The sequence below is a fragment of the Mesoplodon mirus genome (genome assembly GCF_964341445.2).
Source record: "Mesoplodon mirus genome assembly, chromosome: 5".
NCBI classification, from domain to species: domain Eukaryota; kingdom Metazoa; phylum Chordata; class Mammalia; order Artiodactyla; family Ziphiidae; genus Mesoplodon; species Mesoplodon mirus.
The window spans coordinates 151,852,525-151,996,703 of record NC_138980.1 but is presented as its reverse complement, the minus strand read 5'-3'; the positions used below and the strand labels follow the sequence as shown (position 1 = coordinate 151,996,703).

Here is a 144,179-nt window from a genome sequence, read left to right as displayed (position 1 = left end):
GCAGGTAGGTCTGATTCATTCTCCTGTGGAGTCACTGCTCCTTCTCCCTGAATCCTGATGTGCACACTACTTTGTGGGTACCCTCCAAGAGTGGAGTCTCTGTTTCCCCAAGTCTTGTCAAAATCCTGCAATCAAATCCCGCTAGCCTTCAAAGTCTGATTCTCTGGGAATTCCTCCTCCCGTTGCCAAGACCTGCAGGTTGAGTAGCCTGATGTGGGGCTTAGAACCTTCACTCCAGGTGACTTCTATGGCATAATTGTTCTCCAGTTTGTGAGTCACCTACCCAGCGGTTATGGGATTTTATTTTATTGTGATTGTTCCCCTCTTACCATCTCATTGCAGCTTCTCCTTTGTCTTTGGATGTGGGGTATCTTTTTTGGTGAGTTCCAGTGTCTTCCTGTTGATGATTGTTCAGCAGTTAGTTGTGACTCTGGGCTCTCACAAGAGGAAGTGAGAGCATGTCCTTCTACTCAGCCATCTTGAACCAATCTCCCAAAACACCTCCTCTTAAAAATAAAAGGCATTGAACCCACTAATTATTTAGAGGAGAGTACTAAGCCACTCTGCCATATACAGTTATCCTCCATTTTCAGGTTTAATCGTCTTGGCTGTCTAATGTCACAAACTTTAGAGTGAAACTTGAAAAGATTTATATCAGTAGCCTTATATGATACCATTGCAACAGCTACGATTTATTCCTATTAGGAGTCAAGATTATTATATGCTTTATCTCAATGAATCAACCGAACAATTCTATGAAGGATATATTACTAACCCCGGGCATATCTTGGGGTTTAGGAGTTTAATAATTTGTCTAGTGTTAAAAAGCCACACCATTCCATTCTCTTGAACTATTTCACTGCTCTTAGTATAGTAGGGAGTAATGAACATGAGGTGGTGGTGGAGGGGCTGGGAGAGGGTTGGTGGGCAGAAAGATAGATGGTTGTCCTACAAATTATTTATGTGTGTGTGTGTGTGTGTCTGTGTGTGTGAGTGTGTAGAAGAGAGGGATATAGAGAGAGAAGTTTTATTTTCTTTGAAAATAAATGTAAGCTGAGCCTAGTCTTTATTCACCATTTTGGGTTGTTTTTCATAAATATTGGGACACTAACTCAGGAGCTGCTCTTGTGGGGTTTTTGGATGAAGTGTTCTGCTGTGTTTACAATCAAATACACACTCAAAAGGTCTTGGGGAGACCATGGTGTAAAGCTGGTATGTGTTGGCAGTGAGCAGGCATATGTCTACCAATGTCATCAGTAGAATAAATAAGCAAACTGAATTTTACGTTTAAAAAGGGAAAAGTGTAAAAATTTAACAATTCTCTGAAGGTTTTTTTTCTTATTAAGGCCAAGGAAACATGAATGCCCATCCAACTTTCCCAGGTCCTTTGATAATGGCTGGAGCTCAGTATAATGATCTGAATGTACGGCCTGAGCATTAGAGGACTGTTTCCCTCACACATCCCTTGCTCTTTGAATTTGTGGTGTGCCCTCTCAGAGAGCATGTGTGGGTAATACTGCACTCAGTCTGGCCAGACCAAGCTAGGACTTCCCTTCTCAGGAAACCTCAATCCAGGATGAGCCATGTAAGCCTTAGCCTCCAGGAGGTCCTCATCTCCCCCAATTTCTGATGATTCTTCCTCTGTGCTGATTCCTGCGGGGCAGTTTCTGGTGTCTCAGTGTTGCACCCTGCTGGAAATGCTCTACCAGATATGCCACCCTTGGAGGAAGTTGGAGAGTCTCACTGTCAACAGTGAACATATAATCTTTCCCCCATTTCCAGGAAAGGGACTCTGATAAATCATTAAGCTGACCCTCAGGAGTCTGGTTGAGGCTCAGCTCTTTTCTTGTTTGACAATTTGTAATTCACAAGGATGCAAGGAATTCTCAGTAGTTACTATGGTAACTCTACCTTAATCTAGATGCTCTACATCAGAAACTCTCTCAACAGTGGATTGTCTAAGAACACACTAGAGTTCAGTATTTGTATGTATTTAACATCCTAATTCTTTCTGATTCACTCAGGTTTCTGGGGGGCAGGAAATAGGTATTTTCTTGAGCACCAGTGCTATTTTACACCCTAAAGGGCCTGGCGCTTTTATTTTTAGAGAACTATCTCTGTGTCCTAACTTACATTAAAATACATCTCATATCCAACAACAGTTTTCTTTGCCGGGAAAAAAAACCTTGAAAATTAGTTTTTAAATTTTGAAATTATTTGTATTGTGATTTCTCAGCAATCATGTACATTCTTGAGAATTTCTGTGAAGTGAGGAAAACTAACTTAAATTTATTTATAAAGGTGTGAAAATTTTATTACTAAAAAATGAGTGAATTGACATGATAATCTTGTTGACATTTAATTAAATATTTATTAATTTTGATTTTGCTTTTTTCCCCTTGTACTTTGAGCCCTTCTTTTCTCCTTCCTTCTCCTTCTTCTTCTTTTAGGGTTCTCAGACCTTTTCAAAGCTCTCAGGTCTTAAGTACCATGCTATCTAATGAATAAAATTGTATAGCCAGCTCCTTTAATTAGCTCCTTATGTGGGTAGACTTAACCTTACACAACTCATAAGGCTAGGTATTAAGTTGGATCATATGAAATCACTGGATTTGGGGTTTTGTTTTGTTTTTGGTAAAATATGACTAAATAGAGACAATTTCACATGATTTAACCTAATGGTTTTTGGTTGCAAAGACAATACACTTTTCTCCTTGGATACATAGAGTTAAATCAGAGAGGTAAGATTTAAAAAAGCAGAGTTCTGTGCTTGTGGTAGGTGTTCGGCAAGTATTTGCAGAATGAATGCATGCATGTATCCAAGAATGACAGAACAAGATGTAAGAACATAAACAAGAGCACAACTGCATGATACAGACTTGTGGTAATGGAACTGGCAGAACGTATTCATCATACAAATAACTTTCACAATTACTTTAAGTCTTTTTAACCATCACTCTCTTTTTAATTCAATTTTGTTTTGCTAGCAAGGGATTGGCATTGGCTGTAGGAGAAAGCAGTCCTGGCATATTTCACAGCTGACTCTCCTCATTAGGGAATAAAAAATGGAAACATCATAGGAGTTTAAGGAGGAAAAGAAGCATTGTGGATCTAAGAGAGAGGAGAATTCAGAGGCTGGCAGGATTTTCATGAAGCACATTGCTTTTCATTTGGCAGCAAGAACTATCTCTGGAAGGTTCTGAAGCTTTACTTTCCATATGATCCCTGGGAAACAAACGGCAGCTCTTTTTTTCTTTTTTTGGCTGGCAATCCTAGGAAAAAAACAAAAGATTATCAAATCTTAATGATTAATAGAACTTCAACTTCGGGTCAATCCACCCACCCATTTATTCATCCTTTTATCTTGTTGTACCATAATGTGCAAGATACTGTCTAGGTGCTGGGAGAAGAGTGAGATTTAAGATATAAGACACATTTCCAAACTAGAGGTGATGTTCATCTTGTGTCGGTTGAGTAAGTGTGATTAGTGCTGGAAGAACAAGGGGGAAAGCACTCAGGGAGCGTAGACAGAGAACTGATGCCTGAAGATGCTGGAGGAGATTTCATTGGATGTATTAATTGGCCTGGGTCCAGAATAGAGGTTTTTAACCCTGACTATAGATTAGAATAACCAGAGGATTTAAAAGAAGAAAGGAAGAAGGAAAGAAAGAAAGAAAGAAAGAAAGAAAGAAAGAAAGGGAAAGAAAGAGAGAAAGGAAGAAAAAGAGAACCATGGTCAGGCAATATCCACCACAAAGGTTCTGGTTTAATTAACTTGGGATGGATATCTGTTTTGTTATGTTTCTCTTTTTGCCTTTTTAAAAAAGTTAACCAGGTAAATACAATGAGCAACTTGATTGAGAACAACTAGTCTGGAAGAAGTAGAGACACATAAGGAGAGGGAGGTTGGATTGGTTGACGGAGGAGAAAGTTGCAGAGCCTTTCACCCTAGGTAAATAGTATGCAAAAAGAAAAATGACGTCTTAAGGTTTTCAACCTCATGAAGGGGGTCAGCCCAGTTTGTGTGGAAAGCTGGAACTGAACACTCTGCAGAAAACTGGATACCTGGAAGAGCTCCCTCAATGGAAAGACTCAGCAAGAAAGGTTTCACTGTGGTCTAGTGTCTCAGCAAGGAACTCGTGGACCATCATTGGTCAGGCATGAAAAGTCAACCAGAAGATACAAGTGTTTTCAAAAATGTGATATACATATAGAAGGAGGGACCTTGATTTTCATTATCCATAAATCCAAAATATAGAACTCAAACCAAGACATTTACATGAAAAACTGGTGCAAAGGGATGAAAACAATGGGGTTTCCCCAGAAGCAAACAACCCTAAGAATACCTTCACTACCCAGAGTAGACAAGGTTCCCACAGGAAACAAATTCCACTGAAGACTAGGCCTGTGATGAAAAATTCTTCAGTACTCAAGGAAGAAAAAATGCCATGAGAATGAGTACATGCAGAAACTATATATTCTGGATCAATCTGAGAGAGACTTCTATATAAACATATTTAACATGTTCAAAGAAATAAAAATAGGAAAAATCCATAGGCCAGGAAAGAAAAAAATAGACTTAAAACAAAACAAAACATACAGAAATTAAATTTATTTATAATTTAATTAAAATTATTTTATAATTAAAATAACCTTTAAAAATCCTCTATAGATTGGTTAAAGGGTATAGCCCTTTAACCAATATAAAGGGTATACATAGCTGAAAAAAAGAACTGAAAAATTAGAAGACAGAGCTGAAGAAATCACAGAAAGCTGCAGAATAGTCCAGAGAAATAGGTAAAATACAGTGGTCTTGAGTATGGATTTTTGGAGACTACTAATGCTTTTTGGAATACAGAACATTGGGTTGACATTTTAGATACATGAGAGACAGAGATAGTATATAGAAAAAATCAATTTCCTAAAATTTCAGAGAAATCTAAACATGTATATTGTCACCATGTTGTTGAGTTTCTGTGTTTGCTAAGAAGGGCAAAAGACATTCTTGTAATATTAAAAACTTTGTAAAAATATTTTTGTAGCAGTAGTTGAAAGTATGTTTGAATGATAAACTTGAGACTGTGAATCTTTGTCTGAGGAAACTACATAATTGTTTCAGACATTTTATTGTAAGAAACTGCTTATTCAATCAAAAATGTAAGCTTTGATTTTCATAGGAAGTTAATCTAAAATAATTAACAGTTGAGCTAAATCTTACTTATCTATTAGGATTCTAATTAATTCTACCAGAATGAAAGACCAAGCAGATCCTCTTAGTATTAGAAACAGAGCTAAAGTCATTCTTCCTTGAAAAGAGTAAAATAATATGATTTCAGATGATTAGCTGTAAAAAGTGCAGAAACTCAGTTTTCTTAAACACTAGTAAAGTTAAAATTGCAAAATTAAAATTCAGTAAATACCTTTTATGTAAATTTTAAAAATCCAAAACAACATTGAGTATTTTTTTATTGGTACAGATGTATTTAGTACCAGTAAAAAATATGGACCAGAAGGATACACTCTAACTTAATGAAAGTGACTATAAGAGAAGGAGGGTGAAGGAAAGAAAGAAATAGGTGAGGGGGATTAAGAGGTACAAAATATGAGTCAGGAGTATGGAATGTGCAGTGTAAAGAATGTAGTCAATAACTACATAATATCTTATACGGTGACAGATGGTAACTATACTAACCATAGTGATCATTTTGAAATGTATAGAAATATCGAATTGCTATGCTGTGTAACAGGAACTAACATAGTGTTTTAGGTAGATTATACTTCAAAACCAACGAAATAAACAAACTCATAGAAAAAGAGATCAGATTTGTGGTGACCAGAGGCGGGGTTGGCAGGAGGGGGAAGTGGATGAAGGCAGTCAAAAAGGTAAAACTTCCAATTATAAGATAAATAAATACTAGGGATGTAATGTACAACATGGTAAATATAATTAACACTGCTCTATGTTATATATGAAAGTTGTTAAGAGAATAAATCCTGAGTTCTCATCACAAGGAAAACATATATACTTTTTTCTATTTCTTTAATTTTGTTATTTATAGATGAGATGATGGATGTTCACTAAACATTGCAGTCATCATTTCATGATCCATGTAAGTCAAATCATTATGCTGTACACCTTAAAGTTATACAATGCTCTATGTCAATTATATCTCAATAAAACTGGAAGAAGAAAAAAAAAAAAAAGAAAGTGACTGTATCTGAGTAGTGTGGGAGAGAAGAATGGACCTGGGTTTTTTTTTGTGGGGGAGGTGATGTGGTACAAAGTACTCTATTGTATCTGTGATTGTTCTTCTTATAAAAGGGTTCTGAAGTATTTACCTATATGTATACACACACATATATGCACATGATGAGTACATGTCCACCTGGATGTTTGTTATATTTCTGTAAGCATTTCTTTTTATATGAATATTTTTAATAATTAAAAAGTAATACAATCATTACAATTTATTATTTGTTTAATAGTTCTGTTTAGATGTAGAGGTAGATTTTTAAACTGTGTGCTAAATGACACATAAAGGCTGATTTGTCCATTTCCACTATTCATTCAATCTTTATCCTCTGTTTATATGGAAAATCTAGAAGTTTAGTGCAAATTAATTCAAGAGCTAGTTTTCAAATTAAATAACCCCCAAATGTATATTTTTGTCCTTAATAATATCAAAGGAGTTGTTCTCACCTTCATAGATTTTCTATTTTCTGATTTCACAGGCAACTCCCTCGAACTTGTTTGGGCAGGAACACAAACATTGTCCATCCAGCAGAATCACATTCCCTCCATTTTGGCACGGTTGGCATTTTCTTACACTGAATTCATTGATGTAGTCTTCAATGGCTCTTTCCAAATTTTGTTTCTTTAGGTGTGCATCTTTTATTTTCACTGGAATCAGATCATATATCGGAGACAGCTGCAAGAGAGCAAAACATTTAATTTTAGGTCTTTTTCTATAGACAGAGCGTGTGCAATATTTTTCACTAAATTATTTATTCATTGCTTCATTAATTCAACAAAGGCTTATTGAATGATTATTATTGCCAGATATGATGTTAGCTTTTAAGACTGCCAGTGATCAAATCTAGTCATGATCTCTGTAATCATGGAGATCCCATTATGGAGGTAAGGAGATTGATATTAAAATAATCATACAGACAAATTTAAAATGGAAACTGTGACTAGGTGCTATAAAGGACAGGTATATGTATTTTAACAATGAACAGTCAGGGATTTAAAGTTTTAGCAGGCTAATTTACTGACATATTGTGAATCCTTTTTGCTGCCTTTTTTCTGCCTCCCCTTTTCCAGAAGGTAGGCAAGTGCTTGCGATCTCTTGTCTAAGAGGAGGTTTGTGTGTGATGCCAAGTCCAGAATGCCCCTAAAGGCAAACTCTTTATTGATTTTTTTTTCTTTAAAAGCCTGGACTCATTGATACATTTTTGTTGGGAGAAGGAGTGTGGGAAGAATGCCACCAAGGTGGGGGCATTCCTCCAGTCCAGGAAGAGGGTAGAGTTAGCATGTACCTCAAGTAGCAGGAAACCATAGCTAGATCTCTAGCAGCTATTTTGGGAAGTAGCAAAATCTTTGGAGTGCCCCTAGGGAAGGTGGCTATCAAGGAACAGGCTACAGCTTTGCCAATGACTCCCATGCCCATTCTTGGCATGGAAAGTTTGCAAACACCTGACTTCAAGTGAACTTGTAAACTTGAACAATGAGGTTATCAGGATGACCACCATAGACTAAATACTTACATATATCGTATCTTCATTTCCCAAACAGAAGCATCAGGACAAGCAAGAGCTACCCTGAACCCCATCCAACAAATGAATGAAGGATGAATTTTCCAGCAGCATGGAAGGATGGGATCTCAATGTCAAATTTAATTATACTAAGATAAATGAAGTAAAGTGATTTATTTTGTACACTTAAATTCCTGGAGTAAGATACATAGTTGCTACCATTGAATCAGGGAAGTTTGGAAAGGCTTTCCTGAGAAAATGACTGTGAAGTTGAGATTTGAGGGTGTTAAGACGGCAAGAAGATTACTCTAGTACTATAAGGCAGAATTCAAAAAATGCTTAGTTATGTTACATAAATAACACATATAGAATATACAGGGCTATGTTTTATGTACATATGTAAAACATGTATAGAAAACTTGTATTTAATGTAAGCAAATTCAAGCCTATTTAATGTAAGCAAATTCAAGCCTATTTAATGTAAGCAAATTCAATTGTGTGACTATAAAGGTGTTTGAGTAGATAAACTGTAAGAAATTGAGACCCTTTGGTGGCACAGTACTTTGAAATAAGAGACCACAAAATTTAGAAGCAATTGGAATTGAAAGACAAGATTAAAAAATATACCACAGGACTTCCCTGGTGGCGCAGTGGTTAAGAATCCACCTGCCAATGCAGGGGACATGGGTTCGAGCCCTGGTCCAGGAAGATCCCACATGCTGCTGAGCAAATAAACCCGTGCGCCACAACTATTGAGCCTGCACTCTGGAGCCTGTGAGGCACAGTTACTGAGCCCGCATGCCACAACTACTGAAGCCTGCGTGCCTAGAGCCCGTGCTCCACAGCAAGAGAAGCCACCACAATAAGTCCACGCACTGCAACGAAGACCCAATGTAGCCATAAATAAATTTATTTAAAAAAATAGTTATATATATATATATATACACACACACACACACAAACACCACAAATTCCTGCCAAAGAGTAATGATGGGTTAAATAAAGTCAACTAATCCTTTTTCTGAGGACAATGAGAAAAGCTGAACAAGATAAAAGTAAAATTAAAAAATTTACTTGAAAGCCCTGGAGAACTAACAAGGTAACAAAACATTATTAGGCTAAGATCTGGGAGGAGGTGGAAGTTCCATGAGGTGAGCCCAGTACTTCTGGGTCACCAGTCCCCATGACACATTGCCTAAATCAGGAAGAGGCAGTCGAGGAGCTAAGAGGTAGAGCAGCACGTTACTGGGCTGGGGAAAAAAGGTTGGAATTCAGGACAGCAAAGGTAAAAAAGCTGTGCTTTGGGTTGGGCCCCAAAGGACTGCAGCCCTAGAAGTAAAAGGGAATTGGAATTGAGGTAGCCCTGGCAAAGACTGCAGCTGGTTTTAAAATAATCCTGAGTCATTCGTACTCCAGAGGCTTTTCAGATACAAATATATATTTCTTTTGAAGACAATAAAAGCATCTCAGGCCTCAAGCTACTCTGATAGCAATTTTTAAAGTATAATATACAGCCCACAATAAAAGTAACTAGGTACACAAGGAAATGAGCCAACGTGAATGAGAATCAGTAGAAATAATAGAAATGAGAAACAGAGCTTGGGAATGCCAAGATTTGAGTTATCAGATGTAGACTTTAAAACAACTATGCTTACATAAGCATAAGAGACAAGATTAAAAATTTTAGCAGAGAAATGAAAATTATTTTTAAAAATAGAAGATTTGAAAAAAAAAATAAAGAGAATTGGAACTTGCTATTATAATATACAAATTAATGGACTGGTTAAATAGCAGATGTGACACAACTGAAGTAAAGTTAATGAATTGAAATATAGGTTAGAAGATATTGACAATGAAGCACGAAGAGATACAAAGTCAGGAAATACAGAAAGACAATAGGAAACATAAAAGATAGAGTGAGAGGCTTCCCTGGTGGTGCAGTGGTTGACAGTCTGCCTGCCGATGCAGGGGACACAGGTTCGTGCCCCGGTCCAGGAAGATCCCACATGCCGTGGAGCGGCTGGGCCCATGAGACATGGCCGCTGAGCCTGCGCGTCCGGAGCCTGTGCTCCGCAACGGGAGAAGCCACAACAGTGAGAGGCCCGCGTACCGCAAAAAAAAAAAAAAAAAAAAAAAAAAAAAAAAAATCAGAAAAGTTAACATTGACTAAATCACAGAGCTTATTCAAATTTCACTAGATTTTCCCCTGATGTCCTTTTTTCTGTTCCAGGATCCAAGCAGGATCCCATGCTGCATTTAATTGTCATGTCTCCTTAGTCCCCAGTCTGTGACAGTTTTTCTGATTTTGATAACTGTACTATGGTTCTGTAAGCTGTTAACATGTTGGGGCTGCTGGGTGTAGGGTATGTGTGAAGTCTGTGCTGTTTTTGAAATTTTACTGTCTGTACTATTTGCACAATTACAAGTCTAAAATTATTTCAAACTAAAAAGTAAAAAAGAGGATATCTGTTATCAAGAATACTATTGAAGGGTGAAAGTTCTCCAATGAAAGAAGACATTTGTAACACTTTTATGTGAGAATAGGCTCATATCCAGAATATATCAAGAATTTCTACGAAGTCACCACAACTATCCCCTAGCATAGTCTTTTATGAATTAGCACGTAGGATTCAGATTTCAACTATAAGGTGTTTATTTGGAAGAAAGAAACCTCTTACCAATGTTGCCTCACTGGCACAAACAACATAAGCATATGGTAGAGTTATCTTGATTATCAAGAAAAGAAGTTCATCTTGTCTGACCTTTCAAAGGAAAGTCAAGGCCAGATAACTGAAGATACAAGAATAGTGGGTCTTGGAGAAAAAGTTTGGATGAAATGCATAAACAATGTTCAAAGAGATAAAGAAGAAGGATGTGCAATGGCAAATAGTTTCAGAGGAGCCTCAAACCCTGGAGTCGAGAATCCCACAAGAAGACAAAGAACGATTAAAATATACTTCTTATATACTTCTTGAAGAATAACATGTTTTTCTAATGAACTTTGGCTTGTGGTTAACTAAGAAAACAGTTTTCATTTTTCTCCTATACTAGCTAACTCCCTTCTCTTTCTACCATTTTCCGTGGATGTAATCTATCACTCAACATGCTAAAATACAAATAAATTGACAATACTGTTTGATATTAAGTACATTTAGGTTTCTTTCAGGCTTCCAAACTGATGAAACTATATGTACCAAATGTAGTTTGTTGAAAGAATGAGTGTTTTTTTTAAATTACTATACAAGAGAGTTAGGAATGATTTTTACTATATCATTATAACTGTAATGACTATAACGTAGAACACTGGTACCATAACTGTTCAAAATTCTGATGTTCTTTAACGTCTGGCGCATCACTCTAAGAATTGTATAATATAACAAAAATGGTAGATAAATTAATTCATTATTATTCAAAGTTGCTCCAGAAAGAGCTTAATCTAACTTGACATGTGTGTGGATAAGAGTGGCTGAGGGAAATGAGGAAAGGAGAACTGAGAAAGAACGGAAAAGGCAAGATAAAGGAAAAGATACACAAAATTCATGCAGGAGGACCCATCCATTTGCACAAGGTGAGTCATAAATTTGGTTATATTTCCAGCACGTTGAAAAAGACAACTAAATTTTAATGATTATTTGCATGTAAGAAAAGCTCACCTGATTCCCAAGAGAAACAAAATGATCCTTGAAACTGAGAATGAAGAGTTGTATCTCCCATGAGTTCTCATAAAGGGGACATTGTATTTTGTAACATCCTTTCAGTACATAAAGCAAGAATAACTTTGTTCTTTAGCATGCAAAAACAAAACTTTTCAGGAAGTCAATATGCTGTATGCTAGCTCTGTGGATTTTTACTGCTACTGCTCTGGAGGAAATCCTAAACTTTATATTTCTCAGGCAATCGTTACTAAATGTAATTTCTCTCACCTGACATTTTTATAACTAGTTTGTAGCAGTAAGCTTAAGAAACCAAAGTTCAGCTATTCTATTGAGGTAAAATGTAGAGCCATTTGTGTTAACATTCAAGTAAGCTGGAATGGAATTAATACACTTTCATGAAAGTTAAAGACTATGACAAAGTCAATATTGAAAGAGAGACCCAGCCTATCTCCTCTGCAGGGAGAAGGGCTGAAGGAAAATTCTTGGATTGAGCCAAGACATTCCTCAAGAAGTGATCTGGGGTCTGTTGATGCACAAACAAAAGGATAATCAAAGCCACAAGATTCTACTTAATATAGCATGGTCATAGTTACTTTAGTGTGGAAAATAAATATAAATAAAACCAAGTGCTTTACTTAGAAAATCTCAGTAATATATTTAAACAGCCTTTAATTTAGAGTGATGTAACTTCTTCCTGTTTCCTCCAAGAGAAACTCTTTGCAACATAAATACCTAGGTAATTGACTTAAATTGCTACAGAGAATTAAATATAAACCAGTTTAGTATGAGTGGGGAGAGGTTTTATCAATTCTTTACATAATTAAATAGGAGAGCCAATTATTTTAATATTAAGGTCATCCCTAGTGCTTGGACATGTCATATGCAGACAATAAAATGCTTCAAATTACCAAAGAATGAATTAGTGATTATAGATTGTTTAATTACCTCTTGGAAATGCCAGTTAACCAAAGGACTGCTTGCACTTATGAGGGCAAAATAACTTGGAGTCTATTTCAAGGTCAAATTAAGCTACATCTCAGGTCTCTTTAGAGATTTAAAAGCCATACAAAGTCAATAAAAACCATAATATTTTACTATTTTTTGAACTTCTCCTCCAAGAAGATAAATTTAAAAAGTCTTTCATGGTGGACTAACTACAGTTGCCTTCCTCTTAGGCAGAATATTGATACGAAAAGTCCAGGCTTTCAATTCATGACGAAAGAAACATACAGATATTTTAGATGGAATGCCCACCAATCTAAAAGTCTGGGGGTCAATAGTTGCCCTTAAAAATAGGATAAAACTATATTTTGCATCCAGCCAGTAAGACTGTGCCAACAGAGTTGATGAACGTTTTAGAATAGTTCTAGTAAATCCAGTAGTAAATCTTCAGCAGACACTTTATTGACTTGAGATTTTAAAAATCAGCTCTAGAATATGATGGACTATTATTAAGACCTCCTCAGAGAACAGTCTTAGATCCATACAAGGACAGTTGAACTTCCTTTGTAGAAATGAGAAGACAAGACACTTTAGGTGTCCATCTGAATGTAAACATCCACCTAAATCAATTTTTTTCTTGTTTCTTTGTTTTGGCCATCCAGCTTGTGGGATCTTAGTTCCCTGACCAGAGATTGAACCCAGGCCCTTGGCAGTGAAAGTGTGGAGTCCTAACCAACTGGACAGCCAGGGAGTTCTGAATCAATTCTTTTTTTATTTAAGATCTTCTGAAACAGATTTATTTCACTGAGTTCAAGATAATGAATTTAAATATTATTTAAATACGACAAAATAAAAGGGGTCTCTTCTGATTTTAATTTTATATATGGGCATGCTAATTTGAACAAATTTTTTCCTCTCTTTGTCCTAGTTTTGGGACAAAATATGTGAAGATTCTCACAGATGTGCTTGCATTATTTACAGCTGCGTAGATTTCCACAACCTAAAGGGAGAGTACATTACAATTTTCCAGTTTCTGAGTTTCTCTCTCACATAAGTGGAGTAGTTTTGGTGGTTTCACTCACTCTTTAAAGACAATAATGAAGAATGAAGGAACACAATTCTCTAATGACTAGTCCTATCAAAAATGTCAACATGTTGGACTTCCCTGGCAGTCCAGTGGTTAAGACTCTGCACTCCCATTGCCAGGGGCATGGGTTTGATCCCTGGTCGGGGAACTAAGATCCCGCATGCTGTGTAGTGTGGAAAAAAAAAAAAGTCAACATGTTTATAACTCAAGTTAATCAAAAGGAAGTAGGGGGCAATCAAAGATAAATTTGACCCGAGGGAAGAAAATTGTGAAACATAACAGGGAATATTGAAAGCTATAGAAGAAAGTAGGAAAAATACTTTCTAATAATATCAGGAACAAAATAGCAATAAAGGAAAACACATAGCCTTTATAGTTAGTTTGGGGAGAGAATGATTAGGCTAAGTAACATTGGCATTTATATTTTTATAATTATAATGTAGCTTTTTCCCCTTAGGAATAAGCACCAAGACTGTAAAGTCCCCAAAGGTTTATAAACGGAAGACTATTATAATCAAGACACAAAAAGGAAAGGATTTCCTGACCATGAGAATTGTTCACTCTTGGTCTTATTTTCTGAGAACTTATGAACTTCCCTTTCACAAAGGCCCTTGATAATTACAATTCTCCTGTGTTGGAAGTGGTGGTATGATGTCACCTGAAGGCAAGGGACAACTCGGGCAGAAGGAAGGGAACTAACAATTTCTGTGCAACTATTTTGCACCAATCTGTGCTATAGTCTCTATACAAGGCATCACATTAAATCCTCCAAATAAACATGGAGCCCTGGAGGATTCAGTGTTGCAGAAGTCAGAAAATATTACACATCTAATGAGGAGCAGAGACTCAGACTCAGCCCGGTTGGTCTGATGCCCCCTCTGTGCCTTTCTTCTACGCCATGCTTCTTTCAGGGATGGGATGGGAGTGCATTTGAATGCTCACATCTCTTTCAGATGAAGTTAACTGTTCATCTGAACCAGCAATTACATTTAGTAAGAAAATGACAACATCTTCTATTTGAAAATAAATATCTCTTACTTTTTGATTTATGAGCACTGGAGCATCATGTAAGGAAGAGGCCCAATTTACAAAGTCAGTCACATTAATCACCCTGGCTCCTTTGAGAAGCTTCTCTTTCAGTTCAGTTGCATATTTTCTTGTTCCTCCTCTTATGAATGAAATAACATCATCAATGAGGTTGTCATTCATGATGTTTTCTGAGAAGAGAAAGAAGATATAAGTGAAGCATGTATAGTTCTGTGACATCTGATAGGCATTTATTAACCCCCTTTCATAAGGTATAGTCTGGTACATTTATTGAATTTTACTTATAAATAGTACTTACGTAATTTTTTTCACCCCAAATCTCCAAGGGTAATTTTATTAGTAGTCAATTATAGATGTCAATCATCTTTTTAAAGGAAATATAAATGGTATGTTGCTTGAGATACATTAATAATTTAAAGTTAATCACCTAAGCACATGCACACATGGGAACACGATTCTTGATTGGATACATTTCTTGTTGCAGACTTAGCTTCATAATTATATTTTGTATAAGTTTGCTTTAAACTATTTTAATGTTATAAAAAACTTCAGAGTATAAAAAAGAATAAAGTAAAAAGCACAATTTCTTTCCACCCCAATTTTTACGTTATTTCTCCCTCAGCCTCTCCCACACTAAACTGCTTTTTAAAAGTTTTGGTGAATCATTTAGAGTTGTGAATTTTTTGAACTAAAAAGTAATTTCAAGGTGATTTTTGTCCATCCTTCCTTATTTTTATAGATGAGAAGACTGAGCCTCAGAGAGATGGAGTGACTAGCCCAAGATCACACAGTAAGCTTAATGGCCAAATTTTGAAATTATGACATTTGATGGCAAGGTCAGTTTTCTTTTCACTTCATCAGTAGTTTCCAAGCATGGCCACATGTTAGTGGCTGGTATGCTTTTAAAAATATTAGGTTTACCTCTCTTCTACTTCTCCACTATCAGCTGACTCTTTTTTTTTTTTTACATCTTTATTGGAGTATAATTGCTTTACAATGGTGTGTTAGTTTCTGCTTTATAACAAATTGAATCAGCTATACATATACATATATCCCCATATCTCTTCCCTCTTGCGTCTCCCTCCCACACTCCCTATCCCACCCCTCTAGGTGGACACAAAGCGCTGTGCTGATCTCCCTGTGCTCTGCATCAGCCGACTCTTTAAATCACTCTTTAAGTGAGTCTCAAGCATTTGTATTTCTGAGAATGCTCTCAAGTATTTCTGATTAGAGTAAAAATTGAGAACTCCAGCACTACCTCATGCTTATAAATCTGCTAATGATTAGCAACAGAAGTAATATTTATACCAAAAAATTATATTTTAAAAAACGTTATGCACTGATTTAATGTTAAGGATGGATTAGGTATTTTCTTTTTTTCACCCAGTTTTATTGAGATATAATCACGTACAATACGGTATAAGTTTAAGGTGTACAGCATGATGACTTGACATACATATATATTGCAAAATGATTATCACAATAAATTTAGTTAACATACATTACCTCATATAGTTACAAAAATTATTTTTTTCCTTGTGATGAGAACATTTAGGATCTATTCTCTTAGCAGCTTTCAAATACATCACACAGCAGTGTTAACTATAGTCATCAGGTTGTACATTACATCTCCAGTACTTATTTATCTTATAACTGGAAGCTTGTACTTTTGACCAATTGGGTGAAGGTGAATTAGGGATTTTGAGTCACGTGGAAGATTGAGTTAAGGAGATGGCTTTGGCCTTCTCCTTTCTTGATGGACACAGACAGCACTGCCACTAGGCCATTTGAAGCTTTGTTAAAATTAGGGGAAAAAAAGAAAACTTTCCTCAAGATATTTTTCTACCATTGCCATGATAAAAATACAAATCTGCAATGACCACAGTGTGAATGGCTGTATTCCCCAGAGCTGTGCAGTTCATGATCTGCACAATACTGATACCATTGAATACATATCCCCAGGTTACTTGTGTTTATAATGGTTTGGGAACCACTGTAAAGATAAAATTGCTTTTGAGAATTCCCTGGCAGTCCAGTGTTTAGTACTCTGTGCTTTTACTACTGAGGGCCTGGGATCAGTTCCTGGCCAGTGAACTAAGATCCCACAACCTGGTGGCTTGGCAAAAAAAGAAAAAAAAAAAAGATAAAATAGTTTTTAAGCACTTTCAGTTTGTTGTTGTTGTTGTTATTGTTTATAAAGAGGGGAGACAATAAAGAAGGCTCATAGTGACAGGGTAGTGCTCATTGACCTTTCCTCCTTCTTTTTACCCTAGTAAGTTAGGCCATACTTACCAATTTTACCATCACCCCTCTTTGAGCATTTGTCTGAATTAATTTTTCCTGTAAATTCAAGTGCAGCATTCAGAGATAAATCCAGATTAAACCCGAGGCATCTCTGTATATCCCTTAGTTCAACACCTGTTTAATATATTTAGTTAGAAATTATTAGATTATGTCTATCAACATCATAAACAAATTCCAATTTTGCTATTTTGTAAGAAACATACTTACTTGGATTCCTAGACATTATTACTGAACTCAAATGCAAGGTTATATCTCCCTTGCTTTGCCTTCATATTAGAATCTAGTGGTCTCCTTTGACTTTGCTTGTCAACTTAATGGTAAAGGACCTATAAATTTACCCCTTTTTAAAAGGGACATGAGTCAGACAACGGTGGTTATATTCCATCCTTTATCTCTAATACCATAAAAGGGAGACAATGTCTAACATATATTGAATGATTATATGCCCAGCATCATTCTAAGCATCTTGTGTAAATCAACTAATTTAATCCTCTCATTGACTTTCTGAGATAAGTTTTATTATTATCCTCATTTTACAGATGAGCATAAGGAATAACAAAGCAGTTAAGGAACCTGCTGATGGTACTCAATTAGTAATTAGCCAAGTAGGTATTAGAAACAAGAGCTGTCTGGCTATTAAGCACTTCTCTGTATCAACTTCATAATTTGGTCACGGGATGCATCAACATCTCCTGATCCTCTTTGGAAGACTCAGTTCATCATTGAGGTAGGTAGTTTGTCACTTTGGGCATATGGTTTAAATATATGACACTTTATTCTGGTCCTACTAATGCTATTTAGTAAACATTGGTCTTGGGAGATGACTCATTGTGTTGTGTGGTTGCTCCAGTTATAACGAAGAAAAATCCCAATATTTACTCAAGTATATAATTTATTGTCTAATCTCCTGATTTAAAAGAGGAAATTACTTCTTCATTTTAAGAGTAACTTCCCAGGCCTGAGCTCATTGATCATATCAGTTTTTGCTCTTATTTATCATTTCAGATCACACACACACATACACACACACACGTATACAAACACGTGGTTGTTTGTCCTGGAAGCCAAAATGCTTTACGAAAATGGAAAGGGAGAAGTTAAGTTAATCCCAGGATCCCATGGTGAGATTTAGAAGTAGAGATCTGAGGCATTTAGTCATTCATTCATTCAATGAGTATCTTTTGTGTACCCACAATTACTGAGAACTTAAGAAATACACAGTGGAATTTCCCATGGTAAAGCAGGAGGGAGGATAAAAATGGAAGATAATGCTAGAAATTCAGAATACTAGATTTCCAACCTTAACCTTAGAGGCATGAGAATTCTGATTCGAAGATGAGGATGAAAATACCTAAGTGACTCCCTAAAGCTTAGATTCTCTACCTCAGCTGTGGACCTCTCCACAACCAGACAGAGTCTGGATGCCACAAACTGAGGTGGAGGACGTGGCTTGAACCTTGGCTGTGGCAAAGCAGAGAAGTGAGAAGAATGACTTCCTCTTCAAAGACCCAGAGTCCACCTAATGACCTTTGTCTACTAAGGCCAGAAGGTAAGTAGATATAAGTAGGTAGCTCTGAGTTGTCCAAGATGAAAGATTTCAGCCCATGGAGTTTTTTCACCAAAGCAACTCTTAGCCTGAAGAGTTCTTTGTGTTTTGATCACCTTGCTGAGCCTTTCTCTTCTGATTTTCAAGTTACTTAAGACACATTTCTCTTGTGCCCCTCCCCCACGTGATATCTATCAATATAGCCTACTGGGCAGGGCTCCTAGAGACCCCATTATGCCATCTCACTGGAATAACCTTGTGAGGCAGTATAAACCAAGAAACCTCATACTCCACTCCCCCTGGAAATGCATCTACCGGCCCAAGACTAGACTGAGGCATCAAGAGCAACTGGTTCTGGCCATTCATATTTGTTTCATCCATAAAGGGTTTATCCACTGTGGGGACAGTGTCAGGCTTTAAGATCAGAGCTGAATCCCATTTTTGCTTGACACAGCCAGAGGCTAAGGAGAAAGAGCCATGGAAGTGCTTTTGGCAACACTTCCTTCCCTAAGAGACACAACCCAAATCTTTGAGGGCAGAGAGAGGAGATATGCTGGCATCTTTCACCTCTTTAAAGAGTGCTGTAACTAAGCCTTAATTACTCACAAAATAAATATTAAAACTTATTAACATAGAAACTTGGCATCTAGTTTATTCTTAAAAGGCTTTGAGGAAGTCTTTAGGTCAGGATGTTAATTATGTAGCACATAGCCCTATTCTGTGCATATGGCAGACACTGGTGATCAATCATAGACTCTTTTCCATGATTCAAGTGTGGTCAGAAACCTATTTATGGACCCAATTCAACTACCACCCCATAGTTAGAATTGTCATCATATGAGGTAAAATGAATTTTCCACTCTTGCTTTAGACTTACATGCTGTTAACATTGTTTCTTCCTTCCTCTCTTAGAGAAAATTTAAAACATTTCCTTTCCAATTCTGAAGAATACTTTGGAAGATAATTGGCATACATATAATTGAACCAGTCTATGGATTAAGCAAGAGGTTATGTAAATGACGTCTTTTGTACTTTTCACCTTTTAAATAGTATTTCACTAAAAGCAACACCACCAAATAATATTATATTGCAATATGATTTTGTGCATTTCTCAGTAGTGTTGCTGAGTAGTACAGGGCCAAGTCATCTTGTCTGAGGTGGAAGTCAATTTGCTGTTTGATAGGATTTTAGAGGCCAAAGGGCAGGGAGAGAGTTCTCTCAAAGAAGCAGGTTACAAAACTCTACTCTAAGGCCTTTAACCATTGGAATAGGATAACACTAGAAATAGTGGATAGTTACAACAATGTTGGAAGTTAGAACTCTATTTCTAGGTATACCTGTCTGGTTCATGGAAGCTTTATCCAAAACATATATTAGTTCATAGAGTCCTCCTAGAGACCCAGAGCTACTGTAGTGGGTTCCATATGTTTCCAAAAATGCAAAATATTCCCCCTTTTCATAGGTAGCTGGTAGAGCTTTTATAGAATCCAAGAAAGTTGTTGTCAGCATGACGTCCCGAGTTCTCATCACAAATCTTCCCAGGTGAATGACTCCTTTTACATGCAGCAATATTTTTTCCTTTGTTGTAGAGCAGAAGAAAAGAAATATGAGTTTTATTGCCATTATTTTGAATTCAAAAATCACAAAATTTAGAATTTCCATAGTCAATACGTTTTTAGCAGTGACCGCAAGATATCACTTTAACCCACTTGGAATGACAAACTTAAAATCCTATCAAAACTGTTGATGAAGATGTGCAGAAACTGGAACTCTCTCACATTGCTGGTGGAGGGGTAAAATGGTACAACCACTCTGGAGAACTGTTTGGCAGTTTCTTGTAAAAGTCAACACACATCTACCCCAATGGCCAGCAACTTCACTTCTACATAAGATCAGTAAAAAAAGTAGTTCACAAAAAGACCTGTATGAGACTTTTATAGTGGCTTTGGTCAGAATAGCTTAAAATTGAAAATGACAAATGTCCACTGACAGGGGAATTAATAGACAAATTGTAGTCTATTCACACAAAGGAATACTAGTTAGCAATAAAAGGGAACAAACTACTGATACAGGCAACAATATAAATAAATCTCAAAAATATTATACTGAGCAAAAAAGTCAGGCACCAAAGAGTATATACTGTATGATTCTATTTATATGAAGTTGTAGAACAGGTGAAACTAAGCTGTGGTCAGAGAAATCTGGTCAGTAGTTGCCTCTCAGGCAGTAGGGAATTGATGCAAAGGGCATGAAGGAATTTTCTTGAGGCGATGGAAATATTCTACATCTTGTTTAAGGAGGTGGTTACAAAGGTGGATACAATAGTCAAAACTTATCATGGAACTAAATGTGCAAAATATTTTCATTTTATTGTATGTAAATTACACCTCCCTAAATTGACTTAAAAATGTTAACAATGGAAGGAAATGTAGACGTTATATGTGAAGCCTAATTTTATTTTACACATGAGGAAATTCTGATACAAAGGTATCAAATTATTTTCCCCAAATCACACTGAGTCTGTGGCAGAGATTTGTCCCAAAAATCTAGGTCTCAGGTCTCTCTGTGCCTTCTACTAAGTCCTCTCAGTTTTTGATAACAGGAGGGACAGATAATATTCTAAGCTGTGGCTTTCAAGCCAATCTAAACACCTCAGCAGTTAATGTTCCCAGGGATGATGGCTTAAATTTCCAAAGGAAAACTGAGGCAGTCACAAAGAACTATGTGATTTAATGCTATAGACTGTGCTGGCCAAAACTAAACTACAACTGACATCCATGATTTTGTGGAAGGTTCTTTTGAAGTTCTCCTGCTGTAGTTGTGGTTAGCACGTGTTGATTGCATAGGAGTTTAATACTTTATTATTTTTTTAAAGGTACATCTTGGTGTATACAAACATCACACCAAACTTTTTATGTTTCAGAAGCACAATTGTTCACACTGCATGACTTAACTTCAGGTGATATTGGGTGATTCAGTATCTAACAAAAATCTTAAAGAAACTTACTCCATATATATATGTTCTCCACCTGATGACTTGCATAATAATTTTTAATGCAACCTCAAAGATGCACAAAACATATTTGGATTCCCTCTCGTTTTTGCTAAAATTAGGTGTATCTTGTCAGAAAGACATTATGTTCTTTGACTCAACTTATTTATTCCCATCCAGATATACTCTTGTTTCTTCCATCTTAAAGGAATAAAGATAATCTCTTGGCCTTACTTGTTCAGCCATTTGCCTCTCATTTCTTTGCCCTCATTAGAAACAAAATTCCTTTAAAGAGTTTTCTGTACTGGCTGTTTCCAATTCCTCTCTTCCCAGTTTCTCTTAAATTTAACCCAGTCATGCTGCTGCCCTCACTACTCCAACAAAACTTCTCTTTTGTTCAAAACCTCTTCTGAAGGTCACCAATGACCTTCACAATGCTAGAGCCAGTGCTTCTTAGTCCTCATCTTTCACATATTAGCACATTTGACACAGTTCATCACTCTTTTCTCTTTGATAGAATTTATTTATTTTTTGTTATCTAGGGTAGTTCTTCTCAAATGTACAGTGTGAACAAATCACCTAGAGAATCTTGTTAAAACACAATTCTAATTCAGTAAGTCTGGGGTAGGGTCTGAGATCCTAACTTCCCAGTGATGTTGTTGCTGCTGGCCCATGGACCGCACTTTGAGTAGCAAGGTTCTACAGCATTACACTGGCCACATCTCGCTTTCCTTCACTCCTCTTTCTTCAGACCTCTTTCTATTGAAGTTCCCTGAGTTTAGTCTTTGAGCTTCTCTTTTCTATCCACACTAACTTCATTAGTGGTCTCATCAAAGCCTATGACTTTAAGCACCATCTATATATTAACAACTCTGAAACTTAGAGCTTAATCCCAGACCTCCTTCCTAAATTCCAGACTCATAATATCAACTTCCTATTTGACATATCCAGTGGAATGTAGACATCTCAAACTTAATCTAACTAAAACTTAACTACTTGTCTTCTTCTCCAAACCTGCTCTACCTGAAATTTTCTCCATCTCAGTTGATAGCAACTCCATCCTTCCGGTTGCTCAGGCCAAAAACTTTGTCATTTGTAGAGTCATGTTTGACTCTACAACTGTCCTTTCTGAACTGTCATCATCTCTCACCTGGATTCTTGCAATAGTTTTAACAAACCTTCTTCCTTTTGCTCTTAACTTTCATGATCTTTTCTCAACAGTACCCAGAGTAATCATTGAAGATATGTTAGAATATGTCAACCTTCTATTCAAAACATTCCAATGGTCCCTCATGTCACTCACTGAAAAAACCAAACTGTTAGAACAGGCTGTGAGGCCCTTTATGATCTGATTCAAGGTAACCTCTCTAACTTTTTCTCCTTCTTTTCAGTTTGGCCCAATGGGCAGGTATGTTCCCATCTTAGGGACTTGTCTTTAATAGATCCTTCTGCCAGATATAGCACCCCAAATATAACTATTTGACTATTTCCTCTCCTTCAAATCTTTATTCAGAGCTCATCTCCTCAGTGAAGCCTACCTTAAGCTTCTCTTTTAATACTGCCATCTGCCCAGGAGTCCTGATTGCCATTATGCTACTCTACATTTCATTTTATTCTATAGCACCTATCATTTTCTAAATACTATATAGCTTCCTTTTTTACTGTTATGTTTGTTTCTGTCTATCTCTCCCTGCTAAACTTTCAGCTCCATGAGAAGAATCTTTATGACTTTGGTTCACAAATGTATTCTAAGCACATGGAACAGTGCCTGGCCACATAGTAAGTCCACAATTAAATATTTGTTGAATGACTTAAAAGATTTTCAAACTGCACCCTTTGGGTGAGTGTGCAGGTGGATATGGAAGCAAAGTATTGATCGACCCATTATACAATTAGGCATAGTATAAGTACTAAGAGTGAATGAGTATTATTTTTTTAAGTGGAAGAAGGGTATCTAAATAGGTGACTGTGATATCAGAAAAGAAAGAGTAAGCATTTTATCAGCATCATACTGACTACAGAAAGTATATTCTATATTTATTCCAAAGGCGATGAAACAAACTTCTAAATCTGGCTTAAATATTAAAAAACAAACACGTTTTCAAAGTCTCAAATTAAAGGTATGATTACAAAGTAAGCAGACCAATTTCATATGCAATGTGTACAATTTCATGGCATCGTTACTTGAGAAATACACTTTACAGTTAAGTAAATAGCCACCATTCTAAGACATTACAGTGAATTACCAAAATTCCTTAGTATGATTTTTCATTGTACTTCTGAAGAGAATATAAATTAAACAGTCTATCACCGCAATCTCAGTCAAAAAGCATGCTCTGAATTCCCTTTTTTCTTTGGCTGTGCCACACGGCATGTGGGATCTTAGTTCCCTGGTGAGGGATCAAACCCGTGCCCTCTGCAATGGAAGCACGAAGTCTTAACCACTGGACCACCAGGGAAGTCCTAAAGAGTATGCTCTGAACTCTTAATATGCTTGTTCTGTTGACAGCCACAAACATCTCACCCACTTATTTCTGCTATCCTGAAGAGATTTTTCTCCAGTTAGCATTCTTCTTCTGGGCCTTCAAAGTACCTACACATTTGAGGATTTGTTGAGTATTATTTTTCTTTCTCTTATGCACTCTATCTGCTCTAAATGATTAAACTTAAAAGAGGAGTTTTGGTTAGTTTGAAAAATATTCCATTATATTCTCTATATTAAATGTTTGGTCTTACCTTCTTTGAAGAATATGACAACAACAGTTTGTAAGTTTCATTTTTGGAATATGTAAATCGAAAGGTACCGTGGGCATTTAAATGACTTGAAATGCTTTTTCTGTCAGAAGGTTTTGAAACTTTTTTTTCCAACCGTCCAATTGCTTCAGAAGGTGTGTATTTTATAGTTAAATCTGCATTAAAATTTGATTTCTTCTCTTGGATGATACTTCTGAATACTTGCATCTGTCCATCATAATATTCAGTTCTGAAATTTTTGTCAGCTTTGGTCTAAAAGAGAATAGCAAAGTGTTTTTGAAAACAACATACAAAAAAACCACCCAAAATAAAAATAAAAAATCAGGCAACTTATTTGAAAGGGAGTAGAACAAAGAAGTTGAGCCAAGGCAAGAAAGTGAGACTGCTAGGGTTCAAATACAGATCTGATGACTTTGAGAACATTAAACGATAACCTCTCTGTGCCCAGTCTGATTCCTAGTGTGTAAAATAGGGATACTCACCATACCTGGCCCAAAGGTTGTTATAAGGAGTCAATGAAATAAAGCATATGAAGGACTTAGAACATAGCAAGCTTTCAAGAGCTTATTAATAATTAAAAAAGCAAGTTGCATAACAGATCAGATGCACAATATACTCCCATCTGTGTAGAAAAGGAAGGAAAGAAATGATAAAGCTAAGCTTTCCTGAAGACTTATGGACCAGGCACTGTTTTGAGCTTTTTTTTTTTTTTTTTTTTTTTTTTGCAGTACGCGGGCCCCTCACTGTTGTGGCCTCTCCCGTCGCAGAGCGCAGGCTCCGGATGTGCAGGCTCAGTGGCCATGGCTCACAGGCCTAGCCGCTCCGCGGCATGTGGGATCTTCCTGGACCGGGACACAGGTTTGTGTCCCCTGCATCGGCAGGTGGACTCTCAACCACTGCGCCACCAGGGAAGCCCTGTTTTAAGCATTTTATACATGTTAATTAATATAAGTAGAAAGGCCAGGACTTGAGCCCTGAACTGCCTCTTAACGTTTACACTCTACTGCCTATTAAAAAAAAAAAAAAGCCTTTACGTGCATAGAAAATTGCTGGAAAAATAGACAAATCATGGAGTGATTGCCCTGGGTAAGGGGAACTGTGAGTAAATGGATATCTGGAGTGGCAACAGGCTTGCTTTTTCTTGCATCATCTTTTATGTGGCTTGGATTTTATTTATTTATTTACCACATTCATTTTTTTGCGTAAAAAAAACTAAGTAACCTAGTTAAAAATTAAAACTTTCCATTAAAACAAATGAACTTATTTACAAAACAGAAACAGACTCACAGACATAGAAAACAAACTTATAGTTACCAAAAGGGAAAGGTGGGGGGAGGGATAAATTAGGAGCTTGGGATTAACAGATACACACTACTATACGTAAAATAGATCATCAACGAGGTATTACTGTATAGCATGGGGAACTATATTTAATATCTTGTAATAACCTATAATGGAAAAGAATTGAAAAAGAATAAAACTGAATCACCTTCCTGTATACCAGAAACTGACACAACATTGTAAATCAGCTATACTTCAATAAAACAAAGAAACAAATGAAAACTTTCTTTGCCAACTTGGTTATTGTCAGGCCTCAACGGGAGGGCTGTTAATCTCAACAAACTCTCTTTCCAGAGGTCCTCTGTAACAGGCTGCAACTCTTGTCTGGAAGGAGACACTCATCTCTTCAGTCAGTGGCACAGACTGGACTCAGTAGCATGCCTTGGGTGACTGTTCTGCACGAGGAATGCTGTGGTTTGAATGTTTATGTCTCCCCTTAAATCCATATGTTAAAATCCTAATGCCCAATGGGATGGCATTAGGAGATGGGGCCTTTGGGAGGAGCCTTCTTGAAGAGATTCGTGCTTTTATAAAAGTGACCCCACAGAGCTCCCTAATCCCTGCCAACCATGTGAGGATACAACGAGAAGTCTGTAACCCAGAAGAGGGCCCTCACCCAACCCTGCTAGTGCTCTGATCTGAGATGTCCAGCCTCCAGACTGTGAGCAATAAATTTCGGTTGTCTTTAAGCTACCTGGTCTCTGGTATTTCGTTATAGCAACCCAAACAGACTAAGACAAGAAACCTAAAGTCACCATCTAACGGGAAAGACTAAAACATATATAATTTTCGTTAAAGAAAGGTGTACTGGGAAAAATGCTCAATGCAAAGGGAAGAGTAGCCTAACCGTGTCACTTCCCTGTTTAAAATCTTTCCACCTTCCCACTGTCTTTAAGATAAAGTCTAAACTAGACTTATTCCAAGTTAATCTCTCCTTGACTGTACTCCAGCCCTCTGGCCTCCTTTCTATTTCCACAGCCTATGCTTCTTCCCACTACAGGGCTCTCTTATGCTGCGTTTACTTTCTGGAATGTTCCTTAATCCCCCAGCCTCCCCCAGCCTCCCATAACACAGACATTATACACACTCACACACACATACTATATATCCCTGGCCTGGTGGATCCCTACTTCTATTTCAAGTTTCAGCTTAACCATCACTTCTTTAGGGAGACCTTTACTGATCCCACAGACTAACAAATCTGTTTCCTATAAGCTCTCATGGCTCTTCTTTTAAAATAAAACAAAATGAAAAATGCTTCCCTTTTATAATGGCTTATTTAATAGACCTTCAGATGGTAAACTCCAAGAAGTCACGGACCACATCCATCTTACCCACATGCCTTCATAGCCTCACCACTTAGTAAAGTGCCTGGCAAAAAGTAGATTATAATAAAGATGTATTAAATTTAATATGCAGATCCAATATAGCTAACAATATAGCTAACAATAGCTAACACTCATATGTATTGAGTGCTTACTCTGTGCCAGCAGCTGTTCAAAGTGTTTTATGTAGAATAAATATTTAACTTCCTACCTTTAAGGTAATTTCTATAATTATCCCCATTGTACAGATAAGAAAATATAGGTTAAAAAATTTGTCCAAGATCATACAATCATACAGCTAGTAAGTGGCCCAGCCAGCAATGAAACCCAGGAATTCTGATTCCAGGGTGGAGCTGTTCATTCTTATGCTATACTGCCAAAGAGGGCTTGACAAGTTCTGAGTGGTAAAATGAAGAAAGAATTCATGGAAAATGTTGCCCTGAACATGGCCTTGGGGAAAAAAAAAAAAAAAAAAAAAAAATATATATATATATATATATATATATATAAAGGTGATTCAGTTTGCTGTACACCAGAAACTAACACAACATTGTAAATCAACTATACTTTAATTTAAAAAAAAGAAAGAAAAACGAATAAGATTTCTATTGCTTTGAAAGCTAAGACTAGTAGAAGCAAATGAAGACAATTCCACTCAGTCTTCCATGATGAGAAGTACCAAAGCTGAGCAAAATGGCACCAGGAAACCACCTCTCTCTCACTCTTCTAGAAGGCTAAGGTCTTCTTAGCTCACTGGCTTCTAATTGGTTGCAGGATAGGAGTGGAATAATTTGTAGGCTCTTGCACTTATACCTGAACTGGTTAGAAAAGAACTGGTACTGGGCAGGGATCAACTTAGCAGTGTGAAGGATTGCTTGCAGGTATAAGGGAATGTTGGTCAGGGTGTCAATTAGAACGTTGTTGAATGGTCCTCTTTCACTAATGCTAGGATGGTAGTTGTGAGTAGAGTCTGAAACCGTGAGGGTGGGGTCACTCCAGGAAACCTAAAGACAAGAGCTGGATTGAAAAGCCAAAAATCCATCCATCAAAAAGAAGTCTGAGCTCAACGATAGGCATTCAGAGGTGGATAAATATGTAGAATCGTTTTGAAGAGAAGAGCAAAAGTCTTTGAAGAGAGGTCAAGGAGCAAGATTATAGAAAGTAGGAAGACACATGGATGGAAACAAGTTTCTTCATGAGAACCAAATAAACAGATGTTGGAGAAGCAGAAATTAGAGAGAGGGGCAAGGGTGCTTACATCTTCCAGAAGGCCAGGCATATTGTAGGGGTTAGTGAAATCTATCCTGTTTAAAGATTTATCAGTTAATGCTTCTTGAAAAGAAATAAACATTAATCTGGCACTGGGAGTGGAGGAGATAGAACACCTCAACACACATTCCAAAGTTCAAATTGAGGACGCTTGGAGAGCAAGTGGGAATAAAAGGTAAAGAGAACTGTTAAAGATGCCACTAAGATTTTGTATGTACAAATAAAGGATAAAACCATATACTATTTACTATTATTATTAAAGCCATCTCTTACTAATTGAGAGAAGGAACCAGGAAAGAGCAGATTGCCTGCAACCTTATGAGTCATCCTCAGCTAAAGTACCTAGCCAAGCCACACCCACATTCCTAAACTTTTAGCCGTTAAATTTTGGGGTAATTTGAAATTTAGCGATAGATAATGAATACAATTATCTTCAAAAGATCATCTTCTCTGCCTAGATCTTCAATATTGGTGTGTTCTAGGACTCCATTCTCTATGTTCTTTTCTTTCTCATTGTACACCTCCTGGATGATCTCAAGCACTATCAAGACTTCAGTGATCCTCTCTCTGCTGATGGTATTTAAATCTCTGCCTCCAATTCAGGCTCCATCCTCACATTCATATAATCTACTCTTGGCAAGATAACTCCAACCAGATGTCAATCATCTTCTTCTTGGATTTAACTCTTCTTTTGGTAGATCCCCCCACTCCCCCTTCCAACACACACACACACACACACACACATCACACACACCCCCCCACACACACACACTTCTCAGGTCTTCTTTGATGGCCCATCATCCACTGGGGGTCTCCATATTTTTCATCTATTGTGAGTTTATTTTGTGTTAGACACTCTTCTAAGCACTTTGCACTTATTAACACATTTAACCTTTCCAAATTCCTACGAAGTATGTCCTGTTATTATACCACTTTATGATAAGAAACTGAGATTCAGGAAAGATAAATAAGTTGCCTGGAGTCACATGGATGGTAAGTGAAGGCACTTGTCAGAATTCAAATCCAGGGAATTTAATTCAGAACTGGGCACTTGACCATATGCTCCACTATCTCCAATTCTGTACTGAACTCTTAGTTCTCAAAACTGAGCTGGATTTCATCTCTTCCTCTCAGCCTCTACTATTATAGACACAGTTCAGTTTTTCATCATCTTCTTCTTGGACCATAAAATAGCCTCCTTCTGTTATTATCTCTGGTATTGTCTCCTTAAAATTCATCTCCACAGGGACATCCCTCGTGGTGCAGTGGTTAAGAATCTGCCTGCCGATGAAGGGGGCATAGGTTCGAGCCCTGGTCCGGGAAGATCCCACATGCCACGGAGCAACTAGGTCCATGCTCCACAACTAATGAGCCTGCGTTCTAGAGCTTGCAAGCCACAACTACTGAGCCCACGTGCCACAACTACTGAAGCCCGGGAGCCTAGAGCCTGTGCTCCACAACAAGAGAAGCCACCACAATGAGAAGCGCACACACAGCAATGAAGAGTAGCCCTCGCTCTAGAGAAACTAGAGAGAGCCCATGTGCAGCAACGAAGACCCAATGCAGCCAAAAATAAATAAATAAAACTAAATAAAAAATTAAAAAAAATTCATCTCCACAAAACACAAAGATTTAAAATGAAACTATGACCACATTGCTCTCCTCAATGGCTCCATTACCATGCTCAGGATTATGCCCAAGTTACTTAGTATGGCATATGATCACCTTCATAATTGACCCCTGCCTATGACTCCAAATTTGAACTCATATAAGTACATTGTAGGCTGTAGTTCCTTCCAGGATAGCAGTTTCTATAGGCACAGTATTATTTATTCCTTGGGAACAGCAATATGTAATAAATAAATCACTGTGTATATATAAATTTTATCTGTACACCGCCAGGTTTTCTAAATGGGCTCAAGCTGACAGTAGAAAGAGTAGTTGAAATGTTTATTAAGCCTCTGTTTTCAGTTGCTGTCAACTTTAATGGCGATTCCAATTATATGTTTTCTTGAATATGGGTTCTTCCCTTCATTAAAAAAAAAAGCATTTGCTTTTTGAAAGAAGAGTGTCAATATACTGCATGCATTTATTTATTAATTCATCAATCATTTGTTTAGCCTGCTTTACGATGTTAGTTTCTCAGGATTCCATGGTAAATAAAATGACTAGAAATTCAACTAAGGGTATATATGATACAGCAAAACAAAGACCAGAACAGAAAGGAAAGCAAAGGCTGTTGCATTAATTTGCAGGAAAGTCATGTAATGGAGGATTCAGAGGAGAAAGCTGAGGGTAACTTGGCAATCAAAAGCCAGATCAGGAATGACCTTTTTCCCCCTGCCAAGGGGATTGATTATTATCCTGCAGGCTGTAGGGAGACATCACCAAATTTAAGCAACAGATTTCAGAGGCAGCATAGTTCTGGTGAACACAAGGTTAAGGATGTGGCTGGAGATGTGAGTGACTCGAGTGGGACAGATATAGGAAGTTAAGAGACAGCAAGAAATTATTGGCAATTCACATGATATAAAAGTTATTCAGGACTCTGTTAGGATTTGGGGTGGAAAGGATGATTATAATCCAGGTGCATTTTACAAACCTTTGTTGACCTACAAAATCTTACATTCTCATGAAGATCCAGATTTAAAGAGAATTATAATGAAAACCTTAAACCTGATTTACAAGTTGTTACTTTCAACAACAAAAGCAGAGAAGACTAAAGAAAAACAAGTGAAAAGGAAGTAATTCCTAGATGTAATCATCACTTTTCCCCCCATAATTGCAAGCTTCAGTTGTTCTTGATCATTACTTACAAAATACTTACAAAGCAGCCAGTAAACCTTCACTTAGAATGTAACCACTAATTATGCATTTAACCATAGCTAAGTCTTTTACCATAGCTAAGTGTTCTTATATTCTAAAAAAGAATAGAAAATATTTTTTTTATTGGAGTACAGTTGTTTTACAATGTTGTGTTGGTTTCTGCTGCGCAGCAAAGCGAATCAGCTATATGTATACATATATCCTCTCTTTTTAGGATTTCTTTCCCACTTAGGTCACCACAGAGCATTAAGGAGAGTTCCCTGTGAAGAATAGCAAATATTTATTGAGTATTTGCTAGTGCCAATAACTTTCTGAATGTTTCACATACATAGACTCATTTATCTTTACAAGGTAGGCATTATTATTTCTGTTTTACAGATGAGGAAACTGAGGCTTGATGAGGATAAATAATTTGCCCAGATCTCACTGCTCTTTGGGGCAGAGTTGGGATTCTAACCTATGCAGTGTGTTCTAGAGCCACAGCTGCATTTGAAACAAGAGGCACTGAGGGAGTGTAAATGTATCAGAGTAAGGTGTCATTATCAAGGGATATTCCCCATGGAATGATAGGCTGTAGAATTCTTTCAAAAAATGAAAGACAGTAAATTATTGCCAATAAGCAACTAAAACAAGATTTAAAAAATTAATTCATCCAGTAAAATGTTGTTGAGCACCTACCTTATACATATATTTAGTTGAGTATTGGTAATAGCTATAAGGAAGAAAAATATGCATTCTTTGTCTTCAGGCACTATAATAATAACATACACAAAAAAGTAGGTAAAATATGTCATTGAATATTAGAAAGTGCAGAAAGTAGCCCTCTCTAAGAAGTCAAAATCGAGATTTCCACTCAATAAGCTCACACACATTCTTTTATGTTCAGCTATTCATTTTCCAAGACCATAACAGATTAGAATAAGGGGAGCATCAGAATTAATAGCACCAAGGGTGTGATCTGGGGACTTTAACAAGCCCCCAGCCAACTCCATCAGCACTCTTTCTCAGGTGGCACCAAATTAATACTCAGGTCCATAATCCTTGTCAGTTTTTTTTCTAAGCTTGATGCTAAAACTCATCTGAAGGCCTTAATCTGATCTGAACTGATAAAAAGGTATTGTCTTCATTTCTTCCACTTTGTGTGAACATTGGTTAATTTTTCCATAGATATATTAATGTGTTTGATTCTAAGATGCTGCTCCCAACTCCACCTGGGTTGTAAGTAATATACATGGTAAGCACCACATCACCTTTGTAAGATCCAAACCCTTCTGAATGTGGAAGTACATCTGTTTCCAGGGTTGTAGATGAGGGAAAACAGCATGCTTACTCTCCAAATGTAGCTTCAAGATAAGTCCCAGGCAAGCCCCCAGCCCTCACTTCTTGGTTCACACCAGTTACTAACTCTACAGAGAAGCTAAGAGGCTGGTGACAGTGACAAAGACAGGAAGACTATACAGCACAGACCTGAGAACTAAAAAAATAAAACAACAGGGCTTCCCTGGTGGCGTAGTGGTTGAGAGCCTGCCTGCCAATGCAGGGCACACGGGTTCGTGCCCCGGTCTGGGAGGATCCCACATGACGTGGAGCGGCTAGGCCCATGAGCCATGGCCGCTGAGCCTGCGCGTCCGGAGCCTGTGCTCCTCAACGGGAGAGGCCACAACAGTGAGAGGCCAGAGTACCACAAAAAATAAAAATTAAATTAAAAAAAATAATAAAACAACACAACAATAACCCTTCCTGCATCAGCAATGACAGAGGTTCCCTTATCTTTGGCATACTCTTTTGAAGAAAGTAGAACATGTATAATTCTTTTTAGAAAGATGATAATCTTCCCCTTGAAACATGTACTTAAAGAAGGTTAACCTAGCATGATGGGAAAGATCAATAATCCAAAATGTTCCCTGTGATTTGTGAGAAACTGATTTTATTCTGGACTTATAGGCACCAAAAATATGAAAACGTGGTCATATGTGAAAAAAGATGCCAGTCAAATAAGTAGGGACATTAAATCTTCAGCATTCATGGGAGAGCATGATCACTTCAGGCTGCAATGGGTAGGGGTTGATTTACAACATTGTTAGAGATAAAAGGAATATTAACTACAATTATTGAAAAGTATTTATGTTTTTCAAACTGGTGGGAGTGAAAATGATAATGAAGGACATTGTAATGACTGAATAAAGTGAATTTTATGGGTCACCAATGGGACCAATGAAAGAAACAGATTATTGTAGCTACTGGTTCAGAATAAACTAATTATTATTTTTTTATTATATCTTGTTTAGAGCCCCCAAAATATCTCTAAAGGTGATAAATATTAATCCTTTGAATGAGGGGGTATAGTTTGTGGATGGCTCTAGAGAATTTAGGTGACTTGTAGAAAGGTGGTAGGTTTGAGGTAGCATTTTGTAGAGTAAAAATCACTTTAAGAAATAGTTTCACTAGAACTGGAGGAGTTTGAGGTGAGTGACTACAGCCACTCACTTTAGTCAAGCAGGTTTGACAAGGGGGACTAGTGAAGGAAAACAAATGTAAAGATGGTTTTTCATCAGTAGGTTAGCGAAAACCGAGCCTCAACAGCATGGAAGCAGTGTACACAGTCCTTAAATCAGCACTAATTTAATTTTTAGTTTCATCAGAACCTCAGATGATTCTTTTTACAGAGTTTAAGTATTTCCCAAAACTCTATCACTGGGTGCATGTTACTGAAGATTGATTGTAGACTATTGCATATTTCCTAAAGAGACCCAAGCTACATCTCCTCTTCTTTAAGTCAATCTTACGTTCACATTAAATTTTCATTCTACTGAATTTTTCTTATTTTTTAGTAGGAAACTTATGGAAACAATTTTTCAGCTAAAGCTGAACAATGTGTTTTCTTCTGAGGATACTTACTTCATAGGCCAGGGAAGCCACGTTCCAGGGTCTGCGGTAGTACGTCAAGGTGTTGCCATCCCAAACTCGGTCACAGAGTCCATTGTAGTACTCGTTGTTGAAAGGGGTGCTGAGGGGATCCATCCCTAAGACGTTGATCCTGAGTGAACAGAGTAACATCAGGTGTGGAGACACCAGGAGCTAATGCGAGGCAGCCCTCAGTCACTGGGGGAAGAGAGTTTCAGCTCATGTCCCCATCACCCATGTGATGATGGGATATAATCAGGAACAGAAGCAAGAGCCTGGTCACCTCTGCTCTGTGTCCTGGGCGGGAAGTACCTATTAAGAAGGTCTTATAAACTCTTCTAGGCAACTAGGGCACCGTTGAGCATAATGAAAGAAATGCAGTAAGTAGGAAGCAAGGGTCCATCTGGCTTCAAGAGTGGAACTCCACTGATGTAACCCTTAGATAGCCTCCCTTGGTGAACTAAACGCCAATGCTGTAATACCACGGCTTTAAATTATTTGAGAACAGAGCATCTCAGGGGGGCAGTATAACTTATGCATATAATTTTAAATCTGTGAATCAACATTGGGGCTCTTTCTCTCTCCATTCTCTTTAAACTTAAACCTTTCCCTCCAGCTGTCTCATTGATTGTCAAGAACCTTGTTCCCTCCAGGCTTATTTTACTCCTATTATACTTACAAGAGGAACACTAAAATGTCATCGTCCAGCAAGGCATTCTCAAAAGTTCTACTTTTTTCTCCCAGCAAAATATTTTTATTTGGCAAGCTTTAATTCAGAAATAGGAATCTTGTTTAGCCTAAAAAGTATTTACTTTGATTCGTAGGCCAAAAACCAATGTATGCAAAAGAAGCAGTTCATTCTTTGTGAAGTACTAATTGGCGAAATAGTCATTGCTGTCTAGACTGTATCTGGAATAAATGGCCCCAGCGCAGGGAGGCCAAATGGAGGTTTGCTCCTCACATCTATAACTTAGCTTGGCACAAAAGCATAAAGTCTTCCATTGTTCTGGATCACATCCCTAACTCCAATGAGCTGGATTTCAAAGCTGGTTGTTGGTTTCAAGAGCAATTTGTCAAAGGATGTGGATATGACTTACTGCAAACCCATTGCTAATGCAAGGAAAATAAGTGGACGAGTATCCTATTGCCAGTTGGTTAGTTAGAAAACATCTTTATATAAACAGCACATTCTTAATAAACTTTGAATCTACACAGAAAATGAACATTATAGCTCAGCTTGAATGAAAGGCAAGTTAAGGAACTGATTCAGGAATACCTTTCTCAAGGCTGACTGTATAATTAGAATTAACTCCTTCTCACTTTTTTGCTCCCCCAAAAATACTTTTCATGAAAAACGCTATGGCCCTAATTTCTAATAAAGGGCCAAAAATTAGACCTAGTCACTCGAATAAAAAAGAGAGGAAAAAAGAAACACTATATGTCTAGTTTACTTTCTTAAATATCTTATCCTGGATGGGAGATTAAAATTTTGGCTTTAATTTTTCACCCATCCCTGCATCTACAGACATGTGAGCAATAAATAGTTTAAAAAATATTACTAAGGTTTCAATACAAAGACACAGAACACTGGAAACCAAGTACATTTTCTTTATTTTGTAGTGAACTTTTCTTCCATATATCTCATTAACAGAGACACTGCACCTCTTTGTGTTCAGTGAATAAGGACATTAATCTTTGCTCATAATGGTGATGAATTCTTAAGAGTACTATATCTATGGGTAGTGTAGTGTTTGTAATAAACAGTGGATAATATTAAGACAGTTAATACAGTCCTTGATCTCATTAAAATTATATTCAAGGTAAGGGGTTGGATATAATTACCAATTTCAAACAATAGTCCAAGGATGAATATACATGTGCCAAATGAGTAGTACAGGTAAGTGATGTACAATGTTCCCAAGAGGAAGCGGTCCCCATGGCAGGGTCATAAAAAGGGTTTTAGAAGGAGTAGGATTTGATTTGGGTTTTGAAGGATGGAGCCTGAAGGGCAGGAGGAACGAGGGTGCAAAATTCTGCAGGTGGAAATGTATATGGCATGTTTTTGAGTAGTAGTCTCCAGATTTTTCTGCTTGTCTAATCTATAAAAAATGTTGATAAACTATGCCTCCTTGAACAGTTTTAGTTGGACATCTAAAATGTTCCCTCTTAAGTTTAAGTAGTTGCAAAGGATATAACTTCTCAGCAAGCTGTAAATATTTATGCTTTAAAATATAATTATTTTGCCTCTTTTAAAAATAAATCCAATGGAATATAAATTCTATAGTGATGATGGGTATCAAGTGACTACAATGTTTATATTTCTTTACCAGTTGGATGTTTTATGGTATTCCTTTTGATTCTTTCTTCTTTTAAAAATAGACCTTATTTCTTAGAGCAGTTTTAAGATTCATGGCAAGATGAGTGGATTATAGGGAGATATCCCATAAGCCCTTATCCCACTTTTATGCTTGAATCCATATTTCTATTCCATTTCTGCTCCAGAATTTTAACCTAATGTAATGTAGTTTTATGCTTGGAAGTTTTAATTGATCACTTTTTCATACTTTTCTGTATGAAAAAGGTATTAATTGAAAATTTTAAAACATTAAATACCCTTTGACCATAAGGTCTAAGTATTTAAAAAATTCTTCTGGATTTGAATTACCATTATTAGTAGTGTATTTAAGTATATTAAAATTTTAAAATAGTTAATAAATCTAAGTAAAATTTTATTGGATAGTTATCTCTCAATGAAATGAATGGGGCTTCCTTTTTAATTAACTGATTAGCTACTGTACCCATGGATGAATATTACTTATTGCTAGAAAAAGATAGGGCTGAGTACCAATTTTATTTCTACTTTCCATTTTTATAGAGGTAAATGCTGAGAAATTTAACTCACATAAATAAGTAGATAAGCATAGAAAGAATTTTGTCGCAGCAATGTCACTCAATTCTTTGATCTTCTGAGTTTTATGCCCCCCCCAAAAAGAACACATACTAGTCTGCCATTAAAAGTTATTTTTATAGTCCATTACCTGACAGTTGATTAGGACATCATTCAATGCTGTTGGTAAAAAGAATTGGAGACCACTTGACTTACAAGGCTTGACTTACTTGAGGAAACTATTATCATAAAACTCACCTATCTCCCCCTTGGAAAGTCATTTTGTACCCCATGCTATACATACCCCAGCTTGAAGGTTTTTGTTTCACAGAACAGCAAATTGCCCAGTAGGCTAGATCCATCTGGAAAGTTACAGTGAAGCTAATCCACAGTCTAAAGTACAACTAAGGAAGAAATGTTTCAAAACTTCTGACTTGGTTCCACTACTACAGAGACAGACAGGCTAGTCTAGAATGAGCCAATATTTTTTTCTGCCAAGAAACATGAAAACTTCTCATGGATGGAATGTCATCGCCTGGGAAATAAAAAGCATGTGTTTTCTGGCAGCACTTAGAGATGCCTGTTTTCACACCTGCACCTAGAACCGTAGGCAGTTCCAATTTACCAGGTGAACTGAAGAGCAGGCTCCCTTCACAGAAGTGGTGTTATGCTTAGATCAAACACAAAAGTAATTCCTTGTGTATAGCACATCATTTACAGCTGGTTTGGATTTATATCTTTTTCAATGAATTCAAGACGGGTTGGGGATTTCCCAGAACACCTGTGGAGAATCTCAGATTCCTACAAGACAAGAGGCTGAAATATGTGATACAGGTGAATTCTCCTGACATGAGAATTTAAGTGAGAGTCCTTCAAATGAAAACAAATATAAATGTATTACTATGAGTACTTGTGACTTTCATGTGTAAAAGAATCTGACTGTATATCACTTCGGATAAAACTTGTTGAGGTTCTCCAGGGTGGACAGTTTAGAAGCGTGTTGCTGTGATTAGGCTGTTTACTGCTATCAGCTCTATTTTGGTGTAGCCCCATAGCCCCATATAAGCATAATGAAGATGTATAGTAAATAAATATGTAACATCAATGGTATTGAAGAATATCATAACTATAACAAAACATGTTATTTTGAAACCTCTTCCTAAATCTTAATTACTGATTTATACTACTCTTCTATGCCCTTAATTCAAATATTTGGGTAATAAATAGCTACTTAAGGAGTTTCATATTCTAAGGTTAGTTTTGCTTTGAAGTCAGGGACTTGACCTGTGGGCTTTGTAGTGATGTAGGGGGGAGTGACATCGGTGCTGATGGGCATGTGGGGAGAAAGAGAGGGTTAGGTGGCAGGGTAAAAAAAAAAAAAAACCGTAGTTTCTATCAGTCAGGGAAACTTGGATTTTAGTTCTGCTAGCAACTAGTGTGTCAAATAGCCTTATTTATTTCACTTACTTCTGATCTATAAGGTGACTGTAATACCACCCCTAACCAGCTCCACAGGATTTTTATGGAAAGCCAAGAGGGGGAATGTGCAAAAAGATTTTGAAAAATTCAAAGTATTATGCACATGAAAGCTGTCAGAGAACAATAGCTTATAAAGACTACGTTAGCTATAGGTGACTGCTTATGGTAATGGGGAACTTAATCAAAACCGTTGGTGGTGGGCTTCCCTGGTGGCACAGTGGTTGAGAATCTGCCTGCCTAATGCAGGGGACACGGGCTCGAGCCCTGATCTGGGAAGATCCCACATGCTGCGGAGCGACTGGCCCCGTGAGCCACAATTACTGAGCTTGGGCGTCTGGAGCCTGTGCTCCGCAACAAGAGAGGCCGCGATAGTGAGAGGCCCGCGCACCGCGATGAGGAGTGGCCCCCACTTGACGCAACTAGAGAAAGCCCTCGCACAGAAACGAAGACCCAACACAGCCATAAATTAAAAAAAAAAAAAAAAAAGTTGGTGGGCTGATTCTATCAGAGCCTACCTCATTTTCCACCTCTCAGCCAACCTTTCCACACAGCTGGGTCCCCACCTTCTCACTTAGTCCTGAAGGCTCAGCCCTGTGACGTCTGTCATCACCAGCCCTGACCGTGCTAAGGCAGGTATTTAAGGGGTCCTGGTCACTCTCGGATGTGCCTCATTATGAAACTCCCTGGCAAATGCAATAGAACAAATTTTCTTTTCCCCGAACGAAGGAAATCTATAGATTACAAATGATTGTTTTTCAGACAAGAGGGCTACGGTTTCTGTAGCCTTTTCCTATAAAATCAGATGTAAATTTGCATAGAAGGAGACATACGTAACACAGGTAATGCCCTGCTTCAAGCCTGTTTGTTTAGATTAGAGAGAACCCCATTTCTTGGATCCCAAATAAAGCAAGCAAAGTAGTAATGGGCTTTCACCATGGACTCACAGTCTCTCCCTGAGGAAAGCAGCAAGAAGAGTCAGGACTCATTGGAGCACGCTGTGGCTAGAAGGTTTCGGACAACCCCCATTCCATTTCTGCCAACTATGAAGAGGCCCTGCTGAGTGTAGAGCTCAAGACCATCCCATCTGATTCAAGATTCCTACTTTTAGGCTCTGGGCAAAGGCACTGTGGGTTATATTTGGACTCTGCTAGGATAAGATTTTATGAAGGGATAAAGGATATGTGAAATGTTTTATCTGGGGTCTGACTCTTGGTATCCTGAATTTTTTTTCCTACGGTGATTAAACAAGTAGATGTTTCATCTGCCTTAAAGAGAGGAGACATCTCTATTTTCAGCCAAACCTGATACACAGGTCCTGTCTTAGGAACTGCCCAGTTCCTCAGTGTAGGGTTCTTCTCAACCTCAGCTTTCCTGACATATTGCTGTCCTGTGCATTGTAGCATCATCCAGGGTCTCTACCCACTGGATGTCAGTAGTCTTCCCTCACCCCCCGGGAAAGCTCCCCACTTCCATATCCCACAGTCATGGCCACTGACAACTTCTAGACATGACCAAATGTCCCCCAAGAGGAAAATCCCCTCTGGTTGAGAACCACTGCCTTAGTCTCTCTATCAGGCCTTGATCTTACCATCACCCACATCTTCTTTCCTCTCCTCATTCCTATTCCCAGGACTCCAGTCCTGAGCCTGAATTTCTTTCCAGGGACCCAGTTTCAATCTTACCTGATGCAATTGACAGTATTTTAGAAGCATTTATTTTAATTAATTAATTAATTAATTAATTAATTATCTTCCCTATTTATCAACCCACCAGTATTAATTGAGTGTCTATTATGAACAAGGCACTGGGGTTATGAGGATGAAGAGACACATTGCATTACAGGCCATGAAACACAGCCATGTGCCATCACTGTCAATATACCACTGGGTGGGGGAACACCTGTGTCTCTGTTGGGGACAATTTGCCAACAAATCCACCCAAAGTACCTTTACTGAAAACAGATCAGAACAACTAATGGATACTTCGCTGTGGACATCCCTGGAATGTTCTCTAACTAAATGAAATAGAATAGTACAGAACCTCAGGCCTATGTTATTTTCCAACTCTGAGAGCACAGATCTCTGCAAATGGTCTCTATTCTGTGTAACTCTAAGTTCTAAACTGTCTAAGACGTCTCATCCGAGCTGACCCTGCTGGAATGCCTATAGTTTGTATGGGAAACAAGTGAAACTTCAGTTCTTTGATGAGAACCAGAGTCTCAACACCAGCCCCATCTGGCATCAGAATTGCTTCCTCTGTCCTTTTCCTCTTGGGTAAACTCCAGAACGCTGGCACCTCCTGAGAGAGAATTTCTACCCAGGTATATATCCAAGAGAAATTCCAACAGAAGACAGGCTTCCTGGTTATTCAAATATTTGAATCGAATTGCCAGACCTACTACTGGCAATTCAATTTCAAAAGTTAACATGTCATTTCAATATTGCTACGGTCTTCCAGAGGTTGATAAACAAGGTTTCTCATCTCTTACTGGACTCGGAAGTAATCACCTATCATCCTGATGGTCTAGTCTATTCTACAGATGCCTACTGAGGCCAGGGAGCTTGTCCAAATTATCTTGAGATACTGATTCAGCATTTACCTTCTTTCAAGCTCAAATGTAATTCGAGCAGAATACAGACTCAAAGGTTACTCTTTGTACCAGCTCAAACCCTCTACCACGTGGGGTACCGACCCGTAGCCTGCTGTCCGTGCCAGCTCCGACTCTCCCACCACTTTGTTGCGGCAGGGAGGATGAGGATCATTTTCACAGTCATCCTCATCTGAAAAGTCTCCGCAGTCATTGTCACCATTACACAGAAGTCGCCTCTTTATGCATATGCCTGCAATCAAAATCAGGAAAGACAGAAAGACACCGTGTCTCTCAGGCCAAATTCTCTCGCTTTTTTTTAAGTTATCAAACATACTTTAATGATAGAGGGGAGGGACCACACCTATATTTGAATTTTTTGTATAGACTATATAGATGGCCCTTTTTTCAGCCCCTTTCATGCTTGGAAGCATGAGCGTCTGGAAGCACGTTTCTTTTCGCTCATGAGGGCACATCGAAACCCACACTAGGCAACGGGAGGATTACCTGTGTGGCATCGAAAGTCATTTTCACAGTCATCCTCAGGGTCTTCGCAGGTCTCCGTGGGCACGCACTGACGTCTATCTCCTACAGCGTCCACGCACTTTTGCCCGTTAAATTGTCCAAAGACCTCAATGCTCCTTGAGCGAAACTGCCCAGGAACAGCTGGAAATGTTAGCGTTTCTAAGTCCAAGAAGGGATTCTGATCTAAAGCTGCATCCACACCACTGCAGCCCTCCAAACCCAGCTGAGTCAAAGGTTTTCAGATAGAAGCCCGATGTCACTTGAAGGAACAACTCACGTGGTGGGGTTGGCGGGCTCTTCTATAGAATATGGTTCCTCCCAATGCTCATTTAGTCACTGTGCAACACTCAGGTTTCCCAGCAAGGTTAGCCTCATCTATTTAGGTATTTCCCTTTCTTTCTGGGTTTGGAACTCAGCTGGGGGCCTCCCTGCCTCATAGTCATTTTCCTGGAGATGCTGGCAGTACAGTTTCCACTTGGGGACATCAGTGGGGAATGGCAACGAATGCTTACCATTTGTTTGAGGCAAGGGTCACATTTGGACCAACTGCTCCAGGAGCTCATCTTGCAGTCTGTGGGCAATGGCGTGCCACTGCTTTTCACGGGCTCTGAGTCATAACTAAGACAATAAAACACATCAGCTTATAATGACCATCATGTGTGTTTCTTTCTAAAAAGTCTTCACAAACCCATTTAATTTTATTTACTCCTTTCCCCCCTTCTGAACCACAGTATTTATCCTTTTATTCCATCTCGCATTTGACACTTGATCACATGCTGTTTTGTATTTTCAACTCAACTTTTTGTTTAATTCTTATACTGCATTGTAATTTAATCTTCGCCCTAACAACAACCACAATAATAATGATGGTGATGAAGAAAACTAGCAAGTCATCCGGCTATGTGTTCTTCACTGATTAGTCTTGTATTTCTAACTAGTGTACAGAGTCGTTGCAGCTAGAAGCCTTGTTTCACTTTGTACCCCCCAGAGCTTCTGGCAAAGCCTCAAGTTGCCAGGTTTTCTTGCAGATTTAAGCCAGTGCACCCAGCCGTTCCCGTGGTAAGTGCCTCATAAATCAAGCTCTCCTGTCCCTACTTTCTGTATATGTTGAACTTCCTGCTTCACACTCCGTGTCTGGACTTATTCCTCATCTTTCTGAATTTCAATGTATATTTTCTGGCACTTCTAACCTTCCCTCCCACCCCCAGCTGTGCTCTTCTGGCTTTGAACTGTTCTATCTCTCTTGGTTCACCATTTGGATCTCTTCTGGTTGCAGCACCACCTTGGATTACTATCTTATTCAGTGACAGAAAGAAATCCAAAAACAGAAGCCATGAAACAAGAATCTTATCAATTTCCTGCCCCACTTACCCGAACTGGCACCTATCTTTTTTCTGGTGCAGCCTCTTATTTCAGAGGGATGGTAAGGCCAATCCCTCCCCTAAAGCTCTAGATCCCAGCATCTCTTTGAGCTTTTGATAACCGAGATTCTCCTCCATTTAAACCTCTCCCTTACAACCAGCTCCTTTCCATTTGTAATACAATGTGTTCAAGTCTTTGACATTAAACATAAACAAACAAAGGAATGAACAAATAGAATACTCTTCCTGAACTTTACATTTCCTTCAAGCTACCCCACCTCCCTCCCACCCTTCACAATAACACTCAAAGGAATTGCTATAAACATATTTCTGTTTCTTTCTCTTCCAAAATAAAAACAAGTCTCATCTCCTCCTTTTAGCTACCTCCAAAATTCTCTCATCTTTTTTAGGCCAACTTTCTGGAAAAAGTAGCCTGCACCCTGGTTTCTTGTTCCTTGCCTTCCAATTACAGCTCAACTCTCCTGACCCAAGGTCATCACTCTTGCCAAAGTCAACAATGACTTCAAGTGGCTGGCTCCATGGTTTCCCTCAGTTCTTATCCTACCAACTACTTCACAGCTGTCAATATGGTTGACCACTCCGGCTCTTTAAAATAATCTCTTCCCTTGGACTGAATGACATTAGACTCCTTTTATTGCTTCTTTCCCCTCCATCCTGTTCTCCTACTCTCCTGTTCAGGCTCCTTCACCTTTGACAGTCTCAGAAGTGCTGTTTTTCCTCAAGCTCCTGTCCTTGGATCTCTTTTCTTTTTCTTTCTACACTTTTCCCAGGGCCTTGGTTTCCATGTATATATTAATGACACCCAGAGATAAGTCTGCAGTCCAGACATCTCTTCTGAATTTTAAACCCTTGGATATAACTCCCAGTTGGACATCTGCACTTAAATGTCTTCATGGCTCATGAATTTAATGTATCCCCAGACAAATCCATTCTTTTTCCTCTTCTCTCAAGGCTTCTCCTCCTGTATTTATTGTTTTGGTAAACAGTGTCTCCATTTATGCAGTCACCCTAACCAGGCTAGGGTGGTACTTGTCTTATCGAAGCTCATCCCTCATATCGAATCAACCACTGAAACCTGTTCCTTACAGTCATAAATGACTCTCAAATCCTTCCACCCTTCATCTCTTCCAGACACTGGTCTACACTAACATTTCATCTCTCCTAGATGACAGTCATTTTTTTCTAATCCTGTTTCCCTAAATCACCCAGAGTGATCTTTTAAAAATGCAAAGCTTATCATTCATTCCCCTACTGAAACTCTTCAGAAGCTTCTCTGTTCTGAGGATAAAGTCCAAATTTTCTAACATGATATGGTAGGCAGAGTAATGACCCCCCCAAAACATCTGTGTCTTAATCCCCAGAATCTGTGAATATGTTACTTTACATGGCAAAAGAGACTCTGAGCATGTGATTAAGAGGAAATTATTCTGTATTTTACCTGGATGAGCCCATTCCAATTATGAGAGCTCTTAAAAGCAGAAGAGTGGTTCAGAGAGATGTGCAGACAGAAGTGGCAGGAGAAATTCAAAGCATGAAAAGGGACTCCATCCACTGTTGCTGGCTCTGAAGACAGAAGGAGTTTCACCAAGAAATGCAGGCAACCTCTAGAAGCTGGAAGATGCAGGGAAATAGATTCTCCCCTAGAGCCTCTAGAAAGGACTGTAGCCCTGCTGGAGCCTTGATTTTAGGCCAGTGAGACCTATTTCAGATGCCTGACCTATACAACTGTAAGATAATAAATCTGTGTTGTTTAAGCCACTAATATGTAGTAATTTGTTACAGCTGCTACAGGAAACTAACACACATGGTCTAGAGCGCTCTACATGGCCCATCTTCCTAATTCTTCACCTTCACTTTTCCCCCAGCCAGGCTGAACTTGAAATGCCCAAGATAAGCTACATTTTCTCACAGCCTCAGGCCTTTAAACCTACTGTTTCCTATTCACCACACTGATCTCATCTTCAACATATTCTTTTTTCCAGAAAACCTTCCCTAACCCCTCATGTAATTTACTTTTCTATGTACATATTCTTATAATGTCTTGTTCTTCCCTATATAAGTGCCTTTGCAATGACACGTTTAATTTAATTTATTTATTCACTCATTTATTCACCTATCAAATATTTACTGTCTATTATTTGCTAGGCTTTGAGGATACAATGGTATGCAAAACAACAAAACAAAATAAGACATAAACCGTGATCCCCAAACTAACAGAGCTTATGTTCTAGGTAAAAATATCAGTGAGTTAAGGAAATTTTCAGTCCTGCTCAGCTTACATATCAAGTGTCTGGAACATAGTAGGTGCTCAGTAAGGGCTTTATGAATGAATAAATGAAAAACTAAGTGCATGAAGAGGAAGAAAGTTCTTGATCGTGTGGTCTAGGACAGACCTAGGTCTGTATTTCTCTGGGTTATCATCTCCTGGTGGTGGACCACTCATATCATATTTTTGCAAGACCTGCTTGTCATTAGGCAGTCCTAATGACTGGAGATACCATTTCTGTAAGCCTGATCCTTGCCTACATCATTCAGAAAATCAGGAGACTTGATGAGCTTCAATCTTCTAAAAGTGCAGGTTAAAAACGTATTAGACAAGCTGCCAAACCTCCTTGAAGAAACTGATTTCATGGAGGTTTGAGTATTAGTATCTATCTGAAACCACATGGCTGAGAAATTTGCTACTAGAAGTTTTCCATCAGACTAAATCCTCATCTGGAACTGACCGGCCTCATCAAGAGACAATGGCAGATGCGCTTTTATGACCTATAGCAGCAGGTCTCACTACTGATTGCATATCATAATCTTCAGAGAGTAAAAATAGGAACTGTAAAATTGTGATTCCCCATTCCACACTAATTAAATCAAGCTTTCTGAGGATGGGCTTCAGGCATCAATGTTTTTAAAAAGTATGCCAGGTGATTCTCGTGTTCATACAATGTTGAGGAAAACTTCTTGGCACCATCTGGTGGGTATCCATGAAATCTGAAGGGGTGGAATTCAAGTATGGGGGTGCCCATTTCATCATATAACCCAAGCTTGAGGTCACCACTGATCTGAGTCACTGAGCTGCTTTATCATTGGTTTTAGGAATTACTCTAGGCTTTGCCTATTAGTGTCCCTATGGATCTTTGTAATCTGTGGATCTAGTTTTTCCAGTATTAGTTAGGCCTGCTGCCGTCAACTGGATTATCTGCTCTTGTCTATCCTTTTTGTATTTACCACTTACTTAGAAGATCATGTTAGCATTTTGTTTCAGCATCTCTCCCAAAGAGATTTGTTCTAGAAACCACACCCTAAATAGACCTGTGGTATGACACCTTAATCTTTCTCACCTGCCATTGAGACCAGCTTCAATGAATAACTAGTTCAGAGGGTACAGTACAGACTGGGGGATCATGTATGGAAGGTAAAACTCACTGCAAATACTGCAGAGTGAGTTACAGTCCTTTGGTGGGCAAGCCTAGAGCCCAGTCAGTGAAGGGGGCCGATCAGAAAGCCTGTTCATCTGTCTCACACATCAGTGACCAGGACCCTGCTCCAATGATACTGGCATTGCCTGTATATGCTTCTCTAACATCCGTCACATTAACAATAGCCCCATATTAACAATGTGCACACTAATTCCCTTCCTTCTAACTTCAGGACTCTTTTTTTTTTTTTTTTTTTACATATTTGACTCACACCTTGGACTTAGAATAGAGCACCAGAACTTTGCCTTTGATCTTTTATTGCCCTCCTAGATTGTGATTTAGATTCATTTCCTGAATGATCCAACCTGGTCCTGTGGGAAGGTCTGCACGGATCCCACCCTTGCCCTCAGAGTGGGACTTACACCCCACTAGATATCATGCTCAGTGTATTCTTTCATTTGCTAGGACTGCCGTAACAAGGCATCACAGGCTTAAACAATAGAAATGTATTTTCTCACAATTCTGAAGGCTAGAAGTCTGAGATCAAGGTGTCTGTGGGGTTGATCCCTTCTGAGGCCTCTCTTCTTGACTTGCAGATGACAATCTTCTTCCTGTGTCTTCATTTGGTCTTTCCTCAGTACATGTCTGTGTTCAAAGTTACTCTTCTTTCAAAGACACCAGTTGTATTGGATTAGGGCCTGCCCTAATGACCCCCAATACAGTCACATTCTGAAGTCTGGGGTTTGGAATTTCAACATTTAAGTTTTGGAGGGACACAATTCAGCCCATAACACTCATAAAAGTTTTTCGATTAAGCAATACCTATGTTTTCTACTAGTTTTACTAGATAATTTCCAAAGCTCATTTTCTCATTAAACCTTTATTCTACCACTGAGGGTAAATTTTGTAGGTGTTATACTTTATAGGTGGGAAACTAAAAACAGAGAATTATGCTAATTATTCAAATTTGGACAGTTAGTAGCAAAACTGGGCTTAGAATCTATGTCTCTCCACTCCTAGTTCACTGCGATTTTGCTCTCTCTCCTGTGCTGCCTTTCCCCCCAAACCCCAACCAACTCAAATCCTCTTTGAAATAATCTAAAGGGTCATGGCTTATTCAATAATTGCTGGATGTAATAGTCTGATGATTTGTAGACATTTGGAAACACATTAAGTTAATAAGAATATATTTAAAATATAGCAGAATATATTTTTAAAGAATGTATTTATATTTTTATTTAAGAACACTTTTTAAAATATAGCAGCTCCAGGTAAAGCACAGCAATTGGACAATCTGGCTCTTGCCTGGATATATTTTTGAAGCTTACACTTAAATCTTGTCAAATTAGGCAAAAATAAATTGAAAATTGTGGGAACACCTGGATGCTTTTCTTTCACTGCACCAGGTACCTGGATATTTAGAGGCAAAATAAAGGCAGGACTTGAGGGAATTATTAAGAGGAAATAATAGATTATGCAAGGGGAATATGTTATTGAAATGAATGCATTCCATAAATATTAAGAAAGAGGATGAGTGATCTTGGATAGCTCCTTCTGAGCCCAGTACCCCCTCCCCAGCCCCTTTGACTCACTAGACAGACAATCTTTTGTAGCTCAAAGACTGTGTATGTACAATGCTTACCACCTGCCTTTCACCCTGCTGAGCTATTAGGCTGAGCGGAGAAGTATTTGTAAAGCACTTTCTGGATTCCTAGATGAAATGTGTTTATCAAGTAAAGCCTATTTCCAAGTGTTTCAATCTCAGCTTGAAAGTCATTTCCTAGATCAAAGTGATGTACATCAACATGGCAGGAGGTCTAACTCTGGGCCAGAAATGCATTGAATGAAGAGCCATTGATGTACACCTGGTCCCATCTCCCTGCCATGAAGAGAGGTTTCCAACTTTAGAAAAAGAAAACCTCAGGAGCAGTTCACACCCCAGGACACTTGGTGGGGGGCCCAGACAGGAAAACACCTGCTGTAGGAAGGAATCTTTTTGTCAATAAATAAGACAATGTGGCTCCTTTAAGTGGAGAAATGTAAGCTAATTAGGACAGCATCCTTAACCCATGGATCTGCCAGTTTGTTTAGTTCCTGCAATTCATCAAGGTGAAGAGATAATATAACAGCAGTGGCCAACACTCTAAAATTTCAGGACTTTTCTGTTTTCCCAAGTCTTAGTCAAGAGCTTCTCTCATGTGTTTCCAATGATCCAACATTCAGTAACATTTATGGAGGGTCTGCTCTATGTCACGAATTGTTCTGGTAACTGGGGCCACAAGACGACATCCTGACCGTCACGGAGCCTGCGTTCCAGTGGGTGAGATACAATAAAAGAGTATACTAGAAAATACAACATGCAGTATCAGTTAAGACATGTGAGCTGTGAAGGAAAATAAACCAGGGTAAGAGGACAAAAAATGCCATAAGGCTGTGCTGGAGCCCCACAGGGCTGGGGGTTTCTTATAGAGCGTGGTGAGAGGACCCTCTCAGAGCAGGTGTGGTGCTTTACAAACATGTTCACAAATTCTTTGAAATTAGGCTCATCAAAGATGGGGTCTATGCGTCCCCCTTTTGAGGCTGGTGGGTCTTTGTTAATGCTTTTGAGGAGTAGAATGCAGTGAAAGAGAGCCTGCATGCCTTTTAAGTCTAGGTTAGAGAAGCCCATGCTGGTTTATCTAAGGACACTTACTCTGGGAGCCTTTCACCACTACGTATGAAGCTAGCTATCCTGAGTCCACCATATGGAGAGCACACACACACACACACACACACACACACGAGAGATTCCTAGGGAGACTCAATTGCTCTAGTCCCCCAGCTGTTTGGGTCTTCCCAGCCCAGGTGACAGACATGAGTGAAGAAGTTGTCATGATGACCTCAGCCACAGCCACCATCTGCCTGCATGTGAGAGACCCATGACAACTGACCAACTGAGCCCAGCCAACCCCCCGCTTCAAGAACCAAAGAAATAATTGGTCTTGTTTTAAGCTACTATTTTATAATGATTTGTTACACAGTAAAAAATGACCAGAACAGGGAGGTGGTGTTTGATTAGGTACCTGAATGAAATCAGAGAGAATCTATGCGAGGGTCTGGGAGAAGAGTGTTGTAAGCTAGGGGAAAGTAAGTGCAAAGGCCCTGAGGTGGCATGTTGGAGGCACAGCAAACAGAGCAGAGTGACCACAAAGGAGAATGAGGTGCATCTGGAGGAACAGGCAGGAGCAGCTCATGCCTTGTGGGCTGTGGTGAGGAATTTGGATTTGATTCGGAGCTTGATGGGAATCCTTAGAGGAATATGAGAGCAACAGTAACACTCAGATTTACATTTTCAAAAGCTTTCCCTGGTTTTGGGGTGGAGAATTGACTATTGGGGAGTGGACAAGAGTGGATGCAGGGCAGAAAGGATAGTGATTTGGGCTAAAATGGTCACAGTGGAGACAGGGAGAAGTGGGTAGATTTGGGACACGTTTTCGAGGTAAGGCCAACAGGACCTACAGTTACACTGCATGTGGCAATGACATGAATAGAGGAGTCAAGTATGGTTCCCAGGTTTTTACGTGAGCAGCTTGATGAGTAGTAGTGCAGGTTGGATGAGGATGGGTAGAGAAATCAATAGGTATGTTCTGGACATGTTAAGTTTGGGATGCTTGTTACATTTTCAAGAAGAGATGCTGACTGAGTAATTGGACACTGGGCTCAGGAAAGAGATCAGCATCATAGATATAAATTTGAGAGATGTCAGAAATTAAGCGATATTTCATACCGTGAGGCTGGAAGTGAGTGGCTGTGTTGAATAAGTCTGAGGACTGAGCCAACATTTAAAGGAAATGTTACAACATGTCTGCAAGCTGATGGGAATGATTTGGTACAAAGGGAGATACTGATAATGCAGGAGAGGGGGCGGAATTAAAAGAGCAAAGTCCTTGATGAGGCTGGAGCAGATGAAGCCAGTGTACAAGTGAGTGGTTAGGCTCAGGGGAGCATGTTGCCCTTAGCATCACAGGCCTCACTCAGAGAACTTGGATGAATGCAATTGCCATTTACTTGTTGATATTCCCCACTAGTCTGTAAGCTCACTGAGGGCAGAGACCTTTGGTAATAACATGCTTTGTATTACACTACAGCTCCCAAAGCAATGTCCAGCCCACGTTGCAAACAATAAATATTTCCTGTATTAAACGGGTGAATAAAAAAGACCATACTTGGCCAATCATAAACAAATATCCGTTAACTTACATTAAATATGGATATTAAGAACACAGATAGATACAACCAAAGAAGGAGAAAAAAACTGACATTTTGGATATTTTCAATTCTGCTTTTTTTTTTTTTTTTTGGCCACACCGTGTGGCTTGTGGGATCTTAGTTTCCCAACCAGGGATCAAGCCCCATGCCCTCCACAGTGAAAGCATGGAGTCCTAACCATGGGACAGCCAGGGAATTCCCTGGACATTTTCAATTTAATAGTTATTCCCAACTTTAATGAGTGTTTGGGTATTTTTCCTGATTGTTAAGTTTAATTAAAATAAATTGAATGATAATTTCTAACATTTCTGAGTGCTTAGTTTATGTCAGGTTCTCTTCTAAACTTTTATATTCATTATCTCATTTAACTTTTTACATCAGCGCTATGAGATATCTTCTACTAGTATTATCATTCTTGAAAGATGAGAAACTAAGCCACAGAAATGGTGAGTAATTTTTCTCGGGTTACACAGCAGCTACTTGGTGGCAGAGTTGGGATTCAAGCCCAGGCAGTTTCTCTCCAGAGGTGACCTACTCAGCACTCTCTGGATTTCTAACTCCCAGTCTAGAATTCCTTAACTATTAGAAAGATGAAGAATAAAATAACTATGACAACTATAAACACCCACATATGCAGCCAAAAGATGAATGACAAACTGGGAAAGATGTTTGTAATTTATACCAGAGAAAAAGGACGAATACACTAAGTCATCATAGAAATCTCTAAGTGAAAGACAAGAGACTCAATAGGAAAATGGACAAAGAATATAGATAGTTCACTGCCCCCCAAAATACATATAGCCTTTAAACCTATGACAAGATGTGTAACCTGATTAAGAGAAAGGCAAATTAAAACTATTCAAAGATACCATTTTTTACCTATGAGATTGGCAAATATCAAGCTGTTGGCCTAGAGCTCCCATTGGCAAAGCTTTGGGGAGACAAGCACTTTTACACTCTACTGGTGAAAGTGTAAAATAATACCCACCCACGGGACTGTGGGGAAATTTCAGCAGAAGCTTGAAGCCGATACCTTTTGATCCAGTTATATCACTTCTTGGAATTAATCCTTAGGTACAATTATCCATTTGCAAAATGATATGTGAATAAGGATATCCATTGCAACATGGCTTATAATACAAAACTGGAAACAACCCAAATGTTCATTAATAAAAGAGGTTATCTGAACTGTATATCCAGAAAATGGAAAATTAATCATTTGTGAGGAGAAGGAGGAAGTTCCTTTTTTCTACTGATACAGGAAGGTCTCAAGGATATATTGCAAAGTAAAAAGAAGAAAAGCAAAGTACAAGATAGTATATATGATATGATACCTTTTATGAAAGAAAGGGGAAGAGTAAGATTATAGTTAGCTCCATGCTTTAATCCACATAAAGACATACTGGAAAGATACAGGAAATTAATAAAGGTGATTCCCTGTGGGGAAAGTGTGAGGTGGGAGACAGGGAGTGATCTAAGTACTTTACATATAACACAAATCTCATGAAAAGCTAGGAGTAGGAAATCAAGACTTCTCAATGTATACTTGTTATATTTTTTGACTCTTGAACCAGGTAAATATTCTGTTATTTACAAATGAAAAGGAAGAAACTAAGGATAGCTATACTCACAGCCAGCTTGCCTGTCACTGTGCCAAGCACATTGCATTTATTATCTCGGGGATTTCACAGCAGGTCACATTTTTCTTCCTATTGTGCAGGTGCTAGGAACAGGTTTAGAGAAGTTAAGGAATTTGCTTAGGGTCACACAGCTAGTAAATTGTGGACCTCAAACTCAAACCCAACTGCCTGACTCTGGAACCTATATTATAAACTGCTATTCTACTTGTACAGGGTTTGTTTTTGTTTTTGTTTTTTCACATTTCTATTCTACCTTGAGAGACATAAGAGATGATGTCCCCTCATGACCTAGTCTCATGGGCATGCTTGTGTTTGCAAACAGGTGATTGTTGGAAATCCCCAACTGTTCAGCAGTTGCAATAGCTCACTGTAGCAATGGCTTAAGATACAATGTTTGCGGCCATGTGCTCTCCCATGAAGGCTAGCTGTAATTCCATCCCCTCCTCTCCTAAACCAGAAAGCATATCAAAGTGAAAGGAATAGCAAGGTTATTATTTTAAGGAATACTTCACACTTATTGAGTTCTTACAGTGTGCCAGGCGCAGATGTTGTAAGTGTATAACATGTATAAAGATTTAATGTTCACGTAGAACCTTATTAGGTAGGGACTATCGTCACTGTTATGGGCTGAATTGTGTTCTCTCAAAAAGATATGTTGAAGTTCTGTACCCTGTACCTCAGTTTGTGACTTTATTTGGAAAGAGGGTCTTTACAGAGGTCATCAAGTTAAAATGAGCTCATTACGGTGGACCGTAATCCAGTATGACTGGTGTCCTTCTGAAAAGGGGAAATCTGGAGCCAGACAGACATGCACAGACAGGAGAGGATGTGAGCATGGCCATGTGATAACAGAAGCAGAGATCAGAATGATGTAGCTGCAAGCCTAGGAATGTGAAAGATTGCTGGCCACCACCAGAAGCTAGGAAGGATCCCCCCCAGAATTTCAGAGCAAGCATGGCCCTGCTGACACCTTGATTTCAGACTTGTAGCCTCCAGAACTGTGAGACAAAAAATTTCCGTTCTTTGAAGACACCCAGTTTGTGGTACTAGGAAATGAATACAATCACCATCTTACAGATGAAGAAACCAAGGTACAGAGATGTTGAGTAACAGTTCGTAGAGGTTGCCCAGATTTATACAGTTGGTAAGTAAGTATTGGCACCTCAACCTGAGCTTGGGAAGGCTGGTTCCAGAGGAATGCTTCATCCTGATCAAATCTGTATCTTAAAATCATTTGCAAACCTCAGTTCTTTGGCTGAACTGTGTGCCTTGCTTCATGGCTGGTCTGAACACTCTGTTTGACCTCAACGCTGTATCAAAGGGCAGAGAACAGAGTGTTTGGAGCGGGACAACCCTACCAAACTCCCGAGGGCATGGCAGTGAGAGTGATTGCAACCAAATCCCAGCCAGAGGTGCAGCTGCTCAGAGCTGGGGGGCAGCCAAGGGGGCTTCCTGGTCCTCCCTGAAACAGATGAGTGTGGCCAGGACCCAGGGGGTCCAAACTTCAAAGCAGCGGAAGCCTTCCTCATGGCCTCTCATTTTCTGATGAGCAGGAGTCACAATCCAGGAATGCGGGTTGTTTAAATTACTTTTTTAACTTAAGAAAGGGTCAGGGTAAGTACAAGAGGGCTAAAGCCACTTGTAGTAACTGCCTTCCCAAATCCCCTTTGTACCTGATGCCCAGTAAATGCAAATATTTTCTGAATAGAACAATGCTTCTTAAATAATGTGGGAAGAAGAAGCAATGGGATGAAGGAAACCCTGGCGGAGCACTTCACCCAAGCCCTGGCTGGTCCGAAGAGTGTCTCTGTGTGCCCCTCCTAGAAGAGGCAACCCTGTGAGCAAACCACGTGCCTGGTGGGATCCAGGTGGAATGGCAGCCTCCACTGCAGCTGGGAGGCTGGCAAAAATGTGCTTGAGATGGACATTAGCGTCCAAAACAGAATTTGGTGAAACCGAGAGTCAAATGACCAAAGGGAAATTGGATACAGGTCACAGTCACATCAGGCAGAGGGACAGTGTTTGGGTAGATAATTTCCCCCAGCTATATTGTCAAAGGCCAGAATATTTTAATACCATCACCGGATGAGATCATGCTGTATCAGATGACACAGGGCTGTGTGTTCTCCAGCCACTCTGGGTACAGTGTAGACGGTCAGTGAGCACATCTTGTCTGGTTGGTTTATTTCCTGGATGGGCTTGGCGTGGGCTTCATGTTCCCAATTAGGATCAGAGCATGAGAAGAGAAATTGTCTTTCCTGGAAGCCTGGCCAACAGGTCTGCACCATGGTGATTCTTCTTGAATGGAAGAAAATACCACCCTAAACCTAAGGACAAAATGTGTGCCTCTGGATACAACTTGGGATGTCACGGAGGAGAAGCAAAATGCTTAACCTTTGCCTGATGTGGGGAAAAGGAGGATGTAACCAATAGCTAAAAGGGTGTTAGACACTGAGGCAGAGTGAGAGGAAGATTTATTGCCTTAAATTTAAACTTCTCAGACCTTAGATACTGATATACCCAGGTTTATTATACTCTAGTAAAAACCAACTTTGTTTCCTAAGTCCAGTATTTGAAGACTATCTCAGCCTTCACACTTGAATACCTTGTTTAAAAGAAATCACTGGAAACAACAGCAGGTATCCTCAGAAGACTCTGAAAGACACACTCAGGCTTTTTCTCACCCTTTTTCAAAGTTTAAATTCTGGGACTCTATGTCTCCATGTGCGTGAAAATGTTTTACCTGCTTTGCTGCTCTGCTACTAAAGCAAACTCTGAAATATCGAAGCCTACAGGGAAATTCCAGAGACAAAGGGAAAAGTGACTCACCTGGGAGTGGGCCCCGCTCTCAGGAGACCTATTTCTAAAATGCATATTGCAAAGGCGAACCTCCGGCTGGTAGACATCTGCTCTAGCTAGGCAGCTCCGAGTGGAATGGCCAGATGGTTCCTGGAAGATATTTATTTGCAAAGGACTGGGGAACAATTAGTGTTTGTTTTTGCTTAGGACTTTTGTCAGATTGGGCTTCCTGGGTGCCAAAGTCCAATCAGAGGAGAGTCATTTCATAATTTGGGCTTACTGTTTTGGCCAAGAATATACTTATCAATTGTATATTCAGGCAAGGGGCCTGTGAATGCTTGACGGCTGAGATTAGCAGCAGTACTGTGTTGAAAAAAAAAAAAAACAAGGAAACAGAAAACTCCAGTGGTTTTCATTTTGGGAGACTCTGGAAGGGGTGATAAGGGACTGTGTAATTTGGGAAAAAAAAGGTCTGTGGATGATTCTCATAGAGGCAGAGACTCAAAGTTAGTAAAAGAATTGCACCGACCAGAAATGGAGGCACAGACGTAGATGTTCCAATCTGAGGATGAGCTGTGTGGCTTATTTCCACATGGGCAAAGTGTAAAATACATTTACAAACCTGGCTTTTTGTAACAGGTATAGTGGATCATTTGGAAGAATCCAGGTACCCTCCCTAAGGCCTTTCCAATATCTTCCAGAAGGATACGGTCTCTTTATCTCAGAAACACACCTGTCAGCAAGATAGAGTCTGAGATGGAAGAATTTGCTCTAACCCATCGGAAAGAATTTTTTCCCCCTCACTTTTATGTTCTTCAGGATTTGTGGAAAGGGCAGGATATTTTGGAATTACTGGAAAATGGGGACATCACAGCAGTTTTTAAAACACTGGTTGCACAATAGAATGACTTGGGGACTTGTGAAAAAACACTGGTGCCTGCCCACTCCCACCTGATACTAATTATTGATCTGGGATGGGGCCCTGCATCAGTATTTTTTAAAGCTTGCTGGGTCATTCGAATGTGTGGTCAAGATCGAGAATTCAAATGACTACCTTGAGAAAAAATACATGAGATGCGGTATGTTATTGATTTTTTAAAATTCGTTAACACTTAAGGGGACTTCATAAGTATTCATTAATCAAAAATAGGCAATTTCCAACCATTAGCACATACAAAGACCAGCAAAACAGAGGGTAGGGTTGAGGAGATAACAGATATAGAGCTAGTTTTTCCAGTACTGCCTACCTCTTTTTTTTTTTTTTTTTTTTTTTTTGCGGTATGCGGGCCTCTCACTGTTGTGGCCTCTCCCGTTGCGGAGCACAGGCTCCGGACATGCAGGTTCAGCGGCCATGGCTCACGGGCCCAGCCGCTCTGTGGCATATGGGATCTTCCCAGACCGGGGCATGAACCCACGTCCCCTGCATCGGCAGGCGGACCCCCCAACCACTGCGCTACCAGGGAAGCCCTCTTTTTCTTTTTTAATGCAGGACTAGAGCTCTCTGATGGGACTTATTTCATCAGTTCCTGAGTCTGCTGTGTAGACAATTTTCATGGTCGATATGTAGGTCGTGCAGAGTTGCCAAGTAATAAGGTGATTCGAATGTGTGCGGCAACACTTATAATTACATTGATGAATAAATCTATGCAACAAGACACTTCTTGGGAATCTTTGCAAATGACAAGTGGGCTGTATCCAGATATGGTAGGAATCTGTCAGATATAATGGAGGAATGCTGAACCCTCTCTCTTACATGGCCTCTCTGAACTCTGCCAGGATATGTATGGAAAGAAGGACTTGGAAGCAGGCAGGGTACAATGATGCTTTATGCTAATTAGACTTAATGCTAATTGATTAGACTTCATGATAATTGACTTCACAATTAGATGTAACTGAAGATTGAAAAATCACCTCTCTCCTTGGAGACTGACTCACTGGAGGCTGGGAATGGAGTATAGGGGGGTTTCTTAGCTGACTGGTTTGAATGTTGAATTGCTCCATAGAAGTTATATTTATTTTTTTCTCCATGGCTCAGGCAAAATGTAATGTAGCGAAGTAATGGAAGCAGTAAAGTATAATAATAATATACTATAATAATAATTATTATAAAAATATAGTATGTCTTACATTTTTGTAGCACTTTTAACTCTTCTTTGCCCTTAACATCTATCACGTATAGAACATGTTTTGAAATGAGGTTTGTGTTTATTTCAGGGAAATGAAGACTACAGAAGTGAAAATGATAACATTTTTAATTTGTGTAATACTTAATGGCTTCCAAAGAACAGAATGAATAAATGTTTATGGAATTTCTGTAATATGCCAGGTTATATATGCGTATTCTCATGTAATCCTCAAGGTAACCCATTTTACAGTTGAGGAAACTAAGGTGCACTGAGATGACATCATTTGTCCAGCATCACCCACCCCCAGTGGTGAGTAGCTGGAATTTGAACTTGGTGAATCTCAGGCTTGTCCATCAGTTCTGTTGTTACCATTCTAATTATGTAATGTGAAACAACATGAAACTATAAAATTCCTCACTAAATCCTCTCAACTCCATAAAAGGTAAGCTTTCAGTCTAGTCTTACAGATGAAGCTCAGAGAAACAACAGCCAAGGTGACATGTAAAGAAATGGCAGAGGTGAGATTTGAATAAACCATGTCTTCAAACTCTAATTCCAGGGTTTCCCACTCTGTTGAGGGTTTTCAAAGTTTTCACCACTCAGGGACCTTTTGAAATTAAAAAAAAAAATTCCCACTGGTTTCAATTTGCTTGGGAACTTTGCGAGGTTAAATTATATTTAGCTCACAATAATAATACTTTTCCCCATTTTTAAAGCAGAGGCATGCACACGTGGACATTAGAATGTGTGCCTATCAGGCAGAAACCCTGAATTTTTACTGAGGTGATATAAATGCATTGAGCAAAATTTCCATTTGGTTCTTTTAAAGTGGTAGAATCAGTTCTTTGAAAGTTTATTATTAGTAATTTCATGGACTCCCTTTTAGGGTCCAGAGATTTCAAGTTGGGAACAGTTGTCTCATTCCATATAGGCTTCTAGCTGAGTCCCACCATGTGTCTTACAATGCTATGAACTTGTTGTGCTTTTACTTACAGCACATGCACTTGCTGTAGATAATTAGAATCATTGAAGAGGGAGAACTTGGAGATGACTGTCAACTGTAGACCCCTTGGTTTTAGGTGTGTTTTCCTTGCTGCTAGGTCCTTAACATCTAGGATTGTGCCTAGCACATATTAAGCTTCAATAGATATTGCAAGTTATATGCATTAATAGATGAATGAATGAATACAGGTGGGGAAAGTGATGTCCAGGACAGGTAAGTGACACATCCAAGGTCACACAGTCAGAGGCAGAGGCAGCATCAGATTCCAGCTCTCTTCACTGCTGGTTCTGTGCCTGTTCAGTACAATATTCTCAGCTGAGCTCTTTTACAAGAAAGGGGAAAGAATTTCTCTATCGAGTGGTTTTGGGGCTACTGTGAAGCTTAATGGGGTGATGTAAGTCTGGCTATCCCTTTACAGTAACGAGGATTCCTGTGGCTCAGATCTGTTTACAATCACATGGAGCTCCTTGGGAACCACCTGACTGCATTACAGCACTTCATTTTAAGGGAAGATTCCACACAGTCCCTTCCTCTTTTGAAGTTCACAAAGTCTGGCTCTGTCACCTCCTATCTTTCTGTTTACCAACACTCTTGACCGCCTACCTTCATGGAAGGCTTTGACATCACGTTAGAATCTCCCTCTCCACTCACACCTTAGCCTTTACTTTAGTTATTTCAGTATTCTTAAAGGCACCATACTCACTGCCTTGATTTCATCAGTTCTATCAATATTTGTCTTAATGCCATTCAGCCCACTGCCATACTCAGCTTCATCCCAACACCTGTCATGGCTTTACCTTGAGAATGTCAATGATCTCTTCTCTGACCACAATTTCCAATTCTTCCAGCTACCTCACTCTTATAATACTCTCAACATCCCCTTTCTTTGGCTTTACTCAGACATCCAGCTCCTTGATTTCTCCATTTCCCCCCAGATTAACACCCTCTTGCTGGCCTCTTTTCCTTTCCTCCTCTGTGTGGATCCCCTGCCCATTAATGGGCCCTTCTCACAAGCTCAACCCCCTCGCACCTCTTCCATCCCTTGGACCACCGTCTCCAAACTCTCATCCTGGCATCAGTCCTGCCAGTTCAGTTTTCTGCTGCTTTGCCTAAATCGAGTTGGACACATCTTTGTTTACTCATTGGACTTTGGACAGATTCTTTCCCCATTTCTCTTAAAGGCTCCTTCACCTCTTGCTCTACCAAGAAATTCAGAAACACTTTGTCTTCCAGTGCGTGCCTGTCATGTCAACTTCCATGCATCTCAATCAAATCTCAGAGGAAGGGGAGGCTTGCTTTTATTTAGGAAAATCTGGTGCTCTATAGTTACCTCTTGACTTGCCCGGATTCTGCTGTATTAGCTGTCCTGTCCCTTATATCTTCCATTTCTTCATTTTGATCAATTTCTTCTCCTTAGCCTTGTGAATATGCTCAAGTCTTTTTTATCTTTATAGAGTTCTACTGAATTCTTTGATTTTTTTTCTCATTGCTACCACCCTTGCTAGCCAAACTTTTGCAGTCTGTATCAATTTTCTTCTTTTACCACATGGTTCTTCCTTTACCTTCAACTTATTGCAGCCTGCCTTTTATTCCACTGAAGACCTCCTTACTGCTAAATTGGAGGTACATTTTTTGGCCCTATCTTTGTCTCATAGAGACATTTGACCCTACTGGCTGCTCTTATGCTTTAAAATTCTCTGTTCCATTGGCTTTTGTGATACAACATTTCCTGTTCTTCTGCTTCTCAATTGTTGGCTCTTCCCCCTTGTCCATCATGCAAATTGTACTATTCCCCAGGGGGGTCTGTCCTCTGCCTTCTTCACTTCTCAATCTCTACTTACTTTTCTTACCTACGCTTTAAGAGTAAACCTATCATTTAGAACCAGAAGTCTCAAAGGGTGGTCTGTTGAAGTTCCTTTCCCAACATCTTCTGAGTTCTTGTTTTGAAAGTATAGATATCTAGAAGTGATAATTTTCAAAAATGTAAAGCTTATTGCGTTACTTTCCAGCTTAACAATCTTTGAGTACTTCTAAGAAATCTCCAGGTGGATCTTAATTTATCCATGATAAGTTGAACTTGCCATGTCTAAAATCAGATGTGTAATTCTTTCCCTGTCCCTGTCAAGGAAGCTCTTTTTATATTCCTTATTTCGTTAATGAGTCACCACCTGCCTTGTTTTTCTGTTTCTATATCTCAAAATCATCTTTGTCTTTTATTGCATTAAAATTCTGACAGTGTATGAAATGTTAAGCAGTTACTTCATACTTATTTTACAGTTACTGAATGATTGGTTGATTTCACTTGGTTCAGGTATATTTGGCTTCTGGAACTTGGGACTCTGATAGAAAGAAACTGGCATTTGAGGACCAAAATATATACAGACTTATTAGTTAAAGATATGTAAACCCAGCTAAATATAACAGGGGATTGAATTTTATGGTAAGCATATTGGTTATAGGAAGTATAAGAGGAGAGAAGTACTGTGGGGAGAATACAATCTGGGTGAATGTAAGGTATGCCAGCCTAGAGGCAATGGTACCAGTTTTTGGAGGCAGTGAAGTGGATAAGCGGTTAACTTGAGGTTAAGCGCAAGGACACTGGAGCCTGGGTTGGAATTCCACTCTGGCCACTAGCTGTATGACTTTGGACAGTGACTCAAGTTCTTTGTGCCTCAGTGTCCTCTTCTATAAAATGCTGGTGGTAGTAGCAGCCCACCTCATAGAGTTAATATGAAATTAAATTGTTCATTGTTACACTCTCAAAAGAGTGTCTGCCTGTGGTACATGCTGGGTAGATGTTTGGTGGTATTATTCCACGATTTCTGTGGACCATCCCTGAAGCCACTACTCTTGCTTTTCAAATCTGGCAGCATTGTGCCTGCAATGAAGAATTGCAACGTCCTTAAAATGAAGAATCTCAAAGCCCTTTAGCAAGTAATTACTCAGGAGTTTCACAGTCCTCCCCTCAGGATCCTTTTAACTGAAATGGCACATCCCTTTGAGTTCAAATTAAGTTGTACTAACATTGAAGCCTCCTGGACCTCCCTGGTGGCACAGTGGTTAAGAATCCGCCTGCTGATTGGGATTGACATGTATACACTGATGTGTATAAAATTGATGACTAATAAGAACCTGCAGTATAAATAAAACAAACAAACAACAAAAAAAACAACTAATACTAAACTTTCTTCGGGTTATTTGTGTGGAAATATGTTAATATAAATGTTTCAGACATTACATGAAATTTCTAAAAATCTTATATGTTCTGGTATAATGTTATAAGTCATAATTCTAGTTATTACTTTAAAATGTATAGCTCAGAAATAACTAAATTTCCTTGTCAATTGCATTATTATGAATTTTCATCAAATCTTTAACCATGGTCATTTTTAAGTCTTTTGTCATTTACAGACAGTTCTTGGTGTACTCTGATGCTTTTGCAAAAATGTTCCTATAAAAGGGTTTTATCTTCAAGGAATTCGTGGAAAAGCCTCTGACAAGCACAGGTTTCAGGTAACTGACTATACTGCTGAACTGAATGAATAAGCATTTTCAGAACTCTAATGGAAAACTGATGAATTCATAAAAGTGCTAACAAAAGATCAAGATGAAAAAAATTAATTACATGGGACTGAGTGAACTGATGAGGATGATTATAATTTTTGTGACTTTCTGTTGGAATAAAAAAAAAAGAGTAGTGGTAACAGGTAGGGAGGCTATGAGCTGTAGTCATGTGATATGGTATGATTATTGATGACTGCCCAAGGCACGATAACAAAAATCCTATTTATTTTGAAAACAGAAGTGCATTAGTTATAGTGGGAATTTTTACATGCTATAAAACAGTTTTATGAAAAGATTTAGTAATGAGTTCCTAGCTTTTATAGGCCAGGGAACATATCTTATCTTTAAACATTAGGTACTATTTTCTCTCAGAACCATTTATGTTCTTATACCTTGTCTGTGTGACTTTTCATTTACTAAATATCAATGTTGTTGAAGATTCATCTATTTATATTTATGAAAACTGAGCCTCTTAAAGCTTATACAATTAAAAAAAAAAAAAAGAATCCACCTGCCAATGCAGGGGACACAGGTTTGAGCCCTTGTCTGGGAAGATCCCACATGTCACAGAGCAACTAAGCCCGTGTGCCACAATTACTGAGCCTGCACTCTAAAGCCCGCAAGCCACAACTACTGAGCCCACACGCCACAGATACTGAGCCCGCATGCCACAACTACTGAAGCCTGCATGCCTAGAGCCGGTGCTCCACAATAAGAGAAGCCACCACAGTGAGAAGCCACCGCAGTGAGAAGCCCGTGCACTGTAATGAAGAGTAGCCCTCGCTCGCCACAACTAGAGAAAGACCACACGCAGCAACGAAGACCCAATGCAGCCAAAAATAAATAAATAAATAAATAAAAAACGTTGAAGCCTCCTGTGCAGTGACTTGTAGTTTCTCACCCCCTTCCATTTTATTATGTGTGGTGACTTCATGGTACTAACTTACAGAGACTAGTCCTCTACAGTCTTTAGCTTCTACCTTCTAGTAAAAGTGCCTTACCATTAGCTTTGCTGATTGTGCTCTCAGCTGTGCTTCTCTTCTGCCCTGAGGGTGCTATGGAGTCAAAGACTGCCCTGATCTACATTTGGAGGTCGGCCAACTTGGGGTTAAACTATGACCCAGACATGTGGGAAGCACATTAGTTAATCTGTCACCCATTTCCAAGGCCCTCTTGCCAGGACTGACTTCATGGGCATGTGAAGTAGCACAGGGCTCAGCACTCAGGAGGGCCCCAGGCTTTGTTTAATGCTCTGCTGGTGCCATCTTGAAATTCTGAATTTTACGTTGGGACTTCTGTTCTGAAAGCAGAGTTTGATGGGAAAGTGGAGCCTGTGCACAAGCAGAAGAAGTATGCACTGTGTGTCCCCTTTCCATGACACCCCATTTGCACAGAGTGTTTATGTTGCCCTGTGAACATGGGATTCAGGTGGATTTATGATGTGTGGGAGTTCAGTGGCTCAAAGTAAAAGTGAGTATAAGGTAAGTGTGTTTCTCTAAGACTAAGCTGAGGGGGGTGAAGTGGCTGTGGGTGGGACACTGACAGCCCTGAGAAGTCACACTCTCTGAACCAGAACTTCCTTCCAACCCACACAAAACCCCACAAATGACCAAGAAACATTATCATATCTTTCTTACTAGTGTTCCTTCCCTGCATCAGCATCCATGTAATGCTGAAAATAACAATGTAGAAGGAAAGAAAAAATAGGGTAACAAGTAGTTTCTTTTTTTCTATCTTTTTTTACTCATTAGTGAGATGTGCTGGTAGGATGCACATGTATCAAGAAGTGAATTAAAAACAGTTGAGTTAGCTTTGTGCAGTGTTTCTAACGGTTCTGGGAAGAATGAAATACGTGCAAATACATGTGCATATATGAGTTATGAAATACAAAAATTGTGTAATTTCAGTGATTCCACATATAAATTAAAGATTAGAGTTAAAATTCACGCTAATATTTTAACATTTTAATTTTTCTTTACTTAGAACAACATTAAATGGAAAACAAAATACATCATGTTAAGAGAGAGATTTCAGAAGAAAGGAGATAGCTTTATATTTTATTGCCTTTAATGGTACTTTTTCCCCTGCTTTTTGAACAATGGATTTTTGCTCCATTTTTTTTTTTTTTTTTGCGGTACACGGGCCTCTCACTGTTGTGGCCTCTCCCGTTGCGGAGCACAGGCTCTGGACGCGCAGGCTCAGTGGCCATGGCTCATGGGCCCAGCCGCTCTGCGGCATGTGGGATCTTCCCGGACCAGGGCACGAACCCGTGTCTCCTGCGTCGGCAGGCAGACCCTCAACCACTGCGCCTCCAGGGAAGCCCTTTGCTCCATTTTTGTTTTTATTTTGCTCTGAGCCCCACAAATGATACAGCCAGCCCTGCCTCTTCCTTCCTATAGAAGTTGGTAAAGTTAAAAGCTTGATTTCCCAGCCTCCCTTACACTTAGCCGTGACCACTTGACCACATTCTGGCCAGCGAGCCATAGCTGAAGTCCACTGGAAAGGCTTGGGGAAAACCAAAATGCCTGGTTCGAGGAGTAGACATTGATTGTACTGCCTTTCCCCTTCTGCCCTGCTTGAACAGTAATATCCTATTTGGTGCTGTGCAGCCATCTTGTGACCATTAGGAAATAAACATAAGAAAAAAACCAAAGGCTATAAAAGTTGGAGTGAAAAGCTAAGCATCTGTGTCCTTGAGGGTCTTGTTGAGCTGCTGAACCAACACCAGCAGCCATCAATATAGACTTTTTTGTGAAAAAAATAATCCCCTACTAATTTTAGCCACTGTGAGCCTTCCATTACTCTTGTCCATTCATTACTAGTGGACTCATGGGCCCTGAACTGCCTGCCTTGCCCAAGTTCTTTCATCAGAAGAAGAGAATTCCTCCTTCTTTCAACCCTATTGTTTCCACCATCAAGGCTCTCTACCAGTTTCACAGGCTAGTGAGGGAGACAGGGAGGCAATGTCCTATTGACCCTTCCTTCTCTTTCTCATCCCTCTCTGCTATAGCTCCTGTGTTCCAGCACTCCTCTTAGCTGCTCCCAAACAAAAGGTTCTGTGATGATCCATCAGTGTAAGTAGGTACCTGATGGAGGCAGCCTCAGACACACCCCAGAAACATCCAAAACCCAGACTCAGACCAGTCGGGCCACCCTGTAACTTTTGGACCAGGAGTAATTTCTCTATCTTATAATTAAGGTAAGATAATAGAGATTGAAGTCAAGCAAATGAAAAAGAATTGACAGAAAACCCCATAGCTAACATCATAAGGAAAACTTAGTCTGGAGCCCTTCATAGTTGGAGTTTTCTGTTTTATTTTTCTTCTTCTTCTTCTTCTTCTTTTATGATCACTCCATCTTTGGTCCCCGCAGAAGCCCAGTTTCCTTGCCACGAGCAGCCACCACTGTCATCTCCCTGGAGACTGTCACTCATATGAATTCAGCACATGGTAGAGGTCCAGTAATGAAGCACATACTTTCAGAGAAGCAAGGGAGAACAAGGAGCTCAGTCCCTCATTAAGTGAGACGACACCTGGGTGGGCCTTGTCCATCAGCATTGCTGTAATTAGGACACGTTAACAGGGCTGCTGCCGCCACAGCCCGTGTGTGTCCATGTTTGGCATATCGACTCAGGACATGAGATGTAGTTGTTTTTAATAGAAGGGGGTTCGTTAAAACATAGCATTTCCCAGCAAGAATTAAGCATTTTATTATTTAGCAATCTCCTCCAACGGTTATAATAGCTTAAATATTTACCAGGGACTGTTGGGGAGCTCCTGTCTTTCACTAAGAGACTTTGTATTGAAGCTATTCCAGGAATATGGGTCAGAGTCCTCACTTGTCAGCTTACTGCAGGGTCAACCAAACTCCTGAGTTAACTATATCCTCTGTTCTTTCCCCTCCCTGTCGTCAGAACAGGAAAGACACAGAATCATACTCTGTTTGGCTCTCGAGACCTGATGGTTAACATTTTGACGGAGGAGTTTGAAATCACTGCCTGAAAAGATCTCCCTGCATAGCTGAATGAGACCTCAGCTATGGTTCATTGTCCAGAATGTGGTCTCATGGCCACAGCTACGTGCAAGGGAGGCTGGGAAATCAAGCTTTCAGCTTTACTAACTTCTATAGTAAAGGTAGTTAAGATGCACAGTTCCACAATCAAATACCTTGGAAACCACTCAAAGAGTTGAAGCAGATTGTAGCCATTTTAAAGCATGGATGACATTCTCAGATGAGCTGGAACAATAACAGATCCCACTTTGCAGAATTACAGTAGCAACAGAATGAAGTTATGTTGTGTAAATGGTAGAACACTTCACAAATGCAAGATTATTTTGAGAAAATCAATACCTTCTCCCTTTGTATTGCCTGTATGTGAGAGAAGTGGAGGCCCAGGCTGGCTGTTAAAGTTCAGCTTTTAGCTTAGATCTATGTGATGCTTAAATGAAACCCTCTTCTGCGATAATAGTGTTACCCTAAAAGCTGAATTCCTGGCTTACAGGTGTGAACACCACTGCTACTAAGAGACTCTAAAGAGGTCTGTTTCTACTTTGCAGGGACACTTCAGGAAGCACCTCCTTCGGCTTGGTCAACAGTAGTTCCTACCACACTGAAGTGAATGTCATCCCTTGTACACACGAGCAAGGGTTAAGCTCTGGCAAGATCTTGCTTAAACCAAATGGCAATATCACACAAGGTCAGTGGGTTAGATACACTGCAGAGCATTTGGATAAGCCACAAAATTTGTGCAACCTGTGCTTATCAGCAGCCTTCTCCAGTTCATCTGTGGTTTACTGGAAGCTGCTTACATGCTCTATATTCTACTCCTTGTCAGAAAGAGACCAAATGTTTCAGTTAAAGGGAAAGGTAAGGCAGTACTACCAAACATCCCCTAACAGTAAATGCCAATCAATGACACCTACTCTGTCAAGTTCATCTTATTCCCTAGAGGAGTCAAGTTTAACACCAAGACTTCTACACTCAAGCAGGGTCTGCCTTGGGGTCATCTTCCCTGTAGCTCTAGGTCTTCTTGAAATGAATGAGAGCCTTGAACTTTTTTTAATAAGGGAGAGTGTTTAAGAGTGTCCTAGTGCTAAAGACATTTGAGCATCGGCCTGACCACCTAACTCAGAAGCTCAGAAGCCTCTTCTGAGTAGCTTATACAAGTCTGGACCAGTCCACACAGTTGTGTTTTGATGAACTCAAACATGGCTAACTAAAGAACAAGGAGAGGCAAAGGGTAAAAGGCATGAACCAACAGTTCACTAAAGAATGATTTTTTTTTGCGGTACGCAGGCCTCTCAGTGTTGTGGCCTCTCCCGTTGTGGAGCATAGGCTCTGGATGCGCAGGCTCAGTGGCCATGGCTCACGGGTCCAGCCGCTCCGTGGCACGTGGGATCTTCCCAGACCGGGGCACGAACCCATGTCCCCTGCATCAGCAGGCAGACTCTCAACCACTGCGCCACCAGGGAAGCCCAGGAATGATTTTTATACTAGACATAATTGAGGTTGTTCTGGTACAGGTCTTATCCGCTGGACTCCCATTAAACTCCCAGGGAAGGACTATGTATAGGTCTGAGAGAGAAAATAGAAGCTTGAAAGGCATGAGACAGTAATTTACCTGTGGTCCTATTTCATGGATTTCCACTTTTTCATTCTTGTGACTATCCAGAATCTATTATAACTAACATTTGCTGACCTTACCCTGGTGTACGCTATACCTTGACTTACTACGTCAATTGAAAGCAGGGGTCAAATGAACTGATGGTAACACATGAGATTCTGCCATTCCAGTTTATTGAAATGAGTAAATTTATAGCTTTCTTTGCATACAGAAAAGTGCACAAGAAAATAAGTATGTACAAAACAATTGTGTGGCTGTTCCTCACTTTCAAAAATTCAATTCCCTAGAAATAATTGCCTCCAGTTAGCACATTTAGGTATTTGGACATATAAAATACTATTTCAAGTCTGTGTTGATAATGACTGAGTGGGAAGTCAGATGGAAAATGATGCCATACGTGATCAGCTATTATCATTCAACGTAAAACCACAGGACTTTAGCTCGGACTACTTGGAGCTAATCAGTAGAGGTTCAGGAGGCCACCATCTTGTTTAGATCCTGAGCAGTCATCCTCTTCTTCCACCTAAAGATAACATTGTATGTGGTTGATTAACACCCACAAGAACCTGAGCACTAGGGGTCAAGAGACAACATTAAAAAACCCAACATAAACAAAACAAAACAAAACAAAACTCATATGGCAAGAACAAACCCTTTGAACTGTGCTGACAATAGGACTGAAAATGAACTGGAAAGGTTTCCAAGGTTATGAGGAGAAAAATATTGCAGGCATTAGATTTTTAATGATAACACCACCGATTTTTTCTCCGATTTATCATCCTACTAACTGTAAGAATGTGTGGCATCAAGAAAGCTTTCCAGTTACTTGATAAAGGCCTGGCATTACCCCAAATAAGCACCTAATATGTTTGGCACTATCACATTTGACTTTGTGATGTGTCTCTCTTCAGAATATGGTCCTTCTTTGCTGAATTGAGTTCAATTTTTCTTCAACATGAGCTGCTCTTCTGGAACTTCAGCTCAGGAAGATGGCCTCCTATTCCATAGAAAGGATAAAGGTTGTGCCCATTTGCAATTCTAGTTACTGGGATTAGAGATTACTGAGAAGGCAGAGAGGCTTCAGATCTGTGAATCATTAGATTTTTTTGCCCCATAAAACTCTGTTGTTTGTGAAAGAGAGGTAATGTTATATAAACCCAGGAGTAAAAATGACTGAAAAGAGAATCAGAGGGAAAAGAAGAGGAGAGATGAAAAATGATTTTCCCTCATTTGCAATAGCTAGCAAGAGATTGGAGAAAGGACAATCTTGCCCTTGAGAGAAGAATAATGTTCAGAAAGAGGTTATATCTTTAAAAATGTTCTTAGGTGTGTTCAAAGTCCCCAGAGAGAAGCTGAACTTGCTTCCATTTTACTTTAAAAATGCTCTGTAAGTGATGGTCTGAAGCAAGGTTTAAGAAGGTGCCTTGTTCTACCACAATCTTTAGGTTTTATGCTCTGAAACAGAACCCCCAAACACTCTGAACAGTAAGGATTTTAAAATTTATTCAAAACAGTATGATCTGAGGGGTTGCGGTGGCTGCATCGCCCAGCCAGAGGGTACACAGCACAGTGTTCTAGAAGGTTCTAGGGACACAATAAACAAGGGTTCAAGGAGGGAAACTACTTCATTTACATTTAAGCTAGAGAGTTTAGGTTCTTAATTTATTTAAATCCATAGATTCAGTTTAGCTAAACAGAAAGTGGAAGGCATTCTACAAGTGGAAGAGGCAGCAAGAAATAAGGCTACAGATAATATGTCAAAGCTAGAACAAGGGCAGAGGTCAGGACTTGTCTGCTTATTAGCTTTGTCCTTGACTACTAAGGCCAACCTTTTTGTTCCTCTGGATTGTGAGCATGCCAAGTTCCTAGAGAAGTGTGAAGAAGAAAAAACCCATGGTTAGAAATTTTGGGTTGACTATCAAGGTATTAAATATTAAGTCATTATTTAAAAATGTCAGTCATAGTATCTCCTAGGACCGATTCAAGAGGATTGGATAGAATAGTCGATGTAGAATCTGTAATAAAGCGATTAACACAAGTGCTCAATAATGTTAGCTATTTTCTCCCATGGCACTTGTCCTCCCTACCCCTCAATCTATATATTCAGCAGGTTGACCAAAATTATCCTTCCTTCATGACCTAAAGAAGAAAGGGCCTCCAAAGAGAACTCGAGTCAATTCAATTTAGCACAAATAATCCTCCTAGACTTCCAGTGCAGTTTGTTCCTTTCTATTGTCCGTGTGTGCCTCCCCTGGAGAGGAAGCAATAATGAGTCTCTGTCAAGACTTCTAGCCCTTCAACATCTTCCATATATTACGCTGCTTTATTAACATTAGAAATCATCTGGACGCTCGTTAAAGTGAAGCTTTTCCTCATCACTGAGGGGGATTCCTTAGGGCTGGGGCCCAGGAATTTGTCTTTTCAGTAATCTCACTCGGTTCTCTGAAGCTGATTTTACAGAAAAGCACTTTCAGAAATACTGTAATTACAGAAGTGGAGTGAGGGGGGCTAATCCAAATTGCAAATAAACTCAAATCTTATTGATGGTATCAGATTTAAGATATTTATCTATTTAAAAGCATTCAGTTCTATGTGGGTCAAGACATAGTTTGGTAGTCTCACTTGAATGGGGCAAGACTGAAAAAAAAACGGGTTTGGGTTCTTTTCATTCTTCCTGTTGTTCACCCCTTTCAAAATGCAGATAAGTCTCCTCTCCTCCACTAACTTCAACCTTTTAAGATTGAAGTCGCTTCCACTCACTGTTGAGAAAGAAAAACACCCCTCCCCCTTTCCCCTTCCCGGGTCTCAGTCTAAGGTGGTTACACACAATAACTCACCAAGGATAAAACCCACCAGCAGACTCATATAAGCTCATACTACTTTTGAAGGAGGTACCGGCAGCTGTCACCACTTTGGGATTTAACATCGCCAGACTAGTTCAGACTAATTTGAGGCCCCTCACAAAGAAATACCTATTGATTTGGGAGGCAGAAGTGTTGTGATCATGATCTGTTTGGCTGACCTGTTTGGTGGCTTCAGAAGGTCCCAGATTTTGAAGCTTCTATAGAAAACTGAGTAATTACTAGGAAGCTTTGCAATCACTTCAATATGAAGGTCAAAAATCTAGAAGGCTATGTGTTATATTGAGTTTTACTTCCATCCAGAAGTGAAATATCAAAAACACAGGATGACAGAAATCCATATCCATAGGAGTATAGTACTGTTTTCTATATGTATGAGAACTCTATTCCTAAATGGCCAGCCTATTCATTACTAAATTAGTTAAGTATAGTGTTCCATATCTTTTACTTCTCCATTACAGAGATTTAACTTCTTTCTGAATCTAAAATTAAAATGTCACCCTTACCCCCATGCCACCCTTTTTCACCAAACCTAAGCTTAGTAGGATCTTCTACTTACAGAAGTTAGGCAAAAGGATTTCCAAATGGATCCCTATATACATCAGAAGATGTGGATTGAGGAGAAGTCATCTATGGAGATAAAACCATCTAGTCAATAACTATAATTACAATTGTAAGAAAACAGCTATAATTAAGACTTCTCAGATCCCTTTAGAAAAAATCACTTAGGTCACAGACTAATCAGATATTGTATGGGTCTATGATGATTTGTGTTTGCCTGCTTGTGATTGATGTGTGTGTGTGTGTGTGTATTATTTATATCAAAACCAAGTTTCAGAATTATGTTTGCCTCCCAATGCAAAATATTATTTTTATGAGCTAAGTAATTATGGGTGGGAAATTAGGAACTTAAATCTTTGAAAAAATTTTAAAGATAGTATTTTGGCTCAATTTTCTTTCAAAGTGCTTTCCCGAGCTAGGTTAAGTGAGGTACAAAGGACTTTTCTATATGATATTTGTTTCTCAAGTTCAGGAGAGTAGTTCTTGCAAAAATAATCTTTCCCCAGTTTGAGTTGAGGTTTACACTGTGATGGTCCTCAATGATAAATCTTATTCAAATGTCCTTTACCATCAAAGATACAAGCAAGGTTAATTCAGGAGGCGGTAACTCTATGTGGCATGTACTTTGGAGCATCATCTTCTAATAGTTGATACTTACAGAAGCTGGTGATGAATGGAAAGAATCTTTAGAGAAGGGGTTCTCAAATGCATTGTCAGCAGATTTGGAAACTGGCAGGGCACCTTGTCTGGGAGCTGGCTTTGGTAGTTCTAGAAGGTGAAAAAGTAGTCAGTAGACAAGCTTTCCCCAAATACATGCACAAGTTCTCCAGTCAGGCTTATCTTAGAAATTAAGTTCCATACTTGCTCCGGACGCACAGGCTCAGCGGCCATGGCTCATGGGCCCAGCCACTCCGCGGCATGCGGGATCTTCCCGGACCAGGGCACGAACCCGTGTCCCCTGCATCGGCAGGTGGACTCTCAACCACTGCGCCACCAGGGAAGCCCTAAGTTCCATACTTTTGAAATTGACATCAATGGAACAAAAATCACCCCCAAATACCAGGACTCCTAGTGATTATTACAGGCAAATTCATCCCTTCTTGGAAGAGGGAGCCATGCATATTCGCTTGAAGTGGAAGAGATTCAGAATTCCCTCACTTAAAAGCACCTACATGGGGCTTCCCTGGTGGCGCAGTGGTTGAGAGTCCGCCTGCCAATGCAGGGGACATGGGTTTGTGCCCCGGTCCGGGAAGATCCCACATGCCGCGGAGCAGCTGGGCCCGTGAGCCATGGCCGCTGAGCCTGCACGTCCGGAGCCTGTGCTCCGCAATGGGAGAGGCCACAACAGTGAGAGGCCCTGCATACAGCAAAAAAAAAAAAGCACCTACATGGCAAACCTTCACCAAGCCTTGAGGCCAACACAGAAGTAAAAGTTCCGAAAGATTAAATCACTAATACAGTACAGCAAGCATTCAAATACTGGCTGCATTTTGAAGCGCTTTCGTTCTACCACACTTTTTTAACTTTCCTCATTAGATGGGTAGTACAGTCCATACATACCTACTCATGAAAAAATGAGTCCTTATCACACATACAGCCTCCAGGTGCCATGACCCATTGAATTTCAATAGCTCCTGGCAGCCCTTTTAAGAATTGTCACAAGAGGGCAGCATTGGGCCAGCCCTTAGAAACGGCTAACTAAGGTAAACAGTTAACTCCATAAGGTAAATGGTCAAGTTGTCTCCATAACCCCTGCTAGGCAAAAAAAGCAAGAGTAAAGCTATTGGTGGGTCAGGAGAGGGTTCTTCTGAGGGACTCTGTGAGCCCATATGACAGTGAAATACTTGTTGGTACAGTTGACAGAGAAGTAGGTAGCTTACCATTGATCTTTCTCAACAGTTGATTAGCGTCAAAGTCATCATGGTCTGCATTCTCCTGAGGAATGCCAACTTTGTTGTTGAAATAGTTGGAGAAGGCACTTGAAGTCCCAGAGGAATTCTGTTCTCCTTTCCTTGCTGGAACAGTAGGTGGTTGCCGCAGTTGGAAGTCCTTAAACATTTCTTTCACTTCCTTGACTTCTTTGTCCCCAAGTGGGTCCAAGGCAACGAAGGCATCGCTGGAGACATCCTTCGGAGGGCCAGTTCTGGGAGGTGGCTGAGGAGGAGTGACCAGGAGAGAGGAGAGCATAGAAGGGGGTTGGGCTGACACAGTAGGAGCTGGAAAAACATTGCTCTGAAAAGGATTCCCCAGCGGGCTGGTTGATGACCAAGTATTGGGTGTCACGGATGTTGACGGGCCCCAGACTACAGGGGCTGGAAGTGAAGCTGAGGCTGCAAAGGATGAAGGCTGGTTCCAACCTGGAACAGCTGGGCTTGTGGTAAAGACGATTGGCTGACTGAATCCTGAAGGCTGACCAGCCATCATAGTGCCCGGGACCATTGTAGTGGATTGACTGAAGACTAAGGGTGCTGGGTTCCATGGTCCTGTCTGAGCAGATATAACTGGCACACCACCTGAAGGAGGGAAATGGGATAAAGGACTTATCAGGAAACTAGCCTGAAGAGGATTCTTGAGTTTCAGAGAGTCAACTCTCTGGAGAGCATTTTTAGAGAGCATCTACATGCCAAACCTTTATTAAGCCTTGAGGCTGACATGGCTTTTATTAGATTATTTCACTCTAAAGATGAATTAGCTGTAGCGAGCATTTAAATGCTGGTTGCATTTCGAAGCCCTTTCTTTCTTCCACACCTTTTTCACTTTCCTCATTAGATAGATAATACAGTCCATAAATACCTAGTCATAAAAAAGAAAATGAGCCCTTCTTGTATGTACACTGATATCATTCAAACAGCTAGAACAGAGCCTGTCAATAGCATGAACCTACGTGTTGAGTAAATACATTTACATATAGAAACCAGGCTTGTTATGAAGTAAATTAATATAATCCATCCAATACTCTTGAGAAACTGACTTAACCTTTTCATTTGGCAACTGGCTCATGTCTGAGGTCTTATGGAGACTAACTATCAGGCATGTGCATTAGGCTTTAACATGTTTACATCCCGAAGAAACCATTTCAAAGCTTCCTTGCTTTTAAATGCTGCCAAGGTGGACACAGCTATATAAAAGGATGATAAAATTTGGTTGATGCCAAGATAGTTTTAGACTTTTATATACAAAAATGGAGAAAAGGCTAGTTTTCCTAGGAGAGCTGTTTCAAATAAAAGTGCTTCCTGCCCTGTGTCACTCACTAAACTTTGCCAGAAGTTAGAACAGAGTATTTAAAAGAGGAAGAGGAAGAGAGGGAGACGAGATAAAGTGAAGCAAAAAAACAAACAACAAAAAAAACAACGCTTGCAATGTAACTAACTGCCTGTATCCAGGCATCTGCTCTTTGTGGGGAAATGGCTCTATCACCTGCACCCTTGCCATTGTTGATTTGTAATTCATTAAATCACTAAAATCTAGGTCTTGCCAATGTGTACCCTCCTCTTCTTGAGAAGCTCATTCCCTACATCTTGTTCTAATACGTAGCACATTTTCTCTTCGGCCTCTTCCCAAGTGTATTAATGACCCAGTTAAACTGTCACCACTAACAGAATACCTAAATTCAGCCTCATACCCATTCACAAGTGACACTCTGCTCTCAAAACCTACTTGCTTTGAGCTTTGAAGCAGAGCATTCTTTCGTTATGAAAGTTTTCTAACCAAAGTAGGAGAAGGCCTTCAAACTTGGGTTAGGAATGTTTTTGTTTCCAGAGTGAGAAATATTTTTAAAATAACATTCAGGGGCTGATATAGTAAGATGTTGTATCTTGAATTTTCTTGGGACTGGAGCTTGGTGTTACTTGACTCAACCGTCATCAGGAACAACAGCCATTTGGCCGTGAACACAAGGTGTGCTCACGAAGACTGCTGGGTTTCAGTGGTGGGTCATCTTACTAAGTCAACATGCTTAGTTTTGGGGTGAGGAAACTGGGCACAAGAATATTAATTATTACAATTGAGAGGGTCACGGTCTGTGACAGAGACTAAAACTCAGGCATACCACCTCCAAATCCAGCACCCTATCCTCCTGTTCTGTCTCCTTGGCATCAAGGAACAGAACTATATTTTTTATTACAATGTTAATTCAAATACTTATTTGACATATACCAAAATTAGACTTCATGTACACTCAAGAGTATACATACAGGCAGACCTCAGAGATATTGCAGGTTTGGTTCCAGACCACTACCATAAAAGGAATATGGCAATAAAGTGAGTCACACACATTGTTTGGTTTCCCAGCCCATAAAAAAGTTATGTTTACACTATACTGTAGTCTAGTAAATGTGCAGTAGCATTATGTCTAAAAAAAAAATGTACATACCTTAATTTTAAAATACTTTATTGTTAAAAAATGCTGACCATCACCTGAGCCTTCAGCAAGCCATAATCTTTTTGCAATAGTAACGTCAGAGATCATCAATCACAGATCACCATAGCAATATAATAATAACAAAAAAGTTTGAAATATTGCAGGAATTACCAAAATGTGATACAGAGACACGAAGTGAACAAATGCTGTTGGAAAAATGACACTGATGGACTTGCTCGACTCAAGGTTGCCACAAACCATCAATTTGTAAAAAACTCAATATCTCCAAGGTACAATAAAATGAAGTGCAATAAAATGAGGTATGCCTGTATTCCTTTCACAACCAATCAAGGGAACAGTTCTCTTAGATCCTATAATACAGGCTTTTAGAAGTGGGTCGAGTTTAAACAAAGTTATTGCTGGCATTTTAAAACAAATTACTTGAATTTTATTAACTGAAGCCAGAGTCACTCACTAATAATTTACACCAATTGGATGTGCAAAAATTGGATAGAATTTTACCATATTTCATGTTGGATGACTTGCCTTCCCTTAGGAAAATGTGTGGCTTTAGTCCTAGATGGTATTAGTGGGAGTGGTGATAAAAGAGAAAAATACATTTGAGAGGAATTAAAGGCTTTCCCAGTGTATACTTAGGCCAGCCTTCATTCCCGTCTACCAGATCCCATGCATCACGTTTCCAAGATATTTAAGGCCCTGCTGGAGAAAGGTAAGGAAAAAGAAAGTGTGGGTATAAAAAGTTAGTTTTATTAACCTTTAGATGCTAGATTAAAGCTCAGGGCAGCTAGTCAAAGCCAAAGGCTCAGCTTTCTACAATGCCCTTTCCCCACCCCCAGTTCTCCAGAGGAAACGGTCCCCCAGCTGGGTCCAGCGGAAGCCAGACCTACAACCTTCCATGGCTTGGCTGAGGATCCCTGCTAGTGGACAGGGGCTATACTGTAGGGCTCAGTTTGAGTCCCATGTCCAAACTGGGAAGAATCATCAGTATTCTGCAGTTGTATACCCCAAGGCCTCAACAGGGGCACCTAGCCAAAAAGCTTCACTTCGTCTGAATAAATTAACAGTTATAGGGTCCAGCTGTATTTTCAGGCTGACTCGTTAAATATGGGCTGTAAAAATTCTTCAGGGCATTGATATGAAACTACAAAGCTCTGTGATGTGACCTAGTCGCAGGCACTGCATACAGGCTCTCTATCCTTCTGCAGGGAAAACACCAACCAGCTCCACTTGAGGGTGGAGGAGAAAGGGATGCAGAAAGGGGAAGACCCCAAGAGATATGAAGTGCTTGGGGAGAGTCTCCTGATGGTGTAATATGCCAAGCAGGGACCTGGAACAAGTGGGCTTCTCACACCTGCAGGGATTTCAGCCACTCAGCAGGTGGGAAACAACCCTCCTGTTGCTACCACACTCCAGATATGATGGAACAGATTTAAGATGACAGAACCAAAATATTTTCCTTTGCCAGAAAACAGCAGGAAAAAAAAGAGTCCTGATGATTGACTCAGCAGGAGGCAGAGAAAACCAAGATCCCTGGTCAAATTTTACAAAATAGGGGAGAGTCTCTCTTCACCTATAGCCCCCCTCAGACCCTTCCCAAGACAGAGTCTATTTGGAGCTTGTAGAGGAGCTAAGAAGTAGAAAAACAAAGAGAAGCCCCAGCAGGAGAGCAAAGACCATTGTGGGGTTTCTGAAGACTGTTCCATGGAGGCAGGAAAGAACTGGAGGCTTCAGCCAAAGAGTAGCAGGGCCAGCCCTCGGCCGAGTGGCCTTCCCCAACGTCCTACCACAGAGTGGCTCAGTGGCTTGCAGAGCTGGTGAAACATTTTTGAATGACAGCAGCATCACCTCTCGGGTATCTGATAAAATTCCATCTCTTCCCTTATTTCTGTGTTCCTTTCAACTTCAGACTTCTATACTGTGGACTTACTAACCCTACTAAGGCACCCAACTAGACAAAATACCAGCAAGGAGCTGCTAAGGCTTAACTATTCAGAGACTCATCAGGATATATGCCTGTCTCACACCCACCATATGCCTAGAAAACAGAGCTGGGCTCAGAACCTGGCACTTTCATTCAATCACTCACACTTGCTTCAGATTTAACTTATAGTCCTCTTGGGGTGTATATCCCTTCCTTTAACCAAGAGGTTAAATAGGGGATAGGGCTTCAATTCAGTAATGGCAAATTGCATGGAAGACGTGCATGTTGCTACTTTTTCAAATAGAGATGATAGACAAGGCTCTCTCATCTCAACCCTGTTTCTCCAATGAAGCTGGTCTGGGCTTCAGAATCCCTTCCAATTGTCTTCAGTAAGCCATGACCAGTTGGTTCAGCTAAGTGCAATACTAAAAATGGATTTCTTCTCACATGCCAATTCAAGGAGTCAAATTCCAGTTACAAGTCAAGAGTACCTAATAGAGGTGGGTTGTACAGAAGTAAAAGTAGGAGAAAGGCTCCCTAGGATGCTCAAATCTTATGCCCCAGGAACCCCTATGGATATGAAGTGCACCCTCCTATGAATTACCATCTTAGGAGTGAAAGTAACAGAGCCAAACCTAACTCCATCTCTAAACACCTACCTAGACCCCCAAGGGGCCCTACTGGAGCAGCAGCACTTGTTTTGAAGAGGTCCAGGGGGTTGGTCTGTAGGGTTGCAGGTTGTCCCGGAGATGTCTGGCCTGGAGGCTCTGAGACGAGAGGAGTAAAGATGTCTGATGCAAGTAAGTCTTTTGCTGGAGACTGACAGGGCAGAGAGGGACACAGAGCAGTTACTCAGGAACAGTGAAATCCAGCTCTATTCTGTTTCCTACTCTGTACCTCGAATTTGGGAACACAAAAAGAGAAACTTTTTCCCATTACTGATAAATTATTCTAACAAACTCCAAAAGACAGAAAAAAAAAAAAAAGACACAGATCCTGGCAATGGACAGAATATTGGGTCTTGGTGACTGATGGAATGGAGGACCTTCAAAGTGAAATCTACTTTGCTCATTTACACGTTTGTATCTGTCTAGTCTCCTTATCAGCTAAAAGCTTGAAGCTGGGAGAGAAAAGGCAACTATAAGCAAGTAGCCTAAATATTTGGATCCTTCTTCTGGATTTAAATCATTCTGCATAAAGATGATACAGTAGTTTAATCATTAGGCCAGCATATTCCAATGAGATTTTTAAAATGAAACTTATATAAACCACATTTTAAATTGCTTTTGAAGGAAGTGGCAATAGTAAATATATAAGTTTCTTTTAAGACAGTGGATTGTTCAGTCATTAATCAGAGGAGACAAACTCGAGAATTTTAGACCACCACCTTGGACATGAATGCCCTATGGGGGGTGTGTGCAGGCGTGTGTTAGTACGGGGAAGGTACAAAGGGAATCACAGGAACCCTTCCCCTCCCCTCCCAGAACATGATGATCAAACTTACCGGAGGTACAGAAGCATAGCAGCATTAAAAACGGAAAAACTTGTGTTTAGTTAATAATATGTGACGACATGCAAACGGAAAGCAGGGTGTGACAAACACTGCCGAGTGAGAAGCTTAAAAAGGGTGACAATTAGAGGAAAGTATTCCTGGAGAACGATGTGCCTTATCCCACCTTCTATTTTACAGCCACACAGGAAACTACACTAGCAGCAGGAAAGAGAGCTTGCATCACACCACCCTTTGGTACCGAACATGCATTCTGCCAATGGATATGTGAAGACAATTCACCTTAGCAGTCCGTCTGCCTCTTCCCGGTTTGGTACTTTGTGGAGGTGGGATAATGGCTATGGAGTCATGTGGTGAGGACTGGACAGAGCTTTCCAAGTCCTGCTTTACGCCATTCGGTACAGGCAGTCCTTTGGGAGGGCTTCCCACAAAAGGGTTTGGGGAGGATTTGATATGGAAGCCGTTCTGTTCTCTTTCAGATACCCCATTGTGAGTTCTCACTGCTGGCTGTGTTTGCGTACTTGATAAGGGCCACAGGCCTGCCTGAGCTTCCTGTTTGCCAGTCCGGTTAGAGATTTGGTCAAATTGCTGACCAAAGTAATCAACATCCCCATTCAGGGGCCCATTACTCAGAGGGGTAGACGAGCTACTCAAATTCTCTTTCTTCTGATCTGGAGATTTGAGAGAATCAGACGAAGAGGGTGTCGATTGGTCTGGCTGTGCAAAAGGATCGTCACTGAAAGGATCAGGATTAGGGGTGGGAAAGAAGTTGAGATTGGCAGAAAAGGCATTTTCAGGCAAGAAAGATGCCTGAGGCTTTGGTCGAGGAAGAGAGCAGGAGGTGATGCCATTTGTTAAGAATAGATTTTCTCGTAAAGAATTCTGATTGGTGTCGATTTCAGAGTTTAGATCCACTAACAGGATATCTTTGCTTTCCTATCGCATTTGGAAAGAAAAAAAAAAAAGAAAGTGTTAGTCCATGTTGTGACTTCAAATGACTAGGATTATCAAAATTTCCATTAGATTTCAGTCTTACTGGTTGACCATTACCTCCTCCCATCGCGTCCCTGAGTGCATTTACTAGTTGTAGAATAGGTCCTCCCTGCCCCTCCCAGGCCCTTTTAAGTCTCAACTTCATTGGCCCTTCATTCAGTGAAATCTTACTGTTGTTTGCTTCACATGTCTCCCCTCACCCTTTCAGACTGGCTGAGTTCATAATCATCATTGTTTCAATTCATGCCTTTGACAGTCTTAAAGGGAATTGATTTCGAGTCACTCTAAGTGACTATCTAAGTATATTGAGCTTGAAGGAAATGGCCTAGCCCCTCTTCCTACATGATGTACACTCCTATTGTACCCCCAGAGTCGCCTAATATCACCTCTCTAGATGAGTGAATTCATTGCCTAATATAGTCATATCTTATAATTCTAGTTATAATAAAGTTTAAGGTCAAATACATTTCCCTACAATTGGTCTTTCCTCTAGGGGGGCAAAGAAGATTTCCCCCTCACATCACAGCCTGCCAGGTATGCCTCTTTAAATACTTAAGGATCTTTTTGAAGGTATAGCCAAGTTGGATCTCTCATTCTCATCATCCTAGTCTCTCCTCTGGACGTACTCTTTTGTCTATGTCCTTCTAAGAACATGATACTCAAATTAATGATATAATCTAACATAATATATCACATTAACCTCTCATAGTTGTACCTTTTTTCATAATATAGTTTAGTGTTGCCTGTGTCATGACAGGAGTCTCCTCTACTTAGTGGATAAATTCAACTAATGTTTAAGTCACCTTTGATTTATGTATAATCTAATTTTTAATTTATGTATAAGGTGGAGATATGGGTTTAAGAGTTAATTTGAAAGATATACTAAATGAATAACTCTACAAATTCTATTCCTTCCCTATATTTTTCAGTTATGTTAATTATTTGGATTCTCAACTGTCAGATATGACATTCTTCTCAGCATAAAAGCAGCAAATTTGATGAATCTGACATGTCTTTATTCAGGGCAATGACACAACTAATTAGGATTCACCCTGGGATATAGCTATCATACTGACAGACCTTCCTTCTGATTGACTTTGATCAATTAAATACTTAGCTACACTAGCCACAGAAGAATATAAACAATAAAAACTGTCAAGCTGAAATGGAAGTTAGTTTTCTAGCATTATCCTGGGCAGATTATTCAATATTTTGGTCATTGGGACAATGATCAAGATGATCTCAAGGGAATATAAAATTCTCAAACTAGTAAATAAAAAGGGAGACTGAATAGGTCTCCTCAGCTTTAAGAGAAAAGAACAAAATTTTTAAAAGTTTAGGTCCTAAATCAGACCTAATTGGTATTCTATATTTTGGCTTCCTTCACTGTTAGGTATAAAGGCACAATTTTTAAAAGCCAGCTTTTCTCTTTATAACCAGAAGAACTTGTCAGAAGAGAGAGCTTGTAATTAAAAAACAAAACAAAACAAAAAAAAAACTTTAAAAAAATCAAAGAAATTGATTGGAAGGCTTCTTAATCTAGGGGTCTTTAACAATCAAAAGGTAGGACAAAATGTATTACGAAAGCTTGTGATTGTAATATTTATTCATTTATTATGAGCCACCTCTGGGTTAGAACAGTTGGGTGTTCACAGCTGGTAGAGTTCTCCTTCATTTACTTCAGAAGAAGTCCTTAGGACACCAAACAGGAGCCACAATGTTAGACTTCTGAATAGTCACCCTATAAGTAAAATGTATAAGGCTCTCCTCAGGTTGAGGTTGTTGTTAATCCAAGATTAAGAGTCTGATTCATAGACTACAACTGAAAGATGGAAGACTTCTCGTCCACCCCCTTGGTCAGCATTTCTTTAATTCTCTGTTGTACTGTAAACACTGCATCCACTTGGCCATCACGTAAGCACCTGAGAGACAAGAACTGAACATGAAATATAGTCCCTGCTGTTAAGGGGCTCCAGTAAGAGGGTCAAGCAGGCAACCAAGAAGGTGTCTGCACAGACAAGGTTTAAAATACTAAGTTCTAGACTACCTCTTCTCCAGGTAGCTCATCTTGCCTAACCATTCCAGCCTACCAAATCCTGGACCTCCCTACTCAAAGCCTTCAGTGACTTCCTGCTACTACCCAGAATTAAAATAATCTCCATTAGCCAGACTTTCAAAATGACCCACCAGGAGACCTCGTTTACTTTTAGCCTAACTACTACTCTATTTTCCTACATACTTCAATGACCCAACACAAGTTCAGATTCTTTACAAAGCTTTTTCCCATTGATCCTTCTATTTCAACTTCACCTGTGCCCACCCATGGCATCTTACGTATATATGACACTGTGCTTTGTGCCCTGATTCCCATCGCCATACCAGATCTGATGGGGAAACCACACTTTATGTTCTTTTCATAATAACCATGCTTTCAAATGGTCAAGTTGTTAAAGTTAGAGATCATGTCTTTTTGGTCTTTTTTTCTTTTCCTTTTTTTTGTTTTTTTTTTGAGATACAGTATGGAAGAATATTGTTCAAGTGGTTTGGTGATAAAAGTTACATTCTAGGGTATGTTACTTAGTTTGCAACATGAGCTTTACTTGAAATGCAGAAAACTATTTTGTATAAATGTTGGGGGAAGGGTAGCTGGGTTAGGGAACCACTAATAAGGTCTAGGTAATTTAGATTTCTGCCTTTCTTCATCTCTTCCAGAGCAACTGATGTGAGATTTCAAAATTTTTTAACATGCTGGTTTTATCAAGTAGAGATAAATCTATTTCGTGACCTATGAATATGGAGTCAGTATGTAAGAACACACTGGCAAAGTCTAACTAGCACATAATTAGCGCCATTAGCATTCTTTTACTTATCAGATACCATCACTTTGATGGTATTTATCATTTTAATTTATTGTTAGTTTAACTAAAACTTGCATTTTATTTCAACAAGCCAAAAATTCTTAGAATGCGTAAGGTCTCATAAGAATGAGACTCAAGATTACTCGTGTTGTTTTTCATTTCCTTTTTTAGAACTTTCTAGAAGTCTACAGAAGCAGATTAAACAGTCAGTGCCTCCTTGCCTATCCCACTGGAATTCTGCATCATAGCTTGAGTGTTTTGATCTCTTTCAATATACTACTGGTTTCAATGTCAGTAATACTTGGAATGAAGTTCATTCAGATGTCAATTTACTTTGGGAAGGGAGCTACTCACGGAGGAGGGGCAAAGTTGCCTAGGAATCAAAAAACCTCAGATCTACGATGGACCTTTCAGGATTATCTAATCTGGTATTTCAAAAAGTTTATCCTTACAATGATAACAAATGTTATGAAAAACATTTTATGTTTTACAGACAAACAAAGTTTTACAAAAAGTTTTACAGACAAATGAGTTAGGACTCACTACTTGAAAGAACATTAAATGGGCTTCTCTAATGCAGGCTTTTTAGGATCTCTAAACGCTATATTATGCATTGTGATTCTCATAAAAGGAGGGGTAGAGAAGAGGGTCTGCAGCCCCTGCTCCTCCCCGTCTTACTGGGCCTGGGCATTTGTGTGAAACTGCATAGGCATGCCATTCTCTGCAGTACTCCAGCAAGTGAGACTTTTAGTCCTCAATCTGCTGCTGCTTTAATTCCTATGACCCTCTTGGTCACAGAGGCTTGCTTGATAATTCCCTGATATAAGAGACCCCTAGATAAACATTCTCCCCAACGTTCTAGACTGATACCCTTTTTGTCTAGTTATTGCCTTCTCATCTTTTATGTTCAAGTCCAGAAACTCACTTACTCAGAGGCATTATCTGAACCTCTAAACTGGATAAATACCTTGTAAGTAACATCAACTGTTAGGCTTTGTGATTAGTTTTAGTGTTGGTCTCCCTGCTAGACAGTAAACTCCATGATGTCATTGACATTGTGCCCTGCAAACATCAGGTACTCAAGAAACTGTTAAATAAATAAAATAAGTTGTAAGAAGTCATTCAAAATTACAAGTAATTTCACTTGAGGACTGTTTTGGAAGGTCTGAGACTTAGGCTTAAGCCTTGAAACTGGACCTCTGCTTGGGTAAATGAGAGTTTTTTTGAATCGCCATTTCCTTATTTGTAAAGAAAAATACTGGAGCTTCCCTGGTGGTGCAGTGGTTGAGGGTCTGCCTGCTAATTCAGGGCACATGGGTTCGAGCCCTGGTCTGGGAAGATCCCACATGCCGTGGAGCAACTGGGCCCATGAGCCACAACTGCTGAGCCTGCGCGTCTGGAGCCTGTGCTCTGCAACAGGAGAGATCACGGCAGTGAGAGGCCCGCACACCACGCTGAAGAGTGGCCCCCGCTTGCCACAACTGGAGAAAGCCCTTGCACAGAATCAAAGACCCAACACAGCCAAAAATAAAAATAAATAAATTAAAAGAAGGCTCAACATTTAAAAAAAAGAAAAATACTGCTCCATTCTCACAGAGTTGTTACAGTTCAATCAATAATAAGACTTGATACACTATAATATCCTGTAAAGAATGAGCAACTTTTTTAACAAAGACAAGCTTTGGTTAAATATAACTGAGCCTCTTGTTTTAAGTCTTATTTTACACCAAGCTTATGCTGCTAAATCACAACAGAAAGAATAGAAAGAAAAAAAAAAAAAAAAAAAGAAGAGGCCAGGAGTCTATACAATTAGTCATCTAACAAACATGTTTCCTCCAAGTAGGCTTACACCAGGGATTAATATTCAGCTCCTCCTTCTGATCCTAAGTAATACCAAGATGGACTACATTGCCTGACCTATTGCTCAGATTTAACTCCTAAGCAATATTAATGTATTTGAAGTAGTGCTGATAGGCTCCTGTGGTGACTTAAGATGCAAATTTGTTCTAGTAGCCATTTACACTTTATGCAGAAAAATCAGCAGTCACCTTCCAAGTTTCAATGAGATGCTCAAGATTTCTGGTTAATTGCCAGTTTGAGTTATAGATGTCATTTCCATTACATTGCAAATTTAAAAACAGACACTTACTGTTGGACTACTTAGGTCAGGAGGTGTAGACATGTCCCCAAACAAATCCATCTGGTCAACACCCTTAAAAAAGTATTTTGATTAGATTCAAATGTGTCTATTAAAAAAGATGATTTTGTATATTGTTGTAATTGTTTCCTAAACTAAAGTTTAGGAAAATAGTTGTCACAATTGGATTTTCACTTAACTAATACAGATTTGATATTAGGTTATTTAGGTAAGGAAGTGTAGACAAGTCCCCAAACAAATCCATCTGATGTACACTTTTAAAAAAGTATTTGGATTAGATTCAGAAGTGTTTACTAAAAAGATCACTTTGTATATTGACATAAATGTTATACTAATAGTTAGGGAAAGAGTTGTCGCAATTGGATTTTCATACAGATTCAATACAGATTTGGTATTAGCAACATCTTTAGGAAGTAAATTCCGTGTTCAGGTAAGTAAGAATCATAAAAAAATCACATACATACCAATTTCAGTTTGCAAGCTTGGTCATCAAGATTCATTAGGGCCTCACTCCCATTCTGAAAAGATGGCAAATATTAAAGGTTTAGTTGGTGAGTTTTCCCTACACAGTTTAATTCCTAGTGTATTGGCGTGCTAAGAAGTTAAGATTTTGGTACTAATCATTCAACTGTACATCTTCTATGACCAGAGGGGTCATGAACACATAGTAATAAAACTAAGAGGGAAGCCTGCTTGGGCAGGTGGCAAACAAGGGCTTATACACATCACACACGCAGTTCATGAGAAGTAAAGATGCTGTTTTACCTCTACTGCTTTGTTGGCTTCTTCCATCTGAAAAGAAAGACCCAAATTCAGTGATCTTAGTAAATTATAGTTAAAGAGAATTAAATAAAGGAATAAATATACCTATGGGTTCACAAAGAGAAAGCAAGAGAGAGTCTTGCATATTATTTCTGCCCTACATTCTCCTCCCCTTTTCATATCAATATTGGATTTGAATAGAGTTATTGGACTTGGTAGTCCTGGAATCAATGTGAAGTTTATAGGGAGAAAATACAAGAGTCAGGCACTAGAAATCAGAAGGGCCTAACTATAAGATCCAAACATTGCCCTATTGGGAAGAACAAAAATTATATCACTTTCTATACTTTGAAGAGCCACATAGATGCCAACACTCCAGGCAGGCCATGTGTTCACATAATGTTCAGACATGGTCTTGAATGTTGTCTTAAGTCTAACAGAGCCTGTATTAGATAGTACTTGCCTTTTTCTTTTCTTCTTCCTTTTTCTTTACATTATAGATAACTTGGAAAAGGTCTTTAAGATCAACAACTAGTGGCTCAGCCTGAAGCAAGAGAAAGCATCTTTATCAGTATTTTAATCTTACTATTTTCTTCCCTTTGTCCCCCATCAGTTCTGATTAGTAATGTTTTCTCCCTTTCTCTTAAAGCTCCTTCCTACCCTCCCCTGGTTTGTGGAAGATCACCACCACTCCCATCCCAACCCTCAGATCCATAAAATACTTAGATAAAACAAGAAGAACAATGATAATTTTCCAAGTCCTTTCAAGATTTCTGGGAATAATTGACTATCGTTCTAAAATCAGCAATGATCTTATGAGAAAGTCCATTCTAACAATGCTTATGCCACACACTACATGGGTATCAATGACATTTAAAGAAGATTCCTTAGACCAATTAAAGATAGTCATCCTCTGAAGTACTGTTTAGTCCTCCTACATCCAACTGTTTCCAGCAGGCTCTCTAGTTGAGAGAGACACACTCTTACGTTCAAGTCCCCCTCCAGGTATACTTCAAGGCTTAGAGCTTACCTGTTGCCCTGTTTTTATGGCAAAAAACTGGTGTTGGCCTTCTCCTCCACACACGTAACCAAATGCTCGGTTGTCTGTCACATCACGGGCAATGAAAGAAATCTTATTTACTGGATGTTCATGCTCTATTACCTAAAAAAGAAACATCAAAAATGGTGTATTGAGAAAACTAGAATCTATTTGTAGATTCTATCTGGAGCACAACTAAGCATCAGATACCAAGGCATATATGAAAAGGTTAAAACATTTGAAGATTTTTTCACTCCTGGTTGAAGGCTACTGCTATATTTATCGTTGCTAGGAAGGGCTCAAAGGGGAAAACAAAATAAAACAAAAAACCTAACAAACCTAACCTAACCTAACAAAGAATAGAAAACAGAAATAGAAAGAATGATCTTTCTTAAAATATCTATACTTGATTCTCTCTATCCCAAAGACATGATGCCACGTCGCAAGGAAGGACTGAAGATTAGGAGACCAAGAATTTCTAAAGTGAAGATGGAACATATAACCTCTAAAACATTCCAAGGAGGTCTACTTTCTCAACTTAACAAACTCAAGTGAATAGCATAACTAAGCTAGAGGAGTGTTCACAAGGATCCTTTGACTGGCTCAGACTGGCCAGAGAACCCTCCTAAGTATTATTGGGACAATTACCCCCAATACATTCTGGAAGTCACCAAATTCTGTCATCAAGTATTTGTCAACATCACACAGATGTCCACGTCATTATACAGGAGTTTCATGTGGCAGGGCTTATTGGTTTAGCAGTGCTTTCCCTTCTATTCCCCTCCTCCTTTTCTCTTGACCCTTTCAAGTAGATGGTAGGGCTCAACTCTTCATGGATATTTGTAGATGCTCAGAATGTGTCTTGGCTTTTGTTTCCAAGCACCTAAGACCACTGAAAAGTTTAGATTGGGCATCTTTGGAGGTTTGGGAGTGAAAGAATGCTTGTGTGGGAAAACTGCCACCATTGTCTGGCAGGCTTGTGAAAACAAGAGTCAAAAGATAAGGGACAGTGGAGACAACAGTGCATGAGGACAGCAGGGTGGGTGAGCATGTACCAGGGTTCCAGGGCCCTAAGTTTGACCAATGGATTTTGCATATTAGATAATGGGAATCTCTAGGAAGGGCTGAATAGTAACTTGAGATCTTCCCACAGTGTCCTGATACAATAAACTATTGTGCAGCAATGAAAAACATTTTAAGCAGATGAATCTGATGATGTTATATTGAGTAGAGGGAAAAAAGTCCTGGAAGACTTGAAGTATGATAGCTTTTTTTTGATAAGGCCCAAACAAACAAACAAACAAAAAATAAGCAAGACTCTTCATGTGATAGAATAAGAGCAACCACAAAAAATGAGCAAGGTTACATCTATGGGGTAAGGAGGAAGGGAAAAGAGAGAGGAGAAAAAAAGGAAGATGTGTTTCAGATAGTATTCTATGTTTGGTTAGCCAGTAAGTTCACCCATGACCTTATATTAAAATAAGACTCATACATAGATCTATGATAGCATCACAAACCAGTGGTTAGGATTGATCTTGTGCTGTATATCTTGGTCCAAAAAATACCTAACTGGTATCTATGGCATACCGGTGTTTAGGTTAGACTTATAGACTTGAGGTTTGCATCTATTATAGGAAATAAGTTTCAAAATAAAGTATCTTGACCCCTCACCTCCTACCCTATCTGTTTTTTTGCCTGTTACTTCTGGAGAAGTGCAGTAATATGTAATTTTTTTTCCCCTACAGAATTTTGAAAAGGGAAAAGGGGAGCTGAAAGTTATGTCACAAATTATTTGTCAGACTCAGGTGGTCAGAAAGGTGTCAGTGAAAGTGAATTCTTACCCCAGTTTTCTCATCAATGATTTTTATTCCAGAAAGAGAAATGTTGACCCAGATCCTTTGTTTGTGTTGTCCCTGAGACCGAGCAGCTGCTGCCATTCCCTGATGCAATTGGGAAAACAAGAAAAATCTAGTTAAAAGAACCCTATGATGCTTCTGATTCTAAAATTTTAAAAGGCAATCAGCTTTGTTTTCAGCTTGGTTTACCATCTATGAAAGGATTAGGCATCTTTCATAAGAGACAGCAGGATGAAATAGAAGACATTGAGCCAGGCAATTACTAGTTAGCTCTGTGAACTTGGACAAGTCCCCATTCCCTTGGCCTCTGAATAGTCATTGGCAAAGACAAGAAGACTGGACCAGAAGATCTTCAAACATATTCAAAGATGTTCCTTCTAGACCTTGTCTTATTTAATGAGTATTACTTCCTTAATTAGTTTCACAGCATGGCAGTATTAGAATTTAAAAATTTTAAAAAACCAAAGGGCTAACACTAAAAAACACCAGTTTCAAAGCCGACTCCTGAATTTTACCTGAATACTTCCAGGCTCAGAAATTTGGTCCGCTCAAAGGAAAAGGTCCTGCTACACTTGATTAAATCAGGTCTCTAGACAGCACTCAAAATATGCAAACAAACACATGGCTTCTCATAAAATGCAGCACTGCTGGATCAATTATGTGATTAGAAAAGTTTTTCTTTCAAATAATTGAGATATAGGTAAATACAAACTTCTAATACCATTTCCTCTGTTGCATATTTGCTTAAGATAGAGACAAAGTATGCTTCTCCCCTTTACCTTTAGTTTCATCATAGAATCTTGGCTCATTTTATCCCCTCTTGCATCGGGCACATCATCAATGCCGATTAGCTTGGCCTTGTATTTCACACCATCACCTTTGAATCTAGCCAAAAGATATTCATCTGTCTTTTCAGTGCCTGAGAAAAGAAAGAAATAGAGGATGAAGTTTATAAATGTATTGAAATATCAGCCCCAGGTATGACCAAATATGCTCCAGGATCTAAAAATCTGAGTAGTAAATATTTTGATTATTCTACAATTGATCAAATATGCAATATTCTACCCTTATCCTTCTTTCCTTTGAGTAAAAAAATCACACTGTGTAAAACTGTGTATGGCATTGAGGCAGAGAAGAAAATAAACCCTTAAAGATGCAGAATGGGCTGAGTTATGGGAAACTTATGGGAATATGTGAGATGGGATTGGGGGATATTCTTCAGCATAGTTTTAAAAATATTTTTTAAAAAGAATATAAGGAGGGGCCTCCCTGGTGGCGCAGTGGTTGAGAGTCTGCCTGCCGATGCAGGGGATGCGGGTTCGTGCCCCGGTCTGGGAGGATCCCATATGCCGCGGAGCGGCTGGGCCCGTGAGCCATGGCCGCTGGGCCTGCGCGTCCGGAGCCTGTGCTCCGCAACGGGAGAAACCACAACAGTGAGAGGCCCGCATACCGCAAAAAAAAAAAAAAAAAAAAAAAAAGAATATAAGGAGGATAATATTTTTTTAATGAAAGGAAAATAAGCCACTGCACAATTTACTAGCATTTTTGAACTGTCAATAAAGTGGAAGAGAATTGTGGGTAAATCCCCTTGGAAATAACTAAGATAATTATCCATCTTTATAACTTCTGCTTCTCTTCTCATTCCCATTTCTAAAGCGTGGACATGAAAGGCAAAGAAATCACGGCATATTCTCAAACTATGAATGATTAAGGATGCTGACACTTTCTAGTAGTACTTCAGGTCAAAAGAAGAGGGTCTCATAAAATAAAGATCTTGATTTTTATAAAAGGGCTACTTCAGTAAAGCAAAGTGGTATATAGGTTACTGAAAGATAACCATGTAATACTTGATAGTTGCATTTCCCAACTGAACAAGATGTGTGAAAGCTTCCCAGTAGGACCCAAATTGGTGCAACCAGAGTTCAGAGGTATGGATCGAACCAATCTCCTCTGCCAAAGTGTTACTTTCTTGTTGAGGAATAGTTGACACTTGGCTGAGATTGAATTAAGGCAAGGGCCAGCTCTTACTTTGCCTTGAACGTCACACTTCGTCACTGGTAACCACCACTAGCTCCCCTCATTGGCCTCAAGAGGACTTCTCCATACCTTTCTTCTTTTCCTTTTTTGATGGTGCCTTTGGTGCGGCCTGTTGGTCAGGCTGACCATTAGTTGCACTCGTTTCTGCTTCGTTAGACATGGCAAGAAGGCAGACAGCCAACTCCAGCACCAGCAGACACTTAGTGACACCCAGTGATCCCTGATGGAGACGTCTCAAACAAACATAACCTGCTGCAGACACCTGTGGGCAGAGTTTAGAGGCATAATGAGATCATAACACAGCAAACCCAGACTTTATGTCCTAATAGGCCCACAACCAGTGATTTGTGAGTGTAGTTCTTCAGACTCATTTTGTTCTTTCTTCTCTGTTAGACTGAACTCTGACAGCAGAGGAGTGGGTAGGACTGTTTCCTTTGTAGATTCCAAAATACAAAGAGGGTATTTACCAGATTTTTCTTTAAGTAGTTGATATCTGATAACATTTAATGTGATTATAGGTACAAACTATTGATACTATGTATAAAATAAAAAAGCTACAAGGATATATTATACAGCATGGGGAATATAGCCAATATTTTATAATAACTATAAATGGAGTATAATCTTTAAAAACTGTGAATCACTCTGTTGTACATCTGAAACATATAATATTGTAAATCAACTATATCTCATTAAAATTTAAAAAATAATGTTATCATCTAGCTAAGAAATTCATATTGGAACTTTGGCATAAAAATGTAGTATTAAAGATAGGGATCAAAACGTGTCACATGTAGATGAATAAGTTTTCATAGCAAAGTTTAAATAAATTGAATGCTGAGCTGAGAAGATGGCAACTGGCATCTGAAATTGGGCATTAAAAATTCTGGTTCCTCAAAAAATCATGTAACTATATAGAGAGTGATGAGGAGAGTTATGAATTTTATCTTATTCATAGATACATTTTTTTTAATATTAAGATCCTGCATATGATCTCCAGAGCTATCTAAGCACTATATTTTAAAAGCCATCCATTTTTGACACTACTGCACATATCAAGGAAATAATGGATTTATGGGGTGTCTCATTGTACACATTTTGTGCTATTATTTAGTATTACTATCCTCAGAACACTTTGGTATGTGCTCCACAAAGCTCCCCTATGTATCACGGTAGGTAAAAGAAAAAAATAAAGTCAAGTCATTGCTAGCACACAGAAGTCAACTAACATTTCAAAAGGTTCTTTCACCTCCCAGGAGTGAAAATTTCTACACAGCTCCTGAGAGTGCTAGGGAAGGTTAACTTTCTATGTGAATTGAAGACTAAAGCAAAGAAAAGCCACTCATGGTGGTGTAGTCCTGTGAAGACCATGCATGGGCTGGTACACTCGTCCCACCCCCAAAAGCTCTCTTCATTTTTTATAATCTTAATAGTCTTTTAAAATACATACATACACAATTACACAAATCTATGTATGACTAATGTTATCTGAATTATTTCATTTGAAGATTTAGTAGTTAATTTTTTTTACTAAAAATTAAAAAAATATTTTAAAAAAATATTTATTTATTCATTTTGGCTGTGCCGGGTCTTCTTTGCAGCATATGGGATCTTCGTTGTGGCACGCGGGCTTCTTAGTTGTGGCATGCAGACTCTTAGTTTCGGCACACATTCAGGATCTAGCTTCCCGACCAGGGATTGGACCCGGGCTACCTGAATTGGAAGCATGGAGTCTTACCCACTGGACCACCAGGGAAGTCCCATTAGTAGTTAATTTTGCCCAAAGACACCTGACTGATAGGTGGCTGGGGAGACAGTCTATTTACAGGTGAAGACTATAGGGGACTCAAAGCCTTATTTACTCAAGATTTAGTTGGGGGCTAGGCACTATTAACCCTTTAACTGTATTAACTGCAGAACATTCATGGTAACCCTATGAGTATTATGATACAGTATTATTTCACTTTTCCAGAGGGAAAGCCAAGGCACAGAGGTTTTAAACAACGCAGCTGCTAAGTTGAAACCAGGTCTCCAACCCAGGCTGTCTGGCCCCAAGCCAGAGTTCCTTAAACACTACACTGATGAGTCTCACATGGGAAGCCTCATGCTAGCTACAGAGATGCTCTATTATATACTTATAGTGCCCCTCACCTCCCCCCAAAAAAGATACATCCAAGTCCTAACCCATGAACCTTTGTATGTGACCTTATCTGAGAAAAGGGTATTTGAAATTGTCTTTAAGTTAAGGCTCTTGAGATGGGATCATCCTAGATTTGGGGGCGGGTCCTAAATTCTGTAACAAATGTCACTATAAAAGAAAGGCAAAGGGAAGTTTGAGACACAGAGACACATGGAGGAAGTGATATGAAGACAGAGGTAGAGATGGGATTGATACATCTACAAATCAGGAACACCAAGGACTGCCAATGTCCACCAGGTGTTAAGAGCAAGGCATGGAATGAGTTCTCTCTCAGAGCCCCCAGAAGGAATGAACTCCAATGACATTTTGATTTGGGGGCTTCTGGCCTCCAAGATTGTGAGAGAATATATTTCTGTTGTTTCAAGTGACCCAGTTTTTTGTAATTTGTTATGGCAGCCCTTGGAAACTAATACAACACCTCTACTGTGTGTGCCTTCGTTGGCTTCATGGTTCCAAGATTTATTTCCTGACAACATGATAATCTCTTAGTCATATCCATACTCTTCTAATTTTAGGAAGCCACTAATAATGTTCTTAATTTCAGAGAATGTATTCCAAATCAAGAGGATATTTACTCACATTAACAATATCAGGAGCTGAGATAAGCTCTGATCTAAGGAGACACATCAACATTCATCCTCCTGCATCCTCACCTTCTCCCCAGTGGGCCCTTTCCTTTATTAGTTGCTCACCTCATCTTAGAAATAAGGAAAACACTTCCATGTGACCCTGTAGTCCTCCAGTTATCATCTTATGATCTAAACATCTTAAACTGATGGGCACTTACCCTCCACATTTTCATATCCCCTTCCCCTCAAAGGACTGTTCATCTTAAAGTTAGTCACAGGAAGTCAACTTCAGCTGCTAATGGCTCTCTTGACCAAATCCAATTACTTTGCTTTCATCCTTTTGGGGATATCCAACTGCATGCATCAGATACTACACCTCTTTGAGAGCCCTTTTCCCACCATATTTTGCTCCCATGACAACCCAGAAGCTCCAGTCCATGGCTTGTTTTTATTGAATTGGGATAATCCAGATTTTTGTTGCTAAATGAAGCCCCCTAAATTTTAGAATAACACTGAAAGCTTTCCTACTTAATCTTAGGGCTCCCCTTGCATTTAGGACAAAGATTGAGACTTTTTCACTTTATATATGAGACTCAAATATTTTACCCCTACTTATCTTCAACATCCTTTCATTCTTGGATAGAAACACCAATGCTTCTCATTTCTTTTAGAAAACATTTTGGTTTTGACTCCTTCCCTTTTCAAATCAGCATAGCTCCCTTTTCTCCCATTTTCCTGCCCATCCCAGTTACCTATTTGTCCCTGAAGACTTTCCCTTCCTCCCCTCCAATTCTGTCTGGAAAGTAACCTGGCATAAGAGTTTGTCGCCCACCTTTGAAGCTGATACCATACTTTTCTGTAGGATATTATTTCTGACAAGAAAAGACTTAGCTCATTAAACATGGGAAGCTTTATCCTAAAGTGAGAGTATTTTAAAGGAATTTGAGAAGTGCCACAGAGCACTTTGAGGGGGCTTGGGAGAGGGAATGGTGGTGTGTGGTTTAGTCATAAAAGTGATACAAGATGTAACAACCTTATAACTCAAAACCAGCATCAAATCTGGTGTTGGCAGACAGGGCCAAAATGGAAGAGCTCTAAAGTGAGTGGTGCTACCTTGGTTTTACAGCAAAAAAATTTCTCTTGTTAGATACTGAAGTACAACATTTCACAGCACTGGGATTATTTTAAGGTACTTGGTATCTTTTGGCTATATCCTTTCACTGTTGGGGTTGAGCAGTTACAAGGGGCAAGGGAGAAAAAAGTAGGGAGAAAAGGTTCCTTTAGCATCTTAGCTTATTCCTAGAAGAAAAAGGATGTGTATGGTGGGTTGTAATAGCCAAGGGCAGGTCTCCATTGTAGGCCATACAATTTAAAAAGTATCTATGCTCCCTGAAATGATTGGAAGGTAGATTCTACCCATAGGCTCCAAGACTCAAAGATAAATCCCCTAACAAAGAACCATTAAAGTTTATCGAAAAATTTTAACAAAAGTGTACATCCAGTTATGTGTATACCAGAGTGATAAACATTCTCCTTTCTCCAAAGGTTTAAAGAGAACAGGTTTCCCAAATGTCCAAGTTACCATTTGACATGTGGTAGACAGAAGAAGTCTTTCCTCCAGACTTAGGTCCCTCCGTAGGAATAATTAACTTAAATCCAATGTTTAAAATTCAAATGCATAATCCTTCCAACAATGTTACAGAATTGTCAGCTGTGCTCATAAAACCTTTAGCAGGTTTTATAATGAACTGATTTTTGGAAAGGCTTTGGACGTGAAAAAGGGACCTGGGGGCCAAAAGATGCCCTACCATTTCCCGTGAATGCTTTCCCAAACCTCGGCATTGCTGAAGAAAGTGTCTAGATTGCATTAAACTAAGGGATTTTTTTTTTTTTTTTTTTTTTTTTTGCGGTACGCGGGCCTCTCACTGTTGTGGCCTCTCCCGTTGCGGAGCACAGACTCCGGACGCGCAGGCTCAGCGGCCATGGCTCACAGGCCCTGCTGCTCCACAGCATGTGGGATCTTCCCGGACCGGGGCACGAACCCGTGTCCCCTGCATCGGCAGGTGGACTCTCAGCCACTGCGCCACCAGGGAAGCCCAAACTAAGGGATTTTTTAATAAAGGGGAACAAATGGGTGTAGGACAACCAGCAAGTATAGTCCTTCCATTCACTGGGTTTAGTCCCAGGGACTCTTCTGACCAAGGACCAAAAATTAATCAGGAAACACACACAAGGGATGTTATCATAAAAGAGGGATTACTAATTAAAGTTCAAAAACATATACAAGAGGTCACACAAACAGCTCCCCATCTAAACCTAGATGGTTTGTTTTTCTAGTTCTTAGGTTTGTTTCCTTCTTTAGAAGTTCGAGAAGAGAAATAAGAAGATACATCTGAAAACAGATGAGGATCTAAAGCTACTGTATATTTTTGACTCCTTTTTAAGGCCTAATATAGAATAGAAAGTTGTAAACGAAACTATGCTGAGTCAATAAAATTAGCTTCATTTGAGTGAAGATATCTAACTTGGATTTTGGACTTAATACAAACCATGTGGGGACTTCCCCTTTCCATGGCACAAGAATCAGATGACCAGGAGAGATGCTGCAACACTTTTTTTTGGTTTCTGAGAAGGCTCTGAGAAATGTATACCAGAAGACTGTGTGAGTCATCTTCAGATGACTATGTCCTGTGCACTAGAAAACAATCTGCTATAGTTTATTTAGCACTTAAAGTGATTCATACAAGTATTTAGAACCTTGAAATACTCAGAATAGGGACAAATTTGTGTAGGGACAAATTTGGCTGGTGCCTCCTATTCCTCCATACCTTTTCCACCAATTGGAGTGTATTGGTATCAGCAATGATTCTAATGAATGATTATAGGGTTCTAAAGCAATATCATGACACATGTTTGCCACCTCCCTCCCAGTCTATCTTTTTACCTATTATCCTGAGCAGAGAGATATTTTCTTGGTCAGTCTCAATGCTGGTAAAAGGAATAACTTGAGTTAAGAACTTATTTAACGGTAGCCCCATTCCACAAATGGTAGAGGACTTGTTTTTAATGTTAAGGGGAATGGTACAAACACCTAACCTACCAAGTCCTTAAAACACTTACCCTGGCAGCTCTATGGAGTAGAACGTGTATCTATTTTATGAATACTGAAATGGACTCGGTAACACAAGATCAATCACTAATAAGTCGCTGGACTCAAACCAAGTGCGATCTGTGTTCCCTTTCCTACTATATATGTTGCTGCACTTAACTTTTTTTTTTAATTCCACTGATTTTAACCTGTATTTTTTCAGCTGGTTTCAAAGTCATAATTCCATTGACTTTAACACATCAATTAACTTTCTGGAAAGAGCCACATAAAATAGACACAGGAAAGGGAGTTAAGGAGAATCAAGAACAAAGCAACATAAATGTCTTTGCTAGTGTCCAGCACTTTGTACAGGTCAGAAATGTGCTTTCTTGTCCTTTGGAACTTTATGCCTGTCTCAGCTGAGCTAATGAACTAGGATATGTGAAATATTAACCTCCTGGGCAGATCTCGAGGTCCAAGAGGGCAGCAAACAGCCTTCACCACTATCTTCAAAGTAGCCTTTTGAGAATAAGGGACCTTGCCAGAAATGATGCAGCCAAGTTTCTGGTATTTGATGTAAAGCTATTCTCCTTTAACTACTTGACTTTCTATGCTGTTAGGAAGGTTTATTCTTCACTGCAAAGGCCAAGTTGAGTAGACAGTAAGATTTTTGGAGCCTATTTAACTGGGGAAATAATATTATGTTAACACACACTGAAAAGGAGTCCTTACGAGATTTTCTTGTAAATGCTGACACTGCTGTAGGGGCCTCAGGAACAAAACATGCCTAAGTCAAGGAGGTATACACTAGTTATGCATTTACAGAGAGCACGTATCATTGCTGTTAACCCCTAGGAAGGATGCTGCAGGACTGATAGGACCTATAAAACTCTGAACAAGAAAAATTTCCCCTATCTTTGGAATCAAGTCAGACCAGAGTTAAGAGTTCCTCAGACAGTTCATTCTGGATAGAGGTGAGATAGAGTTCAGGCTTGGAAGTCTTACATACTTTCACTACTTTCTAGCACAGTGGCTTGAGGCAACTTATCTAATATTCATTTCTCCACCTGTAAAATGGGAATATAGTTTGCAGAGTTGTTGTAAAAATCAGTAAGAACTGATGTAGAGACCTCAGTGCCTCGCATACAGAAAGCATGCAACAAATGGCAGCTTTGATTAAATCACAGCTAGGTTTCATGGACACTATGTGTCGTGTATGCAGTCTTGTGTTGTAGCCAACATTGTTCTTCCACAGCGTGTTTAAACGATTTTAGAACAAGCACGGCCAATAGGTGAACAGCTAGTAAGTAGAAACACTGTTAGAGCCACATCCTGTCCAACTCTGGCTTCTGTGACTCTAGAAGGTAGGTTCTGACAGGAACAGGACTGTGGGAATAAAAACTACTCTAAGTTACACAGAGAGGCCTGTTCTAATGAATCCCGAGTCAAATCTAAGCCTACATCATTACCACTGGCAGTTTAGAAGGTCTACCTCACATCCCCTGGGGAATTTTATGTAGAGCTCTTAAGACGCTGAAGTCCATGTCACACCCAGATCCATTAGTTCAGAATCTATGAAGGAAGAGATGCAGGTTCCAATATATTGTCAAGATTCGCAGATGATTCTAATGTACTGACAACTCTGAGGTACAGTAGTCTAACTTCCATAATCCTTTGTCCCCTTAAAGAAATACCAAGTGGGTTAGACTACTGAGCTGGAAGAAACCTAGGGAATAATTTGGTCACACCCTTTCATTATAAAGATTAGGAAGCTGAGGGCAAGAAAGAGTATATAACTTGTCTAACTGTTAAACAGCTGGTTGTGGATAAGAGTTGGTACCAGGAGAAATCTAGATCTTAAAATGAGACTCTAGTGTCTTATTTCTAGAGATTGTATGAGTCAGCTTTTTTTTTTAACTATTTTTTAAGAAGGCTGTACAAGGCCCATGATATAGAGACTGAACCAAGAACACCTCCCATTTAGTAGATATACCAAGCCAACAACAAGAAGATAATTTAGCAGAATAGTTTGAACATGGAATTTCATAGATGTTTTCTGAACCAAAACAGAAAAAGGATTTTATGTGGTCTAATGATAACATTGTCACTGGATTCTCTTTTGCCTATGTAGCTGGAGTCCTGCTTGGTCAAACTGGCTCATTAATGTTAATTTGGCTGCTTGGAAAAAAGTATTTGGCTAGGTTTGAGATGCAACCCACAGATCAGAGAATTCACATTATTTCAGTACATTCTCTACTATTCAGTGCTTGGCCTTTTAGTGTTTTTTTTTTTTCAAAGCACAATAGGAAGTTTGAGTTCTTGAGTTGGCAACTTCCAATATTCTTTTTTTTTTTTTTTTTTTTTTTTTTGCGGTACGCGGGCCTCTCACTCTTGCGGCCTCTCCCGTTGCGGAGCACAGGCTCCGGACGCGCAGGCTCAGCGGCCATGACTCACGGGCCCAGCTGCTCCGCGGCATGTGGGATCCTCCCGGACCGGGGCACGAACCTGCGTCCCCTGCATCGTCAGGTGGACTCCCAACCACTGCGCCACCAGGGAAGCCCTTTCCAATATTCTTGACTCATTATGACCTCTCCTAATTTTGTATTCACCTCCACCCATTTTGTTTTTAAAATAACTTTTTATTAGGAGTATCTCCTAACAGTGCCTAAAGAATAGTCATCATAATAAAAGTGTTTGGGAGAGTTTAAGGCTTTAAGAAGGAGCTTGATGTTATCTGAATGAAGGCCCGTTCTCTAGACTGGGCAATGCAACAAATTCACTAGAAATGTCTAAATATAGCTCACTAGTCTAACTGAAGTATTGTTTACAATCAATTTTGCAATCACATTACTTAGTTGTTTCAGTGCAATGACTGTTATTTTGAACACTTTGCTAGGGTTAGAAAAAGTAGAATGTGTAGATTCACAGTTAGAGTATGCTCTAGCCTCTTGGCAAGCTGGGCACAAGTTAATATGCTTGTATGAACAAAGGCATAGCAGACTGATTCTAGAATCCGTCCTTACACTTAATCAAACTCTAAGAGAGAAAGTACTGTTGGAATATCTCTGCGGTCGTTGGGCTGTGTGGAATTTTTGTAAATACAGACACATGAAGCTTGGGGTTGGATTATACCCCAAGAGTATAAGAGAGAGTATACCCATCTCAACTTTAACATCTCAGCTAATCATTCTACCCCAGTTCTTGAGTATGACTTCCTCTAGCTTAGACTGAACAGAATAGGAAAACTGAAATCCAACTTTATCCTTTAGCTCCCTTCTATAAAGGGAAGGAAGTGATATTGATACTTTGGAGATTTGAAAATCATGTTTGTGCCACTGCTTTACATTGCTAGCATTGGATCATTTGGGGTAGGCTGTGGTAACCCTGACACCGGGGACCATTTGGACATGGCTCAACTAGGCTATGGTACATGTGCTCTGTATATCTCGAGTGAGTTGGGCAGGGTGATGTAGCGGGTGCAACTTGACATGGAAAAGAGAATGGGGTTTTTCTGGTCTAGTGTGCAGTGTGCTTCAACCTAGATTTACCAGAGCTCTGCATTTGGTGGTTATTAGGCCCTGATCCCCCTACCGATGTGGTATTTGTTCCTTATCTGTTGCTATTGTCCTTTTTTCACTTGTCCCTCAGGAGCTATGTGGGGAAGAGAGATTGGTAAGGTAATGACTGCATCCTTGAGTGAAGCTCATAATATTAAGTACCATCTTGAACTACCTTATTAGCTGCTTCTCTTTCTATTTTTGAGATACCAAGTCACCTATGGAAGGAGCTAGGAGTGATTCCCATTAATTCTAGGAAAGGCTATTAGGAATCCATTGTTCTGGGGGAAAGGATAATATGGCTTTTGAGGGGGTGGGACAGGCTTGACAAAGGCTGCCCTTCCCCATACATCTTGAGCTTTAGGCTCAGAGATAGCTGACGATCTAGTGGGTAAATTTGTATACCAAGCTAAGACATTTGTGGGAAATGGCCAGTGCATTGAAGTGGTCCAACATGGGGTGGTGTGTGTGGGCAGAGGTGGGAGGGAGGGGTGGAAAAACTCCTTATGTCTGAGGAGCGGGTAGAAGACAAAACGTCTAGACTCAAGACCTGGGCTCAAATGTCAGGGTTCCCATCTAACCCAGCCAAGAAGATATGTTGGCACTTCGGGCAGGCCTCAGTACCCTGGCTGGTGGGTGATATGTATGAGCACATTGAACGAGCTGTGTGACTAGAGGGCCTGTGGGGACATGATGGAACTCTGCAGAGCACTTGTCCCCCTACCCTGGGTCACCACTGCAGGACCTGAGAGAGCAGCACCTGCCTCAGTCACCAGAGCACTTGCTTCAGTGGATAAAAGCCATCATGGTTTAGTGGTAGCACAGTAGCTCACACTGGGTGCTGTCATAACGCTGGGAACACCATGCTGACAGTGACAGAAGGGGGTCCTCACCGAGTCTGGTCTAGTTATGAAGCGATAGTAACCAGAAAGTATACCAAAAAAGCAAGTGGAAGGAATAAGATTCTAAAAAGCTAAATGTTCATAGATAACCAGAATGGGTGAATGGAATAAACCAGTTTTAAAATCTGAGTTTAGAAGAACTCTATTTTGTACTATTAGATGGTAAAGTAGAACCCTATACTTCATTCTGCTTCCCTCCCATCCTAAAGGCAAGGGAAGAGAGTATTCTAAGGATTGAACAATTTATATGAAATATTTTAGGGTTTTAAATTAAAAAAAAAAAACAATCCAAAACTACTAACATGGAAGCCTCTGGAATTTTTCTATTGCAGGGCCTCTGGGGCAATACTTTGAGAAGCATTATGATACAAAAACGCATGATTTTTACTTTGAATTTGGCATCTAAATGTACAGTGGATATTATGCTTGTTCCTTACAGGAAAATGTAGTCAAAATACCAATGAATCAGAGTGAGGGAAAAGGACTGTCATTGCACATTTGATTTCTAGGCCAATACACTGACACTATTCCTACATTCTTCAATAATCTTCCCTCATATCTACGTATACTTGCCCAGCTGACCAGCAAATACTTCATAGTTTTCATGTCTATCCTTCCCAGGTTACTTTAACATACTTCTACCAAAACTCACCCCTCTTCCTAATTCCAAGCTAGTTTTTAAATAAATCACACAAATGAATCTTAGCAGTTTGTTTCCTAGAATGCACAGTATCAAGTTGTGCTTTCTCGTTCCCAAATGAAATAACCTGAATGGCGTCAGCCCAGCCATGTAGTACACCTAGCACGTGGACTTCAGGATACACAGTTTATTCATTTGAGCCCCTCTGTGATTTCACCTATGATGCTTGCATATGTAAATCTTAACTGTTAAACATGTTCCACTTTCTACTTGAGTGCCATTACAATAGTCATCTTGAAAGTCCACGTGGATATTAGAAGAGCTCAAGAAAGCATGTTATTTAGAAGCACCTGCATCTTATTTATTTACTTAAAAAAATTTTTTTGCTTCTGTCTGGTTTATTTTATTCAACATAATATTTATGAAGTTCCAGACATGTTGTATCTTGTTCATTATCATTGCCATATATCTCATTGTATGAATACACCACAAATTTTATCCACTTTGGAGCTGTGATGAGCAGTGCTTCTATGAATATTCTACTACGTATCTTTTGATGCATGTATGTGTGCATTTTTTAAAATTTTACTTTATTTTTTATTGAAGTATAGTTGATTTACAATGTGGTGTTAGTTTCAGGTGTATAGCACAGTGATTCAGTTAATATATATATATATATATATATATATATATATATATATATATATATATATGGTCTTTCAGATTCTTTTTCCTTATAGGTTATTACAAATTACTGAGTATAGTTTCCTGTACTATACAATAAGGCACTTGTATTTTAAACATTAAGCTATAAACAAACATTTACATACACTAGTAGAATTATTTTATGATATATCATATCAGGCCATTTTAAAAGCAGGCAGGTCATCTTAAACTTTCCAAAACCAGTGCAAGAAACACTGCTTGATATTTAGTTTCTTCTTTAATAACCTGGCTGAATTATATTAAATTCCAACGTGGTTTCCGTTCCTAGGCAGAGCCCCACATTCATATAATCTTCAAAGTCATGGCTTGAGTGTTTCTGTATCTTTCTGTAACTCACGTTTCAGAGATGTGTTGTATTTTGGAGAGTTTAAAGGAAGAAGAATCCAGCTGCCTTGTAACACCTGCACAGAGTAGTCAAACTGAGGTGTATGTAGTGTGTGTAGACAGTCAGGACTTCTTTTTTGTTACATTTCTGTACATAGACCAAAACCATGAAAAAAGTTCTTATACCTATGTAGACCCAACATAAGATGAGTTTAAGTTATTTGATTCTAATGTGTTATCTCTGGTTCTGAGTGGCCTTTTCAGTAGAATATGCCCTTTGTTTTAGTGTTCAATCTACCCTTAGAGTTGGTATTAACCTTCCATGAGAGACCTTGCCACTGGCTCCTATTTCCACGTCTGACACAATCTCTTCTAGTTGGGCAAGATATCTACAGCCAACAGGGCATTTGGGCTTCATCTCCAAGAATGACAATGGCCCTGCTAACCCCATAGATAAGAATAGTTTTTTTTTTTTTTAAACACTTACTGTTACCTGTGTGCTGAATATATTAACTATCACTTTAAGGATTTTTTTTAACCGTTTGAAAATGAACTTTTATTGTAGTCTGAGAAAGACACTACTGCAAAGTGATTAGTATAAACTGCCCTAAGGAGGAGAAACAGGAAAAAATGCAAATCTCTGAGAAAAGCCTACTAATAAAAACCATAGATTGAATCACATGGTTAATTTAGTAGTTACTACAGTGAAATCCATAGAGAAAAACAGAAGCCAAAACATAATTCAATATACGAGTCAAAGGATATCTTCTTCATGATTTAGCTGATTTCCCTTAGAGAAGACTTGGTTGTTTTCAAACAAGATGAAGGAAAAAGGAACAATTTAAAAATAAAAAGGGGGACTTCCCTGGTGGCCCAGTGGTTGAGAATTTACCTTCCAATGCAAGGGACACAGGTTCGACCCTTGGTCGGGGAACTAAGATCCCACATGCCGTGGGACAACTAAGCCAGCGTGCTGCAACTACTGAGCCCACACGCTCTGGAGCCCAGAGCATCAAAACTAGAGAGAAGCCTGCGTGCTGCAACAAAGATCCTGTGTGCTGCAACTAAGACCCAATGCAGCCAAACAAATAAATAAATAAGTAAATATTTTAAAAAATAATAAAAATAAATAGGGACCTTTCTATTTATTTGTTGAATTTCAGGTTTATAGTGAACCAGGAACCTGATAACCAGCTCTCTCCTGCCACCCGACACCAGTGTTCTACCATGCTGAAGGTTAGGAAGTCTCCAGAATGCTATCTAAAAGGCCAGGGGAACTCGTCCAGAAGAAATAAGCATATAGGCTCATTTGCTTACTTCTTGGTTGCTGGCCAAATTAGATAACAGATAAGAAATCCCCAGGTAATTGCAGATTCTGCTAGACAAGGAGAAGGGCGAGTCTGCCAACTTGTTTTCTTGCTTCTTGTGGTGATATATTAATTCTACTCAAGTACTAAAAATTTAGGAGACAGGTTCCAAAAATGGTCTGAAATAGCTAGCCCACCTGCTTTGAACTTGTGTGCACACAAATACTCTAAGAAGCTGTTGCATGGGACTTTCCTGGCAGTCCAGTGGATAAGACTCCATGCTTCCAACTGCAGGGGGCACGGGTTCCATCCCTGGTTGGAGAACTAAGATCCTGCATGCCACGCAGCCAAAAAAATTAAAAAATAAAAGCTACTGCAAAGTGAGATGGACAAAGTGGTGGAAATGCACAAGCATCCTTGAACTTGAACTAAGGTTCATACGCCATCATTATTCTCTCATCTTTTGGGAAATGGTATTGCAGCAGTCCCTGACCTTTTTGGCAACGGGGACCAGATTAGTGGAAGACCATTTTTCCATGGAGTGGGGGGGATGGGAGTGGGAGACATTTCAGGTGGTAATGAGCGATGGGGAGCGGCAGATGAAGCATGGCTCGCTTGCCAGCCACTCACCTCCTGCTGTGTGGTCCGGCTCCTAACAGGCTGCAAACTGGTAGGAGTCCGCGGCTGGGGGTTGGGAACCCCTGAATTGGACCAAATAAGCACATGGGGATAAGTCAGTGCATTTTTAAACTGAGGGATGGAAAAATTCTATATGGCAGCACATATAGAAATGTGCTAAATGAAATAGATTTGGGATTTTAATTGCTTGGCAGTTGAAGCAACTACATTGAACAATGTATGTAACAAAGTGTTCTAGTTTATCAAAATATCTGTATATGGTTCATTCACTGCAGAGATAGATGAGCACAGGAAGTTCCAATTACAAGAAAAAAAACCTACCACTTAATATCAGACTTTTGTTTATAAAGTCTAAATAGGTGAGACAGGTTTTGTTTCATAAATTCTATACATAAATTCATGAGAATGCAACCAAAATTATACCTGTTACAATCATGCAAGTCATCACCATTAACTGGTCCTCCCTTCCACAAACATGTCTAGACATCTACCTTAGAGATCATGATGTACAATTGGCAAGTTTGGAAGAGTAATTCAGGGAACCTTGTATCTACTAAAGCCTTTGGGAAAAAGCCACCCCTATATGATTCCAAACATTAACCATGATTAATCTAAAGAAGGTTTCAGGAAGTCAATTTCTATTCCACCTTTGGCAATCATTTAAGTGATTCTACAAATAAAGTTAAAATGGAGGTGGTGTTTCAGAGCACCAAGTTAAGAGTACTTAGAAAATGAAGATACAGCTTACTGATTTTCTTTCTTGGTTGTAATAATCAAAGAACACAAGGAAAGATCTCAAGTATCACCTTAATCTGTACAGATTTTGAAAAGTTTATTCTGGGATTTAAAGAGTGACTTTGAAGATTTTCTAACATATATATTCCACTGGATTGTTTTCTTAAGTCATTTCTTCTAATATTAAAATCATTCCAGAGCTGGGAGAAAGGGGAAAAAAAAAATCAAATTTGTACCAGCTGCATAAAAACAAGGTATCTAAGAAAATTGTCCTGGTTATGTCATTATACACCATTTTCAAAGGCTCAAATCTTGAATATTTCATTTACTGTTTTTCTCTGTTTTTAAAGATAAGTTCCTTGGGTGGCGTTAACCAATGGCTTGGAGGAGCCTAGGAAAATGAGACTTTTCTTCCCCAGGTCCAGCATAATTTTTTTTTTTTTTTACTTTTGACCTAGATATTATTTTGCAAGATTGAAGAAGTAATCAGTGTCTTAACTTTATATTTACATGAAGTAACCTTCAATGCAGTATGCTGTTTCCTATAAACCTACACTGGTAGCCTGATCAACAACTCAGTTTGGGTATGTTAAAAGGCAATAAATGCATTAACTAAATAAACCATCCATTCATATAGAGACAAAAGAATTGCTACTTCCCAAAGAGCTTAACAGATTTGAAATGATAAATTTATATACTAGGACAATCTAGTTTCTCTGGCTTTTTGGACTGTAAAGACTCATTCATTAGATCTATCTGTGTCTTTTAAAAGGTGTTATTCAAACTCATCTCCAGCTGCAGATTGTGTTAGTGTGAGTCTAATGCTGGTTAACCCTTGACTCCTTCCCCACTAAATGAATTTGACTTAAGTGAGAAGTGAGAATACTGTATTGTCTAACAGTTGCACTAAAAGCCTGTGAAGTGTGTCTGTTTTCTAGTTCTCAGAGCTTTGGCTAGAAACTGTAAGAAATGAACACAACATTGTAAATCAACTATACTTCAACAAAATTAAAAAAAAAAAGAAATTGTGTCGAGTATTTGCCCTTTGCATTGTTATTATTTATAACCTGCCTAGCACTCACTGTCACAACTATCACCTAATGGTCAAGGCTTGGCTTTAGGGCAAGCGATTGGTCAACAATGTGACTTACTTTGAGGAGATTTTCCCAGAATAAGCAGATGAGCTGAGAATTCTTCCTGCTCCCAGGCCTGCTGCATGTACACCATCCCTGTTGGGTTTCATTGTCTTCTTAAGATGACAAATCATGGGGGTGCCACATGGGTCTAGAGTTTTAGCATGAGATGAACTAGTAGGCATGGTTCCTTATTACCAGCCACTTTGCTGGGCTTGTACTGAGACCTCCTGGCCAATTATGAGATGTCATATATATATTCAACTATAAAAAGGTTTCTGATTAGTCTACACAGGAATGTCAACATCAATGATTCACTGTGAAGGAAATTTATTTGATTCATAAAAAATGTAATATTTAAGCAAGCGGTTTCATTAGCTTTTAGAGCAATCTCATCTGTTCTCTGAACCATTAATGACCTGTTGCAAAATTCTGTGTCTGCTAAGTAATTGACATTTAACTACTTGAAGAAAACATGAATGGATATAAGTGATTAGATAAGGACTTCATTTGTAGCTTCTCTTTACGATCCTTGTTATATATGGTCATTAAATAAAGGGAACTTCGGTTGGTCCTTGAAGATTTAGATTCAATCCACAGTGGCATCTGCTATTTTCTAGTTTTTTTTATGTAGGCATTTTTAGCATCAGAGAATGCAATTAGATCATTTGTTTCCTTAGCTGAACTCTATAGTCCTGTGCAAAGACAAGTCTTTGAAAGCCACTATTAAGTTCCTAATCCAATCTTTATTAAAAAGACTCAATATTATGGACCAGGAGGTTAAGACAAATCCTTTAAAAAGTAATGATCAAGCTTTTCTATAACCCAACGATGCCTTCTACCGTAGTAAAACTTGAAGTTAGGAATATGTTTATAGTTTTAATGTTTTCTTTTTTTTTTCCAGTATGGATTATTACAGGATATTGAATATAGTTCCCTGTGCTCTACAGTAGGACCTTGTTTGTTTATCTATTTTATATATAGTAGTTTGTAATATAGTTGTAATGTCTTTAAAAAACAGAATGTGATCCTTAAACTATAGATGTGTGTAGACTATGAATTCCACCAAAGGAAACAGTGAGAGAAACAACACTAACATGCTTTCTCAGTCTCTCTAAGATAAGCAAAGTTTTACTTTCAGGACTAATTATCACAAGTAAGATGTGAATAAAATTTCTTTCTCAGGGTCATTCTCTCCAGCGTTGAGGTTCTCTAACTGAAATTTCATTCTACATTTGCACCTCCACCTAAGAAATCCCTTAAGGGTCAAATGCCACCTCGGTTGACTCTCCTTTTTAAAAATTATTTATTTATTTATTTATTTATTTATTGGCTGCATAGGGTCTTCATTTCTGTGCGCGGGCTTTCTCTAGTTGCGGAGAGTTGGGTCTGCTCTTAGTTGCGGTGCACGGGCTTCTTTTTGCGGTGGCTTCTCTTGTTGTGGAGCATGGGCTCTAGGCACACGGGCTTCAGTAGTTGTGGCATGTGGACTCAGCAGTTGTGGTTCATAGACTGTAGAGCACAGGCTCAGTAGTTGTGGCACACGGGCTTAGTTGCTCTGCGGCATGTGGGATCTTCCCGGACCAGGGCTCGAAGCCGTGTCCCCTGCATTGGCAGGTGGATTCTTAACCACTGCACCACCAGGGAAGTCCCCACCCCTGTTGACTTTTAAGAGCATGTCATCTGTCTCACACTGTGCTCAGTCAGTGTGACTCTACAGATGGTAAATCGTTGGCTACCCTAGAGTTTGCTCTGAAGCCATGTTAATAGAAAATTAGGAAGGCCTTCAAATACGGGCAGCTTTTTTTCATATGTTGTTGAGAGCATATGGGGCTTAGTGACTGATCCCTGCTCAAAGCCATTATGATTTAGAGACTGGAAACAAAGTTAGCTCCTGAATGCCAGTGGTCAATGCCAACAAGTTAATTCATGTAATAAATCTACATCCCTACCATGTGCCAGGCACTCTTCTAGTGCTTGGGATATGTCAGTGAGCAAAATAAAGATCTATTCCCTTATAGGGTTTATACTCTAGCAGGGGAAAGCCATAAATGGATTATAGTCTTTCAGAAGGTGACAGATGCTCTGGAAAAAGAGAGCAGAGTAAAGAGGGTTGGGAGTTCAGGGTTGGGGATGGCTTTAATAGTTTTTTTAGGGGGGTGGTGTGATGAATTGGGAGATTGGGATTGACATATATACACAAATATGTATAAAATGGATAACGAATAAGAACCTGCTGTATAAAAAAATGACTTAAATAAAATTCAAAAAAATAGTTTTTTAAGAAACACAGAAGGAATACCAATGTTTTAAAAGTTAAATTTATCTTCATCCCTTTCTGACAAGAGTGGAAGCTGAAGTACAGAAGTTAATCAACCCCCTTGAAAGTCACATGAGTCTAATATCTATGCTCTTAATGTCTTTGTTTTAGAACAATACAGGCAAAAGAGAGAATTAATCTAGTTCTTCAGATAGGTGGAATGGGTGTTAGCCAGAAAATACTTTTGGGAAAGAGGAATTGATAGCAATGGGAAAAGAATATTTATGTAATATTGACTAGAATACCAAACCCGTGCTGGGTTATATGATGGGAAAAGGTTGAAAAGTAGGTCAGACTGGATTAGAGTGGGTTAACAGAACTCTATTTTGTCTAGACGGTGCTGAGAAGACTTTGAGGTTTTGAGCAATGGTGTAGAGGTCGGGGTGGTGACAAATCTGTGTATGGAGCCATGGTATCAAAGAGTCAGATAGCTTTGTAGTATGATAGTTGCATGAACTTGCCATTTTGAGTGATTCAAAACTGCCGGTTTCTTTCATTTAATTACTTGGTTAATCTTTTGGAAACAAAGCCTTTTAACTGAAAGGTTAAGGTCTAACAATCTCAAATGTCAGATTCAAGGTTATCCCATCTTGCCAAGCTATGATGCTTGGCGACCCTCAAACTTCAAATAAACAACATGTCCTAAAGGTGGCTTAAAAAAAAAAATCAAAGGCCATTATGTCTTATAACTTTCATTCTAAGACCCTAGAAAAAGAATTCCCATAATGTCAGTTTTATAAAAACTTATGTAAGTATAATGATATTTGAAATGTGAGCGACTAAAGGAACTTGTAAAAGGCAGCTATCGAGTAAAGTAGTCATGTCATTATAGCTCCTTGCTTAAAGCAGAATAGATAGCATTTTCCCATTGTATATATGTTTCTCCATATAACTATTGAAAGACTAGAAGGAAGAGTAGCAAGGAAATGCTGGTTAAGAAGGGTGGCAGTAGGGTGAGAGACAGATTTCTGCTTCTTATACATTTAGAATAGTGATATTAGGGTGACATGTGCCTTTCCGCACTTTTAAAATTAAATTCCTTAGAGATGTACTAATTTGTCAGATAGCAATATTTAAAATGCAGGCAAATTTGTAGTCTTACTTGGGATAAAGACAGAATCATAAAGCTACTCTAGTATCAGTCACATGAAATTAAACTCAAAAGCTAAGAGAACCTACAAAATGAACTTGAAGGTCTCTGCAAGCATGCAGAACGCTGCTCACAGAAAGCTTTCCACACTGTCATCTTAGACTTCGTTAAATGTTTACTTATCCAAAATTGTTGAGAAAAGCTCCTGATATATTAAAACAAATGAACAGTAAGTTTTGAATCAATTGTTCACTAGGGTTTGAAAAAACTCTTATGCTAGCATTTTCAAAGTTGATCAGAGTATGGTCTATTGCCTATTTCCAGACTGGTTTTCTTGGATCCAATGGGGTCTGTGTAGATAGGAACAAGTTGGCAACCTAATTTAAGAATTAAAGAACCTAATTTGTATGTTCAGTATAGCTGCACATACAAATTTTAAAAAGCAGCTTTCTTTGATTTGAGCAGAAATTGTGTTAAGTCAAAGGGATAACCTTAATTATTCAGTACTGAGCCAAAGGTTTCATCTATTTTCTCAATTTTTATTAGTTCTTTAGTAAATAGTTTGGTAGATGCTCTTAAAAGGAGAAAACAGGAGGAGAATAAGAAGTTGTCCTTGGACAACCTGATGAAATATCAGGTTGAAAACTATTTGCCACTATGATTATTATTGGCCCTTGTGATAATATCTATTGGGTTAGATAGATGTATGAGCCATGATGAATACTCCAGTGGTAGAAGTTAAACCAAAGACTTGAAAAGACCACACCATGTGGAGAATTTCAGTAACAGCTTGTTGGCTTTTCTCAGGCCCTGAGCAGATATAAACTAGAGGAACCTAGGGATATTGCTCATTATAAATAACCTTAAAGTCAAAAAAAGACTCAGAACTATTTTGCTTATACCAACAGATAGGGCAAGCTGAAGTTCTCCGTTTTGCTCACTTTATAATAAATTCCAATTAATGTTGCAGATGAGAGTCGCTTGAGTCACTCATTAACCTGGCGATCTGGTTAGTGTTTATCAAATACCTACTGTGTGCTAAGCACTGTATTATGCTATATATACAGTGACAAAAATAGATATGGTCTCTACTCTCAAGGGGCTTACAGTATAGACAGGGGAGAGAGAATAAGCAAGTAATAGTTACAACTGGTACTAAGTATTTCAGAGGAAATGTTTCTGATTAGGATAGAAAGTTTCACTGCCATTAATAACATTTAGAAGAGAAGGCAAAATTAGACTACTTCAAGGAATTCTATATATTGTTTTCTTATTAATATCAACCACGGAAAGATGAAAATTTTATCTTAAGGGTTTAATTACCCTCTTCAATAGACAGTTTTAAAATGATGACATTTACTTAAAACATTAAATAGATGGGAGATATTTACATTAAATATTTGGGAATCTCCTATAATAATATTGCAATCTGGAAGACCATCTGTGTGACAGAGCCAGTGGGAGGAAAAAATCTTGTGATATGCTAGGTTATGAAGGAATATCAATGATGTTTCCTGCAAAGTTATCTTAAAATACAGAGTTCTGAATCAGCACTCTTTTCATAAACACAGGAAAGAAACATATGTTCATTTGGCATCAGTTTTGTCACTTCAGGAGTACAAGCAATTCAGAGATGACACATACCCTTTATATTCTAGAACCAAACATGTTCTGTGGCACTCTTAATTATCAGATTTTTCTAAGAGTACAACAGGGTCACTTTCAGATCAGGCCAAACTACTAAAGTGTGGATTTAAATGAAGCAATATTTTGAAAATGTAACCATGGGTCCCTACTAGTGGCTTTAGTTATTTAAGAAGCACTACCTAGTTTATGAGAGCATTAGCAAGAGAGTATTAGGTAACAATTGGTTAAGGTTAGCCTTCATCAAGAACATGGGCTTTATTATCACCCCAAATAGTAAGGTGCTCAAAAAGTGTTGGCTGCATGAAATATAAGAATTTGGATCCTAAAACAGAGCACAGTTGCATCCATTGCTTCTGTTAAAGAGTTCTTGTATACAATGCTGAAGATTTCTATCTCTATACACTATCTGGAAACTGAACTACAGATTTTCTTTTGTTCATGGATATACCTGAAAGATTGTCTGTAGCTTGGAATGAAGCTAAGATTTTATCTTAGACTGTTCACATATCTACTGAATCTGGCAAACTTTCGACCCTCTGTTTTCCATAATTACCCTTTATTTCCATACCTCTTCTCCCTCTCCAACAAAAAACTTTTTTTTTACTTAGTTCCGGGATTCCTCCCCAGTCTTGCTTCGTCGCCATTCCGAGTTCCTGCTTCCAAAAAAGCTATACTATCTTGTGTCATGTACCTTGTTCCTCACAATTAGCCAACTCTTAGTACAGTGTTATATTTTTTATACACACAGCACAGGTATTTCATATTTAGAATACTTGAAGAAAAAAAGCTCTTTGTGGGATTAATTCTCCCTTCCATCTTCTCAAAAGGATCCGATGAGAATCTAAGTTGTAAGAGCCTCTAGTTGTCTCTGACCCACTTTCATGGCTGAATTCTTGTAGTGGTGCCCTATCAGACCTCAGGGTCTTCCTGATGTTGTATTAATCAGGCATCAGTGTTCAATTCCTCTATTTACAGTCCATCTGAGATGCAAAGCCTTGTATATTTAGAATACATAGTAGATATATACATAGCCACCTGTTCCCTAGAGAAGCTGATCTCTTCCATTTACCCTGGACACACACACACACACACACACACACATGTGCGTGCACACACAAGTACACAGTGCCTTCTCTTGTTACCTCCCTAGCCTGTTATACTTACTGCCTTCACCTACTTAAATTCCTACCTGTCATTCAAAGTTCACTCAAGATGTGTTGTCTTAGGTCTTCACTTACCTCTCACCGGCCCTACCATTTCTCTAACTTGACCTATTGTTGTCCTCTGATTCATGTGGAACTCTTCCCTTAACTCAATGAAACTCTGAGGTCAGGGAATCATTTACCATACTTTGCTAGCCCTCATGCAGTCTGGTAGAAGGAGTGCACTTAAAACATTAGAGGTAATACACGGTTGCAATTTGTCCCTTAATATTAAAATCTTTTCTTTACCTTGCCGATTTTCCATGAAAGAACAGGTCTTTCTTCAACTGCTAAGCAATTGCTACTCAAACTCATCCTGCCAATACAACCAGGTTAATTGATCTGAGTCAGCATTTTGTTTTCTGGATTTAATAAAGAGATCTTAGCAGATAAAGATCTAAGTCCTTGCCCTGACATCCAAAGCTCAGTGCAGTCCATCTCTCCTTTCCAAATGATATCACCCCTTACCTCTCTACCACCTGTACTTTCTCTTGGCCAAACTGGCCAATCATTTGGGCATACATCTGCATGATGTACTTATGAGCTTCTGCCTAGAATGCATTTTTCTTCCTACCTTTGATTTGACTTCCACCATTCCTTTGAAAGCCAAATCCATCATCACACCTGCGTCCTTTTCTTTCTGTACCACTCTGTACCACTTAATTATAATAAAACCATATGTTAGTTGAGCGGTTGTCATTTTCTCTGAATTTCAGGTAGGCAGCAATTGTTGACACTTATGTGTTCCCTAGCAGGTGTTAGGTAAATGCTTTCAGCCAACTTTCAATTACAACCAATGAAAACTTTAGATCACCTGGACAAATCAGAAACCCCAAGAACAAGTTATCAGGCAGCCAAGCAAACATCTATGCATCAAGATATCCTTCAGAAGACAGGTTGGACATTGAATAAAACTATCATTTCAATTCAAGTACACGAAATCTTCTGAAAAGCCTTAGCTATCGTTGAAACTTGGTCCAGGCAGAAATCGATATTAAATCTCCTTATCGTCAACCAGCTATGGATGGAGGAGCCTGTTCTATTTGTTTTCTACTTCAAAACTGGGATTTTATTTAAGATATCTGACTTCAGAAGCAAAGGGTAAAAAAAGAAATCCCAAAACAAAAACAAAAAATTACACTACCACCACCCAATGCTGATGTAGTAAAACACAGCTGTCATTTTCCTTTTAGGGAGGTTTGAGCACCTACTATGTGTACCATTCCAGCTTCTGATCCTCTGATCTACAAGTAAATCACATGTTTCTCGTCTGAATTAACATTGTGCCCCAAAGCCAGACTGGTTTGGCATTCTTCATAGGACTATGAGAGCCCTCTGACAAATAGTCAAACATATTTGGCTTATTTCTGCTGCCCTAAATGGTAACAAAAAACATGTTAACATCTGCATTACATATTATAGAAGATTAGAACAGCTCTTGGCCCCTTAGTAGGGAACTTCAAATATGAAAAATAAGAGATCCTTTGGGTGAAATGTTTAGAACAAGGAAGGCAGCTGTACCCAACATGGATACATTAGTGAAGATTTTTTTGTTTTTTTGCGGTACGTGGGCCTCTCACTGTTGTGGCCTCTCCCGTTGTGGAGCACAGGCTCCAGACGTGCAGGCTCAGTGTCCATGGCTCACGGGCCCAGCCACTCCATGACATGTGGGATCTTCCCAGACCGGGGCACGAACCCGCGTCCCCTGCATCGGCAGGTGGACTCTCAACCACTGCACCACCAGGAAAGCCCTAGTGAAGATATTTTAAACTTTCCAGTTACTTGGGCCTGGATTAATTCTAGACCTCAGGAGGACTCAACTGTCCTGCCCAGAGGACATTTAAGTGGTACCTTAAGAATTAACATCTGTGTGCCTGTACTTGTTTATGAAGCATTGCCGCATCTTCTTGCTTGACCTTCACGGTAGGTAAAGAAGATGGTCTCATTTTCAGCCTGAATGTGTTCATCTCTAGATTTTAGCTTGCCCAAAGACCACAAACAATGGGAACAAGACCCTTTTCCAATATCAATTTAGTTATTTCATTGAGAATTATAGTCCTAGAGCAGGTACATTTCTGAAGCAGCAGCTCTGAGGAAGTTTTTTTTTTTTTTTTCATGGCTTCTCCTTTAATTTTAGTTTGGAGACAACTCGTTTTATTGATGGAGAAAATGAAGCTCAGTTGTTATATCCCTTGCCTTCAATAGCAAAGCTGGGTTGTGGACACCATCATTTGTAGTTCAAAGCCCAAGCTCTTAACCACTAACCTATGCTGCCTCTTCAAAGCCAGAGTTCCAATTCCCTCCTTCTAGATCACACCCTTGTATCTTTCAGTCTAAGGCGTGATCTCTGCTAAACACCCATCTCTGATTAACACTGGTCATTCTTAGGACTGTTTTGCAAGGAGGGTGAGGTGACTAAGGGTCAGGGACATTGAGTAGCACACCTAAGAAATGGCAGTGCTCCCATTCCACTGCAGGAGTAGAGTCTACATTCTTTACTTCACGTAAAATAGAATTTCTTCTAGACTACCTTCTAGACTTCTATTCACTGGGAGTCCTTCCGCTGCTAGCCTAGCAACATACTTCACGGAACAGGTATTTACTTAAATATTCTGACAACCATCACGATTTGAATCGTAAAGATTCACGCTTGAATCCTGGCTCTACCACTTAATGGTATGACCTTGGGCAGGCTGATATCTATTGATCATATTGGAGCTAAGAAATGGAGATATCTTTTCTACCTTAAGTTATTCAAAGTGAAAGTCAAATGGGAGAATGGAATAGTACTTCATAAACCACAAAGCACTATAAAAACTAAGTGCAGCTGATTCATTTACCATGATGGCAAGGCCTACATCTGCACTCTGGGCAAGGCATGAAAAAACAAAATAAAAAGTTTTATAGGTTAGAGGGAACCATCTGATTCAAGAGTAATGATCTAGTTTACGGAAATCTTTTTAAAAAGAAGCAACTGGAACAGTCTTCTAATAAATGGAGATTAATTATGTTTTTTAAAAACCCCAAAGGGAAAAGAATTTGGAAGCGAGGTGACAATATAAAACTAAGGAGTAGATCGGTTTTCCTAGAATCAAGAAAGCAATTATGTGAGATAGCAGGGAAAATGTCAAGGTTTGTGCTTTTTCATCTTTCTAAGATTCAGTTAAACTGAGCGATGTTTCAATGCTTTACTATTTCCGTGACTGTAGGAATTCAGTTACTTTGTTGTGCTTTCCACTGAACAACTGAAATATGAAAGTTACTCTTAGATCCTGTGAAGGGCTTGCTGAAATACAGCTGGATGGGCCCTACTGCTCATATCTGCTTTAGTGGATGTGGCATGGGAGCCAAGAATTTGCATTTCAAACAAGTTCCCAAGGATGCTGATGTAGCTGGTCTGGAGACCGCACTCTGAAAGCTAGTCTGAGATGAGTTCTTTCTAGCTGTGAACTATACACTCTAGCTAACTACGTGTCCAGTCTTGAAAGAATGAATGAATCTGACTGTTAAATGAGAACTTACATGGCTCATCGGTTACATAAAGTTCTAAGTCTGTTTCAGAATAACACTTTGCATCACACTGCTAGGGAGAAATAGGGTAGCTTTTTACCCAGAGAAAACATTAAACCGTAAATTCCTCACCCAAATCTCTTCCAGGTTGGAGAACATTTCAAACCCAGCTTTTCCAGTATTCTTACTTCCTAACCTACCGGCTCCATGGTTACCTAAACATATACGTGACAGCCCTCATGCTTTCTGCCTCAGCGTAGCTCCCCTGCCCTGAACGCTCACTCAGCCTGCTCTGTTCACTCAGAGCTCTTACTAGTTTAAAGGTCACTTGCCTCTAGCTAGCTTAGGGGCTAAGTTATAAGTTACAGCAGCAGAAAAACATTGACTGGCTTGCTCTATATTGAGGCAACAGCTTTCATGTTCCTGAAATTTCAGAAGCCATAATGTTTGTGTCGTGATGATGTAAGAATTAGCAAGAGTTGGACAATCTGGATTACAGTTTTGGATGAAAATAACTTTAGAAGGATGAGGTAAGTAGAGAGGAGATTCTATCTCACTTAATAAAAAAAAAAGTAACTTCCATGTTTAGACCAGGAAGCAGTTTGTTCAGATTCTGCTTACCCTAGAGTGACAGGCTTCCTTCCAAGGTAGGAGAAAGATTCGGGAAGGGGCGTAACGGTGGCAACCTGCCCAGCTACGTGGGCAAGGACAGTATGGGGCCCTGTGTACTCAGAAGACTTTGTATTTCTAGCCTAGTCCCTCAGTTTAGTTCCCGTCGTCCTCTTCCTTCCCACTTCCTTCTGCTATAATGCTGACTTCAGGGGCAAGGACTGCTCCTTCTCTGTAGGGGCTCTGGGGGTAGGGGGTGGGGGGAAAGACTTAACTGAGACCCGAGGAGGTCAGCTTGACCAAAGCAAACTGCAGGCTCCAGGCAGAGAACAGAGAGTAACTCCCAGTCGGTTCAGTGTTAAGCACAGCAAACTCCCTGGCTTTGTTAATATTAAGTGCTTAAGTGATTAACATTTTTCAGGTAGACAGGTGGTGTCCAACTTTGACAAAGACATTCCCTGTTCTGCCTTTCGTTTTCACAGAGATACATAATTCAGTGGTTCAGGGGGCAACATGAAAACAAAACATCAGAATAAAGTATTCTAAGCATACAGGCTTAACAGTCTTCCCAACAAACCTGGGGGTAGGTATTATTATTCTCTCCAGATAAGAAAGCTTAAGGTCAGAGAAATGATGCAATTTGCTCAAGGTCACATGAGCAGCAGTGCTGTCCCTGGGATTTGAACTCAGGCAATGGGTCCCCAGAACCCACACTCGCAACCGCTGCCTGGCTGAGCAAGGTGTGAGGCGGAAACGGCCTGTGTGGCAGCCCTTTGTGTCCACATGCAGCGTCATTTGTTCCCCTCACCAGAAATCAGCGTACTTTTTATAGAAGGGGGCTCGATGGCCTGCTTTCCTTCTGAGACACAGGATTAATCTAGTCAGGAAACATTACCATGAGTTAGGTTACCCTTAAATACATAGATCTGAGGTTACAGCTATTTCAGCTAAATGTGATTTTGGCCAACCTCTGTGCAATCTAGTGGCACAGCTTCAACTTTAGAATTACACAGCAGCGCCAGAGAATTTTCAAATACCACATCCTGTTCCTCAGGTGTTTCATATTTCGAGTCGAGTTCTCATTCTGTTTCTGCTTGGAGTGTACAGAGCCTTATGCGTTTGGTCAAGTACCAAAACCTCCCTAACTGGTCCAGTTTCAAGGCTTTCCACCTGGGGAGGCATCTTCTGCTTCCCCTTAGGGCAACTTAACACCCTGGAGCTCTGTCTTTGGCAGCCTTCTCAAGTATTTCAGCATCCTAGGTTTGTCTTTAAGAAAAGCATTAATTAAATCCTCAAGTCAAGAGAGACTGAGGAAGGGAAACACATAGAAACTTCAAAACTACCCAGGTGAAAAATATCGTGGTAGCAAGTGTAGGCTTACAGACATATGAGGGTAGAAAGAGAAATGAAGCAGCACATATTGGCTGTACCACCAAGAACCCATGTCTCCACAAAGCCCCCTGCGGACCAGGAGCCATGACCAAGGCTTCCGTCTTCCTGCTCTCTAAATCTTTAGGTAATGGGAGGCATGGCCGAGCAGGCCAATAATATCACCCCAACCAGCTGGTCAGCAGCTTCCAGGGGTCCCTGTACCACCTTCCTTCATGCCAACAAGTGTCTTGAAAGCAATTCCCTTCAACCCAAACAAGGTGGCTGAAATCCATTCAACCTTTTGGGCAAGGCAAGACATAAGCCTAATGCACAGGACTTTGGACTTTTAGTTGAATCTCCAACTATAAAAAGTCTTGAGTGGAAATGCAGACCCTGGATTCTGTCCTTAGAAATGAGGCAAGGCTTTGAAAAAGCACTGTGGCTCCCTTCCCTCTCTCACATCCTCAGGAGAAGATCAGCTGTGTCCAAGGTCACCAGAATGGCGACTACCTATGTGTCACAGCTCAAAGTCGGAAGACGTTCTCCTACCATCTGCTTTAAAATGGAGGAGGGTGTAGCTTAAGAAGAACTGGTTGCTAGGGCATCCATTTGGGTAAGAAGGGAGAGAGTTGGGAGTGGGAAGGGAAGGGGAAGTGAAGTTACTCATCACCAACAAGAAAAAGAATCCAGCCGGCCTAAGGAGGATACTGACTAGGGATTTAGAAGTAATCTCTTCCAGAAATACACATTGGAAAAAACCACTAGGCCTCCTTTGTGCTTTCTCAACAAGATTGCACATTGCATTAGGTGTACCATTGTTTATTAGCACATACGTAGCACTTCAACCAAAAGGACCCTTCCCCAAAGATGAAGGAGAGCTCAATCTCAAATACTTCTGAATTCTCAGGGCAATAAACTTTCTTGCAGTGTCATAGAGGCCTATCTCCCCTCGAGGAGGGAGAGACAGAACCGGGGGCGGAGGGGGCAGGCACCACGCCCAGAGAAGAGTAGCCTAATCAAGGTCTGGCTGCTGGTTTCAGAAGCCAGGTGGAGGTGTCACAGAGCGTGGAGGCAAGCCATTTGGTAGCTGTCAGGCTCCCCCATTCCCAGCTAGTCCCTCCTGCCCCAACAGCCCCTAGATGCTCCTGTGTGGGGAGCAAACCTCAAGCCTGCAGGAAGATCAATTACATACCCCATCAAAGCCATTCCAAGAGCCTTATCGGACCTCTTGAGGGCATTTCTGCAGCTGCCTTCTTTCCTCAGCCATTCCTTCTGTTTGAGTTAGCTCTGTCTTACCTCCCTCTCCCCCCTTCCCCTGCTTTGCCTGATTAGGGCCAGAAATTTTTTCATTAAGTCACTTTATAGTGCAATAACAACATTTACTATTCATGAAGTCGCCCCTCCATAATTTTTAAGTCTTTCCATGTGTCTGGAAGCTTATTTCGGCTCTTCTCGTTTTACAGAGTGCCTCTCTTCCTTCCAAACACAAACTAAAAAGAAAGGATAAGGTGGGGGGAGGAGGGGAATGGATGGGGTGCAGATAACATCCAGATTCTTTAAGTGTTTTTAATCCAGTTCGATTTCCCTTCGGACTCAAAGGGCTCCCTTCTAAAATTGACTGCGGACCTGAATTCCAGGCTAAGAATTAAGTCAAGAGGAAAGGACTACAGAAACAAATAACAGAGTCAGCTCTAGGCTATGAAACCCGCTATGTTGACTGGGGCTCCACGGTTTTAACCCATTCATTTTTTTCCCCTTTTCCAAAATTCCTACTTAATCTTTCCAGATTACAGCAAGCAGGCAAACACCACTTAAACCCTTGGAGTATTTCAAACAAGTTTGTTCAGTCTCTTGGGCAGATACTTGCTTAAGAATCGGGTGTAAGACAAAGTTCACATTTTAATGCCATACGTCGTCAGTTACCGGGAAAAAGCTTCTCGAGGGCACAAACCAGGTCCCCAGCCTTTGTCACACGGCAAAAATAACCCCCCTTGGAGGAGTTAATTAGGCGGTCAGCAGCCACACCAGCGTCCGATCCGGGCTGCCCACAGAGCTTTTAAACAAGCACACACACACACGCACACACACACACGAGGCGCTTGTTAAATGTCACTAGCTGGACATCTGGATTCCGACCCCAAAGATAAACGCATTTCGTGGGAGCATTCCTCGTATGTCAGGCCACAAAACCGCCTGTTCGCTCAAGCACACCGTCTCCTTTCTGAGATGCCCCAGCAGTCCCAGGTCTGCATCCCAAGGCGGAGCGGGGGGGAAGCAAAGGAGGGAAAGGGGTCGCCAAAAATGGAGCCAAAGGGAAGAAGGATCGGAAAGCTACTCACAGGCTAGCTAGCGCCTCCGCGATGCGAGCATGACTTCCCGGTGGTGCCTGAGCCTCCTGGCTACCGCGCAGCCGACACGGCGGCCGCGCTTAAATAGCCGCCGGCCCGGGAGCCTCGGAGCCGCGGGCCACTCCCGGCGAGATATGGTTCTAATCAGATGCTGGCAGCTGAGGACTCCCCAGGAATGCGCCGGGATGTTTTTGCTGCCTGGGCTGGGTAACTCCCCCTCAACGTGTCTGCTGAGTCTTCCAAACTTAACTGTTTATTAACTCGAGCTGGGGCCGCGCAGAGGAGCCGACTCCCGTGGACTGGGAGCCCCACCAGCGCGGGGCGATCGCCCGGAGCCCAGCGAAGGGGAGGAGGAAGGAGTCAGGGCGCCGTCCGGAGCCCAGACTCGCGGGGCTGGGGACAAGGGACAGGGGAGGGTGCGCTTAAGGACAGGAAAGGGAAACTCCGCAGGAAAGGGGTGGGACCCAGCGACCTTCATCTCACAAATTCCTTCTCTGCGTTGCCGCTTCCAGTGATGTGGCGTCCCAAGTCATCCTAACCCGGTAGGGCCCTTTGAACAAAGGGCTGCCTCTACTCCTGACTTCCCTGGCAAGAAGCAGTGGATGCTAGCTCAGATCTGCTGTCGCTACAGTTGCACGTGTGATTGCCCCCTTTAAAGGAATGCGTGTCTCTTTCACGGCAGACGAGGGTGCACTTAAGTGCACCAATTTAAATTGGTGGGTAATCTGTGCGTATATGTAAAACATACTGTATTTATGTATGAAATATAATCCTGTATATACAGATATAAAGACAATACTCTCTCTATGAAATTGATATAAACAAAGATACACACGCCTATATAACCTAACTAATCAAGCTATAATACATTTGATATAAACAGAGAGATTATATACTGGCTTCTCCCACAGTATGGGCATCCCTGTGTAGACACATAACGTGACTTTATCTGCAGTGATTTCTATAGTGTTTCCTATACTTCTAAGAAAAATCTGAAATATGAGAAATAAAATGTTTGAAAATATTGACGTACAGTACTCAGCAGTAGAAGGCACTCCATAGTGTATCTTGGTGGACCTTAACAAGCTGGGGATTCATCTTCTCTGTATTTTAAAATCATGAACAATTGTAAAACATCCCCAGAAGCTTTGTTGATTTCTAAGAGTTATGAAATTATTCTTGTGAAAAGTATGTCTATGTTTCCTTCTTTTTTTTTTTTTTTTAAGTCTGAGACAGTGTGTACTAAATGTGAAAAAAAACTAAATTGCGACTTGGATGGGAAGGGGTTATTGATTTTATTGAGTAAGTAACACACAGTGGATTTGCATTTTACCTCTGGAAACTGGGGGTTCAAATCAGGCTCATGGGACACCAGATATGTATTTTGTGGTCCCAGCCTAGATCCGACTGCAAAACCACGTAATTTGGGACAGCTCAGTGTGAGTGACAGTCCCTGCTCTCAAGTAGGTCAGGCTCGGGACAGCCCTGGAGCCAGGCGTGCAGAGCAGCACAACCTGTCAACGATGAGAATACTACCTCTTTTGACCTTTACCCTTTCTGCCACCTGTCTCATCCCCTCATACCTGGGGAGGTAGAGGTGAGGAGGGTGGTGCTGACAGTTTTCAATATTCCTCTGAGGTAATTTGCTATTATTTAAAAAAATGACTTTGTGTGAATGACAAGAGGTATATAAAATTTAGTCTTGGGACTGTATTTATAACATTTGTGCAGAGTAATTTATTTATTATTTATTTATTTATTTTATACCACATTCTGTGTTTTGTTTTATTATTTTTTTAACATCTTTATTGGAGTATAATTGCTTTACAGTGGTGTGTTAGTTTCTGTGCAGAGAACTTTAATTCTGGTACATTTTAGGACATGGTGCTTTATTTTTAAGATCCAGAAGTTCAGAGGGTTAGTTTCCCTTCCAAAAAGTAAGTAGCTGGAAAAATGACAGTAGATTTCAGGCAAACAGAGGCTTTGACAATTTGAAGAAAAAAAAAATGGGTCTCTCTTTTAACCTCACTATGTAACACTTTCTCAGAAGTGACCACCCACATCTATTTTTTTAATCGAAAGACTCTTATCAAGAAATGTTGACTTATGTTTGCTCTACCCCACCAAATGGAAGGGATTTGTCTAAGAAGCCAGAGGAAGAAAATGATTTCATCTGCCATAAGCTGTAGTTTCAAGAGAAAGTTTTTGATGAAAACAGTGCATTTGTGAGCAGTGTGCTCACACATACAGCTTGAAGTGGACAGCTCTGTCATTTCACACAGATATCTTAAGAGTTGACAGTGGAGAACTCTGATTTGACTTGAAGTGTGTTTTTATATCTCTAGGGCTCTGATATTGCTCTGGCAGTAATTCAGTATCCTGCTCACATTAAGAAAGAAAGAAAGAAAGAAAGAAAAATAAAAAGACAGAGAGAAGAATGAAAATAAATGCAACCCTTTTTATCCCTGGTAGAACATAGTCTCCTGTCCCATGGAAGTTGTTGGCTTTTAGGTAAATCTAAAATGAACATCCTTGCTCCTAGAGAATCACACCCAAACCCACCCAGACATTAACCTTGCCTAAACCACGGTCTTTTCTTACAACTTCTGAAATTAATGTTTAGGCAATTAAGGTGAGGAAAATTGAGTGCAATGTTTGAAAAACTGTGATCCTTGCATGACTCTTTATTTGCACAAAACCTGCTTGTAAGGGAAAAGGAAGAAAAAAAACCCCAAAACTGACGACTGTTCCCAGCCTAGGAAAGAGGTAGTTAATCCCGTGATGGCTTGCTGAAGAATGCATGGTTTATTATTAAAGTAATCTCTTAAGATTTTCCTGGAATGTGCTTCCACAGCAACTCTGCCTGTGTGAGCTATCCTATGTGTGTGTCTTTTCTTCCATAATTAAGCTGGGTTTTCTTCCGCCTATAGCTCAGAGACGAAAGGCTTTCTCTCTCCCTTCTCCAGGCTTTCTCCTATCTCCTTCCCTACTGTTCCTGTTTCCCTTCAACATCCCATTTTGAATCCTGCCATTTCCCATGAATTGTAAATGATCCTTTAGACTTGGCCATAGGTAGACTGTCTGTGCACCTTGATTCCTTGCTGGATGCTTCCAGATGTTCTAATCAAACAAGGACTGGTTGAAGTCTGTGGATCTAGCAAGGTCACATCTTTTTTTTTTTTTTTTTTTTTTCCTCCTGGGTGTTGTAAAAAAAAAAAAAAAAAAAGAGAGAGAAGAGAATAGCTATTGTTCCCAGAAAATGTTCTTTGACCTTCACTCATTCTGCACATTCATAGATGCAGAAAAACTGGCCCTATCAGATTTGGCTTTTGGCAAGGCAGGGCAAACATTGGAGGGTTTTCCCTTTCATCTATCATTCTATTTATCTAAAATCTAAGATATTTGGAGGGTAGTCTACTAAAGGCAGCCTGTTTTGGTTTTCTTTTTTTTGTTTGTTTTTTTTGTTTTGTTTCATTTTCTCTTGTTGGTTGCTTTTGTTTGTTTTCTCGGTTACACCTGTATCGCACCTCAGAACTCAATATTTATTATTTGCTTCTGATGTGAAACATTAGTGAAACTCAGATGTTACTTGAAAAGCTGGAATGTTGTAAAGTGAAGGAAAAATTCAATATGATAGATTTACATAACTAGTTACATTTTGCTATAATAAAAATTTTTATAATAAGAAGTTGTAAAGGGGAAAAAGAATCCTCATATGAATTACTCATTAAAATATTATCTTATTTGGAAAGTAAGTTGAAAAGAGTTATTAAAAATAAAAACACATGTAATACTACAAAATGCTAATATTAATTATTATTGTAGCAAATGCTTATACAGTTCTCTATTCTATGAACAAGAATCTATCCCCTAGAAATAAAATATACATTAAAAAATACAAAGATGTTACTTACTGCATTGTCCACAATAGCAGGAACCTGGGAAAAAATGATGTCTGTCAGTAAGGGGATGATTGAATAAATTACAATTCATCTGCACTATGAAATCATATGCAGGCATTTAAAAGAATAAAATTGGAGTTGAACCTTGTAATATGGAAGGATTTCTATTAGGTAGTGTTGAGTGAGAAAAACAAGATATAGAAAAAAATGTAAAATATGTTTCTATTTTAGTAATACAGAAAGCAACACTTAGCTATGTAGGTTTGAGTGTGTGTGCATGTATATGCATGGTTATCAGGGACACTAGAGACTAGTGACAATACAGATTACTGGGGACACAATGTAGATGAGGGTAGATGGGGGAGGAGGAGGGTGAGAGCCCTGCAAAAAGGGAAAAGAAATTAAAAGAGCCTGTATGCAGATATAGTTATAGATCTCATTTGTGCATTTAAGTGAAATGTTATATCCATAGGTTTGTATAATTAAAAAAAATACACCAAGTGATTTTAAGATGAGGAGAGAGAAGAGTTGTAAGAGCTATAAGATGGCTTTTCCCTGAGGAGTTTTCCTCAAGGTCTTTCAGAAGTCAGTGTTCATCAGTGTCCTCCTGATCTAATTTGGCCTCTAGAGCACAGTTCTCAAACTTTACTGTTCACTACAGGCCTCCTGGGAACTTGCTCCCGGGAAAATTCCTGGGTCCAGCCCCAGAGCCTGGAAAGGTGTGTGTGGGGGGTTGGTGTGGGAGGAGAGGCATGCAGTGCATGGGAATCTGCAGGTTTAACCAGCCCTTCCAGGTGATTCGGACGCTGTGTTGTTGGGGACCCTCTTTGAGAAACACTGAGTTTCTCCTGTGGTCAAGAAGACACTCATTTTGTTCCTCTTTGAGCCCTGAGAACTGTGTGGAGAGGGAAAACAGCAAGGCTGAGAGGAAGCAGGTGCCACTGGTCTTTAGATACTGCCCTTTCTCCCCTGATTCTCTGCAGCCTCAGACAGTGTCCTGGCTCTGGTGGTGACTTCTCTCCCTGCCCCCTCCCCTGTCAAGACTTGTTTTCAGAGAAGGATCTGATACCAGTCATTTGCATGGACCTGTACCGAGATATTTGCATTTCCAACCATGACCCTTACTTGGTATGAAAGGCACTGCCCAGTGTTAAAAGGATCTCAGACATCAGTAAGAGCAGGGACCGATTTTTTTTCCTATTTTTGAGCAGGTGGAGGCGATTGTCAACTCCACTCTGCATCCAGCTTAAGGTTACCTAGAAAGAGAAGATTATAGGACCTCCAACTCCTGGAATGGCCCTCTGCTATCCCTGACGTCATTTTATATCTTGGCTTCAAAGGGGCCATATGAAAATTGAAGCTGTATATTATGTACATAATTGTTTTTCTGATACAGCAAAGGAAAGTGAGATTTAAGATCAGATCTGGGTTAAAGTTCAGGCTCCATCTCTTACCAAAGTACAAGATTTCTGCAAGTTTCCTAACTTCTCAAGGACTCAATTTTCTTATCTATAAAATGGGCATGCCCTGTCTTCCCCTCCTATTTTGGCTTCTGGTGGGAAGAAAAAGAAGTTATATACCTGGGAGGACTTTGAAAAGTTTGAGATTCTATAAATACTATAAATTATGCAAAAATTATTCAAAAAATACATTATTGGGGGGGAGGGGGACAAGAAAGGTGCTTTTGTCCCAAATGATTTCCGCCACCAACATCAGAAATTCTCTCACTAGTAAATCATGTGTTTAGGTAATGATGCTCCTCTGGCTGCAGTGAACTTTCCTAAGGCTGATCCCTTGGGCTAATCCCAGACCCTGATTTTCTAACATATTAGTGAGGATTACTTTAATGGATCAGTTTCATCCTGTCAAAGAGAGATGAGTGAGTTTCTGCTGAAATGGGGATATTAAAAGCAGGGGAAAGGCAGAAAATGAGCACCAACCTCTTTTACTTCGGAGATCTGTTGCTACTACTGAGAAAGAGGCCTCGAAATCTAGACACTCAATTCGATCCAAAAAAGATTCCACTCTGCTCCAACTATGGCCACTTGCTGTGCTGGGGTTCCTGGGTTGGCTTAATAATCTCAGTTCTAAACTGGAACAGCCACTTGTGAATCAAGGGGGAATACTATTTGCTGCACTCATTTAATCCTCAGGCTCAAAATCACTTCTTAATTAAAGAAGGAAGGGAAACCATGTCTGGACTCCAGGGTAATTTAACTCCCAAATTATTATTATTGTTTTGGCAGCATGGCTTGAGGGATCTTAGTTGCCTGACCAGGGATGGAACCCAGGCCCCCTGCAGTGGAAGCATGAAGTCCTAACCACTGGACCACCAGGGAATTCCCTCCCCAATTACTTTGAAGCTTAGGTATATGTGTGTGCCCATGCTCATGTGCATTTTCTGAAGAGGTGCACCACAGATTTCACTGGATAATCAAAGGACCCCATGGCGTAAAAGAAGATTAAATTCCATTGCATTTTGGTTGTCTAGTCACATTCCTCCTATTCATTTTTATCTGAAGATTTTTATCTGAGTGTTTTGTACCAATCTGATTTGTGTCCCCACAACATCATTGTCAAACACGTTAGGGCAAGCATTCCTTTTTCTAAAGGTTAAGAAATATAAGCTCAGAAACCTTGATTTACTTCTGTTTACAAAGTTAGAGACAGAGCTAGAACTATTACTCAACTTTCCTGAATGACCTAGAACGTATGGCTTATGTAGTCATGACCCAACCATAATTATAGTGGTTAGCGACAACACTTAGGGTTTACTGTTTCCTGTATCGGTCTGTCCAATATCTGCTGTAGCTACCCCTTCATGCAAAAGACACTGGCAAATGGGAGAGCGTCCAGAGCAGGGCCACTTAGACAGTGAGGGAATTTTCTTGGGGACTGAGAACTACTGGATGTGCTGCCAGCATGGCCTGACTGAATCGGGCACGTCTTGCCAGGGGTTGGGAGTGGAGATCTATGGGTAGTAGAGCTCTTTCCGAGTATCTGAAGTCCTGCCCTGTGGAAAGTAGATTAGACTCTTCTCTTTGGCCACAGAAGATAGAAGGGGATCCTTTGCTGGGTTAAATAGTGTTCCCCCCAAGATTCATGTCTACCCTGGAACTTCAGAATGGGCCTTATTTGGAAAGAAGGTTTATGTAAATGTAATTAGTTAAGATGAGTTCATATTGGATTATATGAAGTCTCATTTCCTTCAATGAAACCTTTTTATCTACCTTGTGATACTTTTTGGTCAGAATTTCTTGGCTTTTTGTTATATCCTATTTTCATTTAGCATAACTCTGGAACCAGTGTATCTAGGTGTGAATCCCAGCCCCACAGCTTACCAAATGTGAGATCTGAGAATTGCTGAACTTCTCTTCAATAAAGTGAGGGAAATAATAGAACTTCCTTCATAGTGTTGTTATGAGGATTAAACAAATCAATTTGTCTAAAAGACTTGTAGTCGTAGTTGGCACAAGTAGAGTGCTGATGATAATGTGATTTTTGTCTGAATATCTTAAAAGAATAATTTTTAAAATATCAAGTAATTTTGAAAATAAGCTTAACCTAAACCTCAGAAATTTCACTTCTAAATCAGCTTAGAAGAACTCTGACTCATTTACTAAGAAATATGTCTAAGAATGCTTAGAATAGCAAAAAGTAGAAGCAACTTAAGTGTCTATCAATTGGACAGCAGATAAATAAATTGTGGTGCAGGCATCCATTGGGAATACTCTAACAATAATAGCAATGACATGGATGTATGACCCAGAACTGCTTGCATCAACACAGATGAACTGTGTAAGCAGAAAGGTATAGATGAATACGTAAATACTTCATAGATGGTTTAAAATATAGAAAATAAAATTGTGCATTAGAGACACAATACTCATATAAATGAATACAAAGATGCATGGGGATGATAAATCACAATTTCAAGATGGTGATTTCCTTTGAGAGAAGAAAGAGAGATAAATAAAAGAGAGGTCCAATCATGCTGATAATTTTTTTTCTAAGACTTGCCGCAGGGTACATGGATATGTATTGTTTTACTTTTATGGCTTTTTTATATAGACTCTCTTCTAAACACATTATAGATATTACTTTACTTAATACTTATGACAGTCCTGTGAGTTAAAACCTGTATTATTTTCTCCATGTTACAGATTAAGAAACTGAGGAAACTGATGAACATAACAGGCTAAAAAATGCCAAAGCCGGGTTTTAAAACCAGATAGTGTGGTTCCAGGGTCTGTGGATTAACCCCTATGCGATCCTGACTCTTGTTAGAAGTTATGAAGAAATGAGAAGGCTGCAAGTGACACGGACTCTCCAGCACAACTCTGGAAGGCACGTCAGTCACTTCCGCTTGCTGGCTCCTGCGACTGCTCTGCCCCTCCACTGCCCCCCACACACTCGGGCTTCACACCTCATCTCTCTTTGCTCTTCTCCCCTCCCTGGATCTATGACCTCATTCGGATTCATTTGTCTGTCTTTGATCATGACTTCAGCATCTTTCCAGGCCATCTCTGGTGTCTAGATGTTGAGCACGAGGAGGAAGTCCTATCCTGACCTGAAGCCTGGGTCTGGCCCTTTTGGACAGTGGTCATGAGAGGGAGAAGAGAAAATGGGAAGTTATACACTCCAGCTGAAGACAGCAGTGATGAGGCCCTGAAAAGGAGAGTTTCTCTGAGAAAGGTTTTAAGAGAGATTGGGTAGGAGTAGAGGTGGTAGCAGGTGTGTGTGTGTGTGTGTGTGTGTGTGTGTGTGTGTTGGTTCAGGATATAAGCTGCTGTTTTTTAAAAGAAATACTGGTGGGGATCTGGGCCCCGCTCTCTATCCACGCAGTGACCACTTACGTGACAGCCACCAGCTCTCCCCTGTCTATCTCAGGACCAATCAGGGAATTCTACCTCCCCATTCCCTGTCTCAGGCCTCATCTTCCTCATCTGTAAAATGGGGATAATCAACACTCTCTCACCTGCTGTTGAAGGACAAAATGAGATGACACCAGTCAAGTGTCATGACATCTCCAAAAGGATGTTTCTAACTCCTTTGATCCCCTCCCTGCTAAGGATGGCTGCCACATTAGCAGCCATTAGCCCCAAGTTCGGAGCGGGCTACAATGGGAGTAGGGGATGTGGTACCGAAGGCCTTCAGGGATGTTCAGCCTTTAGACCAGGGTCGGCAGCCTAAGAGTGTCCACTGGGTCAGTGCTGATGCTGCCTTCTGGGTTCTGTGAAAGCAAGTGCCCCTAAAGAACACCAGGGATTTGCCTTGTCTTGGACCTGGTGAAGGAAGTTAGAGATGTGAGTATGAGAAGAACGTGAGGTCAACAGGCCTCCAGCAGGTCTGGGATAGTGAATCCTCAGGCATGCCCATTGGTCCTGAAATCCCTGAAAGCTCCACAGTCTTCCACATCAATAGGTCTCAGCAGGATAGCCTCTGCTACAGTGGCCTCCCCACTCCCTTCCCCTGGTCCAGTGCAGGGGTAGGCAGTACAACGTAGGGCATGGATTCTCCAACGTTGGCCCATTTCAGAGTCTCCAGGAAGGTGGAATAAATGCACATTCCCAGGTCCTACCTCAGAGGTTCTGATTCAGTGGGTCTGTGGAGAGGTCCGGAAATCTGCCTTTTTTTTCTTTTTCTTCTTTTTCATATTGTATTTTTTCTAGTTTATTGAGCTATGATTGACATATAACATTGTATTAGTCCAAGGTACAAAACATAATATTTGATATATGTATACACTGTGAAATGATTGGCACAAGTTTAATTAATATCAATCACTCACGTAGTTAACAAAAATTTTTTCTTGTGACGAGAACTTTTAAGATGTACTCTCTTAGCAACTTTCAAATATACAATACAATGCTGTTGACTGTAGTTACCATGCTGTACATTTATATCCCCAGAGGTTATTTATCTTATGACTGGAAGTTTTTACCTTTTGACCACCTTCACCCATTTCCCTCACCCCTCACCCCCTGCCTCTGGCGACTGCTGGTCTGTTCTCTATTTCTATGAGTTTGGTTTTAATAGATAAAATGTATAAGTGGGATCATACAGTATTTGGCTTTCTCTGTCTGACTTGTTTCACTTGGCATGATGCCCTTAAGGTCCATCCATAGTGTCACAATGGCAGGATTTCATTCTTTTTTATGGCTGAATAATATTCAATTTATCTGTCAGTGAACACTTGGGTTGTTTCTATATCTTGGCTATTGTAAATAATACTGCAATGAACAACCCAAGTGTCCATCAACAAATGAATGGATAAACAAAATGTGATATATCCATATAATGGAATGTTATTCAGCCATAAAAAGGAACAGAGTTGTGATACATGCTACTATGTGGATAAACCTTGAAAGCACTGTGCTAACTGAAGTGAGCCTGACACAGGGGGATAGATATTGTATTATTTCACTTATATGAAATATCTAGAATAGGCAAATTCATGGAAACAGAGAGTAGATTGGAGCTTGCCAGGAGCTAGGTGGAGAGGATGTGGAATGGGGCGTTATTGCTTAATGGATACATATTTTATGTTTGATTTATGTTATGATTAAAAAAAAGTTCTGGAAATAGATAACGGTAATGGTTGCACAGCATTGTGAGAGTAATTAATGCTTCTTAATTGTATACTTAACAATGGTTAAATTACATATTTATGTTATATGTGTTTTATGGCAAATGAAATAATTTTAAAGTGGAAAAAAAATACTGGTGGAAGATACAAGGTGTGAGGATGATTCAAAATAACCAATAACCCTCAAACAATTTCTCCTTGGCTTTCAGAGGTAATCACTCCATCTAAATGAAGGTATCCTGATTTGTCCCCATGGCAAGGAAAGCATACTTATTTTGCTTAATATTCAGGTTGATTCCTCTCCTCAGTCTCTCCTTGGTGAAAGAGCATTCCTTCAGGCCAGCCAGGCAATTGGCTTGCCTCTGCCAGGATTGCTGTGGCTTTGATCTTCCGTGGAGGAACTGAGCTTACCAAAGGTGTACTTGCTGAAGAAACACCACCTGCCAAAGCTAGGCTAGGTGCGTTGGTGTTTAGGGAAAACCAGTCTAGAACTCTGCAGTTGCAGGTGAATGTGCTTAAGTCCTATAGTCATTTGCTGAGGCCAACCAGGAAACATGTAATCATAAACTTTAAATGTGTTTATCTGTCAAGCAGACACTTTCTATTATTTCGTTTTATATTGAGGCAGTTCTTAAACTACTGTTAGACATTAACTATACTTAGTAATTTGATAACACTCTGCCCTTCCCCCATCTCCACCCCTCCCCCATCTCCGCCCCTCCCCCATCTCTGTCCCCCGCCCCACACCTTTATATGTAGTTGTGATTGAGTTATAGGCAATAGTATGTTGGTAAACCAGGTCTCTGAAAAAGAAAGCTCCACTTTAGTGTGTTAGCTGATTTCCACGAGGTAACTACATCCACCAGGGCTTATTTCAATGTATGATGTGACATCACATCACTGAATGTAGAGATGGACAGATCAGCTCTTGTGAGCATGGGTGTCGGCTGTAGCACAGCCCTGGTATAAGGCATGTACTAGCCTCTTTCTCTCCCAATACCTTCATTCGCGAAGGGTCTATTTTCACAATATTCCTGGTCAATAACCATCAGTTAAATTGATGAATCAACTACCTATAAATGAAGAATGTTTCTCTGGAATAAGATCTGGGCCATAATGATTAGATAGGGAAACAGAATAATGACTTTTCCTAATTCACACTGTAGTACAATGAAAATCACATGGGATTGAGATTAAGTGTGTATAAATTCAAATTTTGGCTCTGTCATTAACTGTTCATATGACTGGATGAATTGCTTAACTTCTCTGAACCTTAAACTTCTTGTGTGTAAAATGGGAAACAATGCTTGTGGTACAGGTTTATTTTCAGGATTAAATGATATAATGATGGATGTAAGATAACAAACTCTTGGCAAATAACTCATATTCTTCTCATTTAAAGATTTTCTTATGAAAAGAATTCTTAAACTTTTGGTGCTGCATCCACTGTCTGGGGGTGAGTACTAACAGGTGACAAAACACTCGATAATGTAGTAGATAGGTATTGATGGAAAAAATTGGAACTTTTTAATTTTTAGTTCTTATTATCTGATAGCCTCCAACTGCCTCCACTGTGGTCCAAACTATCATCATTCCTCACATGGATTATTAAAATAACCTCTCTCTACTTATGCTCTTATCCCTCCCACAGTCTATTGTCATCAGAGGAGAGAGTGATTCTCAAGAGAAAGGTCCAATAATATCACACATTTGTTGAGAAGCCTTCAAAATTCCTTCTCCATCAAAGTCAAAGCCAGAGTCTTTAGAAATGGCCTCCACGGCTGTATGGGCCTCCCTCCACCCCCGTGTTACCTATGTAACTGCCACACTTACTGACCTTCTCCTCACTCGCTTCACTCACCAGGCCTGTTCACATCTCAGACCTTCATGCTTGTTATTCTCTGCCTGGACTGTCTTTCTTCAGATTCATGACCAGTTAGCTCTCTAACTACTTTAGGTAGTTGCTCAATCATCACCTTCTCATGGAGAGTATTTTTTGACCATTGTACTAGGTTGAATAGTGTCCTCCAAAAATTCATGTCCAGCCTGGAACTTGTGAATGTGACCTATTTGGAAATAAGGTTTTTGCAGATGTAATCAAATTAAGATAGGGTCATACTGAATTAGGATAGACCCTAAATCCAACAACTGGTGTCCTTATAAGGAAAAGGAAATGTATGGAATCTAAAAAACAAACAAAAAATAATGAACAAGCAACAAAATGGAGTTATAGATACAAAGAACAAAACAGGTAGTTGCCAGAGGGGACAGGGGTTGGGAGAGAAAAGAAATAGGTGAGGGAGATTGAGAAGTACAAACAACTTCTCCTTCTTCTTCTTTTTAAAATTCTGGCCACTCTGCATGGCTTGTGGGATCTTAGTTCCCGAACCAGGCATCAGGGATCGACCCGTGCCCCCTGCAGTGGAAGCACGGAACCCTAATCATTGGACCACCAGGGAAGTCCCGAGAAGTACAAACTTCTGGCCGCAAAATAAATTAGCCATGGATATGAAATGTACAGTGTGAATAACTATGTAATATCTTTGCATGGTGATGTATTGTAATTAGACTTATTGTGACCATTTTGAAGTGTATGGAAATATACATTTCTATGTGTTTTTTTTTTTTTTTTTCTTTTTGTGGTATGCGGGCCTCTCACTGTTGTGGCCTCTCCCGTTGCGGAGCACAGGCTCCGGATGTGCAGGCCCAGTGGCCGTGGCTCACGGGCCCAGCTGCTCCGCGGCATATGGGATCCTCCCAGACCGGGGCACGAACCCGTATCCCCTGCATCGGCAGGCGGACTCTCAACCACTGCGCCTCCAGGGAGGCCCATCTATGTGTGTTTGCATGTATATATGTGTGTTTATGTTGGGTAACAGGAACTAACATAGTGCTATGGGTCGATTATACTTCAAAAACAAACAAACAAAGGAACTCAGAAGAAGAGATCAGATTTTTGGTGACCAGATGTGGGAGGAGGGGGAGGGAGAATTGGATGAAGGCAGTCAAAAGGTACAAGCTTCCAGTTATAAACGCTAGGGATGTAATGTACAACATGATAAAGATAATTAGCATAGCTGTATGTTATATATGAAAGCTGTTAAGAGAGTAAATCCTAAGCCTTCTCATCTCAAAGAAAAAAATTTTTTTCCATTTCTTTAATCTTATATCTATTTGAGATGATGGATGTTCATTCAACTTATTGTGATAATCATTTCATAAGTCAAGTAATTCTGTTGTTTACCTTAAAATTATAGAGCTGTATGTCAATCATATCTCAGTAAAACTGGAAAGAAACAGAAACAAAAGGGAAGTTTAGAACACAATACACACAGGGAGGAAGGTGAAGTGAAGATGGTGGCAGAGGTTGGCATGATGCTGCCGCAAGCGTAGGTAACCAAAGATTGAGGCTGTTAACAGAAGCCAAGGGAGAAACATGAAAGTGATTCTTCCCTAGAGCCTTTGGAAGAAGCAGGCCCCCCAATGCCTCCTTGATTTCAAACTTCTAACTCCCAGAACTATGAGAGAATAAAATTCTCTTGTTTTAAACCACCTAGACTTCGGTAGTTTGTTACAACAGCCCCAGAAAGCAAACAAAACCATTTGATTTCAAATTACTGTCCCACTACCTTCTACCTCCTACATACCTTCTGATTTACATTTCTCCATAACACCTCTCACTAACTGACAAGAGCCTGATGGTTTCTAAGTTTCCCTTAAGCACTATGGTTCATGACTGTGGCGATTAGCAAATCACTGTAGTCTCCAAACGTTACTTAACTTTCCCTTCTCACCTACTCTTCCAACTGGAAATGTTTATCCCTACATGTGTGACATTGTTTCCTTAGTAAGGGGAATACCTGCTAAACTTATTTAACTTCTACTGTTCCTCCTGTCTCAGGTTCAAGAAAATAGCTGTGCATAGTTACTGCACCAATACAGATCCATTAAAACAAATAAGACCAAAAAGAGAGAGTATATGTTATTTAATTTGAGGATTGAATTTCTAGCATGTCTGGAATATGCGCCTGCTATAACCTATATATGACATATAGACAGACCAAATTGATTTCCTGCCATTTGATGCTTTTTCAAAGATCACTTCTATGAGATACTGTAGGAAGTACCCAGCTAAGTATGAAGTATATTTGAAGCAGACTGAATTTAAGAAAGCCTCTAGATACATCTACTAGTTTAGGGGAGATACACATATAGTGAATCAAATTAAATGACACCACCAGGCATGTAAGCCAAATCCAGAATGTGCACATTCTACAGAAAAAGCCTGCTTTTTTCAACAAGTCAATGGTATTAACAAAATGGAGTGGGGTGTGTGGGAAAGACCTCTATAGATTTATGAAGACAAGGAGAAAACTATGCAATTTTGTGAGTCTTGTATGGATTCTGATTCTAGCAAACAAACATTAAAAAATATTTTTGAGGCAGAAAAATTGGAATTTTAGAAGATACTAGGGAATTATTAATTTTGCAAGTGTGTGAATGCATTGTCCTTATGAGTTAGAGATGTAAAGTGTTTATGGGTAAAATGATAACCTACTCCATCCCCCCAAATGAGGGAGAATAGACAAAACAAGATTGTTGAAGCAGAGTGATGGGTATATGGGGGCTCTGTATACAATTCTCTCTCTTTTGGTTTATATTTGAAAATTTCCATAATAAGAAAAGTTAAAGATCACCGTTACCATTAGGTGTTCCATGGAGTTCATTTATTCAATTTTTCCATGGGCTAGTTACTGTTGGGTTACCAGCGAGTGCTGTAGATAAACAAGCCTTAACTTACCCTAGGATTTCCATGATTTAGCTCAGAGAACTTTTCACATGGAGCTATTTTATTGGAAAACCAATATTCTGTCAGTGTTGAGAAGTTCAGGAATCAGACTCCAGATATAATAGTACCCCTTGTCTGAGAGGGTGATTTTGTTTTACCCTAATTCCTCTCCAGAGGGGATCCAGACATCTGTGTTTACTGGAGGAGTACCTTCTGGAATGAATGATCAACTGAGTCATACCACCCTTCACTCAACATTAGGCCTTATCAGCAAGCCCAGGCCTGGCCCCTTCTTTGATGCCCCTATGGTCCCAAGATTTTTTTCCTCTGGATTACTGACTTCAGGCTGGAGTCAGATGACTTGCAAAATGACCTCGTCTCTCCTGTCTGCTTCACACCACGGGGGTGAGAACAAATAGGTGCAAAGTCTGTTTGGCTTCTGAGCCCTAGACAGAGGCCCAGATTGCTGTCATGTGTTTGTCTGATGAGATGTTCCAGAGTTTGTTTTTTTCTTTTTTCTGGCTTCATAAAGTCAGGAAATCAATCACAGTGCTTCAAGTAGATTTTTTTTCCAGGGGTGTCTTTGGTAGTCAGGATATAGTTACCAAAGGCAATTCTACATTATGAAGTTACTGCTGATATTTGGCGGGGGGTGAGGGATTTCACTTCTCTTCCTTTTTCTTCTCTTGCTCAAGAGCTGTGGCACCTTTGTCAAGGGCAGAAGAGGGCTGGGATAGAACTCAGAAATTGTTTGACCTCGATGAAGACGATGCTGGTTATGCATTCTTTGCATGAAACTTTATAGTTTAATAGACTTTCAAATATATTCTTATTTGATCCTAATATTCATCTTGCAAGTTAAACCAGTATAATCGTCTCCATTTTAAGGATGATACAATTATATCTCAGAAAAGTCAGGGAACTCCTTCAAGTGCACTTAGATTGCTTGTGAAGGTGCCAAGATCCAAACCAATTCTTCTAAGTCTTATTACCTCACCCAGTGACCTTTCAACTACTCTGTATGACCTCTTAAACATTTGATGAAAAACAAGGAAGAAGCGTATAGATATTAGGGTTTTAAAATTATCCATAATGTCTTCATTAGCACAGATGCTGTGAACTTAGCTATTTATTATTATTATTATTATTAGTGCTAGATACATTCTCTTTTTAATCTCCAAGAATCTCTGGACATTATAATGTAAAATCATAGAGTCTTCTATTTTGCCTAAAATATTTTCATTGGATCAGAATGTTATTTTGGTACTGTATATAATATATGGCACAATTCAGGGCTGTCTCCAAACAAGTTGATTAATTGCTAGACAAAGGTAGGATCCACTGGCTTATGCCTGGCATCAAGATAGGAAAACTGTCCTTGGTTATTTGGATTAGCGTTAAGTCTCAGAGTAGTGGTAAGTAGTGGTAAGTCAGCACACTTGTCCCTTATGAAGGAGGACTGCCCAGAGGACACGTGAGGGGAACATTAACATCTCTTCATGACCATCTGGTTCTTCTTAGCTGAGGAATGCTTACTGATTATGGCACTCCTAAGCAAAGCCCATAAAAGAGATATAGCCTTCGATCCAAGCAAGAAAAACAATGTGAGGAAATAGAGGTAGGGTTGGCAAAGAAGTGTTTATTCACACAAAAAAAGTAAAGCCTGAGATGAATCAGGTGGAAAACTTACTCTTTGTATTGGGAAAACTTTTGGGTTGAAGTTATCTTTTTTAAGAATTTGTACTTTTTTTATTTTTGGCTGCTTTGGGTACTGCGCACAGGGTTTCTCTTGTTGCGGCATTTGGGGGTTACTGTTCGTCGCGGTGAGTGGGCTTCCCATTGTGGTGGCTTCTTTTGTTGCAGAGCGCGGGCTCTAAGCATGCGGGCTTCAGTAGTTGCAGCATGTGGGCTCAGTAGTTGTGGCTCGCGGGCTCTAGAGTACAGGGTCAGTAGTTGTGGCGCATGGGCTTAGGAATTTGCCTGAGGTTGCATAGGTAGTAACCCAGAATTTGTCAGGCAGTTCTTTTTATTTTATAAATTTATTTATTTTTGGCTGTATTGGGTTTTCGTTGCTGCACGTGGGCTTTTCTCTAGTGGAGGAGAGAGGGGGCTACTCTTTACTGTGGTGCGTGGGCTTCTCATTGTGGTGGCTTCTCTTGTTCTAGAGCATGGGCTCTAGGCATATGGGCTTCAGTAGTTGTGGCTCACCGGCTTAGTTGCTCCACAGCATGCGGGATCTTCCCAGACCAGGGATTGAACCCGTGTCCCCTGCATTGGCAGGCGGATTCTTAATCACTGCACCACCAGGGATGTCCGAAGAATTTGTACTCTTTATTATTATTGAATAGTCTCCAAGTTGAACTACCATGTAAGTCCAGACACAACAAAAATTCAAGAATTTTTTTAAAAGCAATAAAAGTATTATGTTAAGTAAAGAAGTAAGTAAATATACTTGTTATTTATCTGAATGGATCTTCTTAAAATATAATAGAAGACACTGTAAAGAACACAAAAGCTAATGAGGACACAAAATCATAGGATAATTTACTTAACAAAGACGGTTGAAGTTTGAGATTTCTCAGTAGAAAAGATACTTTTTTTCAATCCAATAGAAGGTACATTGGGCTGAGGTAGAGTTGAAGTGGTGATTAATACTGTCCCAGTCTCTACTTTGTGTCCTGTGGCAAATGACTGATCTCTATATGTGACATTCTTCAATTTGAAAAATACCTGTCCTGCATATTGTGATAAAAGAGATAAAATCAATCATGATAGAAATGTTATATAGAGCACTTCTACTGTTGGAAGACCTCTCATTACACATTTTTGGTGTGAAAGGAGAATGAAACATATGTTTTTGCTTTCAACCGATTTACATAAATCATCAAAATTTTAAATTGCAGATAATTTGACAGTGCTGAGTTAGAGATCATTTTACTTTTTTAGGGGACCCTCAACATGCTTAGTTAGCAAGATTTATGTTTATTAACCTTTACAATAATAATTACAAATGATTACAAATTACAAATAATTACAATGATAATTACAAATGAAAGATCAGGCAGAGAAAGATGTTGTTATTGCACTGAGTATACAATATGTCTACAGAGTCTAAATAAATACATGTCCCAAAGCAACTGGCATTGGAAATTGAAAGTGGATTATGACTCATTTATCAATAATGATATTAGATGATTCATATTTGTCTCCTAGCAACTAAATACTATGGATAGGTAAAGAAAAATTCTGAATCTGACTTTAATCACTATTATTATTATAACATATATAAACAGACTGTTTAGAAATGTATCCAAATATATAATCTCCTTTCAGTTATAAACATTATGCAGACCCAACTAGTGGATTATACAGTGATGAAGCCAAAATATTCCAATTCAACCTTCTAGGAAGTAATCAAATGAAATAGATTTTTTTCTCTTATTATATCTACAGACAACTATGAAATATTGAGTAGACTTTTTAACTCTTCTGATAGCTGTAGGATTCCTCACAAAAAATTTTATTCTGGCACAATTCCCAATTTTACTCTTTCATGCTTCCCTCTTTGTATCAATTAGAAGTTGATGTTTGTAATAACCAAAACCAGAGTTTCTCTTAAAATAGTTAGATTTTATCATACAACATGATATGAAACTGATTTAATAAAATAAGAAACATTCTGCTTCTTGGGGATACGTTTTGGGAGTTACTAAATATTAATCAATGTGTCAGGAATTCTTGGTCTAAATATCAGGATTTACTTTCTCTTCAGCTTAAAGTTGAGGTAGAGAATGAATATTCCTTTAAGAGTTACTATAGCAATACAATTTGCATTTGAAACTGTAAACATTAACAAAAGCTTGGAAGGTGACACCTTGCAAAAATATTTCAGTTATTCTGAATAAGACTTGAAACAACATTTAACTCTGGATGAAGGCAGGAGGCTTGGGCATCCAAACAATGCTGCTTCTATTAGAAAGCAGGCCTAAAATGAAATGGAAATCATATTTACTTTCATTGCCCTCCCTCTACTCTCTTTCTCTCTCTCTCTCTCTCTCTCTCTCTCTCTCTCTCTCAAAAGAGAAAGAAAGAGAAAAAAAAAGCAAAGAAAGAAAGAGAAGCTGAATCAAACAAAAGCTGTTGGGACATATTTTAGGAATGTTGCATGCATATGTGTGTGTGTTTATGATTGTGTGAGTATGTGTATGTTGGATTTCAACTAGAGAGCATTTTCTACATCTCCACAATTTCTACACCAGCTTAAAACCAAATAATATTTAATCACTTCCATAAAAATGCCAAAATAAGAAAAACATGCATGAAAAAGGCAGCAATAAGAAGAAGGCATGCTATATATGATATAGCTGACCACAAACGTCATTCACAAAACAAGCAAGTGGCCTAACCAGGAATTTTCCAAATGCTTTTTTTGGGAGATGTTAACTCCCATACAGAGAGCTTCAAAATAGAAGAGGAAAATGACAGGTTAGCACAGACCCTTTTTACTGATTTATCCCTAAAATAAAGACCACATCTTGAATTAAAATGCAAGTCCCCACAGGGTGCTTATGAGAAAGCATCATAAATACAAATAATAATTTAGCATGCCAACCTTTTTCAGAGAAACAAAAACCCAGTTCCGACCAGGAGGAGACCTCTGTGTAAGCCACCGGCCCTGCTCTTTCAACCTGGCCCAGCCCTCCCGGTTTTGGAAGCTTTTCTACTTCTGACTCTGTTCACTTTTCTTTTTGGTGTTTTAGAGAATGATAGAGTTTATCCAACAGGAAATACTGGAATAGTTTTTGAAAGACCTCCATTTCTCCACCACTGGCTTGAGCAAGAATAAGGACTACCATGTGGTGGTGTTGAATTTTGCTAAGAGAGCTTTGAGGCATTATACATAACATCTGTTTAAATTTAGCTGCATTTGGGGAAAATTGAAATGGTATGCATATCACCTAGAACCATAGACTTTCAGGATCTTAAAGAACCCCATCCAGTCCAGTCTCCCAGCCAGCCCTTACATGTCTTCTACAATACCTTCCCTGCCCTAAGAAGTTATTCACCTTGCCCTAGAACACTCTCAGCAAAGGGGATTTCCTGAGGCATTCTGCTGTGTCTTTACTTAGCTTAAATACCTTTTCTGTTTGATCCTCATCAAAAGCAGATAAAGGAGAAGATTCAGCCTCCTTTTGCAAGGTACAAGTTTTGCTTGCATCTTTTTTTTTTTTTTAGGGCTCAGAGACATTGCATAAAACTAACCCAGATGTCAGCTGATGTATTATGAACTTAGAGTGGGAACCTTGAGTTCCTTCCTATCTCTCTGTGGATTCTGGAGGGGAGATGATTTACAGTTTTCTTGGCTGGCTTGGAGCTCATGTTTCTGCTACTTTTTTTTTCAGCTCATTGTTCACCCTGCTGCTCCTTGTCTGCCTTCTCTGTTTTGCACCTTGTCAAACTCAACATCCTTCCTTGATCAATTCACTGTACGGCATATGAAACCCACATAAATAAAGACATTTGTGATACAGCAGTCTTTTCTGAAGGTGTATGGAAGTGAAATGGTATTTATTTATTTATTTATTTTTTAAGGTGTTCTTTTTTTCCTTCTAGGTGTATTGAGATATAATTGACATATGGGACTATATAAGTTTAAGTTGTAGTGCAGAATGATTTTACCTACATTATGAAATGATTATCACAGTAAGTTGAATGAACATCCATCATCTCATATAGATACAAAATTAAAGAAATAGAAAAATATTTGTTTTCCTTGTGATGAGAACTCTTAGGATTTATTTACTCTCTGAACAACTTTCATATATAACATACAGCAGTGTTAATTGTATTTATCATGTTGTACATGACATCCATAGCACTTATAACTGGAAATTTGTACCTTTTTACTGCCTTCATCCAATTTCCCCTCCCCCTACCCCCTGCCTCTGGTCACCACAAATTTGATATATTTTTCTATGAGTTCTTTTGTTTGTTTGTTTTTGAAGTATAATTGACCTACAACACTGTTAGTTCCTGTTACACAACATAGTGATTCAATATTTCTATACATTTCAAAATGATCACCACCATAAGTCTAGTTTTGATCTGTCACCATACAAAGATATTACATAGTTATTGACTATATTCTTCACACTGTACATTTCATACCTGTGACTCATTTACTTTGCAGCTGGAAGTTTGTACTTCTTAATCTCCCCCACTTACTTCTTTCCTCCCACCCCCTCCCCCATGGCAAGCACTTGTTTGTTCTCTGTGTCTATAACTCTGTTTCTGTTTTGTTATGTTTGTCAGTTGTTTTGTTTTTTTTTAGATTCTACGTATAAGTGAAATCATACAAAATTTATCTTTCTCTGTTTGACTTGTGTTGAATATACACATTTTATTTGATGTACATATATTAATTAAATATATATTTAATAGATATTAAAATTCATATATATTCATTTTGACATATATACAACACAATATATATTTGAAGGTTAGAACCCCTATTGTTAAAAGTCTTATTCTTTGCTCCTTTATAGAGCCAGACTCTTTTCCCAAGCCCAAATTCTTGTTCTTTTCATATGCAGAGTGTTTAGAAATCCCTTTTGTTTGCTCCCTAGTGTCTTTGCAACCATAAAACTCCTAGAAGAGAACATAGGCAGAACAATCTTTGACATAAATCGTAGAAATATTTTTTTGGATCTATCTCCTAAGGCAAAGGAAACAAAAGCAAAAATAAACAAACTGGAACAAATTAAACTTAAAAGCTTTTGCACAGCAAAGGAAACCATTGATAAAACAAAAAAACTACTGAATGGGAGAAAGTATTTGCAAGTGATGTGACCAATAAGGAGATAATATCCAAAATATACAAATAGCTCATACAACTCAACGTCAAAAAACCAAACAACCTGATTTAAAAAAATGGGCAGAAGACCCAAATAGACATTTCTCCAAAGAAGACATACAGATGGCCAACAGCACAGGAAAAGATGCTCAACATTTTTAATCATCAGAGAAATGCTAATCAAAACCACAGTGAGGTATCACCTCACACTTGTCAGGGTGGCTATCACCAAAAAGAACACACATAACAAACATTGGTGAGGATGTGGAGAAAAGGGAACCCGTGTACACTGTCAGTGGGAATGTAAACTGGTGCAGCCCCTGTGGAAAACAATATGGAGTTTCCTCACAAAACTAAAAATAAGGCTACCGTATGACTCAGTAATTCCATTCCAGGGTATATATCTGAAGAAAATGAAAACACTAACTCAGAAAGATACATGCACCCCAATGTTCATAGCAGCATTATTTACAGTAGCCAAGACATGGAAGCAACCTAAGTGTTCATCAACAGATGAAAGGATAAAGAAGATGGAATACTACTCAGCCATAATAAAGAATGAAATTTTGTCATTTGCAAAACATGGAAAGACTTGGAGGGTATTATGCAAACTTCTAAATCCTTGTTGGTGACATGCTGATATATCTTTATCTCTTTTACTTGAAGCATTTTCATGCTCTCAAGTTATTATCATCCACCCCAAAGGTTTACCAAGACATTTTAGATTAAACTATTCCCTCCTTGGGGAGAATGCATATGTATATATTTAAAAGTTTTTGGTGTCTGAGAATCTTTCCAGGTTTTGCTCCATTTACATTGCCTTTGTTGAGAAGGTTACAAGGATAATGGAAGAATTCAAACAACTGAGCAAGAGAATAGTGAATTCTGTATAAATTCACTGACTACCACAAAGTACAGATTTTTAAGTCTTAGTTGTTGGTTCAGTTGTGCTGTGCCACATGCGAAAAAGTAAAAATAGATATCCTTCTGAGCCAAGAGTGGAAAAGTTGGCCGTTATCCAGATTAAAAATATGTCTAAGTCTGAAATTGGATGTATAAATTCCTTGGAGTATTGGTGAAAGTACTCTGGGGGAAGAGAGTGAGAAAGCTGGGATTGGGGGTGAGAGTTGCCTGGGTTCAAGTTTTTCTGACATATTACTATTTCATTTTGGCTTATGACTAGAAAATTTAATTAAGGCTATAAAAAGTATGAAAATGAAGGAGAGAATAGGTGTCAGTTAGGAACTATGATTGTACACTCTTAATTTTTCAGGGTAGCTCTGATTGCAAATGTTCTGTGGTTATTATCTCTCATAATGTTCATATCATGCTTATTAATTTATGGTTCATAAAATATGTTTATTCCATATATGAGCATAAGAAATTATTTGATTTAAAATATTACAAATCTAAATTGCAAATACAGTATTCAGTTAAAGAAGGCAGACTGAACTCATGTGTTACCCTGTCTCTCTCCCAAGCCCCCATTAAACTATTATTAAATGAGTAAAAGGCTATAAACCCAAAAAGACAAAGAGAACAGAAGAGAGCATCAGCAGGCCAGCTGTTTCAACAAATCATTGAATAATGGAGAGTGGATGAAGGTGTAGACGTTGGTTTATTAAGGCAGAAAAATCCAGACCTCATGTACACGCAGGTAGCACAATAACTATAAAGAAGCAGTTGACACTGCAGGACCCTGGAGAGGCTTAACTCACGGCAGTAGCTGATAAGGTAGATGGAGGATTGAGGCATGGGGCTGAACCAGGGAGCAGATGGTAAGGTTATATAAATCGATCTTCTCCTCAAGTAATAGAACATTAACAACCAGGTCCTTTCAACTCCCCAATGCCCACCATGAACAGAACATTAATGCCTACCATATCCCTAACTTTGCCCATCATTACCATAAGAAACCAGAGCTTTATTTATTAACTGGAGAAATTAAATGAGAGTGGCTGATGATTCATAGACACCAGACATGATGGAGGGTGAGTGAAGGTGAGAGACATAGTTCAATACAAGGAAACAAATAAAATCTGCTCTCATTGGAAACTTCTAGAATAGTTTGATTCTTCCAGCCCCCTTTTCCTTCCTATGCACACAACACCACAACCAGGAAGCTGTCCCCAAGACAAGAGGTTAGAAGGTCTCTAGAAAAACTGAAT

The 144,179-nt window shown here is 39.4% G+C and overlaps 2 protein-coding genes and 1 long non-coding RNA gene across 7 annotated transcripts; 1 reads left to right on the top strand and 2 right to left on the bottom strand.

The window, feature by feature from the left end:
- Positions 1 to 2,941: 2,941 nt before the first annotated feature.
- C9 (complement C9) lies at positions 2,942 to 54,857 on the bottom strand. The gene is made up of 11 exons (XM_082621956.1): positions 54,739 to 54,857; positions 41,739 to 41,844; positions 41,209 to 41,353; positions 40,807 to 40,954; positions 33,743 to 33,881; positions 24,066 to 24,335; positions 19,675 to 19,915; positions 16,780 to 16,905; positions 14,479 to 14,657; positions 6,701 to 6,929; positions 2,942 to 3,272 (listed from the first exon to the last, which is right to left on the bottom strand). Exons 1-10 carry the CDS (start codon positions 54,813 to 54,815, stop codon positions 6,714 to 6,716), a joined length of 1,647 nt encoding a protein of 548 aa, XP_082478082.1. The 5' UTR covers positions 54,816 to 54,857; the 3' UTR covers positions 2,942 to 3,272; positions 6,701 to 6,713.
- A 7,798-nt stretch (positions 54,858 to 62,655) lies between these two features.
- LOC309805855 lies at positions 62,656 to 78,516 on the top strand. The gene is made up of 3 exons (XR_014294317.1): positions 62,656 to 62,882; positions 65,958 to 66,097; positions 78,439 to 78,516. It is a non-coding gene; the product is annotated as an uncharacterized lncRNA (long non-coding RNA).
- On the bottom strand, positions 67,181 to 120,269 carry DAB2 (DAB adaptor protein 2). 5 transcript variants are annotated; one of them, XM_082624154.1, is made up of 16 exons: positions 119,870 to 120,267; positions 90,031 to 90,223; positions 88,704 to 88,843; positions 87,910 to 88,008; positions 86,060 to 86,191; positions 85,493 to 85,573; positions 85,033 to 85,059; positions 84,732 to 84,785; positions 84,259 to 84,321; positions 78,541 to 79,194; positions 77,408 to 77,567; positions 72,327 to 72,959; positions 71,105 to 71,214; positions 70,445 to 70,515; positions 68,854 to 68,889; positions 67,181 to 67,547 (listed from the first exon to the last, which is right to left on the bottom strand). In XM_082624154.1, the coding sequence occupies exons 2-14, from the start codon at positions 90,119 to 90,121 to the stop codon at positions 70,450 to 70,452; spliced, it is 2,310 nt and encodes a 769-aa protein (XP_082480280.1). In that variant the 5' UTR covers positions 90,122 to 90,223; positions 119,870 to 120,267; the 3' UTR covers positions 67,181 to 67,547; positions 68,854 to 68,889; positions 70,445 to 70,449. The 5 variants fall into 5 exon arrangements, with proteins under 5 accessions (XP_082480280.1, XP_082480278.1, XP_082480279.1 ...); XM_082624152.1 differs by lacking the exon at positions 70,445 to 70,515 and having other exon boundaries at positions 119,870 to 120,269; XM_082624153.1 differs by having other exon boundaries at positions 67,181 to 68,889.
- Between the last annotated feature and the right edge of the window lie 23,910 nt (positions 120,270 to 144,179).

Excerpts from the sequence above, each read along its gene's own strand:
- C9 (XM_082621956.1), bottom strand. The coding sequence starts at position 54,815 with ATGTCTACCAGCCGGAGGTTCGCCTTTGCAATATGCATTTTAGAAATA. Across the intron at positions 24,336-33,742 it reads TGGCTTCCCTGGCCTATGAA|ACCAAAGCTGACAAAAATTT; the intron begins GTAAGTATCCTC and ends ATTCTCTTTTAG. Across the intron at positions 14,658-16,779 it reads GAGGGGTGATGGTAAAATTG|AAAACATCATGAATGACAAC; the intron begins GTAAGTATGGCC and ends TTCTCTTCTCAG.
- DAB2 (XM_082624152.1), bottom strand. The coding sequence starts at position 90,121 with ATGTCTAACGAAGCAGAAACGAGTGCAACTAATGGTCAGCCTGACCAA. Across the intron at positions 84,786-85,032 it reads AAGCCAACAAAGCAGTAGAG|AATGGGAGTGAGGCCCTAAT; the intron begins GTAAAACAGCAT and ends CCATCTTTTCAG. Across the intron at positions 79,195-84,258 it reads CTGACCTAAGTAGTCCAACA|GAAAGCAAAGATATCCTGTT; the intron begins GTAAGTGTCTGT and ends CAAATGCGATAG.